We start from the raw sequence: 131,107 nt of genomic DNA, 5'->3' as shown, positions 1-131,107 counted from the left end.
ACTACTGGGAAAACCATAGCTTGAACTATACGGACCTTTGTCGGCAAGGTAATGTCTTTTTAAAAGAACTTGGATGTTTACCACTAGGGGACATCATTTGCATTTTCTGCATTATTCATTTAAAGCAGCATCATGCTACTTTAACCTGCTATGGCTTCCCCTGGAGAATCGTGGGAACTGCAGTTGAGGGTGCTGAGAATGGTTAGGAGACAAACTACAGTTCCCAGGATTATTGGAGGGAAGCCGTGGCTGTTTAATGTGGGAATATGTGAGCTTCTTTAACATGCAGTGCCGATAGGGCCTTCTCAACTCAAGACCTGGATGAGCTTTAATGTTATCCAAGACCTCCATCTGCACCATGCATTTAAAGTGCTACGATCCCACTTTAAGTCGCCATGGCTTCTCCCAGAGAATTCTGGGAGCTGTAGTGTGTTAAGGGTGCTGGGAGTTGTTAGGAGACCTCCATTTCCCCTCTTGGAACTACAATTCCCAGAGTTCCCTGGGAAGAAGAGGAGCTGTTTGTTAAACCACTCTGAGAATTGTAGGTACTTTGCTTGTTTTATCCTGTGAAATGTCTCTCTCTATTTCGGTGTCCACAACAGCCTCCTGTTTTCCAAATGTGCTCCATGACACCAGAAAGCTGGGGACCGCTGCACTAGACATTATTTCAGGACAGGTGGGAGAAACGACTTCTTCACACAGTGCAGAGTTAAACTGTGGAACTCCTTCCCACAGGAGACAGGGATGGCCATGAACTTGGATGGTTTTAAAAGAAAATTAGGTAAGTTCATTGAGGAGGCAGCTAGGGATGGCTGCCAGCCACAATGGCTGTGCTCTGCACATTCAGAGGCAGTAATTATTCCGAATACCGGTCGCCGGAAACCGCACTCGGGTCCTGCATGTAGCCAGTTGGCCGCTGTGAGAACAGGATGTTGGAGTACATGGGCCCAGGCTGCTGACATTGAACCAGATGGACTGATGGTTCAACTTGAGATACAAGGCAGCTTATTGTGTTCTGTTGTGTGTATTCGGAGAACCATGAGGACTAGGATCTTATTTCAAAGTGTAGGGCTAGAGCTCAGTGGTAAGGCACTTGCTGGAAGTCCCAGGTTCAATTCTTGGCATGATTATTTCTTTAAAATATATCTATATAAAAGGGCTGCAAAGCTCCAGGACCTATGTCCATTCAGTCTGATTTCTTTTACAGTTCTGCTATGTCCTTAGTTGAATAGGATCCAAAAGGCAGCAGTCTGATTGGTCCTAGAACAATAGGGTCCAGAATGCAGCAGTCTGATTGGCCCTAGAACAATGCAGCAGTATGATTGGTCCGCAGGAGCCACCCAATCCAGCTCCAGGTGGAAGTGAATCCGCAACCTGATTGGCCTACAGGAGAATCCCAGAATTAGCCAGTCACGTGCAGCCCATTGTGTAAATAATGTATATAAAGCAGATATTTTGGGGGAACTTCATTCCTCACTACTATGAGCTGAATGAAGAGCATGAAATCCACACTCGACTCCGAGTATATTTCAAGTTCTGAGCATGGAAATCTAAACTTGCACCAAGAATGGTCTCCAAAAACAAAACAAAACAAAAATTATTGCACCCCCAGAGCCAGAAACCTTACTAGCCTCACTCCATCAACACAGACTTCCGCCTGCAAACGCTGTGGGCAGATCAGCTTCTGTCTTTTTTTGGTTCCACTCAAGTCTCCGAAATTTGCATGCGTTTGTTTCCCCTTCGTTGGTTCACAAATGCTTGAATGTGTCTTCTTCTTCTTCTTCTTCTTCTTCTTCTTCTTCTTCTTCTTCTTCTTCTTCTTCTTTTTCGTCAAAGCAACATTTGTGCACGGAACCACCAGCCCGGCGCCTCCACCTCCCTTGCCCTGGTTTTGCATGTGTCTTTAAGAAACATCAAAAAAGCAGAGATCCAGTTCTCTCTTCCCAAGGTGCTTTTGGGGAAGCAGCCCTATTGCAACACACGGCCTGGTTTAGGAGAAGTTGGCGGACGCATGGGGCCCGAGATAGGAAGGATGAGTGCACATTTTCAAAGGCTGGTTTCGGAACGGAACAGGCAACGGAACAAACCCTCTTTTAAAAAAAGTAAATCAAAAAATTGCTGCAACGGTCTGAGGGTGGGAACGATTCGACCACAGCATACCGCTTGTGCCTCTCGCCCTTCTTTCCTGGAGAAACAGTTTCTATCCAAATGTGATTTTGGTTTTAAACGCAGTGTAAAGTAGTCTCTATGGGAGTATATTGTATTTAATTATGGGGTATCAGAGTTTTTAGGGGGCTAACCAGTCTGGGATGGGACGCAGGTGGTTAAACCACAGAGCCTAGGACTTGCCGATCAGAAGGTCGGCGGTTCGAATCCCCACGACGGGGTGAGCTCCCATTGCTCGGTCCCTGCTCCTGCCAACCTAGCAGTTTGAAAGCACATCAAAGTGCAAGTAGATAAATAGGTACTGTTCTGGTGGGAAGGTAAACGGCGTTTCCATGCGCTGCTCTGGTTTCTCAGAAGCGGCTTAGTCATGCTGGCCACATGACCCTCGGCCAATAAAGCAAGATGAGCACCGCAACCCCAGAGTTGGCCACCACTGGACCTAATGGTCAGGGGTTCCTTTACATTTAAGGTAGTCTCTATGGGAGTATATTGTATTTAATTATGGGGTATCAGAGTTTTTAGGGGGCTAACCAGGCTGGGATAACTGGGATAGCAGGATTGTTGGTTTTTGAATGTCTGAAGTAGATTTTTTCAATTTCGTTGTTCTGTATGGGACAATGATAATAAAGATTATCGTATTGTATTGTATCGTATCGTAAAAAAGGCTGTCCACAATGGCTACGGGTCATCATGGCTAGTTCTCCCTCCCCTATCAGAGGCAGAATACTAGTTACAGGGAACTGCAAGTTTTTTTTGTGTGTTTTTTTTAGAGTTGGAAGAGACCACAAGGGCCATCGAGTCCAACCCCCTGCCAAGCAGGAAACACCATCAGAGCACTCCTGACATATGGATGTCAAGCCTCTGCTTAAAGACCTCCAAAGTAGGAGACTCCACCACACGCCTTGGCAGCAAATTCCACTGTCAAACAGCTCTTACTGTCAGGAAGTTCTTCCTAATCTTTAAGTGGAATCTTCTTTCTTGTAGTTTGGATCCATTGCTCCGTGTCCGCTTCTCTGGAGCAGCAGAAAACAACCTTTCTCCCTCCTCTATGTGACATCCTTTTATATATTTGAACATGGCTATCATATCACCCCTTAACCTCCTCTTCTCCAGGCTAAACATGCCCAGCTCCCTTAGCCGTTCCTCATAAGGCATCGTTTCCAGGCCTTTGACCATTCTGGTTGCCCTCCTCTGGACAAGTGTTGCTGTTGTGCTCAGCTCACAGAATCACAGAGTTGGAAGGGACCATGAGGGGTCATCTAGTCCAACCCCCGGCAAGGCAGGAATCTTTCTGCCCAGTGTGGGATTTGAACCCATGACCCTGACAATAAGAGTCTCATGCGCTACCTTTCGGGTTTCCCACTGAGCCACTGTGAGAAGAGCATGTTGGACTAGACAGGCCATTGGCTTGAATCGGCCGGGCTCTCTTCTTATGTACAGTAGGTTTAGACAAATGCGTGAAAGATCAGGTTACCAAAGGCTACAGTCACAGGTGGTAATGCTACTGAATGCCAGCTGCTGGGAATTACAAGGGCATAAAGGTAAAGGGACCCCTGACCATTAGGTCCAGTTGCGGATGACTCTGGGGTTGCGGCACTCATCTCACTTTATTGGCCAAGGGAGCCAGCGTACAGTTTCCGGGTCATGTGGCCAGCATGACTAAGCCGCTTCTGGCGAACCAGAGCAGCGCACAGGAACACCGTTTACCTTCCCGCCGGAGCGGTACCTATTTATCTACTTGAACTTGATGTGCTTTCGAACTGCTAGGTTGGCAGGAGCAGGGACCGAGCAATGGGAGCTCACCCCGTCGCGGGGATTCAAACCGCCGACCTTCTGATCGGCAAGCCCTAGGCTCTGTGGTTTAACCCACAGCGCCACCCTTTTACCTATGCATGTAAAGTCCCCAGGTAGGGGCTGTGAGAGACCCTCTGTCTGAAACTCTGGAGAGCCTCTGCCAGTCAGTGTGCAGAAATACCAGTAGGTCTGACTCAGTATAAAGCAGCTCCCCAATTCTTTGCGGGAGGCCACAAGCTTTGAATGTCTGCTGCGGACATGACTTAACCTTCCGCCGTGTGAGTTTTGAATTATGCGAGCAAACCGGGGAGGCTGCTCCAGAAACAGATCAGCCAGCGAGGCCCTCTTCATATTTTGGACCAACCGTCATCAAGGCAGGTCCTGTACCGATATCAACATCGCCTCTGGTTTCCTCTCCTGCAGAGATTGTTTTTTCCCCACCTATTTCATTCTCCACTGCTGCTTTTCCATTCCGCTTTTGGTGGCGGGTTCCGCGGTTTGACATTTCCGCTCCCTCGCTTGCAGAAGAGTGGGCCAGCGTCGAAATCAGTAGGAAGAATTTACGCACCTGAGATGGCGCTTCGGGTAGTTCCACCTATTAATAGATGGCCGGCCATGTAGCTTTGCAGAGAGGCAGAAAAAAAGTCCCTGCTTATCTCGCTCAACTCGAAAGTTGAGTCAGTCAGGTTGAGAACCAGGGCTCTGGGACTTCCCCTGCCTCAAAGGGTGATTCTGTCACAGGAAAACCACAGCCAGGTGGTACCAGATTTCAGCAAGGGATCCCCTATGTCTTTTTGCCAGGAAGTTGCACCTGGACGAAAACTCAGGGCGAATATGAGATTTAGAGGTGCAAACCAGCCTTGGGTGTTGTTTGTCAAACTGTTTTCTTTCTTTCTTTCTTTCTTTCTTTCTTTCTTTCTTTCTTTCTTTCTTTCTTTCTTTCTTTCTTAAAATACATCTTAAAAGTATGCACCCACACCCCTTGATTGTATGAAAAAACCCTCAAAGGAAGGGGGCACAGCCAAAGTACGGCGAATTTACAGATTATGATATGCATTAATACGAACTGAAGTTAATTTTTGTAGCTGTGGTATAAGGGATTTTATGAAGAACGGATTGTATTTGGTTTCAGCAACGGTCTGGAGGCAGAAATAAAGGGAATCGGACCCTGAAGTACAGCACGTGGGAAGCCACACCAAATTTATACAGTGGTACCTTGGGACGCAGGTGGCGCTGTGGGTTAAACCACAGAGCCTAGGACTTGCCGATCAGAAGGTTGGCGGTTCGAATCCCCGCGACGGGGTGAGCGCCCATTGCTCAGTCCCTGCTCCTGTCAACCCAGCAGTTCGAAAGCACGTCAAAGTACAAGTAGATAAATAGGTACCACTCTGGCAGGAAGGTAAATGGCGTTTCCATGCGCTGCTCTGGTTCGCCAGGAGCGGCTTAGTCATGCTGGCCACATGACCTGGAAGCTGTACTCCGGCTCCTTCGGCCAATAAAGCGAGATGAGCGCCACAACCCCAGAATCGGTCACGACTGGACCTAATGGTCGGGGTCCCTTGGTTTGCAACCATAATCCTTTCTGGAGGTCCGTTTGTAAACCAAAACAGGTTGTAACCCAAGGCGTGCTTTTGCCAATGGGGCCTCAAAAAAAAAATTGTAATCCAAAAAAAAAAAGGGTTTCTAATCCAAAGGCACCACTGTAATTGGCTATGTAATTGATTTGAATTTCAATTGGTACTGCTATTTGGTGTTAAGATAATATGGTGCATATTGGATTTTTGTGATTGAAAATTAATAAAAAATATTTAACAAAAAAGAAAAGAAAAGAATCTTATGTACCAAAATAATCTTATGTACCAGCTCATGGGGGAGGAGGCACTCTGGCCCCCGCAAAGCTTTTAAGCCGGGGACTGAGGCCCTTTCATATCTGGTGGTGACATCATGTGACATCAGTCTGTTTAATCGCGGGCGCAAGCCGGTCATAGCTGTCAACTTACAGATTTGAAAATAAGGGACCAGCAGCCAAAATAAGGGATTTTAGTCAACCAGTTAAAAGGGACCAGATAATTTTGGAGAGCAGCGCCGGTTTTTAGCCCTTCGTTTCCAGAGGTTGCTGCTCAAGACACCAGCTGATGAAACACTGCAATTAAATAACTACAAGCAGCAACCACTTTTCGCGCAAAACGAAGTCCAAGCTACGAAGATGCTGCTGCAGTTCTGTATCTTTTCTCTCATGTTCCATCTGCAGCTCTCAATTCCATCAGGCGGGGCGGGAGGAGGGGGGGGCGGAAATAGCACCCGAAGTAAACCCGCAGATCAGACCATCTATGCTAGCCTACCACTACAAATCTATGGGAGAAGCGCTTGCGGTCCTTCCCTTGTAGCCCTTGGAACACCTGCCCGCGCCTCCTCCTCTTCCTCCTCTCTCTGAACTGCTTCCTCTATGGTTGCCCTCACTCTCCTCTCAAGGCTCCTCATCAATTCATAGACTATGCCAGGCTGCCCATCTCATTCGGGTCCTTTGGTGGCACAGCCGCAGTACGGCCTAGTGGGAGCGGCGGTGACGGGCAGAGGGGAGGCCCCAGGCAGAGACGCTCAGGAGGAGGATGGCGGCGGAAGGGGCCGAGGCTCCCGCCAGTCCCGGCGGGGAGGGGCTCCCGGGGGCCGAGGCTGGTGAGAGGAGGCCAGAGGGGGACGGGCCAGGCAGCCAAGCAACACAGTTGGAGCCTCCCTCCTCCCTGGCAGGCAGGGAGCGAGGGAGAGGAGCTGCTTCCTTTGAAACCCAGGAAATTTAAGGAACATCCATCAATAAGGGACAGTAGCGGGACACGGCGCTGGGATAAGGGGCTGTCCCTCCAAATAAGGGACACTTGACAGCTATGAAGCCGGTGCTCATGCTTATGGATCATAATAATACAAGAAGAGGTTGCTGGATCAGGCCAAAGGTTTATCAAGTCCATCATCCTGTTCTCACAGGGGGAAAACAAACCTCAAAGCAGTTTATAAAAATAATAGAACACTTATCAATGCAAGCAGCTATTTAGAACATAAAAAAAAATTAAACCAACCAACAGATGAAAACACAGGTCTAAAAGAAAATGCTAAGGTGTTTGCTTTGTTTTTTTAATTCAATTTTTATTGGTTTTCTATTACAAAATCAGTCATAAAACATTTGCAAAACTTTTAAGCTTTAGACAAAATACATATTATTTTTTTATATAAAAAACTGGGTCTTCGGTGGGTATGATACAAGTAATATGTTTTAGCAATACATAATGATGCAATCTTACATTGGACTAGGTAGATAGGTTTTGATTTGCACTTTCACCAATAACTTAAAACAGGTTTGTGCGCTTTTGTGTCGTGTCCAAAGCACTTACTTTTCCAAAATAAGGCAAAAATACAGAAAAAGAGGAGAGAAAAGCGAACAATAAAACGCGTTTCCTGCCTACCAATCTGCGTTGTAAATTGTATAAACGCCTCTCCTCCATGTGCCGAGTGATTTTAAAGCTCAGTCCCTAACCCTGTTTATCAATGCCATACATTAAAAGCACATCTGATGCACATTTAAAGCACATGACTTCTGAAAAATATATATTAAAGCCCCTTGTGGTGCTATAGTTCCCAGCACCCTTCGGAAACTACAGTTTGGGGGATTATTGCAACTATGGATGTTGAGAGTACTATAAGAGTGGAATGGAATGGATTACATTCTTCTGGAATGGATTACATTCGAAAACCGAGGCACCACTGTACACTCATACCTCTTGTTAAGTTTGCTTCAGGTTAAATCTTTTCAGGTTGTGTCCCACGGTGACCTGGAACTAATGGAACAGGCTACTTCTGGGTTTCGCCACTCGTGCATGCGCAGACGCTGAAAATGATGTCACGCACATGCGCAGAAGCGGCGAATCACGACCCGCGCATGCGCAGAGGCGGGTTGCGTTCTGCTCAGGTTGCGAACGGGGCTCCGGAACAGATCCCATTTGCAACCAGTGGTACCACTGTCTATAAAGGTAAAGGGACCCCTGACCATTAGGTCAGTCATGGCCGACTCTGGGGTTGCTGCGCTCATCTCACTCTATAGGCCAAGGGAGCCGGCATACAGCTTCCGGGTCATGTGGCCAGCATGACTAAGCCGCTTCTTGCGAACCAGAGCAGCACACGGAAACGCCGTTTACTTTCCCGCCAGAGCGGTACCTATTTATCTACTTGCACTTTGACGTGCTTTCAAACTGCTAGGTTGGCAGGAGCAGGGACCGAGCAACGGGAGCTCACCCCATTGCGGGGATTCGAACCGCCCACCTTCTGATCAGCAAGTCCTAGGCTCTGTGGTTTAACCCACAGCGCCACCCGCGTCCCTTACCACTGTCTATAAAAACATAATAAAAGATTAAACATTTTTAAAAACTTCCCTATACAGGATTGCCTTTAGATGGCTCGGGGGTCAGATAACGCCCTATCCTCCAACATTTTTCCAAAGGAAATAGGGACGTCCTAAGGCAGGGGTCTGCAACCCGCGGCTCCGGAGCCGCATGTGGCTCTTTTACACTTTTGCCGTGGCTCCGGGGCGGATACTAGCAAGGGGAGGAGGCGCATTGTGCGCCCCGACACTCCCCACTGTGGCGGGCGCTGTACTGGCTGTGACGTCGCGTGGGGGCGGTGTGTGCGTTAGTCACGCACTGTCCCGACGTCACCTTCCCGCCCGCTACATTGTAAGGGGCATGTACGCTGGTCACTGCATTGAAAGGGGGCATGTCCGCTGGTCACTGTTTTGAAGGGGAGTGAAGAACACACACACAAAAAAAGGTAACCTGTTAATTTAACGTTTATTTCTATGAGGAGGAGTAATTCTGAAGGGTCAAACAAAGAAATAATAAAAAAGTGACAAAAAAGTTATTTTTATAATGACGAGTTTTGCGGCTCCCAGTTTTTTTTCCTTCGGAAACGGGTCCAAGTGGCTCTTTTTGTCTTAAAGGTTGCAGACCCCTGGACTAAGGAAAAGCAGGACATTCTGGGATCAAGTCAGAAACTGGGATGGCTTCTCCAAATCAGGGACATCCCTGGAAAATAGGGACACTTGGAGGGTCTGCAAATTCATGGGGCAGGTGTAACATGAGGAGACAAAGCAGTTGGCCCCGAGAGCAGAAAAGGGGGCATTCAAACGCCCCATGGGATTTCACTTCCTCTGTCCCTTAGCGGGGCACGAACTTCCTCTGGAGCTGTTTATCGATGAGGAGGGACCGAAAAGGAGAACTGGAAGATGGAGGGAAGCAGCTGCCGGGACCGGGGGTTTCACCACCAGCCCTCCTTCTCCTGCGCTGCGAACCTGCCGCAGGCCCCCCTCTTCCCTCAAGATTGCTCAACTTTTTTCTTCCTCTCTTTCTTTCTCACGGGCCAGCACAGCCAGGCTACCCCAGGAAGAGAGAGACAAAAGGAAAGCTGGGCCCCAAACAACGCACACATTTGAAAAGGCCATATTTTACAAGGGGATGCCATTATTAGTCCGCTAGCAGTTCAAAAGCATGTCAAAGTGCAAGTAGATAAATAGGTACCACTCCGGCGGGAAGGTAAACGGCATTTCCGTGTGCTGCTCTGGTTTGCCAGAAGTGGCTTAGTCATGCTGGCCACATGACCCGGAAGCTGTACGCCGGCTCCCTCGGCCAATAAAGCGAGATGAGCGCCGCAACCCCAGAGTTGTTCGCGACTGGACCTAATGGTCAGGGGTCCCTTTACCTTTACCTATATAATTTTGGAACGTGGCTTCTTTATGAGACACCACCCAAGATATCATAGCCGCATTTGGCACAACAGTTCCCGAAACCAAGAAGCAATCCCCCATGTTTGGATAGAATTCTGGACACCAGTTTGATGGCCGACTGAGCCATTGAAATGGATCCTGATTTTAGCCACCAATTTCAAAATGGCCCTGATTTTCACCGCCGGTTTCAAAACTGCAGAGTGTTTTTGGTTTCTTAGACTACCCGGAAACGCTCCTAGACTGCAAGCGTTATCGTCACCAAACACCCCTTTCCTTCTGCACTGCGGCCTCGCTCTCTTCCTGCGGTGGCAGAATGAATTGGCAGAGTCCTGATTTAGAAGGGTGACCGTACCACTTCTGTGCAGGGAGCGGGGCATCAAGAAATCAACATGCAACGGCAAGGGTGCAGCTCAAATATTCCTGGAGTGTCTCAAAAAGTCACTCATTCTGAAAATCAATAAGCTAAGCCTTAAAAAAAGTCTTTCCTTTCATTTTCCCCTGGGAGGCTGTTATGCTAGCCTGTTAATTTTATTCATGGAATCCATTTAACACATTTATAAATGTCTTTGCGGCCTGAGGGGCTACCAAAGCAGCAGACGGGAATAAAATTAATCTTCAAAATGGAGACTTTTGCAGCCCTTTAAAAGTATAAACAGTATTATGGTGGCACAAGCTTTTTCGGATTAAAACTTAACATCAGCAGATGCCTAAATTGGCAGATGATGCAAATGGCAGGGCCATGCAAAAGCAATGTTGCAAGGTGGAGTGGGCTCATGTTCAGTGTGTGCCGGCCATGCCCTTTTACAAATACTCCATTACGTTCCTTCGCCTTGTTCCCCCCCCCTCCACCTGACCCTCTCAACAGTTAACATGCCATGCCTATTGAATATACCAAGCCCTTTGTGGAGCCCAGAAAGGGCGGTTATCAGTCAGTGTAGCGTGAGAACACCCTTGTTGTATTTGGGGATTTCACCCCCTTTGGGGTTAGTCCCCCCAAATAATTTTCAGATTTCTACAAACCCTGGGGCTCCTGCAAGCTTGCTAATGCTTTGCACTTCTGAGTGCCTATTTACAGAGCCACACTTAAGAGAAGGAGCTTGCTATTTTCATATATTGGATACAGCTCCTCATGCACCAGCAGTAGAGAGAATTTGTAAACAAGTGTGGGGTCCAAAGGACCTGAAGCTCAAGTGGCACAATACTGCCATGTGTCTACACAAATGTACACAAGCTACGCACAGGAGTGGTTAAGACAGGAACAAATTGGCAGCCGTGCCATCCTCCTAGCTTTCCCCTGCTGATTCAACGCATGTAGTGCATTTATGTGGAAAGAAAACCTTGATTCAGACAGAGTCCAAAATGAGTAGCATCGAACTTGCTGAGGGCAGCAGTTTCCTAGGGCTGGCACTCACTGGCCTTTGAAGTTTTTTGCTAGGCACAGGGTTATGAGAAATCTGTTTACCTTGGTGGCATCGGACCAGACGCTTTGCTGAGCTGGTACCTGAACGTCACGCCGATTGCTTAAAAAGCAGTGATTTCCGGGCTGTTCGCCCAGGGAAGGCTCAGGTTCGGAAAACAAGCAAGGCACTGTTTGCAGGGAGCAGGCAGAAAAAGAAAGGGAGGGGATTGCTCCTTATTGCAAAACATAATTTCAGGGTGGGGTGGGAGAGTTAAGCAGCCACTATGCCATCTGCCCAGGGTACACCAAAAAGAGAAGCGAAAGAAGAAGTTATGCCAGGCATACTCAAAACAACCTCTTCAGCTCCATTAGGCCCTCTCCTGAATTGGCAGCTTTAATTTAAGCAAAAAACCCAAAGTTGCTAGTCCCTTTCGTTTGCAGAAATATACAAGGAAAATGTGTCCAGGCAGCATACACTCACAGAGGAGAAATGCAACAAATTTAAACTTGTGGGGCTACCTGGATCTCTTTTCTTTTTCCCCTGGGCGGGAAGGGGGTAAGATTGCTGTTTTGCAAACCATTCCCTCTCTCCTCAGGCCGAAAAATCTGCCTGGGGGGCAGGATGTTGGGGAAACGAACATGAACGAATCTTAAGGGCTCTTTGGCAGAGCTTCCTTGGCCAGAATCACCTCCGGCGTTTTGCCTCCCCATAACCCCTAGATTCATCACAGTCTCCTACGTGGGCGACATCTGAGACACAGGGACACCTTTCACCCAAGCAAGCAGAGAAAGCAGCTAACAGCAAAAAAAATAGTCTGACGCTGTGAACTTTAGAAGAAAAAAGTAAATATCAGTTCTGTTGTTCTGCGGCAGGAAAAGGAAAAAAAAAAAGACACTGGGTTTTGTAACATCCCAGAGCAGCAAAGTTCCCCGTTGGAGGCAATGAGTTGGAGACTTGTTTACACTGCGGAAAGAGTCCTCCCTTCCCTCTTTTGATGCACGGCAGGGACTGTGGGTAACAAAGCCCCTCGATTTCGAAAGGCCAAATCTCTCTTGCCCCCGGCCAGATTGGGGCCATGTTTTTTCCTGTGCAAGACCAGCGGCACAGCCTTGTGCGTTGCACCCACGACTCAGGGACCGCACACATGCTTTCTGTGATGGAGGAAGTTTGCTGTTGTGCCCAGGTCCTTTTTCGGGCTTCCCATTGACACAGTTGGCTGGCCTTTGACAGAACAGGATGGTGGACTCGGCCTTGGGGGAGCTCCTGTTGTTCAGTCCGAAACCTTTCCCGTGGTAGGGCGGTGAGAAGGACAATTCTGGAACCGACAGTCTGGCTCAGCTAAAAGGCAGTTTTGCACCCGCTCTTTCCAATACATCATAGGACTCTGACTGCACCGGCCCAGCCATAAGGTGGGGTTAGGTGGCTGCCTTGGGGGTGAGTTTCCTGGTGGGCAGGAAGCAGCACCAAATCCCCAGAGGACTACCTGTCTTCTGCCCCCTTCAACCAGGAAAGAGTTGCCAGACAGATCAGTTCCTTTGCGTGAAATCAGGGAAGGCCACGAAACGGTACCTTGTCCCATGGCTCAGCTTTGCGTGCAAAAGCCCCCTGGCCCAGTCCTTTGCTTCCCTAGGCTTGGAGAGACTCCCTGTCTGAAACCCTGGAGAGCTGCTGCCAGTCAGTGTAGACAATACTGAGCCAGATGGAGCAACAGTCTGGCTCGCCTTTGAACCAGGTCACAAAACGTCCTGGGCCAGCCCTGGAATCTGGCCCGGATGCCCTTCCTTGGCATGTAGAAAAGGGCCAACGATTGCTCAAAGTGGTACCCAAAACCACTTCCTCCATCATCTGCCGCTTCAGGGCTGACAGCTCCGACGACGACAGACAGTTACCTCCCTGACTTAATGAATCCAGGAGGAAAGACGCTTCCTGGAAAGAACTTCCAAAATGTAGGGACAATTTGTTGTCGGTGCCTCCAACCGTTTTCTCCGGCAGTGGGCCGGAAGAAACCTTGCGGCCGTGCGCATTCCCATCATAGAGCCCAAGCAGGGACTTGCCATATCTGCAACCACCATCTTTGGCTTCAAGGACACTTGAGCTCTTCCTGATGAGCTTGAGCGGCGAACAAAATCCTGAACGTGGAGCATCTTCGGAGCGGCCTGACTCCAGACAGAAGAGCAGACACCTTCCCTAGATCTCAGCAGCGTGGGTGTTGACGTCAGCGCTACCTGATGTTGGTATGACCCAAGGGACTCTCAACGATGTCCCAGGTTCCTTGGCTCTCCACATCCTTCAGGTACGTACGGTGCCCACATCTGGGGACGCTGCGGCACCCAATAACCTCCCTAAATCCAACGTCTGTCGGCTACTACGGCATCAGGAAATAGTCCGCATTTGAAACATCGTAGGGGCTGTTCTCCGGGATGCTCGGGGTGTCGACAGAGCTTTCGCTGAAGGGCGAGGCGGGAGGGGAGAGGAGAGGAGATGAACTCAGAGGAGGCTCAGGAGCCATGAGGGTCAGGGAGTGTGGTGGGGCAGTCCTGGGTTTCTCTTCTCCACAAGGTGACGTCCCCCATTTTTTCCCATACCTGGAACAAAAAAAAAAAAAAAATGGCAGGCTTTGAGATCACATTTCTACCATCACATCCATGGGAGGCCTGGATGGCTTTAAATGCATTTATACACCCTTAAGACTTATACATTTAAGACCCTTAAGACTTATACATTTAAATGCATTTATACACCCTCAATGACTTCCTTTCTTCTCTTTCCATGGTTCATTTCTGCATATCGTAAATCCCGGCATCTTTTACATAAACTAAACCATTCAGTATTCCATTGATTATGGCATCCATCAAAACTCATTTACACTGCTGAATTTATCTTAATGCTGCCAACATTTTCAAGTCTACACAATTTCCCCCCATGTATTCAATAAACGTTTCCCATTCTTCTTTAAACCTATGTTCTTCTTGTTCTCTTATTCTATATGTTAAGTCCGCAAGCTGCGCATATTCCTTCAGTTTAAGTTGCCATTCTTCTTTGGTTGGGACCTCGCTCGTTTTCCATTTGGGGGCTAACAAAATATGGGCTGCAGTAGTGGCAGACATAAACAACCGTTTTTGACACCTGGGAATTTCAGTCTGAATTATCCCCAACAGAAAGGACATTGGTGGTTTTTTTTTTGGGGGGGGGGAGAAATAAATAAATAAATAAATAAATAAATAAATAAATAAATAAATAACATGTGGTGGGAATGCCCCAAAATCCAACTATTCTGGACAACAGCCATACGAGAAATATGTAAAATAACTAAGCAGGTATTAGAAATCACCCCAGAACTGGCCCTACTAAACATCTTCCAAGACCAAGGTTTCGTGGATTCACCGCTCCCAGTAATCAACATCCCTCCCCCCAACTCCCGAAAATTAGGTGGTCTTCCTCACCGGAGAATGACTCCAACGACCAAGATGCCAACAATTCCAGTCACGCTTACAGCCATGATGAGGAACAAGTACAGAGGCGTAGAGGCAGCATTTTCCACTAGAATGGACAAACAATCAGGGAACACAGTTAGGTCAGGCCACCCTCTTCATTTCCCACAATGCCTCCAAAGATCCTTGCTCCCATCACCCCCAGCCTTTCGCCCGGGCGATGTCCCCGTATTTTTTGCAGCCCTTGGCATGTATAAAAAGCCATCTTTCTGCAAGCAAGGCCACGAGAGGAGGCACACTTACCTGTCGGCTTGCTCATGACAACAGGATGCTCAGAAGTGCACTTGGGCTTAACGGTGGTGGCAAAAGGATCAACCTGCAAGAGAGAGCAAAAAAGAAAAGGGCTGTGAAATATACTCAGAGTCGAGAGTGGATTTCATGCTCTTTATTCAGCTCATAGAGGTGAGGAAGAATGGAAGTTCCCCCAGAATGTCTGCTTTATGTACATTATTTACACAATGGGCCCCACGTGATTGGCTAATTCTGGGATTCACCTGTAGGCCAATCTGGTTGTGGATTTACTTCCACCTGGAGCGGGATTGGGTGGCTCCTGTGGACCAATCAGACTGCTGCATTCTGAATACTATTGTTCTAGGACCAATCAGACTGCTGCCTTTTGGATCCTATTCAACTCAGTACATAACAGGCTGAGTGCAGCCAACTCTGAATAGCTGTATCTCTCCATTTAAAATAAAAGAATAAATAAAATAAATTGTAGCCCTAGGAGGGGAATAGTGTGGGGGTTTCCTAACAACTCTCTGCACCCCTAATGAACTACAGCTCCCAGAATTCTTTGGGTGAAAGCCATAACTGCTTCAAGTGGTGTGGTACTGCTACAGGGCCTAACTTTGGAAAGTTGAGAAACCAAAATGAACAGATTATCCATTCTCCCCCCAACCCTGACCCCACTGACTGGGGTTGGTGAGAGCTCCTGGTCCACCCACATCTGGAGGGCCACACCTGAACTTCAGTGACAGGTGGGTAGATTTGGGTTGAATTTTAGGGAAAACACATTGATGGTAAGTGATCTAGAAGTCCCCTCCCTCCAATGTTAGGATTTTACGAACCGCCCCCAACAGACAGTGGAAGCGCAGGAACTCTTTGCTTGTTTTTGAAATTACATCAGAGACTGGAGCGGGGTATATATGGACCGCTTGCAGGGAGGGCGTTCCAGCGCTCTGGAGCCACCACCCAAAAGGCCCTGCTTCTCGTGGGAATTATTTACCTCTGAGGGGACCAGCGTGGTTTCTGAGTCGCCGTCCTTGGTTTCTGAAATGCCAAGGAGAAAAAGAAGGGATTGAATAAAAAATAGATCTGGGGGCGAGGCACGGAGAGAGAGAGAGAGAGAGAGAGAGAGAGAGAGAGAGAGATGCTTTGTTGGGCTGCAGGGACAAAAATCTATCTTGAAGCTAGACCCACAAGTCTATCTCCTCAGAGCCTAGGTATCAGTGACTCAGGCTTGTGTATGTGTTCTGCTCACCCCATATATACTGTATATATTTTACAAGAGTACCACTTTGCAGGTCCAAAATCCATTTCCCTCAACTCCTCAGGAACCACAGCCAGCTTCCATACAACTGATATTAGACGCATGTCCCAAACAATCAGGGATCACATGTTAAATGCACTTAACAGAGGCGTAAAGCAGGGAAGGGGAGCCCGTGGCCCTCCAAACAGACTCCAACTTCCATTAGACCATTGTTTCTTCTAGCCTAGTATTGCCTACACTGACCCGCAGTGGCTCTTTGGAGCTTTGGCATGCAAAGCTGATGTTCTGCGGCTGAATTAGAGGACTGTTAGGAGCCCTACAGACTACAGACGAGGCAGTCCTGACCTAGCTAACCCCTCGTTCTGCTCCTTGGCAGGTTGCAAAATGGCGACCCTTGTGGGATGTAACATCACAGAAAGCAGTCAAGTACAATATTTCCTGTTTGCCCAGAGTGGACACACAGGGTGATGTTACTGCAGCCAGGAGGACTTCCTGCCACACCTGTTTGGAACACCCTCCCCCTGCGTGTGACCAGGTAGATGGGCGTGATCCTGGGAGACCCTATAAAGGCCTAGTCATGCAGCCATCTTCCCTTCTCCTTTCGCCTTTTCGCCTCATTCCATCTTGATGTTTTTGCTGTCTGCTAGCTCTTAGCCAGCAGCACATGGGCTCCGTCCCATATGGTTGATGGCATTTTACCATTGTACTGTGGAGAGTGTATTAACTTATGGTCTGTGTGTGTGGTTTGGGAGCTGCACAGTCAGGGGAAAAACAATACTGTCCAGGGTTGTAAAGACTGCAGAGAGAATAATTGGGTGCACTCTTCCCGCCTTGGATCAAATCTATGCTGTCAGGTGCCATAAGAAAGCGGCAGAGATAGTGCAGGATAGTACACACCCTAGAAATATCTCTTTCAGCTTCTGCCTTCTGGAAGAAGGCACAGGGTTATAAAGACCAGGACTAGCCGCCTGAGAAACAGTTTCTACCCAAATGCAATTCTGGTTCTAAACACAGTATAAGGAGTCTCTATAGTATATTGTATTTTAAAATGGGGTTTCAGAGTTTTTAGGGGTTTTTGAATGTCTTAGTAGATTTTTCAATTTCATTGTTCTGTATGGGACGATGACAATAAAGATATCGTATCGTATCGGGATGAACCCACACTCTCTTCTGCAACTACAAGCTAAAGCCTGCCTTCAGGATCATACTGTGAACTGAATGTAAGTAAACTTCCTGTTTTCTTAATAGAAGACTTTTGCGTCTTTATTTTTTTAAAGAGGGAACAAAGGGGATTTACCAGGAACAAATCCAGTCTGGATTCTGGAAAAGCCAGACTGGATTGCTTATCTCAAGAGATTCAAACAAATCTACCAACTAGCTTCTTGCAATATACAGGGGAATATACTCTGCTACCAGCTCACTAGCGTGAGCGAGGAAGAACAATACAGTGCTGCCTCGCAAGACGAAAAGAATCCGTTCTGTGATTCTCTTCGTCTAGCGGTTTTTTCGTCTTGCGAAGCAAGCTTATTGAAGGATTAGCGAATTAGCGCTATTAGCGGCTTTTAGTGGCTTATCTGCTGATCGGATCAGCTGATAAGCGGCTTAGCGGCTTAGAAAAGGGGGGGAGGGGGAAAAACCAGCAGGAACTCGCAAGACATTGTCATCTTGTGAAGCAAGCCCATAGGAAATTCGTTTTGCGAAGCACCTCCAAAACGGAAAACTCTTTCGTCTAGTGAGTTTTCCGTCTTGCGAGGCATTCGTCTTGCGGGGCACCACTGTACTTAGTCAATACAGTGGTATCTCTGGTTGCGAATGAGATCTGTTCCAGAGGCCCGTTCGTAACCTGAAAAGAATGCAACCTGTGTCTGTGCACGTGCGGGTGGCAATTTGCCGCTTCTGCACATGCGTGTGACGTCATTTTGCGCGTCTGCGCATGTGCGAGCGGTGAATCCCAGAAGTAATCCTTTCTGGTACTTCTGGGTCGCTGCGGGACACAACCTGAAAACGCACAACCTGAAGCAAACGTAACATGAGGTATGACTGTATATCCTCTCCTACTATCCACAACATTCCCACAAACCTGCCATATAAGGAAGGGCACAGGAGGGGCAACGCAAAGGGCACTGCCAACCTGTCCAGGGCACTCCAAAGCTCTCCCGGCTCCATTCGCTCCAGATCCCTTGGTTGAATTCTTCCCGGGCCCGCACCTGGATGACATGGCGGGCACCTGGCATCACGTCAGAGATGGTGTAGGTAGTGTATTCGTCCTGAAGGTGAATCTGTAGCCGAGAGAAAGAGAAAGGGGCACAGCTCAGTGGCCTGGCATGCAAAAAGTGCCAGGTTTAATCTGCGGCAGCACCGCCAGGTGAGTCTGGGAGAGACGTCTTTCCTAAAACCCTGGAGAGCTGCTGCCAGTCCGTGTAGGCAATGCTGAGCTAGGCGGACCCAGAGTCTGCGGAAGCCAGATCTTCAGTATGGTAGCATGAGGACTGGAAACTTGATATGTAGGGGGAAGGACCAGAGCTCAGTTGTACAGCAGGTGTGCTGCATGCAACAGGCTCTCGAGGGAGAGCTGGGGATGGTTCTTCAAAGCCCGGGGGTTTGCCACTGCAAATCAGCATAGCCTAGTGGAGAACCTTCCAGATGCCACAACTCCCATCATCTCTAAGCAGTGGCCTGGTTGGCTGGGGCTGATGGGAGTTGTAGTCTGACAACATCTGAAGGACCACAGGCTCCCCAGCGTCGCTCCATTAAAGTGCATTAAATATGTGGTCCCTGATTGGTTGGGATATGTGTCCAGGACAGGGATGGGGAGCCTGCGACCCTCCAGATGTCGCTGGACTACAAATCCAATCATCCTGATCATTGGCCATGCTGGCAGGGGATGATGGGAACTGTAGTCCCAACAACGCCCAGCCGACCACAGGTTTCCTCGCCTCTGGTCTAACGAAAAATGCAGCCAAGAGGCATACAGGAAGTAAGGTGGGGACGCCAATTATTTCTGCGTCCTGAAATCGAGGACTGCAACTTGTACAGGTTCAGAGAATGCCTGCCCTCTCCTAATCCCAAAATCAAAAGTAAGGGCAGACCTTGTTGTACGCTGTTGAGGCTTCCACCCGGTAGCGGATCTCGAACTGCAGGCGGAAGAAGGAGGAACCCCAAGAGGGGGGTTTGCGCCAGGTCACAAACAGTTTGCGGGGGTGCAGCTCCACGTTCCTCACCTCCACGTCGACTGGTGGGTCTGGCTTCACTGTGGGGCGGGGGGGGGAGAGATCAGCCAGAAAGGTTTAAAAAAACTGATACTACCCTTGCTGGTACCTTTCCCAGGAAAATCAGAGGCTCACTATGTCAGATTCCTATTGGAAGACCGGACAAATGCTAGAACGGGGGTCGGCAACCTGCGGCTCCAGAGCCGCATGCGGCTCTTTAAAGCCTTTGCTGCGGCTCCGGGGCGGTGGCGAGGGGCGGAGGCGAGGGGCGGAGGTGAGCAGCCTGCCGCCCGGCGGGCGGGGCGCCGTAAAGAAGAGCGCCCCCCTCGCCAGGCAGACATCCGCAGCGTGGGGAGCCTTGCCGGACTTCCCGGCAAGGCTCCCCACGCTGCGGATAGCAGCCTGCCGCCCCACAGGCATCGGCCAGCCCCACAAGCTCGGGGGACAGCAGGGAGGCGAAGCGCCGCCATCCCGCTGTTCCTCGACCTGGTTCGGTTTCCCCGACCTGCTTTTGGGGGGGAAATAAAGGGAAATTTTTTCCCCTTTATTTCCCCCCAAAAAAACTAGGTGCGTCCTATGGGACTGAGCGTCCTATGGGGCGAAAAATACGGTATTTTTATAATGACAAATGCCTCATTATTAATTATTATTTACATCAGGCACTGATTATGATTTATGGTACACTGGGGCCCTGATTAATTTTCTATGGCATTTTGGGGCATTGATTATTGGGCATAGCAAATCGCGGTCGCGTGGAATTTGTGCTTTGTGACCGTTTGAAGTGGGGTTTTTTTCTTGGGAGGCTGGGCGGCACGAAGAGAGGGATTATTTTTATAATGACGAGGATGACATTGGGCCCTCATTATTAATTATTATTTACATCAGGCACTGATTATGATTTATGGTTCACTGGGGCCCTGGTTAATTTTCTTTGGCATTTTGTGGCATTGATTATGCAGTCGCGGTCGCGTGGAATTCCGCGTGGAGTTAGTTGCCTGAAGCCCCTTTTTAGTTGCTTGAAGCCCCTTTTTAAACTTAAGCAGGTGAAAGTTTGGTGAATTGCTGCCAAGGAGTGTGGTGGAGTCTCCTTCTTTGGAGGTCTTTAAGCAGAGGCTTGACAACCATATGTCAGGAGTGCTTTGATGGTGTTTCCTGCTTGGCAGGGGGTTGGACTCGATGGCCCTTGTGGTCTCTTCCACATATGTATGTGAGCAGGTCTTCTCCAACATGAACTATATTAAAAACAAGCACCGATCACGCCTCACAGATGACAGCTTGCAAGCCTGTGTGAAAATGAAGGTGACGTCTTACAGCCCTGATGTGCAGACACTGAGCACTGAGGTTCAGGAGCAAAAGTCCCATTAACCTGGTTACCTGGTTGTAAATTAAATATTTTAATTAGCTATTAATTTGTCCTTTTTTCTTGAGATTGACAGCTGACTGCACGATCCTGTATATATAGCATTAAGGCCAGAAACAATATATGTAGTGTTATATTTGTTTTAAATGTTGCAATGTTTTTGCGGCTCCCAGTTGTTGTTGTTTTTTCGGAAACGGGTCCAAGTGGCTCTTTTTGTCTTAAAGGTTGCAGACCCCTGTAGCTAGAACATTAGCAGTAGCAAAGTTTTCATCGGTGGTTGCAAGAACAAATAATCCCTATATTCTGAACAAAATGCTTGTTTAACCTGGAGGTAGGCTGTATGAATTGTATATTGCTTTGTAATGATTTGTTGGGTCTCTGGACCCTAATAAAGATTGATGATGATAATCAGGTTTAAAAAAGGAGAAAGGAAAGTCTCTCTCTCTCTCTCTCTCTCTCTCACACACACACACACACTCTCGACTGTTTTCTGCAACATGTCATCGATGCAATAATGGAGCATTTGTGCTGGATTCATGCTGGACCAGAGTATCCAAAGAGAACCAAACTCCCTTTCCCACAGACAACACATTCATAATTAGAAAAACGAGACTTGGTTCATTCACATCTTGACTACTGCAGTATAGCTTTCTCTCTTTGATTTCTTTTCCTATTCCTTCTATTGTACATAACATAACTGGTGTATGTGCACAGACATGCACATATTTTTTAAACTAAATAGCCAATGGTATATTTTGATCAACATCATATGGAGATGGGGTGGTAAAAGCAAACTGGTCTGTGAAAATGCCCCATTCCTCCATGGCATGCTCCTCTAACTTTTATCTTTATAGTCCAGTAAGTTATTTTGCTCTCATTGTAGAAAAACAAAAACCTTGCATACCTTATTTAATTCGATAATTTCAATGGTTTTCTTTTATCTCTGCACAACCAAGGATGATTTTATAACTTTTTTGTACGTAGCTGTTACATGCAGAGCAATCGGTCTTTAAGTAGGGGTAAATTACTCTAAACAAAAATTGGATTTTGGGTAGTTTTCCCTACAAGTAAAGCGTCTTGTTGTTTAAATAAACTTCTCGTTTAAAATAAAAACAAAACATACAACCCGAAGGGATCTTTCAGCAAGCATTTTAAGCAATGGTTTCTTTGAATTCTGAGGGCCACAGTCCCTCCTGGCAAGCTTCCAACGGCCGCATGCCTGTGATGCACAGGGCCAGAAGCAAAATGGGAGGAGCGATATGTAAATTTTACTTCTGTCCCATAGGCTAGACTCTACACACACTCATGCGCAAGACAGCCGCCTCCTGCATGACTTTGTCTCATCCTCTTTTAAAACCATCTGGGTTGGTGGCTATCGTTGTCCCCTGCAGCTGGGAGTTACGCAGTGTAACTATGCACTGCGTGAAGAAGGACTCTCTTTTACCTTTCCCGAATCTCCTGACCTTCAGCTTCATTAAAAAGGTAAAGGGACCCCTGACCATTAGGTCCAGTCGTGGCCGACTCTGGAGTTGTGGCGCTCATCTCGCTTTATTGGCCGAGGGAGCCGGCGTACAGCTTCTGGGTCATGTGGCCAGCAGGACTAAGCCGCTTCTGGCGAACCAGAGCAGTGCACGGAAACGCCGTTTACCTTCCCACCGGAGCGGTACCTATTTATCTACTTGCACTTTGATGTGCTTTCGAACTGCTAGGTTGGCAGGAGCAGGGACCGAGCAACGGGAGCTCACCCTGTCGTGGGGATTCGAACTGCCGACCTTCTGACTGGCAAGCCCTAGGCTCTGTGGTTTAACCCACAGCCCCACCCGCGTCCCTCAGCTTCATTGGATGCTCACAAATTCAGATGTTATGAGAGAGTGAGAAAAACCTCTCTCTGTTGACCATCAATGGGAAGGAAGATGATAAGAGTTCACGGTCACTTCCCAGCTGTATTAAACCATTCACGGCACATGAGGGGAATGACCAGGGGCTCGGGAAGGATTCCGAGGGCCAAATGGAGAGATCTGGGGGGCCGCAGACTGATGCTCCCCCAGTCCTGATTCTATACTTTATAGAATTATGGAATTGGTGGAAAGCACCATTTTTTGCCCCATGTGGAGCTCAAAAGCACAGCACTGAGATCAAGAGTCTCATGCATCCAAGAATATTTGGGAGAATTTGCAAGCATCAAAAATGTGCAGGGAGGAGAGTCGGGGGCAGGCAGATTCGCTCCAGCTCCAGCACAACATGCGCCCTGGCACATGGCATACCGGCCCCCATTCAGAGTAAAGGTGCTGCTACTCACACAGATTTTCGGTGCTGATGAAACTGTGGCTGCTCAGGGCTCCCGCCAGGTTGAAGATGCAGACGGACACCTTCAGGATGTGCACATCATCAGCGATTCCTTCGATGCGGCAAGAGAACTTCCGGGACTTGGTGTAATAGCGGCAGGGCTGCTCGACGCGGTTCACCCCGACGAAACTAGGGGACATGGGGGGAAAGTGTGATAGGAATTTTGAGATCTTAGATATATGGCAATCTTCATAACCGCACGTACATAGATCAGCACAGGAAGACCGACCTGAAGCCATTTTGATTCCAAAACTGAGCAAATGTACCCGGGATCAGCGCTCTGCCTCTCCGCTGTCCCCCGAGCTTGTGGGGCTGGCGATGGGGAGAAGTGCGCTGATCCCGGGATCAGCGCAGCTCTGTGCGGCCACCGGGAGCGGGGCGCTAAGTCCCGCCCCGCTCCAGATGGCAGCGCAGAGCTGCCTGCAGTCCCGGGATCAGCACACTTCTCCCCATCGCCAGCCCCACAAGCTCGGGGGACAGCGGGGAGGCAGAGCGTGCCTTCCCACTGTTCCCCGACCTGGTTCTTCCAGCCCCGCACCTGGGGGGGGGGGGGAATAATTTTTTTTCTTTATTTCCCCCCCCAAAAAACTAGGTGCGTCCTATGGGCTGGAGCGTCCTATGGGGCGCAAAATACGGTATGTATGATTTTTTTTGGGGGGTGGTCCTCAGCTACAGGGTGGGCAATTTCATAAGTCTGTATAAGAGCTTGCGCACCATTGTTCTTGGTTTCTCCTCCCTCCTGCGTGTGGTGAGTGGGGACCCTGTTGCAACAGTTGAATAAAGATCAGGCTTACTAGCCACTTTGCTTCTCAGTATACTCTGGTCAGCCTCTGTTATTTTCTCCTACCGATAGGGAACCCACTTAAAGCCTCTATACGGGCTCTTGGATACCCCATAAGGAAAAAGGAGCAGTTTTTTTTCTTTTAACAAATTCTATGATTCTATCTTCTAGGTGATAGATGAGGCAGTCTGTGGCGATCACACAGGGTCCCCGGACGTTTCACCGTCTATTGATCCCTGTGCCACCACTTTATTTCTCGCTGCCACCACCCAGGCCCTGCCTGGGACAATACTGAGTCCAGTCAGGGTTAAAATGGAACATAAACTTCTGTTTATTTATTGCAGTTTAACAAGCGTGTGGTTTCATAAACGGTATCGGTCCATTGCAATCATGGGGTGCCTATCCAGACCTATAACTTCCGCTACCTGCTCTCACTCACTAAACCACCTCTCAGATATTTGCTTGTCTTCCTAGCCCCTAACTGTTCCTGACTCAGCTTATTTCGCTACACTAACTCAACCTACCCACAGACTCTATCCCAATTCACTCCCACTCCAACCAACCAACCAACCAACCACCCAACTCCCAACAAACGCCTCCCTGAGCTGGTTTTATAGTCCCTCTGACTCCACCCCCCTGGGTTCTGATTGGGTAACCTGTTTAACTATTTCACCTCCAGCACTCTCATATGTTAACATCACACAGTCTCTCTGCTGATATCTAGTAGGGTAAATTAGCATTGGAATACCGAAAAATTCCCATCAGGAATTACTTATCAGCGCAAACCGATGTGGAAATATAGAAAAGCGAACTCACGATCGGGATGGGAATGACAGGGTTGCCCATTGCTAACCCAACAACCCCGACATCCCTCATATCATATCCGCTCCCATGGTTTTCCCAGCCTCCACTCACTTTTTCTGCACCCACATCCTGGCTTTGGTGTGGGTGGACATCCCACGAGGCGTCTTCCACTCACAGAAAATGTCCTTGGCTAAGCTCTTTCGGAAGCAAGTGAAGTTTGGTGCCTCTGGCGGTTCTGAAAAGGGGGAAGAGACTGTTACATGGGGGCAGGATAGGCAGCCTTCCGCATATGCTCAGGAACTCCAGTGCTGGCTAGTTACCGTATTTTTTGCTCTATAACACGCACCTGACCATAACACGCAAGGAAAACAAGAAAAAAATATTCTAAACAAAATAGTGGATATATGATTTTTGTGGTTCATGCTGTGGCCACAGACATGTGATCTGACAGTGAGTTTGGAGTAGCCCAATGCAAAAAATCCTGAGGATCCATGTGGATCCATTTTAATCATTATGCTTTGTAACCACAGAGGAGGGAAGGAAGGGGAACCATGGATCCTCTGCTCACGACGGCAGCAGATCCCCCCCGCCACCCATAGGCATTCGCTCCATAACACGCACAGACATTCCCCCTTACTTTCTAGGAGGAAAAAAGTGAGTGTTATGGTGCAAAAAATACGGTAGTTCAGTTTAACAAAGTTCACCGGATTCCCTCTGTATATGCAAAGGTCTGACTTGTTTCGTTCCTCATTTCACTTGCATGCGCCACCTTCTCAAAGCTAAAACCATGCGCAAGGCTGCTTAACCTATGGGATTTATTTTTTATTTTTACAAAATGACAAAAGCATTCCTAAAGAACAAACCAACCATCAAAAAGTGTGCAGCCCAACAATTTGCACATGAATTACAGTAAGATCCAAGATAAAGAGATGAAATAAAGTGTATCAATAAAAAGGGGGGGGGAACGGTCAAAAACGGCTGCAGATTCTCCTTCATCAGAGATTTTTCAAGCAGAGGTTGGATGGCCACCCGTCAGGGATGCTTTAGCCGCACGGGGTGGGTCTAGATGACCCTCAGGGTCCCTTTCGATTCTGCAATTTTATGATTCTATAATACCCCAGCCCAAGAGTGTGTTCAGCAGCCTCAGCTTTTGCAGCTGGGGTCCCAATTTGTCTATATAGCAGCTTTATTCTCTATAATGATGAAACTCACAGGTAGAGAACACTTTTAAAATTATTATTATTATTATTATCATTATTATCATTATTATTATTATTAATACCCTGCCCATCCAACTGGGTTGCCCCAGCCACTCTGGACAGCTTCCAACAAATATAAAAGCATAATACATATTTTCTTATTTGTTTATATATAATATAAGATATAATTATTATATGGAAATTGAATCTTTGGAAGAGTCCATTAAAAAAAAAAAAGCTTCTATTTATACTTTTCAAATTTATACATTTCATTAATTTTACAATCATTTTAACATTGCAGTGTTTGACTTCCTTCCCCTTCTTTCTGCAGTTCCTTAAATTTATTTTTAAAATATCTCCTGCATATCCAAATTAATTTAATTTGCTCGTTTAATTACCTACTTTGAATTAAATGATCCACTCTTATGAAACTGCAGGTTATTACAATAATCCTGCCAATGTTTCTTTCTGTTTGCAATTTATCTGTAAATTACACACACACACACACACACACACACACACACACACACACACACTTTCTTATCCCTTTGGAGTTATGCTGTATCTCTGTAATTCTCTTTCCAGGCTGTGGCGTTTTACGGTTTAAATGTCTGGTTCTTATTTTATTTCTCTTTGTTATGTTGCGCTATTTATTATTATCATTATCATTAGTTAACAAATCATATATCCCCTAAAACATCCGAGCCACACCAGGAAGCATCTCCCATCCTTCCCAGGCGAACAGAACACGAATAACAAGTGATTATACCGTTGCCCGAGGAGGGTGCAATGGGGGAGGGGCGGAGGAGGGGGCGTGCTCTGGAGAGAGGGGGCGTGGTCACGAGGAATCCCGAGGGCCAAGTGGAGAGGTTTGGTGGGCCACATTGGGCCTGAGATCCCCCTGTCCTGGCTCAGGCCCTGGGAAATCCATTCCAAGGAAGAGGGAGGGCAGTAAAAGTGTCTCCCTCACCTTCTACCATCAGGCGCAGGGAGCAAAGGAGTCGGTGGCTGTCGGTGTAGCAAGCGTAGCGGCCGGAGTCACTGAAATACACCGACGGCAGGAAGAGGCTGGGTCCGGGGATCACCTGCCTGCCGGTGGATGCGCTCAGGTTCCTTCCATTGAACATCCAGTGCACCTGAGTGATGTTCTCTAGCTCCCCCTCCAGGCAGGGCAGGGTGACGTTCATCCCTGGCTGAACCAGAATCGTATTGGGAGACACAGCTGGGGGTGGAAATAATGAGGAAAGAAGAGGGAAAAAATGGTCGTCAGGTTATTTCTCCAGAGTGGTTTATCCTCTCTTCCCTGAGCTGAACCAAATACAGTGGTGCCCCGCAAGATGAATGCCTCGCAAGACGGAAAACACGCTAGTCGAAAGAGTTTTCCATTTTGGAGGTGCTTCGCAAAACGAATTTCCTATGGGCTTGCTTCGCAAGACGACAATGTCTTGCGAGTTCCTGCTGGTTTTTTCCCCTCCCCCCACCCTTTTTCTAAGCCGCTAAGCCGCTTATCAGCTGATCCGATCAGCAGATAAGCCGCTAAAAACCGCTAATAGCGCTAATCTGCTAATCCGTCAATGGGCTTGCTTTGCAAGACGAAAAAACCGCTAGACGAAGAGAATCACAGAACGGATTCTTTTCGTCTTGCGAGGCACCACTGTAGAGTAATACCTCGGGTTACAGACGCTTCAGGTTGCGCGTTTTTGGGTTACGGGCCGCCGAAACCTGGAAGTACTGGAACAGGTTACTTCCGGGTTTCGGCAGCCGTGCATGTGCAGAAGCACTAAATCGCACTTTGCGCATGTGCAGAAGTGCCGAATCGCAAGCCGCGCGTGCGCAGACGCACTGCTGCGGGTTGTGAACGCTGCGGGTTGCGAACGTGCACCCCACACGAATCACGTTCTCAACCCAAGCGTCCACTGTATACAGAAATCATAGAATCGTAGGGCTAGAAGGGACCCTGAGGGTGGTCTAGTTCATGAATATGCAGCTGTCACACACAGGGATGGAAAACCAGGTGCAAGCTAGCAAAATGAATTTCAATAGGGACAAATGTTCAGATTCTCACAGCGCATGGCTGAACTATGGAACTCTCTGCCACAAGAGCCAATGATGGAGAGTTGCCAGTGTGCTCAGGTCCTGTTTGAAGGTTTCCTATTGAGGCATCCGGTTAGCCGCCGTGAGAGAAGGATGCTGAACTGATTGGGCCTTTATTAAGTCCAACCCATCAGGGCTCTGAACCTCTGCTCCTTGGAATCACGAGTGGGGAAATGATAATATAATAATAATAATTTATTACTTATATCCTGCCCGTCTGGCTGAGTTTTCCCAGCCACTCTGGGTGGCTCCCAATCAAGTGTTAAAAACAGTACAGCGTTAAAAGTGCTATAGGCCAGGATATTAATAGGCAAGATATTAATAGGCAATAGGATATTGTCAGGGGATGATTAGCTGCTTGTGCTTAAAATAGTGCCCCTTCAGAGTTTGTGCGGCCCCACAAACCTCTGTGTGTGACAGAGCTCCTCAGACATGTCTGCTCTAGTCACTAGTAGTGTCTGACAGTGGCTGCCTGCGGAAGCGCTTCCAGCAAAGAAGTTCCTTAACGGAAACGCGTCTCCTGGACTCACGACGTGGCAGCTTCCGGCGAAGCATGGGTCTCCCTGCAGTTGCTTCTGACACCTCCCCGCTATTTTCGCTGGAAGTGTCTCTCACCCCTTTCTCTCCCCTGCTGTTTCCTGCCTGGGCTGCTGCGTCTCTCTCAGCATTACTGAGATCCTCCTCCAGAGACCCCTCGCTCCCCCTCCTTGTCCCTGCTTTAGCTGCTGACTCTCTCCCAGTCTCTGGGAGCCCGACCACCTCCCTTTCCTCTGATGTCAGTTCCCTGACATCCACCTCCCCTCCAGGGCCCCCTTCTCCCCCGCCCCTACTCTCTCCTCTGGGCGGTGAGGAGCTGAAACCCCGAAAAGAATCCTCTTCATCTTCAGACGTCTCGAACATTTCCCTCCATCGGTCTTCGTTCCGACTCGCTGAATCCTCCTCCACCTCGGAATCAGAGAACCCCTCCAACTCTTCTTCTTCGTCGGTGGTGGCGAAGTATTCCCTCCGGAACCTCGCCACTGGCTGGGGTTTACGAGGGAATCTCTGATGAAAAGTTTCAATCAAAACCTCGTCATCTACATCCTCTGCCCTGACCCAGGTGTTTTCCGACTCCGGCTCCCCTTCCCACATTACCAAATACTCTACTTGCTCTCCCTTCCACCTGGAATCGAGAATCTCCGCTACATGGTAGCTGTGTTCTTTTTCCTCCATTGCTGGTCCCCTATTGACCCTCCTCTCTCTGTCCCCTATATACGGTGACAGCAACGACCTGTGGAACACTGGGTGCAACTTCATGTGGTTCGGTAACCGGAGTCTGAAAGCCACTGGGTTGACCTGTTGCGTGACTTCAAATGGGCCCAGTCTTTTGGGTCTTAACTTCTTACAACCTCCTTTAAATGGTAACCCTTGGGTGGACAGCCACACCTGGTCCCCCACCCTAATGCTTTCCCCTTCCCTTCTGGTTTTGTCTGCCTGCCTCTTATATTCCTCCTTCGCCCTGTTTAAATTAAGTTGGAGCTGGCGATGGATCGCTTCCATTTCTTCAACGAACTGTTCTGCGGCTGGAACGCTCCAGTTCTCCCCTTCCCCCCCTGGGAAGGCTCGGGGATGACACCCGTGATTAGCCAAAAAAGGGCTCATCCCCGTGGACACGTTCTCTGCATTGTTGTAGGCAAATTCTGCCAACGCCAGCTTCTCCACCCAATCATTCTCTCTGTCATTCACATAACACCTCAAATATTGCTGGAGGACACCATTAGCTCTTTCCGCCTGCCCGTTGGTTTCTGGATGACGGGCAGTAGAGAAATTCACCTCTACATGCAATAAGCTCATGAGCTTCCTCCAGAACCTGGAAGTAAATTGTTTCCCTCGGTCAGAAACCACCCTCAAGGGGGCGCCATGCAGCCTAAACACATTTTCCACAAACAATTTAGCGGTTTCTTCCGCTGTGACCGCATGTGAGCAGGCTATAAAGTGGGCCATCTTGGTTAACAGGTCTACCACAACCATGATGGCTGTTTTCCCTTTGGACCTGGGCAGATCAGTCATGAAATCTATTGCCACTGCCTCCCATGGCCTTTCCGGCGTGGGTAGTGGTTCTAATAAACCTGCCGGTGCCCGCCTCTCCCCCTTGGCTCGTTGGCATCGGTCACACCCTCTCACATATTCCCGCACATCTTCCCTGACCTTGGGCCACCAGAATTCCCTGGTAACCAGCCACATGGTTTTGTGTTGCCCAAAATGCCCTGCTGTGGGGCTATCGTGCAGTTGCTTGAGTACCTTTTCCCTCAATTCCCCTTCAGGTATGTATAACGCTCCCTTGTAGTACAACGCCCCATCTCTCTCCTCAAAACCCCCGGGTTTGTCTCCCTCCCTCCTGAGACCCCTGAGTTTGTCCTGGGCGTATTCATCCTGCACCGTTCCCTCTACCAGTTCCCTTTGCCCCACCAATGCCGCCCCACACACCCAGCGGTCCTCGGGAATGACATGGGTCTCTTCGGGTGCACCCTCTCCCTCCAAATATTCAGGTTTGCGTGAGAGAGCGTCCGCCCTAACGTTCTCCGGGCCTGGTACGTAACAAATCTCAAAGTTAAATTTGGAGAACTCCTGGGCCCATCTCAACTGCCGTTGGTTGAGCACTCGCGCAGTTCTCCAATACTCTAGATTCTTATGGTCCGTGCACACTTGCACCTTCTGTTGTGCACCAATTAGCAGGTGCCTCCATCTCCGGAAGGCCTCATGAATCGCAAGAAGTTCCCGGTCGTACACCGTGTAGTTCCTCTCAGATTTGTTCAGCTTTCGCGAAAAGAAGGCACACGGTCGCCACTCTGACCCCTCCTTCCCCGGCTGCAGAAGAAGCACCGCCCCTATGGCTCTGTCAGAAGCGTCTGTTTCGACCCTCAGCTTTTTTTGTAAATCCACATGTAGAAGTTGTTCATCAGAGGCGAAGGCCCTTTTCAGTTCCTCAAACGCTCGCTCCGCCTCCCCCGTCCAAACAAACTTCTTTTTACTGCTGAGACAGTCCGTGATGGGCGCCGTCAGGTGGGCGAAGTTTCGGATGAACTTACGATAAAAGTTTCCAAACCCTAGGAACCTCTGCACATCCTTCTTGGTCTTGGGTGTTTTCCATTCCAGCACCGCTTGAACCTTGCCGGGGTCCATGGCCAACCCCTTGTCTGACAAGCGGTACCCCAGGAATTCCACCTCCTTGGTATGAAACTGACACTTCTCCAGTTTCACCCACAGTCTGTTGGCTTGCAGCCTGCTCAACACTTCTCTGACGTCTCTCACATGTTGCTCCTCATTCTCCGAATACACCAACACGTCATCTAAGAAGGCCACGCAATTCTTGTAGAGCAAAGGCCCCAGTACGTGGTTCATGAAGGCTTGAAAACACGCGGAGCCTGTTTGTAATCCAAAAGGCATAACGAGGTATTCAAATGCCCCCAAAGGGGTGAACATGGTGGTCTTCCATTCATCCCCTTTCCTTATACGTATCAGGTTGTACGCCCCCCTTAGGTCCAGCTTTGTAAAAATCTTTCCTTTTCGCACCCTGGTCAAAATATCATCAATCCTGGGCATAGGAAAAGCCGCCGGCTCTGTCACTGCATTTAGGCGCCGAAAGTCACATACCAGCCTCGGCTTGTCCGTGTTTTTTTTATCCACAAAAAACACTGGGCTACCCCCCGCTGCCTTGGACTCTCTGATGAAGCCTCTCTTCAGGTTCTTGTCAATGAACGCTCGCAACTCCTGCATTTCCCTGTCTGACATGGCATACAACTTGCCTACAGGAAGCTGTGCTCCAGGGAGTAAATTGATCTGGCAATCAAAGGGCCTATGCGGGGGTAGTTGGTCAGCTTCCTTCTCGCTGAACACGTCGCTGAGATCAGCATACTGTGGTGGCACCTTCCCCTTCCCCATTACTTCAGTCCCTGCTAGGGTGGCTTGGGCCCCTGCTGACCCCTTTTCCCCCCTGCAGTGTTCTAAGCAATGTGCTGAACCGAAGGAAACCACTCTTTGATGCCAGCCCACCAGCGGATCATGTAAGGCTAGCCAGCTCATTCCCAAAATAATGGGAGCGCCTCCCAAGGTGGCCACATTAAACGCTATCAGTTCTGTGTGCCTTGCCACCCTCATTATCATTGGGACGGTCTGCAAGCTAACTCCTCCTCCCAACAGTTCCCTGCCATCGATCGTGGTCACCTGCAGGGGGTTGCTTAAAGGGATAGTCTGTATCTGATGTTCAGCAGCAAACTCCTTGCTCATAAAATTGCAGGAGCTGCCTGAGTCCAACAGCGCCTTTATTTTTAGGGGGTGTCCATTTTGCAGCTCTAGCGACACTTCAATCACTAGAGCAGGTCGAGGAGCTTCTGGCACGGGCACTTTCACTGCTCTTTGGCCTGGCTGCAGTGCCCTGACGTTGGCAACCAGGCGTTGGCTTTTACCTGCTCCGTTTCTCCCTGCTCTTCCCCCTCAACTGCTCCCACCATCCCTTGCCATTCCTTCCTCTGGGGGCAGACTCTGGCAAAGTGGCCTGGCTGTTGGCAGAGATAGCATTTCCGGGCTCCCTTTCCCTCCTTCTTCGCCCCCTCACTGGGCTTTGAAACTGCGCGCGCGCGGGCTGTTCCGATTTCCATCGGCTCTGCCGGCGGGAAAGCTGGCTCAGGAATGTCTGGAATGCGTAACTCCTTCCAACGTTCCCCTCTCCCTTCCCGCCTCTCCAAGGCTCTTGCCTCCTGGCGCGCTCCAATGGTCAGCGCAGATTTGGTCAGCTGATCCATAGACACCGCCCTGGGGCTCCTGGCCAGCTCGTTTTTCACAGCTGAAGAAAGACCTTCTTCAAATAGCATCTGAATGGGTGCTGCCGATAAATCCCACCCCAATCTGTGAATCAGCATGGTAAATTCAGTCCAGTACTCACGGACAGATCTGCTTCCCTGCTTGCAAGCCATTAGCTGTCTGCGCACCACCCCTTCCTCAATATCGCTGGAAAACATGATATCCATTGCACGAAAGAATTTCATAGTGTCCTTTAGGATATCGTTGTGCGTTGCCATCAGGGGTCGAACCCAGTCCCGCGCCCCCTTCTCAAGATGCCCAATTACGAAAGCAACTCGCGATTCCTCATCAGGGAACTCATCAAACTGCACATTCAGGGCATATTGCATCTCAGTCCTAAAGGCATGGTAATCCTTGGGGTCCCCCCCAAACTTCTGCACCAATCCTGGTACCTTTCTGGGGAACTGAGTGGTTCTCCCCTTTTTGTCAGCATCCTGAGCCCTTCTCTCCTCGAGCCTCGCCGTCTGCAGCGCAAGTTGGACCTCCAGAGCTTGATACCTTTCTTCCAAGCTTGGACCAGCTCCAACCCCTGCCTCTCCGGTTCCGGCTGGGTTGCTCATGATGCTTTCTCCTGCACAGGCAGCGTACAGAGACTGTCAGACTGCTGTCAGGGGATGATTAGCTGCTTGTGCTTAAAATAGTGCCCCTTCAGAGTTTGTGCGGCCCCACAAACCTCTGTGTGTGACAGAGCTCCTCAGACATGTCTGCTCTAGTCACTAGTAGTGTCTGACAGTGGCTGCCTGCGGAAGCACTTCCAGCAAAGAAGTTCCTTAACGGAAACGCGTCTCCTGGACTCACGACGTGGCAGCTTCCGGCGAAGCATGGGTCTCCCTGCAGTTGCTTCTGACACCTCCCCGCTATTTTCGCTGGAAGTGTCTCTCACCCCTTTCTCTCCCCTGCTGTTTCCTGCCTGGGCTGCTGCGTCTCTCTCAGCATTACTGAGATCCTCCTCCAGAGACCCCTCGCTCCCCCTCCTTGTCCCTGCTTTAGCTGCTGACTCTCTCCCAGTCTCTGGGAGCCCGACCACCTCCCTTTCCTCTGATGTCAGTTCCCTGACAGATATTAATAGGCAATATGATATTGATATTAATATTAATAGGCAAGATGTTAATAGGCAAGATGTTAAATTGTTCTTATATGCAACAATAGCGGCAAGAATATTGTTAGCCCAGAAATGGAAGCAAGAAGAAATCCCGACAAAAGAAGAATGGCAGACGAAATTAATGGACTATGCATAATTAGCTAAAATGAGAGGAAGGATTCAAAACCTGCCGGACCAGAGATTTACAGAAGATTGGAAGTATATGAATTACTTGAAGAGCAACTGTAATCAACAAATTACGCTAGTAGGACTACAAGAAGTTTGGTAAGGAGGAATATACGAAGTGTTACAAAGTAGAAAAAGATAGAGATAATTGGTTACGAGTTTGAAATGTCATAGGGAAAATAAGAAATGCATACTAAGAGATTAGATTGGAAAATTTTCAGACAGGACTGATGGAAGTCAAAAAATTGAATAAGGTGTAAAAGTATGTTTAATTACTGTTGAAAATGGTATGTTAAAAAACTAATAAAAATTATATTAGAAAAAAACGAGTAGGGAAAGTGTTGTTGCGCTCGTTTCCTGTTTACATCTTTAGACATTAGGTTGGCCACCGTGAGAACAGGACAGGGGCCTCGGATGGGCTGCTGGCCTGATACTGCAAGCTCTTCTTCCTATTTCTAAGCTGGGGAAAGGGGCAAGGCTAGCAGGCAGCTGGCGTCCTAAAGCAGAAGGTCTCCCAGGAGGATATGCTGCAACATTTTGTTGCAAACCCCACTTTCCCACACAGTTTACATAAACAAGCCAGGCAGATTACAGTAATTCATTCTGGCTGGTTGTTAACCTGTTTGTGTGTCGGGGGGGGGGCACAGTCACCTCCGCACTGCTTTGCCCACCCAGTAAATATTGACAAAAGCTACCTTCACCTTTCCAGGAGTGGTATCCTAGCAACAGGAAAGGACACGCTGTGCAGGGGGAAAGCACCCCCCCACCTTGCTCTATGGAGCCCCTCCAGTGGCGAAATCCACCACTTAGCATGAGTGGTACCCAGGGTACATCAGAGGCCCTCATCCACAGCATACAGTCCAAGCATATTTCACGCACATAGCTTCCCCAAAGGGATTTTGGGAAATGTAGTTAACTCTGCATGTACTCCATATAGCTAAAGCTATGGTTTTCCCAGTAGTGCTGTAGGGAAGTGAGAGCTGGACCATAAAGAAGGCTGGCTGCCGAAGAATTGATGCTTTTGAATTATGGTGCTGGAGGAGACTCTTGAGAGTCCCATGGACTGCAAGAAGATCAAACCTCTCCATTCTGAAGGAAATCAGCCCTGAGTGCTCACTGGAAGTACAGATCCGGAAGCTGAGGCGCCAAGACTTTGGCCACCTCGTGAGAAGAGAAGACTCCCTGGAAAAGACCCTGATGTTGGGAAAGATGGAGGGCACAAGGAGAAGGGGACGACAGAGGACGAGATGGTGGGACAGTGTTCTGGAAGCTACCAGCATGAGTTTGACCAAACTGCGGGAGGCAGTGGAAGACAGGAGTGCCTGGCGTGCTCTGGTCCAGGGGGTCACGAAGAGTCGGACACGACTAAACGACTAAACAACAACAAAGTTTACTCTGCACACAGCTACACTTCCCAGCCCATTAACAAACAACAGACTATCGCTGGAAGAATTGCAGCAGCTGCCAATCAGCTGTCGAGGTAAGTTCTACAGTAGGTGCCAGTCTTGGCAGATAAAGCCCTATGAAGCTCGGAACAAGGATACCTGAAATATTGTCTCATGTTGTTGTTGTTGTTGTTGTTGCCATATGTGACTGAATCACTAAAGGCAGTTGTGTGAGAGAAAGAGCGGCCTGGAATAATAATAATAATAATAATAATAATAATAATAATTTGTACCCTGCCCATCTGGCTGGGTCTCCCCAGCCACTCTGGGCAGCTTCCAAAAAAGATTGAAAATACAATAACCTATTAAACATTAAAAGCTTCCCTGCACAGGGCTGCCTTAAGATGTCTTCTAAATGTCAGGTAATTATTTATCTCTTTGACATCTGGTGGGAGGGCGTTCCACAGGGCAGGTGCCACTACCGAGAAGGCCCTCTGCCTGGTTCCCTGTAACTTGGCTTCTCACAGCGAGGGAACCGCCAGAAGGCCCTCGGCCCTGGACCTCAGCGTCTGGGCAGAACGATGGGGGTGAAGACGCTCCTTCAGGTATACTGGACCGAGCCTAACAACTCCCTTAACCAAATGACAGCTCTCAGGATTCTTTGGGGACGGCCAGGGTGGTGGGGGTGGAGAACCATGCCTACTTAAAGTGGTATGATACTGCTTTAAATGTATAGTGTGGACAGGCCTCTCCTCTCGGTCGGAGACCTGCGGGTTCCTTGCCCTTTCTTGCAGTCTCTCCTCCGTTGCTCTTGAGCTGAATTAATCTGCTTTTGGGAACCCAGCTGGGCTGTGGGGGGGGGGAGTGATTAGCATCTTGGGGGAAAGGTCATTTTGGGGGGGTGTATCTATCGCTGAGTGGGCAACATGGCCCGCACCCCCTCTGCCTTTCCCTGCTGCGTTGCCGAAACTCGGGACGCAACGAAATGTCAACAGCCCAAAGCAAACAGTCCGTTCACCTCCCTGGGCTGGCCTCTTGGCCCTTCCTGGTCCTCTGCCAAGAACAGTCGGTACTTGGCCACGGAAAGATCACGGCGCTCTGCTAATCCGGGAGCTTTCATCGCATGGATTCAGGGAAGAGGGACACGATGCCCACAACCAGGCTTAGGCCCAGACTATCTGAAAGATCGTATCCTCTCATACAGATCTGCCAGGGCTCTGAGATCTCTCAGTTCCATCACCCCCACAGTCCCAAATGGTGAGGACGTAGGACTGGGCCTTCTCAGTGGCTGCCCCCAAACTGTGGAACTCCTTTCCTCAGGAAGCTAGACTGGCTCCCTCCTTGCTGTCTCCCTGCCAGCAAGCAAATGCTGTTTTATTCCACTAGGACTCGTGAATGTGCTTTTAACAGTGCAGTCCCGTTTTCACTGCCCACATATTAATAAGATTTGGGTGGTTTTTTTTTAAAAAAAAATGCTTTAATTTTATTATTACGCTTTGATGATGATCTTTTATATGTTTGTAGCTTTTCCGTTTTTGACCTGTGTTGTTTTTAATTTGCCTAAGCCACCTTGAGTCCCAGTCTGGGGGAAAGGCGGTGTATAAATAAATATCTAGAGAGTGGCGCGGATAATGCCAAGGTTGCAGGTTCAATCCCCATAAGGGACAACTGCCTTGCAGGGGGTTGGACTAGATGACACTCAGTGTCCCTTCCAACTTTATGATTCTATGATGATCAGTATCAAACAGGTGTGGGGAGGCTCTGGCCCTCCAGGTGTGCCTAAACTACGACTCCCATCATCCCCTGCTATTAACAATGTTGGCCTTCTTTTAAAGCAAAAGCCTTTTTTTCAAAAAAAGAAAAAGGTTTTAAAGTTGTGCTGAACTGTTTGGACACCTCTTCTTATTTTAATAGATTTAGTTTTATTTCGTTTTAATTCTGTTATGGCTTAATACTTTTTAGACGAACATCTTCTACATGTTTTTATCCGTGTTGCTTTTAATTTGTGTAAGCGGCCTTGAGTAAATATAAGGATATATATATATAGGAATATAAGGAAGGATGTAAATAAAAATAACAGCAGCAGAAGCAGCAACAGCACAGTTTCCACAGTATGATTTGGGGCTTGATCCTGGCATACCGAATGGCATATTAGCTACAGAAAGACAACACAACTGCGGTTTCGTTATCGACATAGGAGGAAGAGCAGCCACACAGAAAGATTTTTTTTTTTAAGGTTTCTAAATCGAGCCTCCTGCCTTCTTCCTGCTGTTGGTTTTCTTTCTTCAGAACTTAAAAGATCTGGTTTGCATGCAGGAGGTCTATGGTTCGAATCCTGACACTTCCAGGTAGGACTAGGGAAAGACCTCTAAAACCCTAGAGATCTGCTACCAATCAATGTAGACGGAGAGAGATCATAGAATCATAGAGTTGGAAGAGACCACAAGGGCCATCGAGTCCAACCCCCTGCCAAGCAGGAAACACCATCAGAGCACTCCTGACATATGGTTGTCAAGCCTCTGGTTAAAGACCTCCAAAGCAGGAGACTCCACCACACTCCTTGGCAGCAAATTCCACTGTCAAACAGCTCTTACTGTCAGGAAGTTCTTCCTAATGTTTAGGTGGAATCTTCTTTCTTGTAGTTTGGATCCATTGCTCCGTGTCCGCTTCTCTGGAGCAGCAGAAAACAACCTTTCTCCCTCCTCTATGTGACATCCTTTTATATATTTGAACATGGCTATCATATCACCCCTTAACCTCCTCTTCTCCAGGCTAAACATGTCCAGCTCCCTTAGCCGTTCCTCATAAGGCATCGTTTCCAGGCCTTTGACCATTTTGGTTGCCCTCCTCTGGACACGTTCCAGTTTGTCAGTGTCCTTCTTGAACTGTGGTGCCCAGAACTGGACACAGTACTCCAGGTGAGGTCTGACCAGAGCAGAATACAGTGGCACTATTACTTCCCTTGATCTAGATGCTATACGCCTATTGATGCAGCCCAGAATTGCATTGGCTTTTTTGCATGGACCTATGATTTGATCATTTTTTTAAAAAATGGTTCATATCAATATAATAATGAGAATAAATAATAATAAATAATTCTCAAGAGCAGCAGGTCTGAACACATGTCATCTCTGGAAGCAGAGAAGGTCACTTTCCATTGACGACTGGAATATGGATGAGTCAGTTAAACTGGCAAATGTAATTAGTGCTGGAGAAAGTTGTTCAGCTGTCTGAACGGGTTAGGAGTCAGAAAACCCGTTGCTGGTTCTGCAGCAAATTGTTCTGAGATCCGCCTGCTTCCGCCTGTCCTTAATGTAGTTTCATTGTTCTATAGATAAGGCAGGCAAGGCAGCATACAACACACATCTCCCTCAAGAAAAGAATCTGGAGAACTGTAGTTTTAAGGCGCTGCGAATTGTAGGATTGTCAGAGGCAATCTACGGTTCCCGGGGTTCTGCAGGGGATGCTATGTGGTTTAGATATTTGCTGCGCCCGCAACCACAGATAAGATAGCCCTTATCTTCCTCTATCCTGCTGCAACCACCATTCGGAGCCGGCGGCGCGATCATTCAAGAATCTCAAACCACTTCTCCCCTCCAGCCTATTCTCACAGACCGAAAACTCAGAGGTGTGTGGCCTTCCCAAAGGTGAGACCCAGACTCCATTCCCACAACTGGGAAGGGGAGCCAGGATCACACTTCAAAACGACCTTGACAGATTAGAGAACTGGGCAAAAACAAACAAGATGAATTTTAACAGGGAGAAATGTAAAGTATTGCACTTGGGCAAAAAAAATGAGAGGCACAAATACAAGATGGGGGACACCTGGCTTGAGAGCAGTACATGTGAAAAGGATCTAGGAGTCTTGGTTTACCACAAACTTGACATGAGCCAACAGTGTGACGCGGCATCTAAAAAAGCCAATGCAATTCTGGGCTGCATCAATAGGAGTATAGCATCTAGATCAAGGGAGGTAATAGTGCCGCTGTATTCTGCTCTTGTCAGACCTCACCTGGAGTACTGTGTCCAGTTCTGGGCACCACAGTTCAAGAAGGACACTGACAAACTGGAACGTGTCCAGAGGAGGGCAACCAAAATGGTCAAAGGCCTGGAAACGATGCCTTATGAGGAACGGCTAAGGGAGCTGGGCATGTTTAGCCTGGAGAAGAGGAGGTTAAGGGGTGATATGATAGCCATGTTCACATATATAAAAGGATGTCACATAGAGGAGGGAGAAAGGTTGTTTTCTGCTGCTCCAGAGAAGCGGACACAGAGCAATGGATCCAAACTACAAGAAAGAAGATTCCACCTAAACATTAGGAAGAACTTCCTGACAGTGAGAGCTGTTCGACAGTGGAATTTGCTGCCAAGGATTGTGGTGGAGTCTCCTACTTTGGAGGTCTTTAAGCAGAGGCTTGACAACCATATGTCAGGAGTGCTCTGATGGTGTTTCCTGCTTGGCAGGGGGTTGGACTCGATGGCCCTTGTGGTCTCTTCCAACTCTATGATTCTATGATTCCTGACCCACTGCATTCCACTCTCCCTGTGCCACTTCCTGCTGCTCTCAAGCACTAACCACTAAGCGCCACATCTGTGCCGTCTCCTCCATCCAGACCCCTAAACGCCAGCCCCTTCCACAAGGCGCAATGACAAGTTATGGGAAGAAAAAGAAAATAGAGAACCAACAATTCAGTTTCTCCAAACTTTTGAGGGGTGGGTGCACACACAATTTGCGCGCGCGCAATTTGCCAGATTAAACGTGCCAAACTGAAATTGCGGAGGCTTCACCTTTCCATTCACTGCCTTATTATCCCAATAAATCTCCACCGACAGAAAGCCCTTTGAAGGAGCGTGGTACAGTGGTTAGAGCAGCGATGGGGGCTGGGGGGCTGGGGGCACCTTCCATATATACCCAGGCTGCAACTCAACTCATATGTAAGAAATCAATATTTGAGCATCGCAGCATCTGAACGTTGAAACTCCCTGCCTATTGATGTTACCCTTTTGCTTTACTCTTTTCTGCACCTGCTATGAACATTTTTGTTTTAGTCAAGCCTGTCTAGAAATGATGCGTGAGTTTGAATCTTGTTTTTAGCTTATCGGTGGCTTTAACAATTTGTTGAATATTTCTGGATTTTTGGGCTCTTTTTAACTGGCTGTTTTTAAGACGAAACTTGACCCCCGGGTAAAAGTGTCCTGAGGCACTTCCTTTAAAATTTCATTCTGTCAGCTTAGCCTGCATACTTCCTTGCTGTGAGGGTCAAACGATGGGAGAAGCAACAGAAAGATCGATCATAATAAATTTAATTAAGTTCATCCTGACAGGGCAGACAATCCCTTGCTCTTAAGAAGAAACATACCCCCAGTTCGTGTTTCCCTAAAATGCCACTTTCTCTCAGCCTAACCTACCTACAGGGCTTTTGTGAGGATTAAATGAGAAATAAATCTAATAAATAAATTTAATACATTTCCTCCTTACAGGAGGAGTTGTTTGAAACGTGCCCCCAGGATAAAAAAGGGAGACCCCCCCCCTAATTTTTCATTCTCTCATCCTAACCAACCTACAGGGTTGTTGTGAGGATTAAATGAAAGGAGAAATAAATCTAATAAATAAATTTAATACATTTCCTCCTTACAGGAGGAGTTGTTTGAAACGTGCCCCCAGGATAAAAAAGGGAGGACCCCCCCCCCTAATTTTTCATTCTCTCAGCCTATCCTCTCCCTCACAGGGTTGTTGATAGGATCAAACGAAAGGAAACACAGGGAAAAAAAGCTTTAAAAATTCATCCTTACAGGGCAAGCACGTCTCGTTCGAAACATGCCTCCACGATTTATTTTTAAAGGAGATTTCCCTTTATTTTTCCCCCTTCTCTCTCAGCCTAACCAACCTCACGGGGCTGTTGTGAGGCTCAAAGGGGACAGATCGCAGGGCGCAATCCTTGAAAAAAGCGCATTTTTGCAGGGCAAAGGACTGGGGGACTCAGTGGCGTAGCGTGGGTTGTCAGCACCCGGGGCAAGGCAAGTAATTTGCGCCCCCTAACCCGTGGATTTGCGCCCCCTAACCCTAACCCCCAGATGTTGCGCCCGGTGCGGCCGGCCCCCCCTGCACCCCCCACGCTACGCTACTGGGGGGACTGGCTCGTTTCCACAGCATCGCGCAAATATTTAAGCCGTGCCAACCCTGCCATGCCATGGGCGAAAGAAGTCTCTTTTTCTCACCCGGCTTCGGGCACAGCTGCTCCTGGTCTACCAAGCCGCTTGCAGCCGCGACCAGCTGCGCCACCCAGGAGACCCCGAGCAGCCACATGGGGCCAGGCAAGTGCCAGCTGCGGCCGCCGCCCCCCGGGCTTCTTCCAGCCAGACCCCCCGGGCTGCCGTGCCACCTTCGCCTTGGCACCATCCTCGCTCGAGCAGCGAAGCCTTTGAGGAACTGTCCCGAGGGGAGGCTGCTGCTGCTGCTGCTGCTGCCTGCTTGGCTGGCAGGGTTGCTCTGGTTGGTTGTGCAAGCCGGGGCGGGGAGGTGGGGTTGTGCAATGGGGTGGAGCTGGAAGGGGAAGCAGGGCTGGGGGGCAGAGTGACAGCGATGGGGTGGGGAAGAACCCTCCGCAAGAGAGGCCGCCCCAAAGCCCTTGGCTCAGCGTTTTCTTTTTTAACTTCTGTTTTTAAATCTGAAAGGAGAGGCGCTAGACCTCATGGAGGAAATCTGGGAAAGATTTCCCAGAACCATAGAATTGCAGTTACAGGTAGGTAGCCGTGTTGGTCTGCCATAGTCAAAATAAAAAAAATCCTTCCAGTAGCACCTTAAAGACCAACTGAGTTAGTTCTTGGTATGAGCTTTCGTGTGCATGCACACTTCTTCAGATACCTTAGAATTGCATTTTGAAAGAAGGGCCGTCTAGTCCAGGGGTCAGCAAACATTTTCAGCAGGGGGCCGGTCCACTGTCCCTCAGACCTTGTAGGGGGCCGGACTATATTTTGAAATAAATAAATAAATGAACGAATTCCTATGCCCCACAAACAACCCATAGGGTGGCGCTGTGGGTTAAACCACAGAGGCTAGGACTTATCGATCAGAAGGTCGGAGGTTCGAATCCCCGCGACGAAGTGAGCTCCCGTTGCTCAGTCCCTGCTCCTGCCAATCTAGCAGTTCGAAAGCACATCAAAGTGCAAGTAGATAAAGAGGTACCACTCCGGCGGGAAGGTAAACGGCGTTTCCGAGCGCTGCTCTGGTTTGCCAGAAGCAGCTTAGTCATGCTGGCCACATGACCCGGAAGCTGTACGCCGGCTCCCTCGGCCAATAAAGCGAGATGAGCGCCGCAACCCCAGAGTTGGCCACGACTGGACCTAATGGTCAGGGATCCCTTTACCTTTACAAATAACCCAGAGATGCATTTTAAATAAAAGCACACATTCTACTCATGTGAAAACACCAGGCAGGCCCCACAAATAACCCAGAGATGCATTTTAAATAAAAGGACATATTCTACTCTTGTAAAAACACGACAATAGCCAGAACGTCCATGGGCCATATTTAGAAGGCGATTGGGCCAGATCCGGCACTCGGGTCTTAGTTTGCCTACCCATGGTTTAGTCCAAACCCCTGCAAGGCAGAGAATCTTTCACTCAATATAGGGTGCTCAAACCTGGAGACTTTAAGAGCTTCCTGCTCTATTAACTGAACTCGACCCCCCTATAAGAGGGCAGCTGCATATAATAAAACTGAGCTGCCTGCTTCCCAAAGGCACAGGTTTGCCCTATGTGAAGCCTCCTTGGGCAGTGGCAGTGTACCTCCACACAGGTTTATTGGCTGGGAGTGGACGTGCAAGGGGTATTTGCAACTGTGATGCCGCTAGAGTCACGGCTCCCCCTCCCCAGAGAATCCTGGGAATTGTAGTTTAAGGGCGCTGAGAGTTGTTAGGAGACTCCTATTCCCCCTCACAGCTACAATTCCCAAAAGCGAGCCAGGGTGCCAACTTGGAATAAAATATTGGGCAGGGCAGGTAAAATGGAGAGGGAGAACTAAGTACAGTGGTACCTCGGGTTAAGTACTTAATTCATTCTGGAGGTCCGTTCTTAACCTGAAACTGTTCTTAACCTGAGGTACCACTTTAGCTAAAGGGGCCTCCTGCTGCCCCTGCACGATTTCTGTTCTCATCCCGAGGCAAAGTTCTTAACCCAAGGTACTATTTCTGGGTTAGCGGAGTCTGTAACCCTGAAGCGTATGTAACCTGAGGTACCACTGTACACCTGCTTGACCTCCTTGGAGGAAAGATGGAGATATAAACATCACTCCTTTCCTTGGCCTGATCCTGGCGGGGGTTTCCCTTGCACTTCTTCCTCCTCCTCACGAGTAGCCCAACATGCAGGAACAGTGCGGTAATAAATCTCCAACCTACTTTGCAGCCACCAGATGGGAGGGTGGGCGAGAGAGCCGGCGAAGAAGCCCACCCACAGTTGAAATCTTGAAACCGCAATGTCCAGATTCAGTGGTTCTTCAGGGTTTCCGTCTGCGTGTGGGTCTGCTTGGGACATAGGTGCCAACTCCCTGGATGCCCAAGCACCCACAAAATTCCCCACGAAGGTGCCTGGCACCCACAAAATTGGGTGCCAGGGCCATGCACATCGCATTGCACCCAGAGCAGTACTGGAGAACCTCCGGCCCCCCAAAGCTCCCCACCCGGCCCTCAGGACTCTCCTAAGGCCCCCACCACCCAGTATCTCACTCTCCTTCTGGGTTTCTGGCTGAAATGTGCTCTTGACAGCATTAAGCAAAAACCAATGGCTGCCAAATGACTTAACCCCCCACCAGTTTATGCCAACAGCCAGTCGAAGGAGTGACCGCATGGGATTTAGGGCGGATGTGCCTTTCGCCCCCTTTCCCGGACTTCCTGTCCTTTAAGCAACAAACACAAAAAGACACGGCGATAGCTTTTTTTGGTCTTTTTTAAGAAAATGCAATTTCTCTTTATACCCATAAAATGATACAATTCTGCCAAGTATAGAAATATGTAATAAATTATATGGAATGTCCCTCGGTCCTTGCATGGCACGGCTGCCCTGCTTATAAAGCCCCTCTCACCCTGCACCCCCCCAAAAAACCACACACAATAAAAATAAGGTAGTCCATGGCCAATACGCCCCCCCCGGTTCCTAATGAACTTTTCTCTTTGGTATCGAAGTCGGGTTTTAGGCAAGAAGGGGGACGGGTGAGAGGCAGAGCTAAAATGTTGCTGCTGCAAAAAAGAGGCCCCTGCCTGTGCCTCTAAGATGGGGGGGGGGGGAAATAAAATTTGGGGGATATGCCAGGAAACTTCAAAAACTGAGTAGGGGGTGGCCCAAAGTCACACAGCAGAGTAAGGGAGGAACCCACCCACAGAGAAATCTTAAATTTACTGGCTTTTCCTTATCCCGACAGTGGCACGGAAACTTGAGAGGCCTCCTAGGCCCCAACATTTTGGCCTATGAGGCTGTTGGGACTGTTGTTTCGGTCAAACTCAAGACTGTGTATGTGTGCGTCTATATAGACACGATAGAGGTGTATGTATTTTAAAATTTGCCATTTAGGATTGAAGTGCAAGCCAGTGGTGATCCTCTTTGTATCCACTCCAGAGTCAGACCAACTGAAATGTGCCCAAGGTGGTCAGAAACATTCGCTTCAGTAGGTCTACTCTGAGTAAGGCTATCATTACATACAACGCCCCAGTTCCTAGTATATATCTGGAACAGTTCAACGAGGCGCGTCCTCACACAGCAACTCGCCACAAGTGCCTGGTTGTTGTTTTTTAATGAACTTTTGCAGGACAAGTAAGCCGTCGGGACGTTTGCCAGAATAGATGTTGCTTTGTGGGAAGGTGGTGAGGAAACTGGGTGCAAAGGGCTTGACGCCCTCTCACATCCTTTGCGGGCTGCAGTAGCAAAGCCCCGAGCTGAGTGCCAGGATGGGGGAAGCTGTGGCCCCAGAACAGCCCAGCCGATTCCTCATCCTTGGCCAGCACCACAACAGGTGAAGTCCCTTGTCTTCCCGTTCTCAGCTCAATATTTGCCCCATCCAGTTAGCTCTGCTGTGATGGGTGGGCTTCTGCTGGTGGAAACCAGAGAACCGGCAAAGGTGGTGGGTTGGTTGGGTGTTTAAGAGGAGGGAGCTGCTTGCAAGCCGAGGTCCTACGTTATATAAAAATATTTTTTTCTTTTTCTTAAACTATTTCCTGCCTTGGGAATAGCAGACCCAAGGGTGTAGACTCTCTGGGGTGCAAACAAGAGGGCAAAAAATAGCAAACCAAGCGGGTTCTTCGAGGGGGGGGCGAGAGAAAATAGCCGATGTGTTTCAAAGCTTTCCCCCCCGCAACCTCTCCCCCCCCAAAGGCAATCCATGCTCCAGGCATCTTGCTGGAGGCTAGCAAGCTCTTGTGCCCGAATTCTTCTCCCTCGCACTTTGGGTGTCACAGCTCCTGCGGATCTCCCAAGCCGTGCCAGTCCAACCTTGTCCTTTAAACACCGCTGCCCAGTGCCCGAGGGAGGCACCCCTAGAGAACTTCCAATGCCAATGTGGAATAGAAAAAAATAATAATCTTTTTTTCTCCTTTTTTTTTTGTAAACGTGGATCGTTTTCTTTCATATAGATCTGTATATATATATATATTTTAAAAAGACACGATTAGATGATAGGAGGACAAGGCATGGAGGGGGGGTCAAAAGCGGGGTGCAGGGCCCCCGCTCCCCCAATCTTTCGCCTGCCGCCTCTTGACGCGAGGCTCCAGCCTCCGACGCACCTTTAAGCACCCCCAACCTTCTTGCGCCTCCAAGCCAGATACATTCATGTGCGGTTCAGGGAGATGTCACTGGGTTTTTCATTCTTGGAAGAAGAAAAAAAGACTCCCTTTTGCACAACAGTTCAGGGTAACATCAGTCTGAGGGATGGGTGTGTGTGTGTGTTTGGGGGTTACACCTGTGCACCCCCTACCCCAGCCAGTGACCTGTTTGCCACTGTAAGCCAGCAGTCAGTTATTCTTATGATTATTATTATCATCATCTTTTTGGTTATACGGCCGCAAGCCTCCTAAGCCTCCTCGATCCATCCGGTAAGATCCGCATCTCTGCGGCTACCGGGGGGGGGGGCGCATTTCTGGCCCGTGGGGCAGCCCTCCCCGCCCCTCCTGAGGCAGGGAGTTCCGCCGGTGCGTGTGTCCGTCTGTCTGTCCCGGGACCTTCCTCCTCACACCTTCAGCGTCTTGTCGGGCCCACCCCCACTAGGGCTGCTGGCCACACTGCTGTCGCCGCCGCCGCCGCCGCCACCGCTGCCCTTCTTCTTGCGCAAAGTCTCGATCCAGCTAGCGCTGGGGCGGCCACTGAAGCTGGAGAGGGCGAGGGAACTGAGGCGCATGTTCTTGCCGGACATGATGAGCTCTCCGAAGCCCTCCTGGTGGGAGAAGGCGTAGCCAGAGCGACGAGATCCCACCCGGCCCACCCTCCCCATGCAGCGGTGCTGGGTTTTCTGCTTCTTTCTCACCAGCTGGGTGTAGCGCACCTGGGGGGGGGGATGAGAAAGCAGGGAGGAGGGGAGAGTCAGAGGCAGCAAGGAAATCTGTTCCCCCCCTCCTTTGTGGGGGCACCCATCAGTCTCCCCGTCCCCATATTCCTCACGACAACCCTGTGAGGCACGTCAGGTCGAGAGAAAGTGACTGGCCCCAACATCACACCTGGGGAGGAGTGGGGATTCGAACCCAGATCTCCCAGGTTCCAGTCTGAGACTTTTAACCACTACGCCAGGTTAAAGGCCTAGGCTGGGGCGGTCTGTACTCTTTTAAGAAGTAGGAGGCAACTGCCCAGGGGTTATGAGTTTGAACCCCAAAAAGATTGGGCAAAAAGATTCCTGCACTGCAGGGGTTGGACTGGATGACCCCTGTGGCCCCTTCCAAATCTGCAGTTGAACGATTCAGCGATCTGAAGAGCGCTGGGATGACTGAGATTCAGAATCTCCTGCTCCATCGACTGAGCTATCCCACTTACTGTTTCAGACTACATCTCCCATCAGCCCCAGGCCATTGTGTCTGTAACTCTATGGGCATGCCGGCTAGAAACTCATGGGAGTTGTAGTCCAGAAATGATCGTGCCGGCTGGCGCTGATGGGAGTTGTAGTCCAAAATAGCCACGCCGATCAGGGAGGGTGATGGGAGATGTAGTCCAAAACTTATGGAGGGCACCCGGTTGGCCGAGGCTGGCCTTGCCCAATATGGCTGCCAGCAATATCCCAAGGATTTGGACTGCGGACTTAAGTGAATTGGCACCTCTCAGGGCAGACAGATGAGACCTGCTAGAAGCAGAAGCTTTAATGTGGGATTATAGAATGCTTTATGGTCTGGTTGGAAGAGCCTTTGGGCATTTCCTGCATGCAGCTACCTGGGCAAGAGTGCCGTCAGAACCCTTGATGTGCCACGACGGAGTGGCAAGGGCGGGTCACAAAAAGAGTTGGATCCAAAACCTTACAGATGCCCTGCTTTACGTCAGTGTCCCGTGTTAATACGCAGAGAGATGCTGTACGAAACAAACCCTGAATAGCCACTGTCGACATAATAGATAACAACCGAGCGCAAGAATGGCACTTCTTGTTTTATTCCAATCTCTCTGCGCTCTGGTTATGCTCGACAGGTGCTGAGAATCATATCGAGTTGGAAGGGACCACGAGGGTCATCCAGACCACCCCACCCTGCAACGCAGGATATTTTGCCCAACGTGGGACTCGAACCCGCAACCCTGAGATTTAAGAGTCTCATGCTCTACCTGCTGAACCATCTCATTCTTTTTTTTGCTTGCATCAAAACATATTCATTTTTTAAAAAATAATACCGTATTTTTCGCTCTATAAGACACACTTTTCCCCTCCTAAAAAGTAAGGGGAAATGTGTGTGTGTCTTATGGAGTGAATGCAGGCTGCACAGCTATCCCAGAAGCCAGAACAGGGAGAGGGATCACTGCGCAGCGCTCCCTCTCGCTGTTCTAGCTTCTGGCTTAGCCGCAAGAAGCCTCTTCATCGCTGCACAGTGATCCCTCTTGCTGTTCTGGCTTCTGGGATTCAGAGTATTTTTTCCCCTGTTTTCCTCCTCCAAAAACTAAGTGTGTCTTATGGTCTGGTGCGGCTTATAGAGTGAAAAAATACGGTGATTAAAAAGAGATGGAAATTTAGAACCTGAGTTTGCCAGGGAGTGGGGGGGCTGGCAGACAGACAAGGTGTCTACCTTGCGGGGGAAAGGAAGGAAGGAAGGAAGGAAGGAAGGAAGGAAGGAAGGAAGGAAGGAAGGAAGGAAGGAAGGGCCTTTCCCCCATCTTCCATTTGGGATCCCTCTGCACCCAAACTCACCGTATCCGAGAGCTCAGGCTTCAGGTCCAGCTTGAGGAACCGGAAGGCGACCACTGGCATGATGCAGACGACGGTGGTGAGGGCAATGGTCAGCCACACGGCAGGTTGGGCTAATGTGTTCTGGGCATTGCCTGGGCAGAGGAAGGAAAGCAAGAGGTCAGGGAGAAAAGGAGAGATTCAGAGGCACCTCTGATCTGGGAAACAGGGGAGCTCACGACAGCCTGGACACCAGGACCCCCTCCCATGCCCTCCCCTGTACAAAAGTGTAAATGAACTTTCCCATAATGCACCTTGGCCACCTTGCAGAAATGTCCCCTTTGTGGCTTAGGGCCCTCGTATTTACGGGACCGCCTCTCCTGGTATGCTCCGCAGAGGACCTTAAGGTCCATGAATAATCATAGTTTAGAGGTCCCGGGCCCTAAGGAAGTTTGATTATCCTCCACCAGGGCCAGGGCCTTCTCAGTGATGGCTCCGACCTGGTGGAATGCTCTGTCCCATGAGACCAGGGCCCTGCAGGATTTAACTTCCTTCCGCAGGGCCTGAGCTATTCCGCCTGGCTTTCAACTTAGCCTGATCTTTTATTCCCCTTCCTCCCCCCTCCCCTTTTTATGAAGATTACCCGCTCTGGTATCCCACAGCTAATTCTCCCCTGGTCTCCTCGCTGGCCCAAATAGGACTAATTTAACCAGTTAGCCCTGGTGATCATCTAATGTTTATTGGATTTCCCCCCTAAAATGATTTTGAATTCTGAATTTATCGTTATTCACGTTTTATACTGTATCTTATGCTGTTTTTTGTTGCATCAGTTAAGTGTTTTAAATTTGTTGTTAGCTGCCCTGAGCCTGGTTTTTGAACCGGGAAGGGCAGGGTATAAATAAAAATTAATTGTTATTATTGTTAATGCACGGCTGCTGGCCATACAGCAGAAATCTCCCAGAATGCACAGCCCTTGGGCCCCAGTAGAAATCTCCCAAAATGCACCACCTTTGTCAATAATAGTTCTGCAACGAGGCAAAAAAATGAGGCATGTGTGAGAGAGGGCAGGGCGGAGAGAGAGGAAGTTGTAGACCCAAACAGAGAAGCAGTCTCCAGACTCACCCACAAAACGGAACTGGTTGGGGAAGAGCTGGAAGAGGCCGTCGCTGTGCATGGCGAAGAGGATGGCGAAGTAAACAGCCAGGCTGCCCCAGATGAAGAAATGGTTGATAGCCGTCCAGAATCCTGTATCCAGGCCAATCTGTTGAGAGGGGGGGAGAGAAAGTCGGCACAGGCACTTCCTGTGGGGCGAGGAACGGCACAGGCGCTTCCTGCCACCCCACAGCGGAGAAAGGTTCCACTGAGCATATGTGGAGTGCAGCGGCAAATTCAGAAGCGCAGGGTCCCTTCCTGATTTTCACAGTGACACCCCCTCGCAGCCAAGCCTCCTTGCAAGATTATACAGTAAACTCATAATAACGCAATAATTATAGTCAAAATAAAAAAATTCCTTCCTGTAGCACCTTAAAGACCAACTAAGTTAGTTTTTGGTATAAGCTTTCGTGTGCATGCACACTTCTTCAGATACCCGGTGAGGTTGATGGACTTCCATTTCATGCGGCTCAATGTGGTGCCTTCCATGGTTCCAGTTACAGATAGGTAGCCGTGTTGGTCTGCCATAGTCAAAATAAAAAAATTCCTTCCTGTAGCACCTTAAAGACCAACTAAGTTAGTTTTTGGTATAAGCTTTCTGAAGAAGTGTGCATGCACACGAAAGCTTATACCAAAAACTAACTTAGTTGGTCTTTAAGGTGCTACAGGAAGGAAATTTTTTATTTTGACTATGGCAGACCAACACGGCTACCTATCTGTAACTGCAATAATTATAATTGGGGATGCGTTGCAATGATCCCCTTTCACCAATGCCAAGGGCTAGTAGAAATCTCCCAGAATGCATTGCCCTTGCGGAATGGACGAAATTCAAAGACTATTTAGTTAAATATGCTAAGATAATTTAAATAGAAATACTTGCAAATAACAGATAGACTTAGGATTTAAATATGTGAAGTTATAGAATAATATGTTTGAAGTAAAGATGAAAAGAAAGAAAGATGGTGATTAAGTAAATTTTATGAGAAACTTGTTTTGGAAAACTGTTACAATGATATAGATATATATATATACATGTATAGATATATATATATATATATTCAGCCAGGGGGATTTGAGGAAGTCACTTAACAATGTTACTAAGAGTGGATTAAATACAGCTAGGATTTATGTTTGTTTGTGTGTTTACAAATTTTGGAAAATCAATAAAAAAAAATGAAGGGGGAAAAAAAGAATGCACTGCCCTTGGCCACCGAGCAAGAATCTCCCAGAATGCACTGCCTTTAGCCCCCTAGCAAAAATATCCCAGAATGCACCACCCTTGGCCCCCTGGGCTCATGCAGATGCAAATACACCTTGGATAGAACAGCTGTTTTACTCGCAGCAGATAAGGACTAGAAAGCCAGGACTTGTGGGAGATATATACAGTGGTGCCTCGCAAGACGAAAAGAATCCGTTCTGTGATTCTCTTCGTCTTGCGACGCAAGCCCATTGACGGATTAGCGGATTAGCGCTATTAGCGGCTTATCTGCTGATCGGATCAGCTGATAAGCGGCTTAGCGGCTTAGAAAAAGGGAGGGGAAGGGGGGAAAAACCCCGCAGGAACTCGCAAGACATTTTCGTCTTGCGAAGCAAGCCCATAGGAAATTCGTTTTGCGAAGCACCTCCAAAACGGAAAACTCTTTCGTCTAGCGAGTTTTCCGTCTTGTGAGGCATTCGTCTTGCGGGGCACCACTGTATATAAATATATCTATATATATAGATATATAGATATCTAGATATATATGTTGTTGTTGGGGTGGGTGGGTTTGTTGTCCTACCTGCACGCTGACGACGATGACGAGGGAGGTCGCCACGGTGACGGCAAAGGACTGGTAGTCAGCCAGGTGGGAGTTGTCGCTGAAGACCCCGTAGGGGATGAAGAACATGAAGACGGAGGTGTAGATCCCTTGAGCGATGCAGATGAAGAACTCCCGCTTGTTGAAGAGCAGGTTGAGCTGCCCCGGTTCGTACAGCTTGGGGTACTCCAAACTGCGATGCTCAGGCACATCCTAGGAAAAGGGAGTGGGACAGGGCTAAGCCGTTAGGCCTGAGGGCAGGACCACCCCGTGTGGGGCACGCAGGCCAGGGACGGACAGGGACAAAAACTTGGTGTGGCACACTCAAAGCAGACTCGCCAAAGGAGATAGACACACACGCACAGAGAGACACAAACCAGAATAAGTTGGCCATTCAGGCAAAGGGGGCACTGCTCCGTCCATATCTAACCCAGGGGTTCCGAAAGAAGAAGAAGAGTTTGGATTTGCTATCCCGCTTTATCACTCCCCTTCAGGAGTCTCAAAGCGGCTAACATTCTCCTTTCCCTTCCTCCCCCACAACAAACACTCTGTGAGGTGAGTGGGGCTGAGAGACTTCAGAGAAGTGTGACTAGCCCAAGGTCACCCAGCAGCTGCATGTGGAGGAGCAGGAAAGCGAACCCGGTTCCCCAGATTACGAGACTACCGCTCTTAACCACTGCACCACACTACCCTCCGGGGGATAGTGGGATTACCTGGGGAAGGGTGTTAGGAGGCAAGGGGGCTGCATGGGGACGTTGGAGGTGTAAAGGACTTTGAAAAGCTGGTATCGCTGGATCAAGCCCATTCATTGTGTTGAATTAAATGAAATACTTCTAACTGGATTTTTAATAAAAGTGCCATAATGCAACTTTTATCTTCCCTGGTAGGTCATGCAAACTGCAGTTCTCAGTACAGTGGTACCTCAGGTTAAGAACTTAATTCGTTCCGGAGGTCCGTTCTTAACCTGAAACTGTTCTTAACCTGAAGCACCACTTTAGCTAATGGGGCCTCCTGCTGCCGCTGCACGATTTCTGTTCTCATCCTGAAGCAAAGTTCTTAACCCGAGGTATTATTTTTTGGGTTAGCGGAGTCTGTAACCTGAAGCGTCTGTAACCCGAGGTACCACTGTAATGCTTTTTATAGGGTAGGGAGCACTGGGGAATTGGTCTATGGAACCAGTGGGCAGTCGCTCGAACAGTTTGGGAACCACTGACCCAAGCTAAGGATCTAACCCACCAATCTAACCCTGTGGCCCTTGCTGGACTTGCAGCGTCCCTGACCACTGGGGCCGGCGGGAGTTGGGAGTCCGACAACATCTAAATGCCCATAGGGTTCCCCACCACCACCTTACCCCCCTGTAATTATATTTGAATTTGATAGTTCAATAGGAAGAGCATGAGACTTTTAATGTCAGAGTTGTGGGTTTGAGCCCCACAATGGGCAAAAGATTATGTTGGACAAGAAAATGATCCTCGTGGTCCCTTCCAACTCTACAATTCTAGGATCCCTGATTGGTTGGGACATGACGGGTGGGAAAAACATGTGGGGCCCACATCTGAGACAGCCATGGGTTCGCCGCCCCTGCCACTGGTCCATCTGGCTCACAGCAGCCTTTGCCAATCTGCTGCCCTCTAACCGCTATATCACAATAAAAAATTCCTTCCAGTAGCACCTTAAAGACCAACTAAGTTAGTTCTTGGTATGAGCTTTCGTGTGCATGCACACTTCTTCAGATACACTGAGGAAGATACACTGAAGAAGTGTGCATGCACACGAAAGCTCATACCAAGAACTAACTTAGTTGGCCTTTAAGGTGCTACTGGAAGGAATTTTTTTTTATTTTGACTATGGCAGACCAACACGGCTACCTATCTGTAACTGTCGCTATATCACACTGAGGAATTAACATGACTGACCTGGTCAAAGACACCCATGGCGAGCACTGGCAGCGAGGTGTAGACAATGTTGTACAGCGTGATGAAATATTGATCGTAGACAGTCTTTGAAAAGATAAGAGGGAGAAATTGAGAGACCAGGGAGAGGAGAACAAAAGGAGTCTTTGCTGCCCCCTGCAGGCCCGCTGGTGTAAAACAAAACCCAGTCACTCAGCTGGAATTTCTGCATTTCCATAACATTTTACAGTAGCTTTTTTGGGGGTCAGGGAGTAGGATTTTCAAACCTCCAACTTCATCAACTCTCAACCACATCAAGTCCCTAATCAACTCGGGACCCAAATAGCTGAAAACCAGGCCCTCCTAGTTATTTCATTGCCCTTAGATCATGAGTAGGCAAACTAAGGCCCGGGGGCCAGATCCGGCCCAATCGCCTTCTGAATCCGGCCCGCGGACAGTCCAGGAATCAGCGTGTTTTTACATGAGTAGAATGTGCCCTTTTATTTAAAATGCATCTCTGCGTTATTTGTGGGGCATAGGAATTTGTTGTTTCCCAAAAAAAATATAGTCTGGCCCACCACATGCTCTGAGGGCCCCTGTTGAAAAAGTTTGCTGACCCCTGCCTTAGATGGTTGAGGGGTGGCAGGACAGGGCCTTCTCTGTGGTAGCCCCTAAGCTGTGGGCCTTCCTCTCCACAGAGGTGCGTTGGACAACTTTATTACCCAGCTTTTGGAGAATTCTGAAGATGCACTGCTTTATTATTATTATTATTATTATTATTATTATTATTATTATTAATTCTGATTGCAAGTTGTTTTAAACTGTTTGTGTTTCAGTTGTTGTAAAATTCCCTGTGACCTTATGGTGAAGGTCATCACCAAAGAAGAATGACTACTTAGCAGGGTGGCAGGATCCCCTTCACTGCGTGATCCCCGATAGGCTAGGATCACCGGTGTGGCCAATCCACGACAACTCTCCTTCTCTCGGGGTGAAATTGCTGCCTTCAGCGATGCATTTAGCGACTTACTCAATCTACACCACACCTTTTTCCTCCGAGGAGCTCAGGGTAGGATGAGTGGTCCCCCCCCCTCGTTTAATCTCCACAACAACCCTAGCTTAATTCATTTGGCTATTGCAGGAATGTCCAACAGGTCAATCGTGATCTACTGGTCGATCCCTGCGAGGTTTTGGTAGATCATGGTTGATCTCCGGCTCCCTTTCCTTAGTATCGCTAAAACTGACTCCTGCACCACGGCCTTGCCCCGCCCTCCATTGTTGTTTGATCTCTGGAAGGGAAGGCAGAGCTTTCTCTGTGCTGCTGTTTTCACCCAAAAAAACCCCAGAGCTTTCCTTCTCCCCCCAAACAGGGGTAAATTAATAATAATAATAATAATGATGATGATGATGATGTAACGGGACCCCTGACCATTAGGTCCAGTCGTGGCCAACTCTGGAGTTGCGGCACTCATCTCGCTTTATTGGCCAAGGGAGCTGGTGTACAGCTTCCGAGTCATGTGGCCAGCATGACTAAGCCACTTCTGGCAAACCAGAGCAGCACACGCTGCTTACCTTCCCGCCAGAGCGGTACCTATTCATCTACTTGCACTTTTGACGTGCTTTCGAACTGCTAGGTTGGCAGGAGCAGGAACCAAGCAACGGGAGCTCACCCCGTTGCGGGGATTCGAACCACCGACCTTCTGATCGGCAAGTCCTATGCTCTGTGGTTTAACCCACAGCGCCACCTGCATCCCTAGTAATAATAATAATAATTTATTATTTGTACCCCGTCCATCTGGCTGGGTTTCCCCAGCCACTCTGGGAGGCTTCCAACAAAGTATTAAAATACAGTGGTCTGTTAAACATTAAAAGCTTCCCTAAACAGGGCTGCCTTCAGATGTCTTCTAAAAGTCTGGTAGTTGTTCTTCTCTTTGACATCTGGTGGGAGAGCGTTCCACAGGGTGGGTGCCACTACCAAGAAGGCCCTCTGCCTGGTTCCTTGTAACTTGGCTTCTCGCAATGAGGGAACTGCTAGAAGGCCCTTGGCGCTGGACCTCAGTGTCCGGGCAGAACGATGGGGGTGGAGACGCTCCCTAGATCACTGCCAGCTTTTAATTCTGAAAGTAGATCGCAGTCTCTTGAGAGTTGGCCACCCCTGGGCTATGGCAATCAGGTAGCCAAATTAACTGGGCCGGATAGCTTTCCCTGCTTTCCGTGACCCTGATAGGCTACGCTCACTCAATGTGCGGCTCATCCAGGAAGTAGGACGAAGCATGAGCCGGGAGGAAGCCGCCACCACGGACCCCCGCCCCACCCCTCCGATTCGCCAGCCGAGTCACCTGGGCAGAGAAGCCGCAGAAGAAGCCAAACCAGAAGTGCACCATGGTGAAGGCAAAGTTCTTGTAGAAGAAATAGCAAAGGAATTTGCACATGCGCAGGTAGGACCAGCGCCCATGGACCAGCAGGAGGCGCTGCAGGAACTTGAACTGCGAGAAGGAGTAGTCCGAGGCCAGCACTGCCTGAATGCCCTCCTGGCCGCTGATTCCAACACCGATATGGGCGGCTGGCGGGAACGCAGGAAACGGAAAGAGGGGTAAGGGGAAGTCAGGATACTAAGGCATCCCAAGCTCAGATCCCCCATCTTCCATCTTAGGAAGGACAAAGCACACGTGGTTCTCTGTTTCTAAAACAGGAGAGAGGAGACTTTTCCCCATATAGGTAAAGGGACCCCTGACCATTAGGTCCAGTCATGGCCGACTCTGGGGTTGCGGCGCTCATCTCGCTTTATTGGCTGAGAGAGCCGGCGTACAGCTTCCGGGTCATGTGGCCAGCATGACTAAGCTGCTTCTGGCGAACCAGAGCAGCACACGGAAATGCCGTTTACCTTCCCACCAGAGTGGTACCTATTTATCTACTTGCACTTTGACGTGCTTTCGAACTGCTAGGTTGGCAGGAGCAGGGACCGAGCAACGGGAGCTCACCCCGTCGCGGGGATTCAAACCGCCAACCTTCTGATTGGCAAGTCCTAGGCTCAGTGGTTTAACCCACAGCGCCACCCGCGTCCCTCTTTTTCCCATATAGAGGACCACATTTCCTTCCAAGAGGCCACATTTTAATTATAGGCAGGGCCAGAGCAGGGAAGCAGGTGCCTCAATCCATCAGGGCAGCCAATTGGCTCTGCCTCTCTCTGGAACTTTCCCACCCTGCAAAGGCCTTCGTTACAGAAGTCTGCTTATTTCCTCCTCCCTCCCAACGCGTTTTCCTTTTGTGCTGTGGCATTTTAAAAAAAACGCATCCGCAGAACTAAAAAGACGAAAGCTCACGCAAGCGCCGCCTCGGGACTCACTCTTGATCATGCTGACGTCGTTGGCCCCGTCGCCGATGGCCAGCGTGACAGCCTTCTTGTACTTTTTCACCAGCTCCACCACCTGTGCCTTCTGCAAGGGGGTGACACGGCAGCAGATGACGGCTTTGCAGGCGCAGGCCGTCTCCAGGAACTCCAGCTCCATGTCGGCCTCCAGGGCGTGCGCCTACGGGGAGAGAGGAGAGTGAGGGACGCTCAGTGCAACCTGCTGAGTAACTGGATTAGCATGCAATGCCCTAAAAGAAAATGTGATGAAAATGTTGTATAGATGGTATATTACACCTGTTAAGTTGGCGAAAATGTATAAAGTCAGTAATAAATGTTGGAAATGTAAAGAAAAAGAGGGAACATTTTATCACATGTGGTGGGAATGTAAAAAGGTGAAATGCTTCTGGGAGATTATATATAATGAGTTGAAAAAAATGTTGAAATATACATTTATAAAGAAACCAGAATCATTTATATTGGGCATTGTGGGGAGTGATATAAATAGAAAGGAATGTAAGCTCTTTTTATATGCAATAACAGCAGCAAGAATATTATTGGCCCAAAAATGGAAGCAAGAAGAATTACTGATGATTGAAGAATGGAGGATGAAGTTAATGGACTATGTATATTAAATAAACTAACAGGAAGGATTTGAAACTGGCGGGAACAGAAATTCACGGAAGACTGGAGTAAATTTATGGACTATTTGAAAAGTAATTGTGAAGAACAGACGACGTTTGTAGGTTTGCAAGAAGTTTTGTGAGGAGTATTATTAGAAGTATTGCAAAAATGGAGAAGGGGAAGGATGATTTGTTAAGAGATGTAAAGGCAATATAAAGTTAAGAAATGCATAAGAAGTGGTTAAAACGGTGGATCATCAGAGGTGCTGATGGAAGTCCAAAAAGATTGTATAAGTTCTGTGGTACATTTTATAATTTATATGTTAAAATTAATAAAAATATTATGAATAACTGGATTAGGCCCTGGGCAGATTCCCTGCAGACAAAAAGGTGATGGGAATGGTAGCTCCAGAGGGGAACTATAGTTCCCAGGGTTCCTTTTGGTGGGGGGCAAGTCGTATGTGTTTAAGAGGTGACATGATGGAAGCTTATAAAATGAAAGCATTACATGGAGGATAGAGAATAGTTTTTTCCCCCTTCCCTCTCTCGTTACTCTTATAACTTACAAGCACACAAGCCAAGTGCTGGAAGGTCCAGGGCAGCTAAAAGGATTTTAGAGTTAAACTGTGGAACTCACTGCCACAGGAGCAGTGATGGCCACCAACTTGGATGGCTTTAAAAGAGGATTGGGCAAATGCACAGAGGAGAAGCCAAGGCACAATGGCTATGGTCTACCTCCACTGCCAGAGTCATTATGCCTCTGAATACCAGGTCCTGGGGATCTCAGCTGCTGCTGCGGTCAAATCTAGCATGCAGGGTTTCCATGGGCACCTGGGAGAGCAGGATGTTATCCAACAGGCCTCAATCCCACATATCTATCATCTAGACAAGCAAATAACCACTCCAGGAAAATTATTATTACTATTATTATTATTACAGTCACACCTCGGGTTACAGACGCTTCAAGTTGCGTTTTTTTGGGTTACGGACCGCCAAAACCTGGAAGTACCGGAATGGGTTAATTCCAAGTTTTGGCGGTCGCACATGCGCAGAAGCGCTGAATAGTGCTTTGCGCATGCGCAGAAGCGCTGAGTCACAACCCATGTGTGCACAGACGTGCCGCTGCAGGTTGCGAACGCTGCAGGTTACGAACGTGCATCCTACACAGATCACATTCGCAACCCAAGAGTCCACTGTAGTATTATTATTATTATTATTATTATTATTATTATTATTATTATTATTATCTACAGCCCTTCATTCAAAGATCACAGGGTGGTTCGCAACATGAAAACACAAAATTAAGCATTAAGATCAATTCGACAGTGTAAATAACTTTTGACGGATGTAATAATGGAATACTGAATGGCTCAATTTATTTAAAATATGCAGGGATTTATGTTATGCAAACGAACCATGGAAGGAGAAGAAGGGAAGTCACTGATATTTTATGGTTGGCTAAATGAATATTCTAAATTTTAAAGCAGAAAATTTAATAACAAATACACACACACACACAAAATGAGAACACAAAATGAATAATAAAACAAAAACAAACCAGCAATCTGCCTCCCACAAAAAGACCATACGTCGAATGTGTAACTGTAGCTGCGAGGGGCAATATTGTCTCTCAAGGACTCTCTGGGCCCTTAAACTACAGCTCCAAGGATTCTATGTTTAAAGAGGTATTAAAGTGCTTTGGGACACTGGTGGCGCTGTGGGTTAAACCACAGAGCCTAGGACTTGCCGATCAGAAGGTCGGCGGTTCGAATCCCCGCGACGGGGTGAGCTCCCGTTGCTCGGTCCCTGCTCCTGCCAACCTAGCAGTTCGAAAGCACGTCAAAGTGCAAGTAGATAAATAGGTACCACTCCAGTGGGAAGGTAAACGGCGTTTTCGTGTGCTGCTCCGGTTGGCCAGAAGCGGCTTAGTCATGCTGGCCACATGACCCAGAAGCTGTACGCCGGCTCCCTCGGCCAATAAAGCGAGATGAGCGCTGCAACCCCAGAGTCAGTCACGACTGGACCTAATGGTCAGGGGTCCCTTTACCTAAAGTGCTTTAAATGTATGATGTGAATCCGGCCTAGGTACCCCCCCAAGGCGCCCACTTACCAGGCTGTGCCCATTGATCACCAGGGCGTATTCCCCAGCCACAGCTTCCAGCACGGACGTCAGCTTCGAGGCAGAAAGCTTCTCCTGGTAGGTGAACCCATTGCCCACGGAGCGGGAGGAGTCCACCAATTTCTCTCGAGCCTTCCTGCCGGAGAAGGTGGGGAGGAAAGCGGGAGGGGAAAAGGATTTGAGAAGCAGCCAAGGACTCACCTGCTTTCTTTCCAAACCTTCCAGGGACAGATTTGGCAGGTCAGAAGTAGCTGCAGCAAACCATTCCTGTGGTTTGGCTTTTTTGTTGTTGTTCATTAGGCTTAATTTTTTGAATGTTACTGTCAGGGAACTGACATCAGAGCGAGAGGCGAAGGGGAGGCTCCCAGATTCTGCTGGCGAAGGACCCAGCAGCAGGGGGAGAAACAGCTCAGTGGAGGGGGAAGCTAATCAGCGCAACATCAGGGAGAAAGGGGGGCAGATGGGGGAATCGGAGAGAGGGTCCAGGACTCTTCACTGGACATCAGTGAGGAGAGCCCAGGTCCTCCACTGACCACGCCCTCCCTGCGCAGAAGACTCCCGTGCAGTGAGAGGAGGAGGAGACTGGGTGTCAAACAACTTTTATGTTGGAAGAGGTTCAAGAAACGCCCACTGACGGATTCTGCCAGCGACTGAGGCAGCCGCGATGAGCAAGGGCTGTGCAGTCAGAAAGGTTCAACAAGGCAAATTAGCCTAGAGAGGCACCAGTTTACGCACGAGTAACTCATAGCCATTACAGTTACCTTTCCGTTTGTGTGGCTTGGAAAGGGGCAACGGGTAGCACAGAGATGAGAGAGAGAGAGAAGAGAGAGAAGGAAGGAAGGAAGGAAGGAAGGAAGGGAGAAAAGGAAAGGAGACGAGGAGTAGCAGAGAAAAGTGTGGAAATGAGAGAGAGAGAAAGAGAGAATAGAATAGAATAGAATAGAATAGAATAGAATAGAATAGAATAGAATAGAATAGAATAGAATAGAATAGAATAGAATTTATTATTTATACCCCGCCCATCTGGCTGGGTTTCTCCAGCCACTCTGGGCGGCTTCCAACAAAGCATTAAAATACAGTGGTCCCTCAGGTTACATACACTTCAGGTTACAGATTCCGCTAACCCAGAAATAGTGCTTCAGGTTAAGAACTTTGCTTCAGGATGAGAACAGAAATCGTGCTCCGGTGCCGCAGCAGCAGCAGGAGGCCCCATTAGTTAAAGTGGTGCTTCAGGTTAAGAACAGTTTCAGGTTAATTAAGGACCTCCGGAACGAATTAAGAACTTAACCCGAGGTAGCACTGTACAGTAGTCTGGTAAACATTAAAAGCTTCCCTAAAGAGGGCTGCCTTCAGAAGTATTCTAAGAGAGAGAAAGAGAGAGAGAGAGAGAGAGAGAGAGAGAGAAAGAAAGAAAGAAAGAAAGAAAGAAAGAAAGAAAGAAAGAAAGAAAGAAAGAAAAGGGGGAGAGAGGGGGGGTTGCCCCTGACCATTTTTGGTTTTTGCTCCACCCACTGCTGTCTTTAGACCTGTCCATTTCACGAATCTGGCCCCAAGAGATCACCACTGTTGGAACAACACCAGTAGCAGGAAACGCACCTTGACTAGCCAACAGAGCAGCACTTCTGCTTGCATTCAATGTTTGGTGCCAGAGAAATGGAAAAGCAGAGAAAGCCCCTAATGGAGGGGCCACCACCAAGGGGGCCATGCCCGCGGGCCTCCACTCACCGCAACTCCTGCCGCACCTCCAAAACCGTGTGCCCCGTGATGATGAAGACCTCCGTCATCTCGTCCGTCAGCATCTTGCAGGAGTAGCCAATGTTCACGGCCGTCTCTGAGGGAGGAGAGAGAGGGGTCAGGCCCGAATCAAAACCCAAACCCTCCAGGAGTTAAAATTTTCAAAACGGGGCCCTGAGAACCTATCTCAAACGGCAGAGCCACAGTCCCCTGGAAAGGGGGACCGGTGGTTAAACCACTCTGGAACTGCAGCTCTGTGAGGGAAAAAGGCAGGGGGTCTCCTAACAACCGTCAGCACCCTTCACAAAATGGCAGCTCCCAGAATCCTTTGGGGGGAAGCCATGACGGTTTATGGTAGTATCACAGGGCTTTGAATGTACAGTGTGAAAGTGGATTTAGGAGGCCCCTTGGACCCAGCAAGCTGTGCCGTAATAAAGAGTTGGGAGGACATTCTTGGTCGGGCTGCAAAATGGGACACGTTCCGCTGGCATTTGGAACAGCCGCCTCACCTTGCTTGTCTCCCGTCAACACCCAGATCTTGATGTTCGCCAGTGTGAGGAGGGCAATGGTCTCCGGGACGCCCTGCTGCAGCTTATCTTCGATGGCGGTGGCCCCCAGCAGCTGGAGGGAGAAAGGAACAAAAGGAAAAGTTACCTGATGCCACAAAATGGGAGACCTCTGACTCCCGGGTCCAAATTTGGCCCGCGAGGCAGCTCCTCGCAAACCACAGCCACCTGTCGGCATTTGCGACATCCCGCAAATGGCAGGAACACGTGCAGCAGTGAAGAAAAGATCAGGAGCTTAAAACGAGGGGCTTCTTTGGAAGCTCCCGATAAAAAAAAGGGCACTTATTTATTTAAAGCAGTCGATGCGGTTCCTTCCAGATATATTGCTGGACTCCCGGCTCCCATCATCCCCGCCCACTAGGCAAAACTGTCAGAGGCTGATGGGAATCCGGAGGGCTATTCCTATCAGGCTACCCCCTGATATGAATTATTTGTAGGTGGGTTTTCAGGGTCAAGCCTCCCAAAGGGTTATTTCGGCATATTGTTGTTGTTTAGTCGTTTAGTCGTGTCCGACTCTTTGTGACCCCCTGGACCAGAACATGCCAGGCACTCCTGTCTTCCACTGCCTCCCGCAGTTTGGTCAAACTCATGCTGGTAGCTTCAAAAACACTGTCCCACCATCTCGTCCTCTGTGGTCCCCTTCTCCTTGCGCCCTCCATCTTTCCCAACATCAGGGTCTTTTCCAGGGAGTCTTCTCTTCTCATGAGGTGTCCAAAGTATTGGAGCCTCAGCTTCAGGATCCGTCCTTCCAGTGAGCACTCAGGGCTGATTTCCTTCAGAATGGATAGGTTTGATCTTCTTGTAGTCCATGGGACTCTCAAGAGTCTCCTCCAGCACCATAATTCAAAAGCATCAATTCTTTGGCGATCAGCCTTCTTTATGGTCCAGCTCTCACTTCCATACATCACTACTGGGAAAAGCATGGCTTTAAATATACGGACCTTTGTTGGCAAGGTGATGTCTTAAGATGCTGTCTAGGTTTATTTCGGCATACAATGGAAAAACCAACACGAATTTAAAAAATCCCTTTTTTGTTTGTTTGTTTGTTTAAAAAAGGGTTATCTAAGGTATCTAACTGTTGGATATGCAATAGGGATAATGCTTCTCTAAAATGGCTTTTAGATTTTAGCGAAAAAATTCCCTCCAAAGAGGAGTCGATATGTAAAATAAAATACAGTGGTACCTTGGTTTACAACCATAATCCTTTCCAGAGGTCCGGTTGTAAATCAAAACAGGTTGTAAACCAAAGCAAGCTCTCGCCAATGGGGCCTCCCCCCAAAAATGGGTTGTAAAAAAAAATAAATGGGTTGCAATCCAAAAAAAGGGGGACACACTTCCGAGTTTGATGTGGTTGTAATCCAAAATGGTTGTAATCCAAACCAAGGTACGACTGTATACAATTGGCAAAAATAACAGCAGCCATAAGGTTACAATCAAATCAAAAGTTAAAACTACAATGGAAATGCTTTGAAGAATATCTAGATAAACACTGTTCACAAAACAAAACGCTGATATGTATAGACTAAGACTGTAGCGTGTATAAGAAGAGCGATGTTTGACTGGAGATACAAAAGGAAGTTAAGATAAGGAATGCAATGTTAAGATTTAATATAATCGAGAAGAGATATCGAGTAGTGGTGGAGGGGAGTCAAGGGTGGGTGGTGGGACTACGTATGTAATTTTATTTATATTTTCTTTATGTTTTTTTCCTTTTGTCTTTTTTGTATCATTTTGAATTGTTTAAAATAAAAATTCATTATTTTCCCAAAACAAACGGCGTTTAGATTTTAACACGCCCTGGCCCAACACAATACACCTACAGTTGCAATTTATGTAATATATGAACAACTAGATTTTATATTTAAAAATTGTAAATAAATAAACATAAAAATAATAATTTAAAAATTACCGCTCAAGCAATAAGAACAAGAATGAGCAGCGTAAACAAATTACGCTAGTAGGACTACAAGAAGTTTTGTAAGGAGAAAAGTTAGAAGCATTGCAAAGTAGAGAAAGAATAGAGATATTAGTTATGAGTTAAACGTAACTGTGGAAGTAAGAAATGTATATTTACTGAATAGATTGGAAAATTTTCAGATGTGACGGATGGAAGTCAAAAAAATGGTGTAAGAGATGAAAGTATGCTTAATTACTGTTAAAAATGATATGTCGGAAAACTAATAAAAAAACTATATGGGAAAATAAAGAACAAGAACGTGCAACACAGTGGTGAAAAACACCAACCATCATGTCGTTCTCTACTTCCTCGTAAAGTTGGGCCAATCTCTCCTCGCGACCCTCGCCGGTGGAACTGGCTCGCTTCAGGCGCTCAGCCCAACCCGCGTAGTAGCTTTCTTCGAGGTCGCGATAGGCCAGCACCAACGTCCGCAGACCCTCGCCGGCATATTCCTGGAGGTGGAGAGGAGAAGAGAAGCAGGAGGTGGAAAAGCCGGAAGCACATTTTGCAGATCACCGTGGTTTGCCCCCAACTCAGTACAGCCATACCTCTTGTTACGTTTAAGGTAAAGGGACCCCTGACCATTAGGTCCAGTCGTGGCCGACTATGGGGTTGTGGTGCTCATCTCGCTTTATTAGCAGAGGGAGCCGGCATACAGCTTCCAGGCCATGTGGCCAGCATGACTAAGACGCTTCTGGTGAACCAGAGCAGCGCACGGAAACGCCGTTTACCTTCCTGCCGGAGCCGTACCTATTTATCTACTTGCACTTTGATGTGCTTTCAAACTGCTAGGTTGGCAGGAGCAGGGACTGAGCAATGGGAGCTCACCCCGTTGCGGGGATTCGAACCGCCGACCTTCTGATCGGCAATTCCTAGGCTCTGTGGTTTAACCCACAGCGCCACCCACATCCTTGTTACGTTTACTTCAGGTTAAATCATTTCAGGTTGCGTCCTGCGGCGACCCGGAAATACCGTAAAGGGTTACTTCCAGGTTTTGCCACTCGCGCAAGCGCTCAAAATGACATCACGCGCATGCGTAGAAGCGCTGAATTGCGACCTGCGCACATGCAGGCGCGGGTTGCAATCATGTTGTAATCGGGGCTCTGGAACGGATCCCCATTCGCAACCAGCGGTACCACTGTACGATTCTATTTAATTGTCGCTTTTTTTTTAACACGAAAGCATCCGAAAGGGGTTTAGAATGCAAGAATAGCAACACGAAACCAAACGTAAGAACAGCCTTTGAACAAGAACCTAAAAATGCTGATCCGCAGAGAATACGTTAAGAGGATGGCTCACACCCCACCCCACCCCGTTAAAAGCAGGAGCAAAAAAACAGAGGACAGACACACATTCCCAATCCCCCTTCAAATTAAGACCCAAATGCCCAGGCCAAAAAGAAAAAGAAAAGAAAAAAGTTTGGCATCTAAAACGCCTCTATTCAAGTCGCCCAAAGTGGCAACCATCACTAGCCCCACAGAACGGCAGTCTTGCTTTCCACTCACCCCCCCTTTCTCCCCCCAAAACTACTTACATTCAGATGGTCAGTGGTGACATTATACAGCTCCTGGTGTCCTGGGTGAAGCCTCTCCAGCAAAATGGTGTCTGCTCCTTTGCAGTACAGCCGGATCTGCCCCTCGTGGTTCCGTACTTATGGGGAGCAGGGAGGGGAGGCAAAGGGAGAGGAGACAAAAACCCCACAGATTTTAAGCACAAGCAGGTTGAAATTTATTTATTGCTGCTTTAGCTCGTTTTTCCTCCAATGAGCTCGGGATGGAATATACCGTATTTTTCGCTCTATAAGACGCACCAGACCATAAGAAGCACCTAGTTTTTGGAGGAGGAAAACAAGAATAAAAATATTCTGAATCTCATAAGACAGAACAGCAAGAGGGATTAGCAAGAGGGATTGCTGCGCAGTGAAAGCAGCAATCCCTCTTGCTGTTCTGGCTTCTGGGATAGCTGCGCAGCCTGCATTCGCTCCATAAGGCGCACACACATTTCCCCTTACTTATTAGGAGGGAAAAAGTGAGTTATAGAGCAAAAAATATGGTAAGTAGTTTCAGGTTAAAAAATGTTTAAAATAATCTTTTCTCAAAAACCTGGAACTTTCCTTTTAGGAATTCTAGGTGCTGAAATCCCAAAGGAGCAGAAAAGATTATTTGTGTATGCGACCACGGCTGCATGGATGTTACTGGCCTAGAGATGGAAAGAAGATAAAATCCCTACCAGAGAAGATGTTAATGGACTATGATGAAATGGCTAAAATAACCGGAAGTGTCAGAAATCAAGAAGACCAAAATTTTAATAAGGAATGGGGGAAATTTTACAACTTATCTTAACGTTGTAAACAGTTAAAATCGTTAGGAGGATTGGAGTAACACTTGTAGCTTAAGGTTGAATTCTGGACATACTGGAAGAGGTAAAGGATTTGGAATATCATAAAAGATGCAGGTGGAAATGATTAATAATAAGACCCACAAAGGGGAGGGTGGAAGTCTAAGAGATTCCTTGGAATCTAGTTATTATGTTGTATGTGTGACTGTAAAATTTCAATCCGAAAAAACCAAATAAATAAATTTCTGAAAAGAAAAGAAATATATGCAGTTTCTTCCTCCTGCTGTATTTTATCCTCACAACCACCCTGTAAGGTATGGCAAGCTGCAGCGGGGGGGGGGGGGAGAGCAAATGAGTCTGATTGGCTGAAGATAGAGACCTGAATTGAGTCACAGAATCAAAGAGCTGAAAGGGACCCTAAGGATAATCTAGTCCGACCCCCTGCAGTGCAGGAATATGCAGTATGTCCCATACGGGGATCAAACCTGCAACCTTGGCGTTATCAGCACCATGCTCTAACCTGTGGAGCTATCCAGTGAGTCTACCCTCTCTCTGTGGCTACAGACTGTTTTTAATCCTGAATTTCAAATTGTGGTAACCCGGACTTTCTGGAGAAGGGCGGGTGATAAAGTTAACCCATGCCTCCTGCCAAGATTTATACTCACGCCAGCCATGTGAGGTAGGATAGGCTGAGAGAAGATGGAGAGGCACCAGCCCAGAGGTCGGCAACCGAAGGCCCATGGGCCGGAAGCGCCCTGTGAGGGTCGCTTAACTGGCCCATGAGCCGCCCCCCAACTGAGCCGCCCACTCGGCGAGTCCCCACGCACTGTGCTAAATCGGCGCAGGGACTCTCTTCCGCGGCTCCAGAAATCGCTTCTGCGCATGCCCAGACGCTGAAAATCGCTTCTGCACAGGTGCAATTTTTGGCACCTGGGCATGTGCAGAAGCAATTTCTGGCATTGCAGACATGCGCAGACGCAATTTCCAGCGTCTGGGCATGCGCAGAAGCTATTTCTGGTGCTGCGAACATGCGCAGACACAATTTCTGGCATCTGGGCCTGCGCAGAAGCAATTTCTGGTGCCGTGGACATGCGCAGACTCAATTTCTGGCGTCTGGGCCTGCGCAGAAGCAATTTCTGGCGCCGCGGACATGTGCAAACTCAATTTCTGGCGTCTGGGCCTGCGCAGAAGCAATTTCTGGCGCCATGGACATGCGCAGACGCAATTTCTGGCGTCTGGGCCTGCGCAGAAGCAATTTCTGGCGCCATGGACATGCGCAGACTCAATTTCTGGCGTCTGGGCCTGCGCAGAAGCAATTTCTGGCGCCATGGACATGCACAGACTCAATTTCTGGTGTCTGGGCCTGCACAGAAGCAATTTATGGCGCCATGGACATGCGCAGACGCAATTTCTGGCATCTGGGCCTGCACAGAAGCAATTTCTGGCGCCATGGACATGCGCAGATGCAATTTCTGGCGTCTGGGCCTGCACAGAAGCAACTTCTGGTGCCATGGACATGTGCAGGAGCGATTTCCAGCGTTGCGCTGCGCTTGCCCGGATCACGGAGGATCTTCGCAGGAGTGATCCAGCCCATGTCCGGTAAGCCTTGATGACCCCTGCACTAGCCCAGGGTTTGGTAGCCGCTCCCCTGTCATCCCATCCCCATCTCCACCGGCGCCTCCCCCGTTCTCACCAATGACTGACATGCGCTTGCGGACGTTGTTGAAGTCCAAGATGGCGAGAAGCTGGTAGGTGACGGGCCGCCCCAGCTCCTGGATCACGATGGTCTTGGGGGTGCGTCCGCGGAAAACGAAGCCAAAGTTGCGGGAGGCGGTCACCAGGGCGCCCTCGTCTGGGGACTGGGCTTTGTAAAACAACTCCCCTGTTTGGGTAAAGAGGGAGAAGAAAAAGAGAGAGAGGGGAATCTGAAACTGGCGCTGCAAAACGTCTGCATTTCCTCCTGAAATACAGTGGGCGCTTAGGTTGTGAACGTGATCCGTGCGGGAGGCACATTCGCAACCCGCTGCGCACACACGGGTTGCAATTTGGTGCTTCTGCACATGCGCAAAGCGCGATTTAGTGCTTCTGCGCATACACCCAAACCCAGAAGTAACCCATTCCTGTCCTTCCGGGTTTCGGCGCATCCGTAACCCGAAAACGCGCAACCTGAAGCGTCTGTAACCCAAGGTATTACTGTACGAGACCGCCATCAGCATTGGCATTCTGCGGGCTCCTGAAGTCACATCTCCTTCGCCCCTGAAGTTCATGTTGTTGTTTTAACTGCTTTTTACTCGCTGGAATAGCTCAGTTGTTGGGTTAAAGCCCCGCGCTGGGCTAGACAACCCTCGTGCCCCTTCCACCTCTACAAGTCTATGATTAACCAATTTAATTGTTATGCTTCTTAAACCGCTTCACTGCATGTTTTAGTTAAGGGTGGTTTTGGCGCATCCCTTATCTCCCTCCTGATCGCTTGCCAATCAGCTGATCAGCAGCTTCGTTTCAACACCCCCTTCCCTCTTGTTAGCCTTAGCGTCTTTTCCTTAGCTGGAGCAGTTTTTTGCTCCTCCTTTTCTTCTAATTTATTTCCTCATTGCTTGTTTTAGTATTCTTGTCTCCTCTCCTTGCAAGTTCGCTGTCTTTACCTCCCCCCTCCCAGGCAGCCTCCTTTCTCGCTAGCGTCCCTTATCTCCCTCCCAATCGCTTGCCGATCAGCTGCTCAGCAGTTTGGTTCAACACCCCCTTCCCTCTTTCTAAAAAAAAAGAAGCACAATCTGCTTTTCGCCCCTGGGCAATTTGGCTCCATTTCCCCTTACAGTGGTACCTCAGGTTACATACGCTTCAGGTTACATACGCTTCAAGTTACAGACTCCGCTAACAAATTAAGTACTTAACCCGAGGTACCACTGTTCTTTTTAGGAGGGAAAAAGTGTGTCTTATGCAGCGAAAAATACGGTAGTTCTCCTTCAAGGAGTAACATGCTGTAAACTTCAGAAGACTCTCCCTGTAGCAAGACCAACACCTCCTCCTCTTCCCCCTGATTTTTTAAAAGACCCCGATCCCAACCTGGGCTCTTCTCCTCAGACATGACCGTGTGGCAGAGGGAGAGGAGGCGGAAGAACTCGTGTACATGAGGGTCACCGATCTTGACCGCTTCCAGCAGCGCCGCGTCCCAGAAGGTGAACTTGGGGTCCGCCAGGGGATTGAAAGAGAAGTCCACTGGTTCCGTCTTCTGGGGGAGGCCGGGAGGAGGAGGAGAAGAAAGGATTACGAACAGTGGTGGCCAGGTGAGCGTAGGGACTGGTAGGGTGGGAGGCCGGGAGCTCGGCAGTAGGGGGCGCCAGAGGCAATGGCAGGTGGAGCCAACGAATGCAGTTTCGTCCCCATTCTCCTGCTCCTGATCCCTGCTGAGTTCTGACATGATCAAAACTGAGAGGAAGGAGGGGGAAGATGCTGGGAGGCAGATAAGCCTCCTGGACCGGATGTAAGAAAGAAGGTAGGCAGGTGAGGAGCTGGCGGAGAGCCGAGTGAAGCTGGTGGGGCACAGCCCCCATTCGCCCAAATACAGCAGCCTCCAGCAGCCAGCCATATCACCCAAGATAACAATTGCCTATTTTTTTGAGGCTATTATTGGATTGTTGTAATTGAAAACTAATAAAACTAACAAAAACTTGACGTTTTTTTATCCCCAAAAAAGGTTTTGATTGCGTTTCCACTGAAATGAGGCTGCATTTTAATGTTTTAATGTTGCATTTTAATCTTGTTTTTTTAAGCTGTATTTCAATCAACTGTTTTTATATTTGGTGTTAGCCACCCTGAGCCCAGTCTTGGCTGGGGAGGGCGGGGTATAAATATCTTAAAAATTAAATAAATAAATAAAAATTAGTATAAAATAATAATAATGCCGATTTTGACGAGGGCTAATGGAGGGCATATAAAAAGGGGTGGGGGGGATCTACAGCAAAGGTTTTATTTGGTCCACGTTTTTAAGTCAATGGGAACACCTTCGTGCTTCCAGGACAAATATTCCGCTCGGAACACAAAAGCCCCTCCTTTTGAACGATGGATTTTCATCCTCCAGACGGGACATTGGGGAGTTTAAGATTAATCTCTTTTTTTTAATAGATTGTAAGCTCATCGGGGCAGGGACTTTGTCCTTTTACGCGCTGTGGAATGCCATGCATCCTAATGGGAGTATATAAATTAATTAGGTGACCATTATCACTGTTATTATTCCCGATAACAGGTGGCAGCTCTGTGGGTGGGTGTTTCTGCCACCACTTTCCTTCCCCCTCCCCGCCCCACCCCACCCCCCACTCCCCTTAATAAAAACCCCTTTCCCTGCTCCTTTCTGCCATCCATCTCGTCGCCGAGATTCTCCCACAGCTCCTACCTCTCCAAGCTCAGCCTTGTAACCCAGAACATCCAGGACATCACCTGCGAAACAGAGAAAAATAAAGAGCGAGGGTTACGACCCAGGAGGGCGAAAAAGAAAGGAGATATTGACACACCATAGTAGGGTACTACCATAGTAGAACACCATCGCTGTTCTGGCTTCAGCGATAGCTGCACAGCCTGCATTCGCTCCATAAGATGCACACACATTTCCCCTTACTTTTTAGGAGGGGAAAAGTGCGTCTTATGGAGCGAAAAATACGGTAGTTGTATTGACATCTGGTGGGAGGGCGTTCCACAGGGCAGGCGCCACTACTGAGAAGGCCCTCTGCCTGGCTCCTTGTAACCTCACTTCTCGCAGGGAGGGAACCGCCAGAAGGCCCTCGGCACTGGACCTCAGTGTCCGGGCTAAATGATGGGGGTGGAGACGCTCCTTCAGGTGTCCTGGACTGAGGCCGTTTAGGACGAGCCCCACCTGCCCCTCACTTCCTTCTACAGCATGTGCAGAAACTGCTTTCTTGACCATCGGGCCCATTATTGGTCTTGTCCGTTCAGTCTGCTGGAATCTGTCTTCACATGCAGTGGAAGTCCTTAACTCACTGGGGTTTGAGACCCACTGGCTCCCCTCTCCTGGTGCAGCCAGTCAGTTGAACAGTACAGTGGCACTTTGGTACTCAAACAGCTGGACTCCCGAATAAATTGGCTCCCAAATGCCACAAACCCGGAAGTAAGTGTTCTGGTTTGTGAACATTTTTCGGAAGCTGAATGTCCGACGCGGATTCCGTTTGAGCGCAGGAAGCTCCTGCAGCCAATCAAAAGACGCAGCTTGGTTTTTGAATGGTTTCGGGAGTCGAACAGACTCCCGGAAAGGATTAAGTTCAAGAACCAAGGTCCTACTGTAGTGAAGAAGAAGAAGAAGAAGAAGAAGAAGAAGAAGAAGAAGAAGGAGGAGGAGGAGGAGGAGAAGAGGAACCACCAATAACAGCAACTAATAATTTGAAAGAGAAGAACAACCAATAATAATAGTAATAATAGTAATAATAATAGTAATAATAATAATAATAATAACAACAACAACTACTACTACTACAGTGGTACCTCGGGTTAAGTACTTAATTTATTCCGGAGGTCCATTCTTAACCTGAAACTGTTCTTAACCTGAAGCACCACTTTAGCTAATGGGGCCTCCTGTTGCCGCTGTGCCACCAGAGCACGATTTCTGTTCTCATCCTGAAGCAAAGTTCTTAACCTGAAGCACTATTTCTGGGTTAGCGGAGTCTGTAACCTGAAGTGTATGTAACCTGAAGCGTATGTAACCCGAGGTACCACTGTAATTTGAAGAAGAACCAATAACAGCAACTAATAATTTGAAAGAGAAGAAGAACCAATATCAGCAACTAATATTTTTTTTAAAAAAACCCTAGTCATAATGACAGCAAAACTGGTTTCGAACCCGGCTTTGTCTGCATTTTGGGCCACCTGGCTTACCGTAGCTGCGCCCGTTCACTGAGCACTTGCTGAAGACCATGATGTTCTGGGTGAGGGTGCCCGTCTTGTCAGAGAAGATGTACTCCACCTGCCCCAGCTCCTCGTTGAGGGTCGTGGTCCGGGCCTCAGCCGGCGTGCACCTCTTCACGCAATACATCTTCTTATCCCAGTTGATGAAGTAGCTGTGCCCAAGGCGAATTACCTCCACGCTGCGCAGACACGGGAGGAGGAAGAGGTTAGCGCAGGGATAGAAACCAGCCTACTGCACCAAGGTAAAATTCATTCCCCCGCTCTCTCTTTCTGCCTCTGGCCCAGATTACCACTGGCACATGGCCCTCAAAAACATGCCCAGAAAGGCCCTCGAGTTGGAAAGGGTTCCTTGCCTCTGGATTGGGCCCAGGGCCTGGAGAGATCCAGCAAATGCCCCCCGGCCTGCCTGGAGGCTCCCCAAAACGACAGATTTACAGACAGGCGGGTGTAAAAGCTGCTCTGAGCCCACAAGATAGAAGTCTGAAGAATGAACGAAGAAACAAAGAGAAGCCCCGAGAAATGAGAGGAAGATCTCGGAATCGGCCAGTCACAGGCCTGAAACGCTATCCCCTACCAGGGTTTGGGGAAGGGGTGGAAAGATAGCAGACTATACCTTATAGAAATACAGAAAGTTGCCTCATATTGAGTCAGGTCATTTGGTCCATCTAACTTAGTACAGGCCACTCCCCATTAAAAAAGGTAAATGGACCCCTGACCATTAGGTCCAATCTGCAACTACGCACCCCTGACAAACGATTGTCCAGCCTCTGTTTAAATACTTCCAGCAAGGAAGAGCCAATCACCTTCCAGGGCACCATTGAACAGCTCTGACCATTAAAAAGGTAAAGGGACCCCTGACTATGAGGTCCAGTCGTGGCCGACTCTGGGGTTGCAGCACTCATCTCGCTTTATTGGCCGAGGGAGCCGGCGTACAGCTTCCGGGTCATGTGGCCAGCATGACAAAGCCGCTTCTGGCAAACCAGAGCAGCGCACGGAAACGCCGTTTACCTTCCCGCCGGAGCGGTACCTATTTATCTACTTGCACTTTGACATGCTTTCGAACTGCTAGGTTGGCAGGAGCAGGGACTGAGCAACGGGAGCTCACCCCATCACGGGGATTCGAACCGCCGACCTTCTGATTGGCAATCCCTAGGCTCTGTGGTTTAACCCACAGCGCCACCCGCGTCCCTACTCCCCATTTACAAGTGACATTTTTGCATGCAACTGTGCACACTTGCAGTATGAGGAACATGGAAACGGGGAACACCCTGGAGACTACAACTGGATTGCAAGGAAGATAAAGGTAAGGGACCCCCTGCTGGTAAAGTCCAGTCAAAGGTGGGATTGCGGCGTTCATCTTGCTTCAGGCCAAGAGAGCCGGCGTTTGTCCACAGACAGCTTACCAGATCATGTGGCCAGCATGACTAAACTGCTTCTGGTGCAACAGAACACCGTGACGGAAACCAGAGCATACAGAAACGTCGTTTACCTTCCTGCCGCAGCCATACCTATTTATCTACTTGCACTAGCGTGCTTTCGAGCTGCTAGGTTGGCAGGAGCAGAGACTGAGCAATGGGAGCTTACTCCGTTGCAGGGATTCGAACCGCCGACCTTCTGATCGGCAAGCCCAAGAGGCTCAGTGGTTTGGACCACAGCGCCACCCGCATGCCCTGGCTTGTGAGCAGACCCTCCACAGAGTCCAATGGTCTTCTCGCGAGCTGGAGGCCTCACTACTTAACACATGAGCAAACCCCACTGCTCTCCAGGCTTGTGCGAGCCAGAGGGGCAGCGGAGGTCTTCTTGACCAGCTCAGCTGATGGGCAGGGAAGCTGCTTCCCTGTGTGTCAGCTGTGCAAGCTGGAGATGTCACTGGGATTGAACCCGGATCCTTTGGCAAGCAAAGCAGTTGCTCTATTACTGAACTATGGCCTTCCCTTAAAAATAATTGCTTGTGCAACTGAACTAAGCTACCTTATATCTATCTATATTTATCTATCCAGGTCAGCACTGTCAACACTGACCTGTCTCTCCACGTTTTACGGCAGGAGATGCTCTCATCTGTACCTGGGAGATGCCAGGATTTGAACCTGGAACCCTCTGCATGCTGTAACCACTAAGCTACATCCCTTATGCAGCTCACAGAATGCTATGGAACGGGACGTCCCACTCACCCCCTACCTCACCGTAAGCTGCAAGGACCCAAGCAAAGCTGGAAGAGGATTTCGGGTGGCGGCGCATGCTCTTACCTGGGGGCTAAGGGTGTGAGAGAGAAAGAGAAATTCGTGCTGAAGGATTCAAAAGAAAAAGAGAAATTAAACCAACCAAAAAAAAAGAACAGACACAGATAGCAGAGTTGCAGGCAGAAAGGCAGGGAGAAAATAAAATGAAACCAAAAAATAGGAATGTAGCAGTGCAGCCATCAGGACATACTAAACGTGGATGACAGAGGCATCGTTAGGAGAAGGTGGGAGAGATAAAACTGGTCAGATCATTCCTGATAATAGCATCAGATGCCCGCTTCCTAAAATTCTGCCTGCTCACCTCTTTCAGAATCAAAGCTGGAAGGGGACCCAAGGGTCATCTAGTCCAACCCCCTGCAATGCAGGAATCTCAACACACGGTCCCCCATCCAACTTGAAACCATACCGGACCCTGCTTAGCTTCGCAAAGCTGCAAGCAGTTTCATCGCTGCACCACCAGGAGGAACCCAACTCTCAATCCCGTCTCCTCCTGAAGTTATAGGTTGGTTTCGAGGGAGCTCAGGGGTCTGGACACTGCCTGCCTAAAGACTCTGGGATGAGATCAAGGATTCAGGACAGCAGCTAATAAGCAAAAGCCGCAGTTGCAATCTCAGCTGAGAACTCGTTGGAGGTGAAGCAGTAGGCAAGTCACTCGACCTCAACCTTCTCCATCTGTAATAGGGGTGTAATAAATGCTGGCCATGTCTTACAGGGGTTCACGCAAGGACTGTTGACCTGTATTACGTAGGGGCTGTGCCTGCACGAAGCTGCAGAAGTATCAGTCTCACTGACCCTTTCTTTCTGCAAGGAGGAGAATGGGAGATTTCGCTTTCGTTTTAGACGTCTTGCAGTTTGTCGTGACATCCAAAACCAGGCAGATTACCATCAGTTGAAGCTACACGCAGCAGAAGCAAGCTACTTCCAAACCCTAGTTTATGAAGCTGGCTTGTTTTCCCTAATCATGGTTAAGATCAACCATGGCTAAGACTAACCATGGTAGACTAACCATGGTTAAGATTAACCACAGGCCCTTTTTAACAAATCAAGGCAACCGTACGTCAGGCCTGTACCCTGTTAATATAATGCTACCCTTTTATTCGAGAACTAAGCTACTGAGAATATTGAAAGCCATATCCCATAATTGCTAGGAATTATTAAGGGCGACAAAAACGGTGGGAGGGGGACGAGAGCGCCCCAAAATACCTGACGTAGAGGGAGATGGGGACGACCGTGTTCAGGATGATGATGTAGGACCAGAAGGAGAGGAAGCCAGAGAAAAAGGCACTGTCGACCGCCTCGTCCCAGGGCAGGTAGATCTGGAAGCAGGCGCCCACCTCGTACTCCCAGATGGAGTTGCCAATGGCCAGGATGACGCCCATGCACACGAGAAAGCCGAAGATCTGCCGGGGGAAGGTGCACGGAGTATTAAAAGCGGACAAATAAAACACGCAAAGAGAGGGCGGGATCTTCTATGCTCAGGTGGAACAGGAGGGGGGACTCCTTGCTTAAAAACCGTTAACCAGAAGGTTGGTGGTTCGAGCCCACCCAGGGACAGAATTCCTGCATCACAGGGGGTTGATAGGGATCGGCAACGTGTGGCCCATGGGCCGGATGCAGCCCACAAAGACCGTTTTACCAACCCACGAGCTGCCCCCAAACTGAGCCGCCCACTCAGTGAGTCCCCCACGCACTGCCCTAAATCAGCGCAACTCACCAAGCGGCGCCGGAAATTGCGTCTGCAATGGCCGGATACTGGAAATTGCGTCTGCGCATGTCCAGACGCTGAAAATCGCTTCTGCACAGGTGTGATTTCTGGTGTCTGGGCATGCGCAGAAGCAATTTCCAGCGCTGCGGATATGTGCAGACGCAATTTCCGGCGTCACGCTGCACCAGTCTGGCTCACGGATGATCTCCGTGGGAGAGATCCGGCCCACGGCCAGTAAACCTTGCTGACCCCTGGTCTAGATAATCCTCAGAGGGTCTCATCCAACTCTAAAATTCTAGGAAGGGAGGGAGGAAGCAGGGAGCTTTACGTACCCAAAGCACCAAAGTGTTCATCAAGCGGTCAATGCTCGTTCTCTTGAATTTCGTGCGGCCGCTGTTCTGCATCAGTTTGGTGTCTGGGCCTGTAGGAGCCAGAGAAATAAACATATAGGAGGAACGTGAGGTAATTTACAGTGGTACCTCGGGTTAAGAACTTAATTAATTCCAGAGGTCCGTTTTTAACCCGGAACTGTTCTTAACCTGAGGCGCGCTTTAGCTAATGGGGCCTCCCGCTGCCATCGCCATGCGATTTCTATTCCCATCCTGAGGTAAAGTTCTTAATCCGAGGTACTACTTCCGGGCTAGCGGAGCCTGTAACCTGGAATGTTTGTATCCCCAAGGTGTTTGTAACCTGAGGTACCACTGTAATGTGACTCCAGCATTTAAAACATTTGCGCTGGCTGCTCATCTCCTCCTGAGCCAGGCCCCACGTCCTTGTAGATTTTCTGCATTGGCCTAGATCAGGCACATCCAACTATCTTTTTTAGGGGGAGAGACCATGGTTGTTGAGCATATTTTCCCCCTATCCTTTCCTTGGGGGGGGGGCGGGGGAGCTAACAATCGCTTAGGATCCACCAGGAACATCCCGCGATCGACCAGTAGATCGTGATCGACCAGTTGGACCTGCCTGGCCTAGATGACCCTTGTGGCTCCTTTTCAACTCTCCAATTTTATGGTTCCATGAAATGAAATGTAACAAATAAGTCAAGGTTGGGAAGCATTGACTTTCCCCCATTGTTGTGACCTTGTGAAACAACTCTTCCTCTTTTCTTTTCTTTTTTTTTAAATGATATTTATTAACAATAAAAACAAATTCCAACATTTAAACTACAAAAACAAAACAAATAAAAGATACACAGTGGAAAAACAGTTGATAGAAGAAAAAAGAAAGAATAAAGAATAAAGAATAAGAACAAAGAGAAAAGCCAAAGTTCAAAACTAAAAATAGATTAATATTTTCAAATCTTATATTTTCTTCACTAGTTTCTTGACCTCCTCACACCTCCCATTTTGTATTCCAGTTCAAATATTAAATTCAGCAAATCCTTACCCTCTAACATTTATCCTTACTCCATATATTAACCTATTATTATAAATATCCATTTCCAATTATCAATCCCTATTTACATTTTCTTAGGCATCTCTTTACCAGTACCACTTATTTTCAATCAAACGTCATCTCAACATTCCTTAATTTTACAGTGCTTCCGCAGGTAATCTTTAAACTTCTTCCAGTCTTCCTCCGCTGACTCTTCTCCCTGGTCATGGATTCTGCCAGTCATCTCTGCCAGTTCCATGTAGTCCATGACCTTCATCTGCCATTCCAATTCTTCCTCTTTTCAACCTATCCTGTCGGAGCTTCAGGAGGCCATGAGAGATCAGGCAAGGGAGGGACAATAACCCCTCTCCCTTTCTCCTTGCGCGTGTGCTGGGTCCGGGGGTAACCCGTGAAACGCGGTCCAGGACTGGACCAGAATCCGAAGGTTCCCCTGGGAGTCAGTCCGACAGGGCCAAGGCAGGAAACCAGGCAAGGACAGGTACAGGATCTCAGGCAGGATCTAGCATACAGCAATGTTGCTCCCGCAACCTGGGGCAGAATCCGACAGCCTTTTATCTTTGTCGGGGTAACGTCTAGTCCTGATCCCCCGGCGACTCAGCTCCCTGTTTCGCCCGAAGGCGAGCACTCCTCCTGCGAGTACTCAGGTCCCTCCTTCTCTCAGACCTTAGTCTCTGCAGCTTGGGAGACGTCGGTGGGTTACTAGACCCAGGGGCCGCCTCAGCCTCCCCTGACCCAACCGGTAGCAGAGCTGCTGTAAGTGACGGCCCAGCTGAAGGCAACGAGGTCATCCCCGCATCTGGAGCCAGGGCAGGATCAGGCCCCTGACTCGGCCCAGTTGGTGCTTGTTACAGGGGAGACTGTGCAGACTGGAGTATAGCATCTAGATCAAGGGAAGTAATAGTGCCACTGTATTCTGCTCTGGTCAGACCTCACCTGGAGTACTGTGTCCAGTTCTGGGACCACAGTTCAAGAAGGACACTGACAAACTGGAACGTGTCCAGAGGAGGGCAACCAAAATGGTCAAAGGCCTGGAAACGATGCCTTATGAGGAACGGCTAAGGGAGCTGGGCATGTTTAGCCTGGAGAAGAGGAGGTTAAGGGGTGATATGATAGCCATGTTCAAATATATAAAAGGATGTCACATAGAGGAGGGAGAAAGGTTGTTTTCTGCTGCTCCAGAGAAGCGGACACGGAGCAATGGATCCAAACTACAAGAAAGAAGATTCCACCTAAACATTAGGAAGAACTTCCTGACAGCAAGAGCTGTTTGACAGTGGAATTTGCTGCCAAGGAGTGTGGTGGAGTCTCCTACTTTGGAGGTCTTTAAGCAGAGGCTTGACAACCATATGTCAGGAGTGCTCTGATGGTGTTTCCTGCTTGGCAGGGGGTTGGACTCGATGGCCCTTGTGGTCTCTTCCAACTCTATGATTCTATGATTCTATGACTGGGGCTCTTCAGGATCAGGCCCCAGACTTGGTTCAGATGATGCCTGAGGCAAAGGATGCCTGTGCAGACTGAGACTCCCCTGGTTCCGAGTCTGAGCCCGAGTCCCAGGCCATCACAGCATGTCGGGTCTTTCCCTATTGTGCACCGAGGGGCAGGCTGGTTTTGGGGGTGGGAAGGCAAGGTGCTTTGGATGAGGCTCCTTGGATGAAGAGCAGGGTATCAACCGCTATAAGGAAAACTGAAATAAGCTGGAAATAAGCTCACGCACCTGCGAAGATGACAAGGCCGAAACACCACTCCGTATTGCGGAGGACGCATCCACGAAGCAGCATATTCTGGTTGCTCAAGGAGTGCTTGCTGTCCTTCCAGTAGAGCGTCCCGCTGAACTTGTCCAGCTTATTGTTGGGCGGCTCGCAGATCACCTCCCCTGAAGTCAAAAGGCATCAATTCAGAACAAATCCCCCAGCCGGAAGTACCTTGCATTTCCTCCAAGCTAGGAAATTTTGCTGGGTGCAGCGAGCAGAAGCTGGAGGTGCCCACTGGGTGGCAGGCAGGGAGCCCGACAGCAGGTGGCGCCAGAGCCAGTGAGAGACTATGAGGAAGATGAAGCTCAGCTATTCATGGGCTACCTAAACGGCCTCGGCCCAGTATACCTGAAGGAGTGTCTCCACCATCATCGTTCACCCCAGACACTGAGGCCCAGCTCCGAGGGCCTTCTGGCAGTTTCCTGACTGCGAGAAGTGAGGTTACAGGGAACCAAGCAGAGGGCCTTCTCAGTAGTGGCACCCACCCTGTGAACGCCCCCCCCATCAGATGTCAAGGAAATAAACAACTATCTGACTTTTAGAAGACATCTGAAGGCAGCTCTGTTTAGGGACGCTTTTAATGTTTGAAGTTTTATCGTGATTTTAATATTCTGTTGGGAGCCACCCAGAGTGGCTGGGGAAACCCAGGCAGATGGGAGGGGTATCAATTAATTAATTAATTAATGCATTTTGTTGTTGTTGTTGTTATCATCACGTTGCCGTCAGTCCCTTTTCCAATTCAACCAAAGTTCAGATCCTTGGGGCAGAGACTTACAGTGGTGCCCCGCAAGACGAACGCCTCGCGAGACGAAAAACTCGCAAGACGAAAGGTTTTTTCGTTTTCGAGTTGCTTCGCAAGACGAATTTCCCTATGGGCTTGCTTCGCAAAACGAAGCTTGCCCCCGCACCCCGGACCTCTTTTGAAGGAAGGGGCGGCGGGGAGAAGATCGCTTCTTCCCATTGCCAGCCCCGCAATCTCCGGGGACAGAGGGGAAGGCGCGCGCGCGCCTTCCCCTTTGTCCCCGGACCCCTTTTGAACCAAGGGGCGGCAACAGGGAGAAGCGATTCTCCCTGGTGCCCCTTCCCTGGCTTTAAAACAGGTCTGGGGACAGACCTGTCCTTCCCCTCTGTCCCCGGACGGTCTCCATAGGATCGCATTGATTGATTTTCAATGCATTCCTATGGGAAACCGTGCTTCGCAAGACGAAAAACTCGCAAGAAGAAAAAACTTGCGGAACGAATTAATTTCGTCTTGCGAGGCACCACTGTATCTGGTTGGAGTTTTATTGAGGATGCACCCCTTGCCCTCCTCCCGTTCCCTCAGCATTTTATAATGTAAGCTACCTGGGGCAGGGACCTGTCCCTTTGCAATCTGGAAAGCACTGGTGGCACCAGGCAAACCAAAGGGGGGGGAGCGTTTCTCAGCCCCAAGAGACGAAGGACTCTCGGCCCAGGCAGCGGAAAACACACTCAAGGAGGGAGGGGGTGTCCCAAGGGCCAGTTAGGAAAACCTGCATGCTCTGTGTCCCATCCAAAACTATGCCCCCCCCACTCACCATCAAAGTGCGCAAGCTTGCTGGTGTCACTCAGCTCCGACGTCACTGGGATGGCTTGACGGACCTTCATGTTGGTCTCCCTGGAGGCAAAAGCATGATAATAATAATAATAATAATAATAATAATAATAATAATAATAATAATAATATCATCTTTATTGTCATTGCCTCCTCTCGGGGACAATGAAATTACTTGACTGCTCCATAAAAACACTAATTAAACAATACAGTATAGTATAGCAAGGAAGATTAGGTATTGATATTGATATTGTATGAGGGCTGGAACTGGTCTGTGACCGAAATAATAAAATTCATTCAAATAAAATATAAAACAATATAAAATATAAAATAACTAAAGCATCCAGGACAGATAGCCAACCAATCTCTCCATGGTATACATGGTTTTCCCCCCCCCTCCCAATTTTATCCTCGCGACAACCCTGTGAGGTAGGGTTAGGCTGAGAGGCTGCGACTGGCCCAAGCGACCTTCGGGGCTCAGCGGGAATTTGAACCCTGGTCTCTTCCAGGTCCTAGTCTGGCACCTTAACCATTATACCGTGCTAGTGGTCCCAGCCCGACGGAGACCCCCATCCAAATGAGCAGACACCTGCTTCAATGCGTAAACCCAATAGCGCAAGGCTCGCTTTCTGAGTCGCATGACGGCAGCCCCCTCAACTGCCCCAACTGCTGAGGGGAAAGCATGGAAAAGGGGGTCAGCACTCACCCGTCCAGCTCTGCCGTTTCGATGTAGCAAAGTCCGTGAGGTTCGCTGCTGGACAGGAGGAGCAAGTCAGCCTGGGGGGAGAAGGGAGGAAAGAGGCTGAAACAGCAAATACCAGCCAAAGAGGCTGTGCCTGAATTCACACAAACATGCGGATTGCATCCTTTATACAGTGGTACCTCGGGTTACATACGCTTCAGGTTACATACACTTCAGGTTGCAGACTCCGCTAACCCAGAAATAGTACCTCGGGTTAAGAACTTTGCTTCAGGATGAGAACAGAAATCATGCGGAGGTGGCATTGTGGCAGCGGCAGGCCCCATTAGCTAAAGTGGTGCTTCAGGTTAAGAACAGTTTCAGGTTAAGAACGGACCTCCGGAATGAATTAAGTACTTAACCCGAGGTACCACTGTATTACTAGTCCAGTGGTTCTCAAAGAGCATAGCACACCACACTGGTATTGGCAAGAGGGTGGGGGGAAGATGTCAAATGCATTTAAGTATGTTGTCAAGTGCAATTTTCCAAAGTGACACTAGACAGCGACGGTGAGCTATGCCAAATTCAATGTATTTTTCAAAACGTTTTTTTTTAAAAAGCATTTTCACAGCATTTTTTTATATATGTGTAGATTTCACCTAAGAGTCTCATGTTCCACTGACTGAGCTATCCATGGCACTGTATAGTATAGTATAGTACAGTACAGTACAGTACAGTATAGTATAGTATAGTATAGTATAGTATAGTATAGTATAGTATAGTATAGTATAGTATAGTATAATATAGTATAGTACAGGGGTCAGCAAACTTTTTCAGCAGGGGGCCAGTCCACTGTCCCTCAGACATTGTAGGGGGGCCGGACTATATTTTGAAAAAAATATATGAATGAATGCTCCACAAATAGATTGCAGAGTTTGGAGAAATTAAAGGACAAAGTGCGAGATTGGTTACACTATGCTCAGATTAAGGAGGTTTTCAACTTGGATAAAAAGATAGGATTCCAGGTGGAAAAATCGAAACTAGAAACAGAACTGTTAGAACCCAAGACTAAGGTACTTTCAAAAATGTATAACTTGCTGTTAAAATGGAATACACAAGATGAAAAGGTTAAATCAGCTATGATAAAATGGGCACAGGACATTGGGTACAATATTATATTTGCTGACTGGGAAAGGTTATGGACCACCGGTGTGAAGTTCACGGCATGTAATGCCCTGAAAGAAAATGTTATGAAAATGATATATAGGTGGTACATGACCCCAGTCAAGCTTATATCACAAAAATATATCACTTGCCTGATAACAAATGTTGGAAATGTAAGGAAACTGAAGGAACATTCTTTCACCTCTGGTGGACCTGCCCTAGGGTTAAGGCTTTCTGGGAAATGATATATAATGAATTGAAAAAGGTATTTAAGTATACCTTCTCTAAGAAACCAGAGGCCTTCCTTTTGGGTATTGTTGGTCAGAGGGTGCTAAAGAAGGATCGAACTTTCTTTATGTATGCAACAACAGCAGCAAGAATACTCATTGCAAAATATTGGAAGACCCAAGATTTGCCCACTGTGGAAGAATGGCAGGCGCAACTGATAGAGTACATGGAACTGGCAGAAATGACTGGCAGAATCCGAGACCTGGGAGAAGAGGCAGTGGAAGAGGACTGGAAAAAATTTAAGGACTATTTACAAAAACATTGTAAATTGTATGAGTGTTAAGAAGGATGCAGGACTGAAAACAACATGGCACCAGCATTTTAGTTGAAAGAAATATGAGAATAAGCAAGATTTGAGAAAAAGATAAATTTTGGAATAACATTATGTCTAAATTAAGTATTTAAGTATTTGATAAAAATATTTAAAGTCGGAGACATAACATTTGAAAATTACAAAATAGGAGTTGAAATAAGGTGATAAATTGCTGTTTATAATTTTATAATCGGGAACGCAGGAATGGGAGATGTGAGGAAGTCCAAAAGGTTAAGAAAATATGGTTATTGGATATTTGATTTTGTTGTATGTTATCTATTATATGTTACTCTTTTTGCTTTTTTCTGTTTTTCTTTGTTTATTGCATTTGGGTGATGGTTTTATATATGTTTGGTGAACTGAATGTTTAAAATCCTTAATAAATATCTTTTAAAAAAAAGAATGCTCCACAAATAAGCCGGAGATGCATTTTAAATAAAAACACACATTCTACTCATGTAAAAACACGCTGATTCCCAGACCGTCCACAGGCCAGATTTAGAAGGCAATTGAGCCTTCTAATAGTATAAAAATAATTTCTCTTTTTTGCAGACTATGGATAAATGTATTTTCAAAACGAGAGCATTGGCTATTCTACAGCTGCTGTGAACAGTTGCTGTCAACTCTGACAAATAACAATTTTGTTATTTATACTCCGCCCATCTGCCTCGGTTGCCCCAGCCATGGGAAGATCAGAAAAGAGAAAGGTTTCTTTGTGTGGATGAGGAAATGAGTGTTTGTTTGTCTCAAATTAGACCTAATATATGTGAGATTACCTGGCAAAAGCAAGCTCACACCTCTCATTGAGTTTGTATACATGCTTAAAGTACGTATGTAAGAGGATCATTTAGAATTATATTTTGGGAATGAGTCATGTTCTTAGGTGGCTGTGTAGTTTTATACTTTCGGGACGTGCTACGATCATAGTATAAAGTTGTTGTGTTCCACGTTACAAATCAACCACTGCTAGTAGTTGTTTGTTTTGCTCTTTGCTTCACAATGTATTTCTCATTGATTAAAAAGTGGTGTGGCACGAGCAAATTCTTACTATGAAAGTGTGGCCCAGAGGAAAAAGTTTGAGAACCACTGTCCTAATCTCTCAGTAGAGTGGTACCTCGGGTTAAGTACTTAATTCGTTCCGGAGGTCCGTTCTTAACCTGAAACTGTTCTTAACCTGAAGCACCACTTTAGCTACTGGGGCCTCCTGCTGCCGCCACGCTGCTGGAGCACGATTTCTGTTCTCATCCTGAAGCAAAGTTCTTAACCCGAGGTACTATTTCTGGGTTAGCAGAGTCTGTAACCTGAAGCGTATGTAACCTGAAGCGTATTTAACCTGAGGCACCACTGTATAGGGACCACATAGGCTAACGTTATAATTTAGGAACACAGAAAGCTGCCTTATACTGAGTCAGACCATTGGTCCATTTAGTTCAGTATTGTCTACACTGACTGGTAGCCGCTCTCTAGGGTTTCAGGCAGGGAACAGTTTCCAGCCCTGCTCAGAGATGCCACTGGGGACTGAACCTTCAGTACCCTAAGCAGGTGCTCTCCCGCTGAGCTATATAGTCCTTTCCCTGAAAATAAACTAAGGTTCCAGTCCTCATGGTTCCGTGCAAAGGTGTGATTTAATAGGAACATAAGCAATAGGAATATAAGCAAGAGCCTTATAAGGGACGCGGGTGGCACTGTGGGTTAAACCACAGAGCCTAGGACTTGCCGATTAGGTTGGCGGTTCGAATCCCCGCGACGGGGTGAGCTCCCGTTGCTTGGTCCCTGCTCCTGCCAACCTAGCAGTTCGAAAGCACCTCAAAGTGCAAGTAGATAAATAGGTACCATTCCAGCAGGAAGGTAAACGGCGTTTCCGTGCACTGCTCTGGTTCGCCAGAAGTGGCTTAGTCATGCTGGCCACACGACCCGGAAGCTGTACGCCGGCTCCCTCGGCCAATAAAGCGAGATGAGCGCCGCAACCCCAGAGTCGGTCACGACTGGACCTAATGGTCAGGGGTCCCTTTACCTTTACCTTGCCTTAGTGCAAGTCAGTCCATCCAGCTCAGTATTGTCTACACGGACTGGCAGCACCTCTCCAGGCAGGGAGAGTTCCCACACCTACCTGGAGAGGCCAGGGACTGAACCTGGGACCTTCTGCACGAAAGGCTGGTGCTCTACTCTCCCTTCCCCAACATGGCTCACCAGACCTTTCCTTCATTCCCAGACTTGCAGGTACTTGTGGGTCTCACTCAGCTTAAGTGGGGCTGGTCTAGGACTCACCGCCACAAACTGGTTGTTCTCCAACTTTATGATGTCACCAACGCGAACATTCATCCACTGTTCCTGACGGAGGCTGTAAGGACCAGGTGTGGGGAAGATTTGGGGAGAGGGGATTGGCAGTGGAGAAAAAGGAGGTGTGTCAAATGAAAACAGGCAGACAAGCCCAATCCCATCACTTAAGATATATTTACTTCGATCAGGTGTGGGGAACCTCTGAACCACCAGGTGTGGTGAACTACAACTCCCATCAGCCCCAGCCAACACGGCCTTTTTTAAAAAAAATGCTTTTTATTGATTTTCCAAAACAAGAATAAATAAAATATATACTCTTACATTCAACATTATTGTGTCTTCTTATTTGCCATCACGCCCGGACTTCTCTCCTTCCCTCCATCGGTTTTCATAATTAACATCCACTCTTACAGATTCTTATTTACATTCTGTCCATATCACAAGATTTATATTAGCCCTGCTACAGTCTTTTAAGCTTCTACAATTATTCCTTATACATTCAACGAATTTACTCCATTCCTCTTCGAACTTGGTTACTTTTTGGTTCCGAATCTTATAAGTCATGTTCGCCAATTCTATGTATTCAAACATTTTCGTCTGCCACTCCATTAAAGTTGGAATTTCCGCCCCATCCAACACGGTCAATGGCCAGGGATGATGGGAGTTGCAGTCCAGAATTCCCAACACTTGTTTTAACTCGAGGATGGGGAACCACCAATCACAGCCTCCGGCTCTAACAATCACAGGCTCTGGCTCCACCAATCACAGGCTTCTCCTCCACCAATCACAGGCTCCTGCTCCACCAATAACACGCTCCAGCTCCACCAATCACACGCTCCAGCTGCTCCTACTGTCAGGCTCCCTGCCTTCTATCCATCACTCCCAATGACCACCAACCACCCTGGTGTGTGTGTGTGTGTGTGTGTGTGTGTGTGTGTGTGTGTCCCCCACAGCCCTCCAAATTTTGCTGGGCTTGAACTCACCTCCTCCTCCTTGATCACTGGCCACACTGGCTGGGTGGCTGAAGGGGGTGTTTTGAGTCCAGGCGTATCCAGAGGTCCACAGGATTCCCATCACCCATTGCTGGTCTAACAGATTCCCCACCCCTCGCCCAGAAATCCACCACAACCACCACCACCGATCCGCAGTTGCCGTGGCAATACTCACATCCCATTGATCAGCACCTGAGACTGGCGATTGTTCACCTGGTTGTCACTCTTGTGGCGAAACTGCAGAGAGACAGCAAGATCGCAGAATCTTAAGAGTCGGAAGGGACCCAAGGGTCATCTAGCCCAACCCCGCGATGCAGAATGAAAGAAAGGTCCCCCAATACAATCGCGGAGGGTCAGGCGATCGGGGGCCGCGAGTCACAATGGCTATGTTCTCCCTGCACTGTCGGAGGCAAAATGCCTCTGAACATCACTTGCTGGGAATCGCAGAGTGGAGACAGTTGCTCTCGCACTCGGGTCCTGCTTGCGGGCTTCCCAGAGGCATTTGGTTGGCCACTGTGAGAACAGGACGCTGGCCTAGATGGGCCATGGGCCTCATCCTGCAGCCAGGATTCTTATGCCTTTTTATAGTCTTCTGCTTTGAGTGCAGAAGGTCCTGGGTTAAATCTCCAGGTAGAATAATTTTGTTGGAAGGTGTCCCAATGATAGTCTAGTCCAACCCTAGTCAGAAAGTTCTTTCTAACGTTTAGTCAGAGTCTCCTTGTTGTCTAAATCCATTGGTTTGGGTCCTACGCTCTGAGCAGCAGAAAACCAACTTCTGAAGATTGCTATCATATCTCCTCTCTGTCTCTTTCCCAGGCTAAACATGCCCAGCTCCTTCAACCGTTCCTCATAAGGCTTGGTTTCCAGACCCTGGATCATCTCGCTTGCCCTCCTCTGCACACCTTCCAGCTTGTCAATATTTTTCTTAAATTGTGTTGCCCAGAACTGGGTACAGTATTCCGGGTGTCGTCTGACCAAGGCAGAATAGAGCAGAACAGTGGTACCTCTGGTTGCGAACAGGATCCGTTCCAGAAGCCTGTTCGCAACATGAAAAAAAACGCAACGCACAGTGGTGTCTGCGCACACGTGGGTTGCAATTTGCCGCTTCTGCCCATGCGCGTGACGCCATTTTTGCGTTTCTGCGCATGCGCGAGCACCAAAACCCGGAAGTAACCCTTTCCAGTACTTCCCGGTCGCCGCGGGAAAGAACGTAACATGAAGCGGACGTAACATGAGGTATGACTGTACAGTGGTACCTTGGGTTACATACGCTTCAGGTTACAGATGCTTCAGGTAACAGACTCCGCTAACTCAGAAATATTACCTCGGGTTAAGAACTTTGTTTCAGGATGAGAACAGAAATCGTGCTCCGGTGCCGCAGCAGCAGCAGGAGGCCCCATTAGCTAAAGTGGCGCTTCAGGTTAAGAACAGCTTCAGGTTAAGAACGGACCTCCGGAACGAATTAAGTACTTAACCCGAGGTACCACTGTACTATGACTTGATCTGGACACTCGACTTCTGTTAATGCGGCCTAGAACTGCATTAGCCTTTTTTGCTGCAGTATCACACAGCTGACTCGTGCTAAGCAGGTCTGGGCTTGGCCAGCACCTGGGTGGTTGACCTCCCCTTCCAAGGAACTGCCCCGTATGATCCCCCGCGAGTTCCACGGCAAAAGAAAGGCAGGATGTGAATTCTGGGAATCCAGCAAAGCACTGATAAGTGGTCCAAATCGCCGCCAGCCCCAACCCAGGTCTCCCCTCTCCCAGACTCCCCCCCCCCTTGCTTACGTAATCGTCAGTGGCATCCTTGACCGCCGTGATGGTAAGGACAAGAACCAAAGGCACTATGGTGGTGAACCACGAAAGGGAGGATATCTGTGGAATCAGCTGGGTGGAGGAAGACAGACGAGAGGGTAAGTGAAGGCAGGGGAAGAAGAGGCGGCAAGGTGCGTCTAAGGAGTCTCCTCCACCACTCTCCAAAACCAAAATGCCGCCCACGTTAACACTTCCAAAAACCCCTCTTGCCCCAATATGAGAGTCCCGTGAACGGGCCACACCTGGAGAATAAGGAGGAAGAGGAAGTAAGTGTTAGCCACTTCCTGGAACTGCTCAAAGAGGTTGATGGGCAGGAATGTGACCACGTTGTACTTGGACGTCTTGATGCAGTTACTCTGCGGGGAGAGAGGAAAGCAAACAACATCAGATGGCGAAACTCGCAGGGAACGCGCGTCTCCGCTCTGCCGCACGGCCAACTTTCCCACCCCAAAACTCCTCCAACAGATCTTCTCCGCCCTGTTTTCAACCCTTGGGGAAGGGCCGTCAAAGCTGGCAGAGCGTCTGCTTGGCACGCAGAATGACCCGGGTTCAATCCCCAATAAAATCCTGAAGAGACGCTACCTGTCAGTGCAGACATTATGGAGGCAGGTGGACTCAGAGGTGATCTGGCACACTAGGATTAGGCGCCTTCCTGCATTCCTGTTTAAATCAGCCCCCCCCCTTTTTTTCCAGAACTGTGAGGACTACCAACTTCATTTTTGCTTTGGTGGAAGGAGCAGCTGGAAAGGACTTGAGAACAGGGGCCTGCTTTCTGCGTGCAAAAAGCCCCGGGTTCAATCCGTTCCCGGTAAGGTTGGGAGGGACTCCCCTTCCTGAAACCCTGGAGAATCGTAGAATTCATATAATTGTAGAGTTAGTCATCTGGTCCAACCCCCTGCCATTCAGAAATAAGATTGGTTACTGCCAATCAGTGTGGGCAGTACTGAGCTAGGTGGACCAGGCGTCTCGCTCAGTGCAAAGAAACGCCCTGTAAAGGTAAAGGGACCCCTGACCATCTGTCCCAGCTCCTGCCAAACTAGCAGTTCGAAAGCACACCAGTGCAAGTAGATAAATAGGTACCACTGCAGCGGGAAGGTAAACGGCATTTCCGTGCGCTCTGGTTTCCGTCATGGTGTCCCGTTGCGCCAGAAGCGGTTTAGTCATTCTGGCCACATGACCCGGAAAGCTGTCTGTGGACAAACGCCGGCTTCCTCGGCCTGAAAGTAAGATGAGCATTGCAACCCCTTAGTTGCCTTTGACTGGACTTAACCATCCACGGGTCCCTTACCTTTACTTTACCTTTCTATACAGTTATAACAAAAACATTCTAAAACCAGTAACAATTTAAAGGTAAAGGGACCCCTGAGCATTAGGTCCAGTCGTGACTAACTCTGGGGTTGCGGCGCTCATCTCGCTTTATTGGCCAAAGGAGCCGGCGTACAGCTTCCGTGTCGTGTGGCAGCATGACTAAGCCGCTTCTGGCGAACCAGAGCAGCACACGGAAAGGCCGTTTACCTTCCCGCCAGAGCGGTACCTATTGATCTACTTGCACTTCGTGCTTTCGAACTGCTAGGTTGGCAGGAGCAGGGACCAAGCAACGGGAGCTCACCCCGTTGCAGGGATTCGAACCTCCGACCTTCGGATCGGCAAGTCCTAGGCTCTGTGGTTTAACCCACAGCGCCACCCGCAAAACGCCCTGCACTCCTTGTTAATTCCCTGACGAAAAAAGCTGCACTGCTTTGCCATTTTTATTAGTTACCGTTCAACACACTAGGATGTGCACAAGGCTGTGGGGATAATGTGCGGGTGGACTAGGAGCACAACTTACTGTTGGAGGGTAAAGACTCAAAATCTCCCTCCACCTTCGCTCCAGAAAGAGGAAAAAATATCCCCAAGTTTCTTTGTCTGCCTTCCACACTTAACGCTCTATTTATAATCTCTGAGCTGGGCTGCTGTCCCCGGGCAGGAAGTTATTCACAGACACACCCTAGCCAAGATATGAGGGGTCAAGCGCAGTCAGAAGCAGGGCAGTGGTGTGGGAAGAAGGTTCCAGAAAGTGGACGGCAGCTCAAGGTTTCCTGGGATTTCCCGCAACCCCCCCCCCAAAAAAAATACTGAGCAGCAGTCGCCTCCCCGTATGGGATGGGCAAACCTGATTCCGTCTCAGTTTCTCATTTTTTTCCAATCTTAGTTCCAATTCTCCACATTTCCACATTCATTTGTGGGTTTCGTTTCAAAGTTCCCTTGAAAATTCATCCGGGCTTTAACGCAGAATACTCCTAACTCAAAAGGGGTTTTTTTGTGTGCAATTTCGCCGAAGTTCTGAAAAAGGATGTTCTGTAATGGAATATGCATCTTTGTAAACTGTTTTTGCTGAAGTGAAATTTACAAGGCAAACTCCATGTGCATTTTCGTACGCTTGGTTTGGGAGAACGGCGTTGCAAAATTCAGGGAACCGCAGATTTCAAAGGATGGCTGTGTTTCGTTCTGTGCATCATTCCAGAAAGTGCAAATAGTAGTAGCAGCAGTAGTAGTAATAATAGTAGTAATAATAATAATAATAATAACAACAATAACAACAACAAACTATTTACTTCTCACGTTTATATCCCCCATTTTTTCCAAGGAAATTTTAATCCAAAATACTCCCACTTCTCATTTTATCCTCGTAACAACCCCGTTAGGCAAATTAGGCTGAGAGGCAGCGACTGCCTCAAGGTCACGGCCAGTGAACTTCATGGATTTGAACCCAGGTCTCTCCCAGCTCCGAGTCCTACCCTCTGAACCACTTTTAAATGTTTATACCCACATCCCTAGAGCCCATCACCACCTCTGATCTCTCCCCCCACCCCGCAAAAAAAAGGTCTGAGTTCTTCCTTTGCTGTACCTAACTCCCCACAAAACCAAGCTCACCCCTTTCACATCCCTCTCTGTGGGGTATAAACGCAGCCCCACACCCCTTCTCTGCCCCGCCAACACGGATTTCGCGTTCCCGCCACGAAAAGTGGATTGTTCCACCCCCCTCCCTTCCCAGAAAACTCTCACACACAATTTATTAAAAATATATATAAGACCTTAAATCTTTTATTACAGCCCCCAGCCGCAAACTCCTAACCCCGTTCTTACCGCATACTGGAACTTTTCGTTATACTCCCGGGCGTTGGCTTTCACCCGCCTTTCCTCCTCTGAAAACAGAGGACAAAAATCAGCCGCCAGCACACAACACCCCCCCCAAAAAAAATCACCATACCCCCCTTTGCCAGGCTTACCACCACCCCTCCAGCAGTTGCCCCTTGCTAACCATTCCAAGCTGAACACAAAGGGTAGTGGATTTGATAACCTGCTTCCCGACTGCATGAAATTGGATGGCTCTCTTAATTCTTTGCATGCCCCCCACCACCACAAAAAACCACCCCAGGAGTAGCTTTCCCCCCCCCACCTGTCCCAAATACTGAAATAAAACTGCTCTGGGTTTTTGCAAAAAAAAAAACCCCATCCATTGTTGGAATGGACTCTGTCCCCGTTTCCAAACTTGCGACTCTCGGCAGTCTCAGAAGCAAGGTCATTTGCGGGGATGGGTGGGGACGGGTGGGAAGGAGGGGGGTATTCCTTTGGGTAAAAAGGGGGCTCTCTGTGTCCCCACCACCACCAAAAATATATATGGTGCAAAGGAAAGGAGCCAGAGTTGGGGGGGGGTGAAGGAAGCAGGCGCGGTATGAGGTAATGTTTGTGGCGAGAACTGCAATGACAGCTTTCTCCAAGGAGGTCGTGACAGGACAAAGGCTGGACGTGGATATTTGAGGAGCCCCGACCCCTAAAAAGCAAAAAAAAACCACCCAAACCCTGCTAGCCAAACCCAAAACTTTCACTTGTCAAATCCCCACCCCCCCAAAAAAAATACCTGTCCCCCCAGGCGTCTGTCCACGGCTGCCCGTCGCCACGGCGACCCAGGGCCATTTCTCCGGCATCTCCTTAGGGATCGTCATGGTTACCGCCGGGCCGGAGGATTTGCGTGTGTTTTATGGGGAGGGGGGCCTTGCAGGAGGCCCCCCGGGCTTAGGCAGCGGCCCCCCATCGGCCTCCCCAGTCCGTGCCCCCCATTCTCCTCCTGCCTCGGCGGCTGCTGCTGCTACCCCCCCTCCCCACTCGCTGCAGGAGAAAACTCCACGCTGACATTGAAGGAGACGGGGGCCGCCCACCGCCACACGGCGGCCAATGAGGGGCCGGGACGGCGTTGCTTAGGTAACCGCGGCATGGGGGGGACAAGGGGGGACACCTCTCGCCTGCCTGCTTCTCTTCCCCCAGCCCCACCCCCAACCCAGAAAGACCTTACGGAGTCAGTCAAAGGCATGCAAATCACTATAATGGGACAACCCCCCCAAAAAAAAAGTCATTTTGCTTAGGTTCCTGCTCACTATTAAATTTGTTTTTACCTCAGTTCACCTCTTCTGCCAAAGAGACAGCCACCCAACCCAACTCTCTTTCTCTCTCTACTGGGCTGCTGGGTTGCCAACTGACCAGGAAGGAAATAAGGCAATGCGACTTGCTTCTGTGCTTTAGACAGGAGCCTGACCCAGATGAAAAAGTCACAGGCTGGTAGATTGGGAAGGGACCTCCAAAGGCCATCCAAACCCAGCCCACTGCTAAGCTCAGTAATTTTCGCTGACTTCACAGGTAGGAAGCTAGCTTAGCAAGGAGAGAGAGGGCCGGGCTAGATCGCCTTGATCGCCTAGATCGCTTGTCTACTTGCAGAACATTTGGCTGGCTTTGAACCTGGGGAACTGGGTTGAATTCAAAAATGGGACAAGACCGCCTTCTGTCTAAAGTGGTACAGTCCCTTCTGTACCTTCTAAAGCAGTACAGACCCCCCCCTCAAACTCCTCATGCCGCTGGCAAGGGTACGTATACTCTGGATATGAAAATTTGTCACGGAGCTTTAGAATGGGAAGGCACCTTGTGCGGTCATCCAGTCTGACCCCAACCCCCGAGGTACGCAGGAATCCTGCAACTACGCACCCCTGACAAACGATTGTCCGGCCTCTGTTTAAATACTTCCAGCAAGGAAGAGCCAATTGCCTTCCAGGGCACCATCGAACAGCTCTGACCATTAAAAAGGTAAAGGGATCCCTGACCATGAGGTCCAGTCGTGGCCAACTCTGGGGTTGCAGCGCTCATCTCGCTTTACTGGCCAAGGGAGCTGGCGTACAGCTTCCGGGTCATGTGGCCAGCATGACTAAGACACTTCTGGCAAACCAGAGCAGCGCACAGAAACGCCGTTTACCTTCCCGCCGGAGTGGTACCTATTTATCTACTTGCACTTGGATGTGCTTTCGAATTGCTAGGTTGGCAGGAGCAGGGACCGAGCAATGGGGGCTCACCCCGTCGTGGGGATTCGAACTGCCAACCTTCTGATCGGCAAGTCCTAGGCTCTGTGGTTTAACCCACAGCGCCACCCGCGTCCCTTCTCTGACCATTAGGCACCTTTTAATTTTTAATTTTTTTTAATGCTTCATGGTCTCTTAGAGGAAGCCATTGCGAATGAAATGGAATTAAGCAAAAGATTCTCAGAAGCACAGTTCCCCCACCAGTGGCTACACTGGGGACACAGGGGCAGAGATCTGTTGGGAAGTTGGCAACCTTGCAGTGGCTGAGTGAGAAAAAGAGTCTGAGAAGTTAAATCACCTAATTCTTGTGACTGATTCGGGTGGGTGGGGCGGCCCAGCCCCTGTCAGTCCTGCTCCCTTCCCCACCCCCACCCCCAAAAAACAGCCCAATCAGAAGATCTTACCTGGAGGATGTTTCTTAGAACAAAGTTCCATGGCATTCGATGGCAGTTTATCAGGCCCATGGGAGGTGCTGTATTGGGGCAGGGAAATGGGGGGGAAAGCAAAGAAATAAAAATAATTGGTTTGGGGTGGGGTGGGGCACACACACACACACACACCTAAAACAAACCAACTTTGGGGGCGGAATGTGGCCCTCGGAATGCTTCTGTCTGGCCCTCGGGTCTCCCTGCAAGCTGCACCCTTCTTCCCAGGTCACGGCCCCTCTACAATCCTGTTCCATACCCTCCCCAGGGACTTTTGCAAGCAAGGAGAGTTTGCAGGGGGGGGGGGAAGAAAGAGAAGAAACCTCAGACTTTTGCATGGCTGCCGTGCATTGTACCATACAAAGGTAAGAGTCACATTCATTGCTCTGCTCACATTTTTGCTTCCGACTCCATTGCCACATTTTCCCCCAAGGGGCTTCCCGGAGGGAATGCATCCCCTGGGCAGGAAAGGGTTAACCCTGGAAACAAACTAAGGAGTAACATCATCTTGCTGGGGGAGTGTTCAGAATTTCCCCACCTTGCAGCCTGTTGCTTCTGCAGCCCCCCAGCAAATCTTCCTTCTCCTCTATAAAGCCAAAATTGCCCTTCATCCAAACAGCGCCCAATAATTTTAAAATACTTGATAATAAAACAACGCGACTCTCTTCCCTACGAGCAGCGGAACGGAAAAGGATGCAGTTACAATAGGTATACCGAGCCAAATAAAGCCATCGAGCCAATTTAACAGGGCCACATAAAAAAAAAAAAGCCTTTGAAACCTGTTGCTAGATCTCTCCAGGGGAAAGCACTCCAAACAGCGATCTGGAAACAGAACAGGAAAAGTTTCCCGCAGGAATTTTTCCAGAAACAGAACATTGCCTGGAAAATCTCCTAATCTGCCTGCAGGAAATTTTCCATTTAAATGAGCTCATTAGCTAATAGATACCAATTGCAAATCCTCAGGGTTAGTGCCCATTGCGGCTGGTGGGGCGGGAGCCAGGGAGCCCGACAGCAGGGGGCGCCAGAGCCAACGAGAGACAGAGCCATCTCATCCTAATTTTGTCCCTATCCTCCTCCTCCTCCTCCCTGCTGAGTTCTACAAGTATTGCAACCCTGAGACGTGGTCGCAGTTGGACCCGCGCCAGTCGCAAAACGCGCCTGGCACCTGGCTAATTTCTAACAGGGTTCCCCACCCCCAAAGGAAGTGATTTAAAAGGCAGTCGACTGAATCACATGAACCTTCCAGCCCAGTCCGCTATTGTCCCTTCCTTTCTAGAACGGACCACAATGCTGCTACAGAACCTGGCTCCAAGTCCAACAGGCGAGATGGCTCAAAACCACAATGAGGACTAGAATGCTGGAGAGGCCTGCGGGCTCCCTTAGCGATGGTGGTGGTTTCCCTAAAAGGGCTGGCATGCCGACACATCCACCACCGACCAGCCAGACAGCTACACCGGTGCCAACAGCTGCTACGCCCGAGTCCCCACCGGCAAAAGACACCTCTTCAAACTGTTTCCGGCTCCATTTCCTGTTTTGCTCCTGGTGGCTGATTTGTGGCGAGGAAACCTCACATCCGGGGCACTTCAGAGCAGACAGCAGAAGATCTTCCAATCAGTGTCAGGAGACATGCTCTTCCTTGTCGAACATGTTGTTGTTGTTATTTAGTCGTCTCCGACTCTTCGTGACCCCCTGGACCAGAGCATGCCAAGCACTCCTGTCTTCCACTGCCTCCCGCAGTTTGGTCAAACTCATGTTGGTAGCTTTGAGAACACTATCCAACCATCTCGTCCTCTGTCGTCCCGTTCTCCTTGTGCCCTCCATCTTTCCCAACATCAGGGTCTTTTCCAGGGAGTCTTCTCTTCTCATGAGGTGGCCAAAGTATTGGAGCCTCAGCTTCACGATCTGTCCTTCCAGGGAGCACTCAGGGCTGATTTCCTTCAGAATGGAAAGGTTTGATCTTCTTGCAGTCCATGGGACTCTCAAGAGTCTCCTCCAGCACCATAATTCAAAAGCATCAATTCTTCGGCGATCAACCTTCTTTATGGTCCAGCTCTCACTTCCATACATCACTACTGGGAAAACCATGGCTTTAACTATACGGACCTTTGTTGGCAAGGTGATGTCTCTGTTTTTTAAGATGCTGTCTAGGTTTGTCATTGCCTTTCTCCCAAGAAGCAGGAGTCTTTTAATTTCGTGGCTGCTGTCACCATCTGCGGCGATCATGGAACCCAAGAAAGTAAAATCTCTCACTGCCTCCATTTCTTGCCCTTCTATTTGCCAGGAGGTGATGGGACCAGTGGCCATGACCTTCGTTTTTTTGATGTTGAGCTTCAGACCATATTTTGCGCTCTCCTCTTTCACCCTCATTAAAAGGTTCTTTAATTCCTCCTCACTTTCTGCCATCAAGGTTGTGTCATCTGCATATCTGAGGTTGCTGATATTTCTTCCGGCAATCTTAATTCCGGCTAGGGATTCATCCAGCCCAGCCTTTCGCATAATGAATTCTGCATATAAGTTAAATAATCAGGGAGACAATATACAGCCTTGTCATACTCCTTTCCCAATTTTGAACCAATCAGTTGTTTCATATCCAGTTCTAACTGTAGCTTCTTGTCCCACATAGAGATTTCTCAGGAGACAGATGAGGTGATTGGGCACTCCCATTTCTTTAAGAATTTGCCATAGTTTGCTGTCAAGGCAGTGATCCATGAAGGGGCTTGTCAAACATTCAACCCCGCAACGCCACATATGATAGAATCATGCAAGAGTGTGGGAGGAGGAGGGGATGAAATCCCCAAAAAGGATGTTATTTTTTTTCTTTCTGTATGCCACAACAGCTGCAAGAATATTACTAGCAAAGAATTGGAAGAAACAAGATTTACCAACTATCGAAGAATGGCAGATGAAGATGATGGACTATATGGAACTTGCCGAACTGTCTGGGAGACCCCGAGACCAAAGAGAAGAGACAGTGGAAGAAGACTGGAAGAAGTTTAAAGAATATTTGAAAAAAAAATGTTAATATTTAATTATTAGAATAGCTTTGGAAGTGGATATAGGCTGTAGGTTTAGAAGACAGTGTATTTTAAAATAGTATTGTCTGTAAAGGATAAAATTATTACTGTAAAAGTAAGTGTGACAAAATGGTTAAAAATATGTAAACTGCTAAAGATGAGGGAAAATGAAAATCAGATAGGGGGACTTGGGGAAGCTCACCTAACAATGTTTAGAAAAAATAAGGATAAGGACTTCCGGTTTGGATCGCCAGCAGTATGGGAGCGCGGAGAAGTTGCTGTACGACTTCTCCGAACTGCACGGGGGTTTAGAGGGGCAACGCAAAGGCACTGCGACCCCCAAATCTCCAGGGGGGCCCCCTGGAGGGAAACGCTACCGGCAGCGTCGGAAAGGTCTGAAGCTTTTTGGGTTTCTCCCTTCTTTGGGGAGGGTTCCGGAGCAGAGGGACCAAGAGACGCAATTTGGTAAGCCCTGCGACCCCGCGCAGCGATGTCTCGAGCTCCCGCTGAAAAGCGGCGACAAATCTCCGAAATCTTTTAGAACCGCCACCTTTGGAACTGTTAAATAACTGTTGGAACGCGAAATTTGAAGAATAGACTCCAAAGTGTGAGTGATGCAAACGGATTAATCTCTAGGTGCCTGACTGTATCTCGGAGTTAAGATGGCGCTGGAAGTTAATTGGAAGAGTGAAACAAAGTAACTAACTTCCTCCGCTGTAGAACAAAGAGAGGGGAAGTCCCCGCTGCTGATTTCGTGGGGCAAAGTAACCCAGCGGGAAAAAATCTACAATGAAATGAAATTTTAGCGACTTTGTATCAGAAAGCAAATACTGGAGAGCCTTGATAAGAAGTTGAAGGCTAGAGAGGGAAGGGAGGAATAAGCGGAGGAACATCAAAAACGGAGAAGCGAAGAAGATAAGCGGAGGGGGGAAGAAAGAGCAAACCAGCCTAAAGAGCCGGGGCTGCGAAATTACTATCTCTCCACCAGCCTCCTCGACGGCTAAGAGTTACTTTGACCCTCCGCACCTACCTTCCCCGTGGTTTTCCCTCGGCTTCCCAGCTTATTGCCAATTTGTTTCTTTTGGATTACTGCCATTTTGTCTGGACGGTGAAGGAGACATAGTGCGCAGGCTCGGCTGCACGAGACAAAACAGCCCGCTTTGAAGGGTAGAGACACGGCTGGCGGACAACTGGCTGGAATTGCCTTTGAAATTGGTCTATTTGAAATACGACTCTAAAGGGGTTTCCTTGCCCCGTCTTTTCTTCCGAGCTGATTTTGAGCCGTGGGGCCGGGTTCTCTTCTGGCGCCTGCGTCTCCCTTCGGAACTGGAGACCGACCTTTCCCCTTTGAATTCGAACTTCCCCATTCCCCGAGAGGAGCTTCTCCAGATCCTGACGAGTAACCTTGAACTCTTTGAACCGTCGTCCCCGTGTTTGCTTGGTTGCCTTCCCGCCGTTCTCCCCCCCCCTCTGTTTTTCCTGACATCCTTACATTCCCAGCCCTACCGACACCGCTGATCCCATGATTTTCTGATCGTATGTAAGGTATTATTAACAGGACTGGAGCCTGTATTTATGCGGGAATGGACCAAGCTAAATAAGTAGTTGAGAATTAAAGAGAAATCCCTGTGCTACTTGCCCTAACTGGACCCCACTACCTTCTACTGCCCCCTTTTTGTTCCCATGTTATCCCCTTCCCTCTTTTTTGCATCTTATGATATAGGATTAATGTAAAGATCTATAATCTAGAGGGGAAAATTTTTAATATCGAGTAGGGGGTAATTGTGCACTAAGTGAGAAAAATAGAAGGGATAGAGGCACATTGACTAAAAAATAACGGAGATATTATATAGAGAGGGAGGAGGAGAGAGAAGTCTGAGAATACAGGAGGAGTGCGCAGATTGAAATAGAGAGCAGGAGATAACTCCGGTGATAACCAAGATAACCAAAACTGTGTGTTATTTTGTGGGGGAAACTACAAAAATCCCTAAGTTAATTTATTGCGAGAGGAGGGGAGGGAAACAGGCAGATGACGGGAAGGGACGGGAAGAAGCCTGTGGGAACACCAATGGACAGGAGAACCTCAAGGCAAGAGGAAATAAAAGATCTAGATGCATTATGGTTGAAAATAAAAGAGGAATTTAGACAAAATGAATCACGCATAGAAAAAAAGTTAGGAGAAATGCAGGAATCCTTTGATAAAAAGATTGAAGTTGTCACAGGAGAATTTTCAAATAAGATAAAAGATCTTACAGTCAGGACAAAATCTTTAGAAGAAATAAACAAAAAAGTGCAGAAAGATCTGAGAGACCAAAGGAAGGAAGCTGAAAAAGCTAAAGAAAACTTTGGAGAACTGAGTAAAAGTCAAGACCAGGTCTTAGATAATTTAGCCTTGATGGAGATGAAACAAAAGCAGTTAAACTTAAAATTTAGAGGAATAGGGGAAGAAAGAGAGGAAGACATAAAGAGAAAAATGATTAAAGAATTAGCGACATGGCTTGCAATGAAGGAAGAAGAGGTCGCGCTAACGATAGAAAATGCGTTTAGAATAAAAATAAGACCTAAACAAAACAGATTGAGAAAAGCCCCAGGGGACTGTCTTGTGATTTTCAAATCGATAGAAATGAGAAACACGATTTTGAGAGAAAGTTACCAGAGGAAATTGGTAATTGACGGAAAACCAATTATTATTTTTAAAGAAATCCCAGTTAGACTTCTACGAAAAAGAGAGGGCTATAAACAAATAGTTGGTATTTTAAGGAAAAATGGTATACAACACAGATGGGAATTCCCAGAAGGGATTTCCTTCTTTTACAAAGCGAAAAGATTTAAGATAACTGAAAATCAGGAAGTCAGCAAATTCCTACGTAGATACGAAAAAGATCTCGTGGGGGTGGGAGAACGACGTGGAGAGAGGGAGGGAGAGAGGGAGGAGAGAGGGGACGAGGGTCTGAGGGGGGGATCAGAAAGGGAAGGAGGAGCAGAAGGTGGGGAAGAAGAGGAAGAGGGGGAAGAAGGGGAGGAGGAAGAAATCGAAGAGCAAATAGAAGAAGAACCCAACCGAATTTAAACCGGCAAAACTTAAACAGGGAATTTGCTGACTTGCTAGCAGATAAAAATGACAAGGAACCTTAAAATCGTGTCTTGGAATGTAAATGGTTTGAACGAAAAAGTTAAGAGGAATAAAATTGCGAATGTGTTGAAAAAGGAAAAAATAGATGTAATTTGTATCCAAGAAACTCATGTAGCTAAAAAGCATAAACATGTTCTAACAAACAAGTATTTAGGTATGGAATTTATAAACTCTACGGAGGAGAAAAAAAAAGGGGTGGTAATATATGTGAGGGAGAAATGGGAACCAAAATTGATATATAAAGATGAAGAGGGGAGGATACTAGGGGTTCAAATCAATTTTCAGGGAGAAAAGATCAATGTGGTTAATATATACGCACCAAACACATATAGATCTGAGTTTTTTAAGAAATTGGAACAAGCTCTAACAGACCTAGATGACAACAAGATGATACTATTGGGAGACTTCAACGCGGTGCCGGTACCAGAAACTGATAGACAAACCGAAAACAGAAAACGAAACCAAGGAAAGCTGCCGAAATCGTTCCAAGATCTAGAGGAAAACCTAGACTTAATAGACACATGGAGACACTTACACCCAACAGAAAAACAGTTCACCTTTTTTTCAGAAGTGCATAAAAGCTGGGGCAGAATAGATCAAATTTGGACCTCGAGAACACTCACCCTAAGAGCAACAAGCTGTGAAATCCACCCAAGAACACTATCAGATCATAATCTGATAACTTTAGAAATTAAAGGTGCAACACAGGGAAATTTCAGATGGAGATTAAACGAATACTTATTAGAAAATGAGGAGATCATCGAAAAGACCAGAATTACCCTAAAAGAGTATTTTGATTTGAACTTAAACACAGGAACAAACATAGATGTGGTATGGGACGCCAGTAAGGCGGTAGTAAGAGGCTTATTCATCCAACAAAATAATTATAAGAGGAAGATAAGACAGCAGAAGAAAGAAGAAATACTCAAGCAATTAAGAGAGTATGAGAAAAAATTAACAGATCACCCGAAGGATGAACAAAGTATTCGAGCAATAAAAATCCTACAAACACAATTCTCGATGCTGACGAATCAAGAAATTGAATGGAAAATCAAACAAATGAAGCAAAGATACTTCGAGTCAGCGAATAAAATAGGGAAATTTCTGGCCTGGCAACTGAGAAAAAGACAGAAGCAGAATACAATAAACAAAATAAAGGTAGAGGAAGATCTGATAGTAGACCCAATAAAAATACGAAAGAAGTTTCTTGAGTTTTATGAGAAATTATATAAAAAAGGGGAAGAGGATACAACACAAATAGATACATATTTGAAGAGACATAAAGGGAAGACCATCACAGAGGAAGAAAGATTCCAACTAAACAAACCCATAAGTATAGAAGAGGTTAAGTGTGCTATAAAAAAAATGAAAATAGGGAAAGCTCCAGGCCCGGATGGTCTCTCGGCCAAATATTATAAAGTCCTGGAAAGCCAATTGTCACCGATACTATGTGACACCCTAAACAACATCTTAAGGGGAGGAAAAATACCTGAGTCATGGAGGGAAGCCTTTATAACATTAATTCCAAAGCCGGATACGGATAAAACGCACATTAAAAACTACAGGCCAATATCTTTATTGAACAACGATTATAAAATATACGCCGATATTATGGCAAATAGATTAAAAAAATGCCTGATACATCTAATACACAAAGACCAAGCAGGCTTCCTACCGAATAGATTCCTGAAAGACAATGTGAGACACGCCATAAACCTAATCGAATACTTGGAAATTAACAATGACATACCAGCGGCTTTGATCTTTATAGACGCAGAAAAAGCGTTTGATAATGTCTCATGGACGTTTTTATTAAAGACCATGGAAGAAGCGGGAATAGAGGGAGAATTTTTGAAAGGAATACAGGCAATATATTCAAAACAAACGGCCAAACTGGTAATAAATAACACTCTTACAGATACATTCCAAATTGAAAAAGGAACCAGGCAGGGCTGTCCCCTCTCCCCGCTTCTATTCATTATAGTATTAGAAGTCCTGGCAAATATAATAAGATCAACATCTGATATCCGAGGAATCAAAATAGGATCAAGGGAGTTTAAACTAAAAGCCTATGCAGATGACCTGATGTTATCTCTAGAAGAACCGGAAAGGAGTATTGAGAAGGCGTTGGAAATTCTAGAAGAATACGGCAGACTAGCAGGATTCAAATTGAACAGATCAAAGACCAAGATATTAACAAAGAATTTGAAAAACGAGACAAAAGGGAAATTAGAGAGACAACATGGAATTGAAGTAACCAAGAAAATAAAATATTTAGGTATTTGGCTCACATCTAAAAACATAAATTTAATCGAAGATAATTATACAACGACCTGGAATAAAGTCAAAAAAGATTTGGATGTATGGAATAGAGTAAACCTTTCGTGGCTTGGCAGGATGGAGGCAATAAAAATGAATATCTTACCTAAGATGTTGTTCCTTTTCCAAAATATTCCGGTTATTAGAGGGACTAAAATATTTAAAGACTGGCAGAAAGTCCTCTCAAGGTTTATATGGCAGGGAAGGAGGCCAAGGATTAGATACAAACTACTCACGGATCGAAAAGAGAGAGGCGGACTGGCGGTACCTAACCTAAGACTGTATTACGAAGCGGCCTGCTTATGCTGGGTGAAAGACTGGATAACTTTGGAAAACAAGGATCTATTGGAACTCGAAGGGGTGGAAAACAGGTTTGGCTGGCACGCTTACTTATGGTCAAGCAAAGGGAAAGTACATAAGAGCTTTTCGAACCATATCATCAGAGGTCCGATATACGAGGTCTGGGAAAGAAATAGAAAACTGCTAGAACCTAGAACACCCTGGTGGCTGTCCCCAACAGATATTTTATCACTCAAGAAAACAAATTTGGATGAACAAAGTTTAACGTATGAAGATCTACTGACAAGTTCCCATGAAGGCTGGAAATTAAGACCGTATGAGGAATTGAAAGAAAAATTGAAGGGTTGGATACATTACCACCAAATTAACGCAAGATGGACGGAAGATAAGAAAGTAGGAATGAATGAAAAGAAATCAAAATTCCAAATTGAAATAATTGAAAGTAAAACTAAGTTATTATCCAAATTGTATAATATTTTATTAGAACATGACACAAAAGATGTAGAAATTAAAGAAGTTACGGTAAAATGGGCAAGAGACTTGGGGCACAATATAGAAAATGAGAAATGGTTAAAATTATGGAGTGAAGGAATAAAATTTACAGCGAGTGCGGCAATTAGAGAAAATCTAGAAAAAATGATACATAGATGGTATTTAACCCCAGAAAAACTAAACAGGATGTATAAGACCGGTAACAAGGCCTGCTGGAAATGTAAAACAAATGAAGGGAACTTCATACATATGTGGTGGACATGTGAGGGAGTTAAAAAATTCTGGAATCAGATATATGATGAATTGAAGAAAATCCTTAGACTCACATTTCCCAAAAAACCAGAGGCCTTCTTACTAGGGATGGTGGGGAAAGAAATACCGGAAAAAGATAAAACCCTCTTCCAATACGCAACAGCTGCGGCTAGAATGCTAATTGCTCAAAATTGGAAAAACCCAACTTTACCAACGGTGAAAGATTGGCAATTGAAACTTTATGGCTTTATAGAAATGGCAAAAATGACGCAAAGAATTAGAAATCAAAAAAATACAAAGTTAAAAGAAGATTGGAATAAATTTATGGTATATTTAGAAGGTAATCTTAGTAACTTACCAACTACAGTAGGTTTGATTTAAATCTTCCAATGTTATAAACTAAAAACCTACACCAGTTGTATGATGAAATCATTAAAGGTAGAAATCCGAAATCAGGAGGGAAGGAAGTCGTTTTTAGTAAATTGTCTGTATATACACTTTTTTCTTTCTTTTTTTTTCTTACTTTCCTGACTCCTTTTTCTTATTTAATGTCTTCTTTAATGTATATTGGCTGTGTTTATTCTTGGATGTGTGCGATGAAGAAAATCTAATAAAAAGCATATTAAAAAAAAAAAAAAGAAAAAATAAGGATAAGACAAGAATTTGTTTGCATTGTTTGTGTTGTTTATTTGTGTTTTAAAATGAATAAAAAAAATGGGGGGGGGACTCTGGGAGGAGGAAGTCAGGGGGAAAACGACTCTCCCAACTATTCTTGCTGGGCTCAAAACCATGAAAGGGTTTTAGCTTTGTGGGTGGTGGGGAAATAGCTGGAAAGGGCAGAATTGGTGGGTGGTGGAGGGGTTAAGCACCCTTCCTGCCTGCTATCCATCCCATCTGGACTTGGTTCTGATTTTTAATGGTATGCGTGAGAAAAAGCGCTCTGGAAAACATAATTTGCTGGCAGGGGATGGGTTAAGCACCTCCCAACCTCAGGCAAAAGCTCCTCCAAGGTTTTTTGAAATTGGTGCCATGGGGAAACTCAGTCATTCCAGAGAGGTCAGCCCTCCGTTTTTAATCCTAGGGAGAGCCAGGGTAATGTAGTGGTTAGTGTGCTGGCCCTGGGAGACCCGGGTTCAAATCTCCACTCGCCCACTAGGTGGGACCTTGGACCAGTCCCTACCTGTCAGTGTAACCAACCTCACAGGATTGTTACGGGGATTAAATGAGGAAGCGGAGAACCATATACAAGCCCCCTGGAGTAAAGGTAGGACGTGAATGTAAGAATAATAATAAATAAATAAATGCTGGTTGAAGAATGTCCAGGTCCGTTTCAGCCAAGAAGGGATTTGTAGGTATCTAGGGCCTTTATATGAACCTGCCTGCCCCTCAGACATCAAGGCAGGGCCTTGTCTGAAGTGGCCCCTCTGTTAAAGAAACTGCTATTTCCTCTCTCTTCCAGACCAGAGCATGGTCTGAAGGTGCATGAGGCCACCACCTCCCTGAAGCTAAGCAGGTCCAGGCCTGGTCAGCTCCCGGATGGGAGGCCACCATGGAACCCCAGGTATGTTGCCTCGAGTTCTACTATGGGGGGGAAAGCAGGACAGAAATGTGAAGAAATAACAGAGGCACAGCAGTTGGAGCTATCTGAGACATTTCAGAGCTCTGGCCTTGCTAGCTAGGGGTGATGGGAGTTGTAGTTCAACAATATCTGGGGAGCCACAGCTTGAGAACCGCTGCTTTAGGGAATTCTAGGTGCTTGGTGGAGTCAAGCAAGGCCTTCTCTTCCAGCCTAGGCCACTTCGCTGGGTTGTTGTGAGAATAAAAGGATTTTTTAAGATATCAGTCATGACGAGGGATATGTTCCTGTGTGACCAATTTCCCCCACAATTCCCAACTTGCAGAGCTGTTCGGGGGACACAGCTCACCAGCTAAAACCCCAGAATCTTAACACAAAGAGAGTCCGACTGGATCAGCCTCCTGTTCTCACAGTGGCCAACCAGATTCACCTATGGAAAAACCCGTAAGCAGGATTCGAACTCAAGAGCAACTCTCCCAATTCTCTGGCATTCAGAGGTACATCACTGCCTCCGACAGTGGAGGAAGAAAATAGCAATATGGCTGAACACCTTTGAACACCCACCCAAAAGCACCAATAGGTGAAAGCGGAAGTCAGATTACTCCCTTTTCCAACTCTATGGTGCTTTCCAAGGCTGAGATTGGTACCATTCAATAATAATCATCATCATCATCATCATCATCATCATCATCTGTTATTTATACCCCGCCCATCTGGCTGGGTTTCCCCAGCCACTCTGGCGGGCTTCCAACAAAACACTAAAATACAATAACCTATTAAACATCAAAAGCTTCCCTAAACAGGGCTGCCTTCAGATGTCTTCTAAAAGTTTGGTAGTTATTTTTCTCTTTGACATCTGGTGGGAGGGTGTTCCACAGGACGGGTGCCACTACTGAGAAGGCCCTCTGCCTGGTTCCCTGTAACTTGGCTTCTCACAGCGAAGGAACCGCCAGAAGGCCCTCGGCGCTGGACCTCAGTGTGCGGGCAGAACGATGGAGGTGGAGACGCTCCTTCAGATATACTGGACCGAGGCCGTTTAAGGCTTGAAAGGTCAGCACCAACACTCTGAATTGTGCTCGAAAACGTACTGGGAGCCAATGTAGGTCTTTCAAGACCGGTGTTATGTGGTCTCGGCGGCCGCTCCCAGTCACCAGTCTAGCTGCCGCATTCTGGATTAGTTGTAGTTTCTGGGTCACCTTCAAAGGTAGCCCCACATAGAGCACATTGCAGTAGTCCAAGCGGGAGATATCCAGAGCATGCACCACTCTGGCGAGGCAGTCCACGGGCAGGGAGGGTCTCAGCCTGCGTACCAGGTGGAGCTGGTAAACAGCTGCCCTGGACACAGATTTGACCTGTGCCTCAAGGTGTTCCGACATAGAGATGAGATGTATTTGCACCGTAAGGAAGCACCAACTTTGATCTGACCGCATGGGAACAAGAGAAGAGACACTTGCAAAGATGGGGAACAGGAAATGAGGTGTTGATCTGTTGTATCTAGCCTATTATCATTGTGCAGGCCGGAAGCTGAGATGAGTCTCAGGCAACCACAGAGCGTAAAAACCAGAGAGGAAACCCCAACCAGTCCATTTCTTTGACTCAGGGCTCTGCTGCTGGGGAAAGGGCGGTACTTTTTGGGTAGGGAGTGAGCAGCCAATCCCAATTGCCACCTCCCCAGGCACGGAGCCACCCAAACTCCAGGGAATGTTTATTTTTCAAAGCCACAGACACACACACACCAAGTTTCCGGGCAGGCAAAGACACAGATGCCACAAACGCCCTTTGCCCCACCCAGATCCCCTCCCTCTCGCCTAATCCCAGATCACAAAAGACACGACAACATTGAAAAGCACTCTGTGCGAGTCCCAGAGAACTGTCCTCCGCCCCTTCATTTCGCACATTCCAGGTGTGAAAATAGAATCCGTCAACTTTCCCAGGGCCTTTTGAGCAAAATAAAGAGTTTGTGATCTAGGGCAAAAGATTGGGGGGGGGGGAGGCACACACAGAGTTCTCATTTGGCAGTTGCCCCCTCCATAATGTCTGGGGCTTGCCAAAAAATGAGAGGGGCAAATTCATAGAATCACAGAGTCTGAAGGGACCCCACGAGTCATCTAGTCCAGGGGTCTGCAACCTTTAAGACAAAGAGAGCCACTTGGACCCGTTTCCGAAGAAAAAAAAACTGGGAGCCGCAAAACCATTGCGACATTTAAAACAAATATAACACTGCATATATTGTTTCTTACCTTAATGTCCGATCTGACAGCGGGCGGGAAGGTGACGTCGGGACGGTGCGTGACTAACGCACGCACTGCCCCCATGCGACGTCACAGCCAGTACAGCGCGCGCCACAGTGGGGAGTGTCGGGGCGCACAATGCGCCTCCTCCCCTCGCTAGTATCCACCCCGGAGCCGCGGCAAAGGTGTAAAAGAGCCACATGCGGCTCCGGAGCCGCGGGTTGCAGACCCCTGATCTAGTCCAACCCCCTGCAATGCAAGGAATCACAGTTTGAGAATCCCGGGCAGACGGACGACCCAACCTGTGTTAAAAAAACCTCCAGCGAAGGATTGTCCTCCATCTTCCAGGTAGGCCAGCTTCACCTTATTTAGTAGCACAGAGCTTTGCCTAAGAAGGTCGATGTCACACAGGTAAAGCAGAGGCACAGAGGACGCTGTCTGCTACCAAATCCAACCATGTAGCTCAGTAAGGTCCACACTGCCTGGCAGAACCTTCTGCACACAGATTATTCTACCATTCCGCTGTGTCCTTTCCTCCAAAAATAAAGCAAGATTCCAGTCCTCATGGTTCTGAATAAAGGCCCTGATTTAAACAGTAAACGCCAGAAGCTGGCTTACTCCCACGCAGAACAATGGGCCACCTAGCTCAGTAATGTCCACACTGGCTGGCAGCAGCTCTCCGGGGTTTCCACACTCTCCAGGGTCTTTCTGCTTGGAGACGCCATTGCGGATCAAACCTAGAACCTCCTGCAGATGCTTTGCCCCTGATCAGCTCACCTTCCCAAACACTGGAGGCCAGTCCTGGGATAGCTCAGCAGGCAAGAGCACAAGGCACTTAATCTCAGGGTTGTGGGTTCGAGCCCCACGTTGGGCAAAATATCTCTGCATTGCAGTGGGTTGGACTAGACGGCCCCCGGTGCTCCTTCCAACTCTACGACTCTTCTAAGATTCCATGGAGCTCAATACTGCCTGCACTGACTGGCAGCAGCTCTCCAGGGTTTCAGAGGAGAGTCTTTCAAATGCTCTACCGCTGAGCTACAACCTTTCAGTCCACATACAGTGGTGCCCCGCAAGACGAATGCCTCGCAAGACAGAAAACTCGCTAGACAAAAGAGTTTTCCGTTTTGGAGGTGCTTCGCAAAACGAATCTCCTATGGGCTTGCTTCGCAAGACGACAATGTCTTGCGAGTTCCTGCTAGTTTTTTTTCCTTCCCCCCTTTTTCTAAGCCGCTAAGCCGCTTATCAGCTGATCCGATCAGCAGATAAGCCGCTAAAAGCCGCTAATAGCGCTAATCCGCTAATCCGTCAATGGGCTTGCTTCGCAAGACGAAAAAACCGCTAGACGAAGAGAATCACAGAACGGATTCTTTTCGTCTTGCGAGGCACCACTGTATACAGGTAGCGGGAAAGAGGCTGGTGTATTTAGTTAAAGCGGCCAAGGCTCTCCTGCCCAGAGGAGGAGAGCAGCGCTGTCCCTCTGCCGGAATACCCTGTCTACTGCCTCCGTTTGGTGCCAAGCTGGCTTGTTTGGTCGTCTGGCTAAGGCTTGGGGGGGAGAAGGAAGCGGTGCATGGATGTGGGGAGAGATTGCTGGTTCGAGATCGTTGGCCATGCCGAGAAGATGACACGAAAGCACGGTCTGGCTCCGACCGGCAACATCTGGAAGGGGGGCGTCATGCCAAGGAAGAGAGGAATTGTGGGCGGCCAACAAGCGGGCGCGCAGGAGATTACAGGGGCAGGATCCAGAACGTGGAAACGGGGCAGCGGGGAGGTGGAGGGTAAGATATCTCAGCATCAGCAGTTGGGGAAGTGGTGAAGTTGCAGAGGGAGTAAGAATCTGGGCCTAGGAAAAGGATACAAGCTTGGAAATCCAAATCGAGCGGTATAAGATATCTCAGCATCAGCATCTAGGGAGAGGGGCCACCCAAGCAAATGGATTTTTTTGTGGGGGGGGGGAGTGAGGAAGAAGGACCAGGGAAGAAGCTGGGAGTGAGACAAAACAGGATCCGGAATGTGTGGGGAGAGAATTGGAAGGAGGGGTCGTTGTTTTCTACTGTGCTAAGGCAAGGAATGAGGATAGAATATCGAGGCATCAGCGTTTGGGAGAAGGAGGGAGACGGAGTTCAAGGAGGAGCTGGCGAGCAAGGAAGAGATATGGGGCAGCTAAGGAAGGAGGGTGGGGGGAGTCGCACTAGGCCAGAGGCACACAGAAACCCGCCTTATTTTGCTCCATCCGCTAAGTAAAAAAACCTAAGACTCCAGTCCTCATGGCTTTGAATAAATGGCCGGTTTAAATAGGAACCCAGAGAGCTGTTTTATAGCATTGGTCACAGGAACAGTCCATCTTGCTCAGTAATGTTTACACTGGCTGGCAGCAGCTCTCCAGGGTTTCAGGCAGGGATTGAAGTTGGGATCTTCCACATGCAAACTGGACAAACTACGGCCCTTCCCCAACGTGGCGCCCTAAAGACATTAATTGAGGTTTCCAGCTCCCATCAACCGCACCCACTACGCCCAGAAATGATGGGAGGCAGAATGCAACCACAACTTAGTGGGCACCAGGTTGGTTAGCCCTCCGTCGGGCAAAGAGAGGAATAAGGGTTCAGGGCACCCCCAGCAATTGTGTGTGCAGTGGGGAGAAGGACCCAGACCGAGAGTTCAGGTGGGACTCGGAGAGGTCAGTTTTTGGAAGGCACCAGCAAAGAACCCCTGGAATGGTGGTCTGACAATAGACTGGGGGAGAGAATGTCAATATTCAATATTTAAGGCTACATTTAAAGCACACTGATCCCCCCCACACACACACAGAATCCTGGGAACTGTAGTTCACTCCTCCCAGAACTGCAATTCCCAGCGCCCTTCGCAAACTACAGTTCCCAGGATTCTTTGCAGGACAGAGAGAAGAATGTGCTTTAGATGTACAATGGTACCTCAGGTTAAGTACGTAATTCGTTCCGGAGGTCCGTACTTAACCTGAAACTGTACTTAACCTGAAGCACCACTTTAGCTAATGGGGCCTCCTGTTGCTGCCGCGCCACCGGAGCATGATTTCTGTTCTCATCCTGAAGCAAAGTTCTTAACCCGAGGTAATACTTCTGGGTTAGTGGAGTCTGTAACCGGAAGCGTATGTAAGCTGAAGCGTCTGTAACCCGAGGTACCACTGTACTGTATGGTGCGTAAGCAGCCTAAGAGAGGCACCCATAGATGACTTTTTTTTTTGGAGGGGGGGACTGAAGGATCAAGAGCATACATTAGTGAAATTACTACGCAACTGAGAGCTCTAGGCATGAGCATTCGGGTAGGGATCTAGGTAGAAGTCTAGAAGAATCTGGAGCAAATATCTAGAAGAAGGAAGGGAGGTAAGCAGGAGAGATATGGAGCTGTAAGCCTTTCAGGTACTTCCCAGTGTGGGGGGAGTAAGGACCACTGATCTGAAAAAGCTTACTTTTGGACCCCCTTAGTGGGTGGCATCCTGATTCAAAGCAGGTCGCGCAGGAGCACTCGCAAATATATGCTAAAAGCCCCCAAATGCATGTTTGGGTTAAAAGGGAGCCCTGGCTGTGAAAAGGTTGTAGATACCTAGCCCAGGGAATTGGTGCTTAACTAGCAGGGTTTTTTTTTGGGGGGGGCGCAAACCTTCCCATGGGGGTCAAGGGTGGGGGAGGTTAAAGGTCAAAAGAGAGAGGATCCAAGGGGATGTTCAAAAGTTAAGAGAAGGGAATGGGGGAAGGGAATTCTCCAAAATTCATTCCCTTTTCCCCGGTTAAGGTATTAAAAGAACTATAAAAAACAGAGAAATAATCTGGGGTGGGGAATCTCCAAACCTCACCCCCACACACATACACACTCGAAACTAAAATAATAATAATGCAAACATTGGAAGTATTTAGAGAGGCGATCTCCCAAAATTCACCCCCCACCCCAATAACTAATAAAATACGGATAACATGGAAGGATGGGGGGGAAATCTCCCAAAATTCACCCCCAATAGCTTTAAAAAAGAAATAAGATGTAGGGGAGCAATCTACAAAATCCACTCCCAGTAACTGAAAAACAAATAAAGACGATGGAAATATTTGGGATGGGGAATTCCCCCCCCCCAATAACAACAACAAAGATAGTATAGAAGTACAGTACTGCGGGGAAAAGGGGGAGGAATCTCAAAAATTAACTAAAAAGAGTCAGAGATACAGCACAGAAGCATTCATGGGGGAGGAAATGCCCCAAACCTACCCCCCCACACACACAACTACATAAAAAGCAAGATGACATGAAAGTATTTAGGAGAGAAACCTAAAAAAAAAATAATTTGGAGAGGGGGGTTTGTGTGTGTGTGTGTTTTGAGGTTTCGCTCCTCCTAAATACTTTCATGTCATCTTGCTTTTTATGTAAAAAAAATTTGAAATAACTACAGTTGGGAGCACCATCTCTCCTCCTCCCCCCCCCCCGCTCCTGTCCCCTTGCCCGGCTGGCTCCCTTTCCAACCGAGCGGCGGAGGGAGGCGAGCTCTGGTCCGCCGGGGCGTCCCCAAAAACTCGGCCGGATCCCCCGCCGCCGCGTGGCGCACCTTAACGAGCCGCCTCCGGGCGCCCCTCGCCTCCGCTGCTGCTGCTGGTGCCGCCGCCGCGCTCCATCCCCCGGCCAGGGCCGCTACGCCCTCCTGGAAGCGGCCCGCGCCCGTGCGCCCTGGCCGCGCCCGCCGGCCCGCCGTGCGCCCTGGCCCATGGTTGCGCTGCCGCCGACGCGCCCCGGCCCCGGATTGCCTGGCTGGCTTGGCGGCGGCGGCGGCTGGGCTGCTTTCCCCCCCTCCCCGTTTCCCGGGCGGGGATGGATGGAGAGGAGGAGGAGGAGGAGGGAAGGAGGAGGGCTGGGGGGTGGGGGGACGGAAGTGATGAAAGGGACCGCCGATCTCGGGGGCTGCTCCTCCGGGAAGCAGCTCCGGGTGGAGAAAGCGCCGCCGAGCGCTGGATGCGCTTTTACGCACGGGGAGGAAGCCTCGCGTTTACTCGGGAGTCAGCCTCTCCATCTCCTCCAGCCAAGCTCTCCTTCGCAGGAGGCGCTGGATTGTTCCCCCGCCCTCCCCAAATCCAGACTTATGTCGGGCCCTGGGCCGGATCCAGCTTTTCTCACGAGTAGACCCATGGCAGTGAATGGAGTGCAGTTGGCCTGGCCCGTTCGCTTTCAGTAGCCCATTCGACTCCCTCCCCCCTGCAAGAATCCTGGGAATTGTAGTATGTTACTCAGGGTGCTGGGTACTCAGGGTGAACTACAGTTCCCATGATTTTGGGAATGCGGGGAGAGAATGTGCTCTAACTGTAATGGTTGCATATGCAGCCAGGCAAAAAAATGGGCAGGCCTACTCCCCATATTTTCTAGCTACTCGCCGCATTTTTCTAACATCATGGTGCACAGAGTAGCATGCCGTTGGATCTCATCTGGACACTGCCCAGACCGGCTTAAACTTCAGCAGGGCGGTGGCCTCCTGAGCCTTCTGCGATGGGAACCTGGGGCTTTCCACATGTTGCCTTGGGACTCCAGCAGCCTTCATGGTCAGGCTGAACATCTGGAAGGCCACCAAATGAGAAGGCTATCACCAAATGAGAAGGTATCTGATGATGTGGGTAGTGCATGGGTAGGCAAACTAAGGCCCGGGGGCTGGATCCGACCCAATCACCTTCTAAATCCTGCCCACGGATGGTCCGGGAATCAACTTTTTTTACATGAATAGAATGTGTGCTTTTATTTAAAATGCATCTCTGAGTTATTTGTGGGGCATAGGAATTCGTTAATTTTATTTTATTTTTTTCAAAATATAGTCCGGCCGTCCACAAGGTCTGAGGGACAGTGGACCGGCCCCCTGCTGAAAACGTTTGCTGATCTGTTTTCTTTCTCCCCCTTTTTCTGTCATTTTTGGAAAATTAATAAAATGTTAAAAATAAATAAATAAATAAATAAGGAAGGAAGGAAGGATTGGGCAAATTTGTGGAGGGGCTATCGATGGCTTCCAGCCCTATGCTTTGACAAGCCAGGCTCTTTTTATGTTCTTATTTAATACCCCCACATTTCTACCAGCACGGCAAAAATGAAAACAGGTACTGTACAACTAAAAAACCTAGTAAATAAAAATCTACAGATGGAAGGTGGTATACTACTACTAATAATAATAATAATTTAAATGTAGCCCTATTAAAACCAGTGCTAGAAACGCTTAAAGCTATTTAAAAGCACACACACCAACACACACCTCCAGGAGGCCTTGCCACAGCAGCTGATTAGTGGCCAAAGGCTTGTCTGAATGACAAATTTAAAAAGTCTGCCTGCCAAGGAAAGGAAAGCAGAGGGGGCCTCCCATGGAAGGGAATTCCACAATCTGGGGGCAGCCACCAACAAGGCCCCGCCTCATATCATCACCGGGCACAGCACTAGAGGACAGGTGGGCGTCTCCCATTACCTGCCATGAGGCAAATTTGATTGGTGAGTGCTGCTGACATATATGAGTTCAGGTGATTGGCGGGTGGGCGTGGCTTGGCCGAGAGGCCCAGGGATGAGGCTCAGAGAACTAGGCAGCTTCACACCACCCATCAATGTGTGAATATGCTTTTTTTAAATAGCAAACACACCCTGCAAACAAGTGACAGCAAGTAATGTGTGTGTATTAATATATATTTGTGTGTGTGTGTGTGTGTGTGTGTGTGTATAATGAAGATTATAGCAGGAAGTCACACAGACGATCTGCTTTTGTGACCATGGTACCCGAAGGCCTCATCCACACTATTGATTTAAAGCAGTGTCATACCACTTTAAATACTCGTGGATCCCCCCCCTCAAGAATCTTGGGAACTGTAGTTTGTTCTTCTCGCACAGCTGCAATTGCCAGAGTGGCTTAACCATCAATCCTTCCTCCCAGGGAACTCTGGGAATTGTAGTGCTGAGAGGGTAATACGGGGGGGGGGGGTGCGTGTCCTAACAATTCCCAGCAACCTCAGCTCACTACAGTTCCCAGAATTCTTTGAGGGAAGCCACGACTGCTTATAAGTGGTGTCACCCTGCTTTAAATGTACAGCGGGACGCAGGCAGCGCTGTGGTCTAAACCACTGAGCCTCTTGGGCTTGCTGATCGGAAGGTTGGCGGTTCAAATCCCTGCGACAGTGAGCTCCCACTGCTCTGTCCCAGCTTTGCCAACCTAGCAGTTCGAAAGCACACCAGTGCGAGTAGATAAATAGGTACCACTGCGGAGGGAAGGCAAACGGCGTTTCCGTCACGGTGTTCTGCTGCGCCAGAAGCGGTTTAGTCATGCTGGCCACATGACCCGGAAAGCTGTCTGTGGACAAACGCCGGCTCCCTCGGCCTGAAAGCGAGATGAGCGCTGCAACCCCGTAGTCGCCTTTGACTGGACTTCACTGTCCAGGGTCCTTTACCTTTTACCTTAAATGTACAGCTCAGTGGGCCATGGAGAGGTTCCGCAATGGAGGAAATTTGCAACCCTATAAATGGCTGTCTTGGAGCAAAGGAACTTTGAAGGGAGGCTGCAATGTGAAATGGCGAAATTGCAATACACCCATAGGTTAAATGCTATCACTTGAGGAAGGAACGGAAACAAAGGGGTTTTCAATGCATACGTGCTAATCGGCTTACCAATGCCAGGATATCTCTTTTTATCAAGAGCTGTTTTGCGAAACCTTGCTGTCGATCACGCAGTTATTGCTATCTCTGATTCTCTGCATCTCATCTCCCCCTGACCTCTCTGTTTACAAAACCCCACCCTGCTGCCAGCCATGAGTGTACAGTGGTACCTCGGATTAAGAATGTAATTCGTTCCGGAGGTCCATTCTTAACCTGAAACTGTTCTTAACCTGAAGCACCACTTTAGCTAATGGGGCCTCCCACTGCTGCTGCGCGATTTCTGTTCTCATCCTGAAGCAAAGTTCTTAACCTGAGGTAATATTTCTGGGTTAGCAGAGTCCGTAACCTGAAGCGTATGTAACCCGAGGTACCACTGTATATCCCTAACTCAGGACGGCTCCGTTTTCCCCAAAAGCTGATGCCGTAATAAATTTGCTCGTTTCTATTAGTTCCCATGGACTGCAAGATCAAACACATCCATTCTTAAGGAAATAAGCCCTGCGTGCTCACTGGAAGGACAGATCCTGAAGCTGAGGCTCCAAGACTTTGGCCACCTCATGAGAAGAGAAGACTCCCTGGAAAAGACCCTGATGTTGGGAAAGATGGAGGGCACAAGGAGAAGGGGAGGACAGAGGACGAGATGGTGGGACAGTGTTCTCGAAGCTACCAGCATGAGTTTGACCAAACTGCGGGAGGCAGTGGAAGACAGAAGTGCCTGGCGTGCTCTGGTCCGTGGGGTCACCAAGAGGTGGACACGACTAAACGACTAAAGAACAACAATTAGTTGCCGCAAAGTTTTCCCCCTTGGTTGTCCAATGCAACTCCTACTCAGATCAGACCCATTGAAACCAATAGGCTTAGAAAAGGGTTGGAGACAGATCAGAGTGGGCTTTCTCGGGGGGGGGGGGTGAGGCTGAAGAACTGGGGAGATGGGGGTGGGATTCAGTTCTCGGTACGAGGATGGAAGACTGAGATGAAATGGCAATACACAGATATATAAGAATGTGCTTTATTAGGAACACAAATACCGTATTGGCCCGAATATAAGCCACACCTGAATATAAGCTGCACCTTTAAAAGGGAGGGGGGAGAGAGAGAAAAAGAAAAAATACCCAAATATAAGCCGCTCCATTCCTTGCTGCTCCTGGACGCATACTGGGGTGGGGGGAGCCATGTTGCGTTGCCGGCGGGCTTTCCCCTTCTTCACTCTCTCCCTTCCTGGGGGAGAGGATGGGGGACTATGTGTGGGGTGGGCACCTCTTTGCCGTGCTGTTTGCCCCCACTACTGGCTGCAAGCTGTAAGGTCGCGAATATAAGCCGCACTTTTCACGGTCGGAATTTGGGGGGAAAGTGAGGCTTATATTCAGGCCAATATGGTACATTGGTACCTCAGGTTAAGTACTTAATTCGTTCCAGAGGTCTGTTCTTAACCTGAAACTGTACTTACCGTAATCTGAAGCACCACTTTAGCTAATGGGGCCTCCTGCTGCCACCGCGCTGCCAGAGCACGATTTCTGTTCTCATCCTGAAGCAAAGTTCTTAACCTGAAGCACTATTTCTGGGTTAGCGGAGTCTGTAACCTGAAGCGGATGTAACCTGAAGCGGATGTAACCCGAGGTACCACTGTATTGCATTTTGTATTTTATTTTACAGGCATAGGCAAACTCAGCCCTCCAGATGTTTTGGGACTACAACTCCCATCACCCCTAGCTAACAGGACCAGTGGTCAGGGATGATGGGAATTGTAGTCCCAAAACATCTAGAGGGCTGAGGTTGCCTCTGCTTGTTCTTTGCACCCTCCGCAAGGTCTTTTGCCTGGCTGGAATGTGTCCTCGAACTCCGACCCTGCCGCTTGCTTCCCTGGAGAGGTGTGTGAGTGTGTGGAGAAACTAGCCTGTGGTACAGAGGGAAAATTTGCATTCATTGCTTCGCTCCCTTTTGCCTCTGGCCCGCCCCCACTGCCTTGTGGCCCCTGAGGAGATCATCCAGAAGGGACCGTGGCCCTCGGGCTTCCAAACCTTTCCTGCCCCTGTCCTTGTGATAGGAATTTTGAGGTCTTAGATATATGTTAAATGTTCATAAGCGTACCAACCAAGCACGTACATAGATCAGCACAGGAAGACCGACCTGAAACCATTTTGATTCCCAAACTGAGCAAATGTTTTCTCTGCAAGGTCAAAGGAAAATGGAAAAGCCTCCCCATTGTCTCTTTCCTCACAAATCCTGCCTTAAGGGCACATTTAATATATGAGTAGGGTGTGAGCCTGACCTGGCTCAGGATCTAAGAATCTATCATTGCAAAAGACTGGCCAGGCTCCCCAGGCAATCCAATCACGTGACCATTAAACAGGTAACCTGGCAGACAGGAGGTAAACAAAGCACTCAGATTTCTGCTGTAGACCACCCTTTCTGTGATGTAGGTATGATGTATGGAGGGGTGGTCTTGATCTACAAGGTGGCAATTTCAAAAGTCTATATAAGGCCTTGACCAACATTGTTCTGGGTTCTCCTCCCTCCTGAGTTTGGTGAGTGAGGACCCTGTTGCAACAGATCAATTAAGATCAGGCTTACTAGCTGCTTTGCTTCTCAATATTCTCTGGCTGGCTTCTGTTATTTTCTCCTACCAATAGGGAACCTACGTAAGGACTCTATATGGGCTCTTGGATACCCCATAAGGGAAAAAAGGGCAGGTTTTGGTTTACAATATCCTAGTGAGGCCCCCCTCACCTGGGGCTGCTAAACCTGCCAAAGAGAGCAGGGACTTGTCAGTGCCAGCCCCACAGCTCTGAAACTCCAGAGAGCTCTGAATCTGATGAAAAGTGCCCCTTTTCCAAGGAAGCAGCCGGTTTCTGCTACGTCCTGTTTGTCAGCCAAACTCTGAAGGAGCTGCCGCCGCCTTGCCACTCTTCCCATGCCTTCGGCTGGCGGGATTTCCGCCAAGGGCCGCATACGGTTCCATCATACGTGTCGTAAATCGTAAATGTTGTTTAGTAGTTTAGTTGTGTCCAACTCTTCGTGACCCCCTGGACCAGAGCACGCCAGGCACTCCTGTCTTCCACTGCCTCCCGCAGTTTGGTCGAAGTCATGCTGGTAGCTTGGAGAACGCTGTCCAACCATCTCGTCCTCCGTTGTCCCCTTCTCCTTGTGCCCTCCATCTTTCCCAACATCAGGGTCTTTTCCAGGGAGTCTTCTCTTCTCATGAGGTGGCCAAAGTATTGGAGCCTCAGCTTCAGGATCTGTCCTTCCAGTGAGCACTCAGGACTGATTTCCTTCAGAATGGAGAGGTCTGATCTTCTTGCAGACCATGGGACTCTCAAGAGTCTCCTCCAGCACCAGAATTCGAAAGCATCCATTGTTTGGCGATCAGCCTTCTTGATGGTCCAGCTCTCACTTCCATACATCACAACTGGGAAAACCATGGCTTTAACTATACGGACCTTTGTTGGCAAGGTGATGTCTCTGCTTTTTAAGATGCTGTTTAGGTTTGTCATTGCTTTTCTCCCATGAAGCAGGCGTCTTTTAATTTCATGACTGCTGTCACCATCTGCAGTGATCACGGAGCCCAAGAAAGCAAAATCTCTCACTGCCTCCATTTCTTCCCCTTCTATTTGCCAGGAGGTGATGGGACCAGTGGCCATGACCTTCGTAAATCCCCGCCTGCAAGTTCAGCCAGAGGGTCAATGCTGCTCGTGAGGCAGAGATCCCTTTGGGGTGCCTCGGAGGATCCCTTCGGCACTGGCCCAGCCCTAGATCTCAGGATCTGCCAGGGCATGCCAGGCCTTGCCCAGAGCTTGCCAACCAACATTCCTGGGCCCATTGGCTGGCATGTGCTCACAAGCCCATCTGAGGGCGGCCCCTAGTGGCAGAAACGCGAAACGCCGCCTGCCTGGTGGGCAGTCCTTTTGGGAACAAGCCAAGACTCTCTGGGGGGAAAAAACCACACCGTTTCCTTTGGAGCAAAAACCTCTTTGAGCCACTGAGAGCTAAGGAGCATGGCTAACTTAGACCTGTCAACTGCAGCAGGGTCTACTCAGAGTAAAACTCAGCTACCCTTTCTGGGTTTTTTTAAAAAGCGTCCGTCCGTCCCTCCAAAAAATCCTGGCTGCTTGTGGTTTGCAAACGCGAGGTTTGTTTTGTTTCCTTCATTGTATTATTATTTTCATTTGGGAAGGTTGCAAATTTTAACACGCTGTCGCTCGTTATGCCTTCCGGCGGTGTGAGCATATTGATTGATGAAAGGCGTTTTAAATGAAGAAATGACATGCTGTCGGCAGAATCTTGCAACGAAGCTTCTTGGGTTTCCAGTCTGGAACGTTCCCTTTCTGTACATTCTGCTAAATGGGTCTTCTCCTCCCGCAACCTCTTTTCGCTTACCTGGCTCCCAGGAGGGGCGGCATAAGCTGATTCTTCCAGCAGGAAGAAAGAGGGCAAAAACAGAGATACTTCAAGCCTGGCCTCACACGAGCCTGCATCTCTGCAGAAGAATGTCCATCGTGCCAAGTTAACATTGCCAGCGACACACAGAACACACCTTGTTCATCGCACCCCCAGCAACCCACCACCCGCCATTCCAGGTCTCCACTCTCTCTCCTTACACCTCGCCACCCCCCGCCAGTGTAAGGTTCCCAGATTTTTTTCAAAGAATCTGGGGACACTTTTTTTTTTAAAGAGAAAAAATATATATTAAAAAAATATTATTATTTTTTAAATAAGAAGTAATATCTTCTCTTCTGTGGTCTCCTCTGTTGTAAACAAAAATTGCCCTTTTCCCTTATGGGGTATCCAAGAGCCCATATAGAGTCCTTACATAGGTTCCCTATTGGTAGGAGAGAATAACAGAGGCCAACCAGAGAATATTGAGAAGCAAAGCAGCTAGTAAGCCTGATCTTTATTGATCTGTTACAACAGGGTGCTCCCCTCACCCGCAGGAGAGAGGAGGGACCCAGAACAATGGCGCGCAAGGCCTTATAAAGACTTTTAAAATTGCCACCCTGTAGATTAAGACCACCCCCAGAAACATCATACCTACATCACAGAAAAGGCGGTCTAAAACAGAAATTTGAATGTTGTTTATCTCCTGTCTGGCAGTTTACAGTGGTGCCTTGCAAGACGAAATTAATCCATTCTGCGAGTCTCTTCGTCTTGCGGTTTTTTCGTCTTGCGAAGCACGGCTATTAGCGGCTTAGCGGCTATTAGCGGTTTAGCGGCTATTAGCGGCTTAGCGGCTTTAAGAAAAAGGAAACAAACTCGCAAGAACTCGCAAGACGAAACGTCTTGCGAAGCAAGCCCATAGGGAAACTCGTCTTGCGGAACGACTCAAAAAACGGAAAACTCTTTCGTCTAGCGAGTTTTTCGTCTTGCGAGGCATTCGTCTTGCGGGGCACCACTGGACTTGATTGGATTGCCTGGGGAGCCTGGCCAGTCTTTTGTAATGATAAATACTTAATTCCTGGGGCAGGTCACAGGCTCACACCCTGTTCATATCTTAAATGTGCCCTTAAGACAGGATTTGTGAGGTAAGAGACAATGGGAGGTTTCCCACTTTGAGCTTGCAGACATTTGCTCAGTTTAGGAATCAAAATGGTTCCAGGCCGGTCTTCCTGTGCTGATCTATGTATGTGCTTGGTTGGTACGCTTATGAACATTACCATATACAGTGGTGCCTCGCAAGACGAAAAGAATTTGTTCTGTGATTCTCTTCGTCTAGCGGTTTTTTCGTCTTGCGAAGCAAGCCCATTGACGGATTAGCGGATTAGCGCTATTAGTGGCTTTTAGCAGCTTATCTGCTGATCGGATCAGCTGATAAGCGGCTTAGTGGCTTAGAAAAAGGGGGGAACACAGCAGGAACTCGCAAGACATTGTCGTCTTGCGAAGCAAGTCCATAGGAAATTCGTTTTGCGAAGCACCTCCAAAACGGAAAACTCTTTCGTCTAGCGAGTTTTCCGTCTTGCGAGGCATTCGTCTTGCGGGGCACCACTGTATCTAAGACCTCAAAATTCCTACCACACCTCTGTCGCACAACCTTCCTCTGGGCCCCATCCTGCTCTCTTGGAGCGCTAGCCGCCGTGGAGTAGGCTCAGGTCAGGCCTGGGCTCAGCCATGTGTCCTTGCTCTCCCGGTGCTCCCCTACCTTTCCTAAGTGGTGGCAGCGGTGCAGCGAAGTCGGGGCTCCCCTCTTTTTTCTCCTTCCTCTTTCTCTCTCTTCCTTCTCTCCTCCTTCTCCCTGCGTTGGCTCCGGGGTTTTCCTAGCCCTGGAGCACCACTGGGCAGTTGGCCGGGTGGCCAGGCACTCTCGCTCCCGGCTCGATTTGGGTCACCGGGAAGGGGCTGTCAATGGTTCCCCCAGTTGGCGCGCCGGGCATCCCCGGTTCCCTCTTGGCAGTGGTGGTGGCAGCGGCAGTCTCAGCAGCCTGGTAGCGCAGTTGGCGCTGGCTGGCTTCAGGAGCTGCCCGCTGCCGTAGTGCCCGCCATTTTGCCTCGCCAGAAGTCCCCATATGATGTCTTGTGCCATTGAACCAATCACGCAATTTTCATTCCCTACTAATAAATCTACAACACTAAAAATATAAATCCGGGGATGATAATAATAATAATAATAATAATAATAATAATAATAATAATAATAATAATAATAATTTATTATTTGTACCCCGCCCATCTGTCTGGGTTTCCCCAGCCACTCTGGGCGGCTTCCACATTAAATGAAATCCAGGGACATTCCAGGGACGGATTTTGTCCAGGGACAGATTTATAAATCCGGGGACTGTCCCCGGGAAATGGGGACATCTGGTAACCATACTCCAGTGTCCTCCCAGCCCCTCTGTGCCTTTCCACCCCGGCTTCATCCATCCCTCTGCTGCCTCCTCTTTCTCTTCACCCTGCCCTCCCTGACTTCTTGCAAATCTGGGGTTGTGACTCTGTGCGACGACAGCCTTACATTCCTATATGTATAGGAAGATACTTCATTGGGCTTCATTACACGCAAATACACACAAATGACAGCAAATGTGGCCCAGTGGATTCAGAGCTGGGAGAGGCCAGGGTTCGAATCCTCCCACTCAGCCATGAAGCACCCTGAGTGACCTCGGGTCAGCCACTGTCTGTCAGTCTAAGTCTACCTCATAGGGTGGAGCTGCTCTTTGTTGTTCCTCAACCGGCAGCCTCGCAAGGGTGTGACTTTGGTAGGGAACCCCTGATGTCTTATGTCGTTAAGTAGAATGGCAGGTTTTCAAGGTACTGCCCGGCGCTGCGGTAGTTTAGTTTTTCGACCTAGCTGTGGAACGCACCCATTCAGCTCTGGAAGAAAGGTTGGTACTGTTCTTCACCCTCCCATGGCAAGGCTCTCGGTCTCTGCCACCTGACACACTCCAAGGTGTAGCCTGGTCTCCATCCTGCACCCAGATTAAGCCTTGGAATCCCTTTTGGGATGTGGTTCTAAAAGATGCAGTTTAACAACCACAGAGCACCTCTGAGCATATACAGAGTGCGGCGCCTGAGAGAGCCAAAACCTGACGGGGGTGGAGAGAATTAAGACGCCTTTTGTGTCACAGCAGAGATGGGAAACTTGTGGCCGTCCAGGAGCTGTTGGACTCCAACTCCTATCAGCCCCAGGCAGTGTGGCCCAATGGTCAGGGATGATGGAAGTTGGAGCTCAGGAACAGATTCTTCTGATGTCCTAGAACAATCCCGTCCCAACCAATCAGGAATCACATATTAAATGTACCCACAGAGGTAAAAAGCAGGGCTGGGGATCCAGTGGTCAGGGAAGGTAGGAGCTGGAGTTCGACGATGTACAGGGTGGGGCCAAGTTTCCTACCTCTGTGTTAGAGGGCTTTTTCCCAGCACCCTACGTATTTTAGAAACCATCTTTCATTTTATTTCATCCTTTCATCTCGTTACAATACAGCGATCGATAAAAAGCATTTAAACAATTCATCCATCAGAACAGCAGCAAGAAAACATCGAATAAAATTAACAGAACACACACACACACACAGAACACAAGTCATCATAGCAGCATTAGGTCAAGTAAGTTGCATTGTGCCAAGGCAAAACATTGCTCCATGTAACTCACTATTGTCTAGCCTCAGGAATGGGGGGAACCTGCGTAGCTACTGGACTACAACTCCCATCATCCCTGACCATTGGCCCTATTGGCTACGGCTGATGGGAATAGGAGGAAGGCAGCAACTTCCTCTTGGTCTATGGTGATTGGCAGCCTTCCCCAGCCAATGGTGGCTGGTGCTCATTGGGGCTAGTGGGGCGGAAGGTAGGGAGCCTGACAGCAGGTGGCGCCAGAGGCAATGAGTGGCTAAGTCAACTCATTCTAGTTTCATCCCCATCCTCCTTCCTGTCGTGTTCCGCAACCGTAACGCTGTGTATTAAGGCCATATTCACAAAACACATTTAAAGCGCTATGATACCACTTAAAACAGTCATGGCGTCCCTCCAAATAATTCTGGGAGCTGTAGTTTGCTCTGGTTGCTGAGTGTTGTTCGGAGACTCCCCTGTCGGAGCTACAATTCCCAGAGTTCACTGCAAAGATGGATGAATTGCTGAACCACTCTGTCAAATGTTGCTCTGGGAAGGGAATAGAACTACAGTTCCCAGAATTCTTTAGGGTGAAACCACGACAGCCCCTGCCCTGCAGGATAGAGCCTTCCTCCCCCAATACAATAAAAAGAGTCGGCACTGAGCAAATACTTCAAGAGTGGTCGTTCCACAGTGGTGCCACCACAAAAAAGGCCCCGTCTCTGGTTGCTGCCATTGTATAATCCCCAAAGGTGGGAGTCATTCTGTGCACGACCTCAGGTGATGATTTTAGCAAGCGATAAAGTTCATCTATGGTAAGGTTACCAGATATTTTTTTTCAATGAATCCGCGGATTCAATGGATTTTGTATGGGGACTGATTTGTAAATCCGGTGACTGTCCCCAGGAAACGGGGATGTCTGGTAACCTTAATCTATGGGGGAAAGCGGTCCTTTGTCATTCCAAAACATCGCTCTTTTGTGTGGAATTCACACGCCCAGAGACCTACATCAGTCATAAAACCAACAGCAACAACTCCATCCAATATATAAAAACGAAAGGATTAAGTCTCTCGCCTCTTCCGGCGCCTGTTCCATTTTAAAAGGAACTTGAAGTTTCCAATTTGTTATGTCCCCCGTCTGGGGGGTTGCCTGTGCTCCCGCCTGTCCAATCCTCTGCGTATTTATTCACTGCATAAATTGAGATCTCCGTATCCTTTTCCGTCCCTAGGTGATGCTTCTTGGTGGTCAAGGTCTCTTCCTCGTCCTGGGACGGCAGGTGGTGAAACTCCACCCCGAGCTCATACAGAGCCGTCCCAATGGTGGCCCCCACCATCGGAGCCACGACCGGAACCCAGCACCAGTAGTTTCCAGCACTGGAAAGATAAAGCAGAGTGGTGACTGGTGGCAGAGATGGAGCCGTGTGGAGACAATTTGGAAAGGAGGTGAGTGTGTCACAGAATCATAGCATCGCAGAGTTGGAAGGGACCCTGCACGTCAGTCCAATCCCCTGCAATGCAGGGTTACCGGTAATTTTTTTATTTTTCCCCCCAAGGTGGGTCTCGAACCCACAACCCTAAGATTCAGAGCCTAATGCTCTACCGACTGAGCTATCCCAGCAGTGGCTTTCTATGGAAACCTCCCTACAGGGGGCATGGCTGTGGACCCTCCAAATCGACCATTGCTCTACCCTGCTCAGGGACGCAGGTGGCGCTGTGGGTTAAACCACAGAGCCTAGGACTTGCCGATCAGAAGGTCGGCGGTTCGAATCCCCGTGACAGGGTGAGCTCCCGTTGCTCGGTCCCAGCTCCTGCCCACCTAGCAGTTCGAAAGCACGTCAAAGTGCAAGTAGATAAATAGGTACCTCTCCTGTGGGAAGGTAAACAGCGTTTCCATGCGCTGCTCTGGTTGGCCAGAAGTGGCTTAGTCATGCTGGCCACATGACCCAGAAGCTGTACGCCGGCTCCCTCGGCCAGTAAAGCGAGATGAGCGCTGCAACCCCAAGGTCAGTCACAACTGGACTTAACAGTCAAGGGTCCCATTACCTTTACCTGCCCTGCTCATCAGCACAAAGAGACCTTGTATGTTGTCAGGTGGCTGAGGATCAGGACAGGGAAAAGTCCCTACCAACTGCTTCTTATTCAATATTCACAGAGAGGGGCTTGGAAAGGCAGCCTCTTGGAATAATGGTATTGCCCCGAGTGAGTCTCCACCCCCTCCCTCTCTCCCATCATGCATCACCACTACAGGTGCTGAAAGGTGCCCTCTGCCTTGGAGTTCTTTGCTCTCCTACTTTCAAGGCTCACCAGGTTCTAGGAGAAGGTTAGTGTTAGGTGTGTGTGCAGGAGCCAGGCCCTGTGACCAATAGGACTTTGCAGGACTGGGGCCTTCCTAAGTTTGTTCTGGAGAGGCAAGGCGCGGCCGCACAGGTGAGGTCAATTGGTAACTCACAGCACCTGGTGGCAAGAGCCGGGAAGGGACATAAGGTCAGCATTTTCCCTTTGGCTCTTTGCCACGTTTACTGCCTTGCTGCGTTTGGCTCCTTGACTCCTTGCTCCTCGGACCCCTGACTTCGTGACTCCTTGCTTCCTGACCCTCGGACCCTTGGCTTCTTGACTCCTGGCTCTCTGACCCTCGGACTCTTGGCTTCCCGACTCCTGGCTTCTGGACCCCCATTCCTGCTCCCACCCTGCCATCTTGCCCCCGGTCCTGAAGTCCCCTGCTGGGACTTCGATCGCCCGTGAACCAGACCGTGACAGTGGGTCTAGAATGCTTTCTAAAGACACTGTGTCCGTCAGCCGTCGCCCCTCTGTTGCTTCTTCTTCTTCCTCCTCTCCCATAATTTCCCAGCTTTCCCCCCTCATCTGCCTCTGAGCTGTGACCTTCCTCAACCCCCTGTAGTAATTCTGAACCGTCGCCTTCTTCTCTGGAAAGGTCAGGCTGGGGAGGAGGTCTCCACCATTCCTCCTTTCCCCAGTCCCTGACACGCACATACACCGCCTACTCGCCCCTCGTGCACCCACCTGAACACCTGAGGCCCCCATCCAGCCAGGTAGGTGAAGAGTCGTGGGCCCAGATCCCGGGCTGGGTTAATGGCGCACATACAGTTGGCTCCCATTGCCAAGCCGAGAGCAGTGACCAGCAAGCCCACCGCGATGGGCTCCAGTCCATGTGGGACGCGCCTGTTGCGGGAATCGATAATGGCCAGGATGCTCAATATCAGCACCCCAGTGCCCAGGACCTGATGAGGGGAAGAGGGTGGAGGGAGGACAGGACATCAACCAAAGCACAGGGGCATCGGAAACCACCAGAGACCAGCCTATTCGTTTATCTAGGCCCTGGAGACTCAGCACCAATCTGAGAAGGGCCTTCTTGGCAGTGGCGCCCGCCCTGTGGAATGCCCTCCCACCAGATGCCAAAGAAATAAACAACTATCTGACTTTTAGAAGACATCTGAAGGCAGTCCTGTTTAGGGAAGCTTTTAATATTTGAAGAATTATTGTATTTTAATATTTTTCTGGAAGCTGCCCAGAGTGGCTGGGGAAACCCAGCCAGATGGGCGGGGTATAAATTATTATTATTATTATTATTATTATTATTATTATTATTATTATTATTACAGTGGTACCTCAGGTTAAGACCTTAATTTGTTCCAGAAGTCCGTTCTTAAGAAGAAACTGTTCTTAACCTGAGGTACCACTTTAGCTAATGGGGCCTCCCACTGCTGCCACGCGATTTCTGTTCTCATCCTGAAGCAAAGTTCTTAACCTAAGGTACTATTTCTGGGTTAGTGGAGTGTCTGTAACCTGAAGTGTCTGTAACCTGAAGCGCGTGTAACCCGAGGTACCACTGTATTATTATTATTATTATTATTATTATTATTATTATTATTACTCGCACTTGGAGGTGCCGGGATTGAACCTGGGACCTTCTGCATGCAAGTCTGGTGCTCTAACCACTGAGCCACAGCAAATGAATGGAGCAGCGGCAGAGCAATTGGACATATGGGATGCATCGCCCTGAGCGAAGGATGCTTCCGTCTCTGGGCAGCGCTGGGAGTTCTAGGGACGGCTGGTCCTACCTGGTCGAAGAAGCCGTTGCCAAGCGACAGGTAGGGAGCTGGGTAGGTGGCAAAGATGGAGGCGGTTTCACGGGGTCCGGTGACTGCAAGGGTCCCGTTGCTATAGCTGTGGATGGCGTCTGCGGAGAGAAAAGCCAGTGGCCATGAGGCTTAGCTTTATAGGAAGAGAAGCCGAAGGGGGAAAGGAGAGCAGCAGCCCTGCTCCGTCAGTTCAGCTGAGAATCCACCTTCATGTGATTCCTGACCAGTTTACATTCCCAACTGGTCATTATAAGGACTATCATGTAACTTCGGCATCTGATTCCACTGCATTTTTGTTCATCCTCTCCCCTTCTCAACGCTTTTTCCTTTTGTGCTGTGTCTCTTTAGATTGAAAGCCTGCAGGCAGGAATTTTTTCTCCCTACATGTCATCGTTCTTACGCAGGGGTCAGCAAACATTTTCAGCAGGCGGCCGGTCCACTGTCCCTCAGACCTTGTGGAGGGCTGGACTACGTAGATTTGGGGGGGAAATATGAACGAATTCCTATGCCCCACAAATAACCCAGAGATGCATTTGAAATAAAAGGACATGTTCTACTCATGCAAAAACACACTGATTCCCAGACTGCCTGCAGGCTGGATTTAGAAGGCGGTTGGGCTGGATCCGGCCCCCGGGCCTTAGTTTGCCTACCCATGTTCCTACGGCAGAAGCGTTTTAAGTAAATGAATAAATATGCAGTGAGCCTCACCGCTTGCCATTTCATACCCTACGGCTGCCAAGGAATGCTTTTGGGCGTCAATAGCAAACTTCGCAGCGCGATTATGGCTTTTCTAGTATATCTGGTATATCTTTAACCCAAAGATTGGCTTTTACATCAGCAGAAGATGAGCTGGGCAGAGTCAATGAATACAGACACGGCGAGGCAGGGGAATGTGTCATAAGCCGAGCTTGAAATGCGCCTTTTATTTTCCCCATTGTGAAAACTCTGGGAGATAACGTTACCATAATAAAGCATGTAGACGGTGCCTGCGCCCAAAAAGGCTCCCATAGTCTGAACGACAGAGAAGATGGGCAGTTTCCACCAGGGGCATTGGCCAAGCAGACACATGGTGAGCGTAAAGGCTGGATTTAAGTGTCCTCCTGTAAGAAAGAGAATCGTAGAATTGTAGAATCATAGTCATAGAGGGACATCTAGTCCACCTCCCCTGCGATGCAAGAATATTTTTAGCCCAATGTGGGACTCAAACGCACAACCCTGAGGTCAAGTCTCATGCTCTACCAACCCCCGTGTTTGAAATCCTGTTCCGTATGTTCTCTCGCTTTTGAAATTGCACTAGGTCTTGCACATGCCCTTTGCAGCAATGAGGACTACGAACTTAGGCTGCACATACACACCATACTGTATATTTAAAGCAAATTATTCCCCCTAAAGGGATGTGGGTGGCGCTGTGGGTTAAACCACAGAGCCTAGGACTTGCTGATCAGAAGGTTGGTGGTTTGAATCCCTGTGACGGGGTGAGCTCCTGTTGCTCGGTCCCTGCTCCTGCCAACCTAGCAGTTCGAAAGCACACCAGTGCAAGTAAATAAATAGGTACCGCTCCGGCGGGAAGGTAAACGGCGTTTCCGAGCGCTGCTCTGGTTTGCCAGAAGCAGCTTGGTCATGCTGGCCACATGACCTGCTGTACGCTGGCTCCCTCGGCCAATAAAGCGAGATGAGCGCCGCAACCCCAGAGTCACTCACGACTGGACCTAATGATCAGGGGTCCCTTTACCTTCTACCTTTTTATTCCCCCTAAAGAATCCTGGGAACCACAGTTCGTTCAGGGCGCTGTGAATTGTAGCTCTGTGAGGGGTAGGCGCCTCTCCGCTAGTGAGAGTTCACCCATTGTTTCAGGCCTATACAGGTCCACTGTTCCTTAGACCTTGTGAGGTGGGGGCTGGACTATATTTTGGGTGGGGGGGGATGAACGAATTCCTATGCCCCACAAATAACCCAGAGATGCATTTTAAATAAAAGGACACATTCTATTCATGTAAAAACATGCTGATTCCCGTACTGTCTGTGGTCTGGATTTAGAAGGCGATTGGGCCCGATCCGGCCCCCAGCCCTTACTTTGCCTACCCATGGTATAGATAATACTACACTCACCTCTTCTTCTGAGTAGTGGTGCAAATCAGCCCCAGGCAGAAAGAACAAAGCATGTCAAAAACTAGTGCCCATTGGAGACTGGTAGGGTGGAAGGCAGGGAGCCTAACAGCAGGTGGCGCCAGAGCCAATGACAGGCAGGGCCAGCTAATTCTAGATTTGCCCCATCCTCCTCCTCCTCCTCTTCCCTTCTGAGTTCTACAAGGGGCAAAACTGAGACTAAGAAAGAGCAAGAGGAGGGAGCTGGCAGGCAGGGGCACTCCCTGGACCGATTGCAAGTAGGAAAGGGGCTCCAGACTGAGGCTGGCAAAGGAGTGTCCCCTAATGGACACAGCCTCCGGCCACCAAATGCCTCTTGGTAAAACTCCCTACCAGGACTTGATGGAAACAGCCCTTTGAAACCCAAATGTTTGTTCCCTGCACCAGAGCCTCAGCAGGTACAAGGCCACTGGCCATGGAGGCTCCATTGAGCTATCGGGGTTAATAATAACTACCGGTAGCTGGTCATAAGGTGGCTGAGTCATAGCTCCGGGAGCTAAGGTTGGCAGAGATAACAGGGACCAGAGGCGAGAAGGAGCTGGCAGTCGACAGAAAGCAATCCCCGGAGAATAAATCTTTGGCAAGCACCTCCACGTGGCTTCCCCAGGTCTGGAAAGTGGGGTCTTTTCAGAGGAAGGACCGGGGAAGCAGGACCGGCCACATGAACTGGAAGCTGTACGCTGGCTCCCTCGGCCAGTAAAGCGAGATGAGCGCCGCAACCCCAGAGTCGGCAACGACTGGACCTAATGGTCAGGGGTCCCTTTACCTTTACCTCTAACTTTACTGGAGGTGAGAGGGACGCAGGTGGCACTGTGGTCTAAAGCACAGAGCCTAGGGCTTGCTGCCATTGCTCGGTCCCTGCTCCTGCCAACATAGCAGTTCCAAAGCACGTCAAAGTGCAAGTAGATAAATAGGTACTGCTCCGGTGGGAAGGTAAACGGCATTTCTGTGCACTGCTCTGGTTCGCCAGAAGTAGCTTAGTCATGCTGGCCACATGACCAGGAAGCTGTACGCCGGCTCCCTCGGCTAATAAAGCGAGATGAGCGCCGCAACCCCAGAGTCGGCCACGACTGGACCTAATGGTCAGGGGTCCCTTTACCTTTTTATAAGGAGATAAACACTGCAGCTCTCCCCCACAATTGCCCCGAAATTTTGAGCGATGCCTGGACCAAGTGCCTGCCCCATCCCCGGGGCTCGTGCACGAGAGAACCTCCCCTTTCTCACCGGAAACTCCTCCCGAAACGTGGATGGCTACCATCACAGCAATTCCACCTGCTAGGGCTGAGCTAAAATAGCCACCCTTCGTCCCTTCGCTGGTGGTGGCCTGCGCAGATGCGCTCAGAGTAATCACCTGGGAAAGAGAGAGAGAGAAAAGAATGAGGGAAAAGACCTTTGGGAGAATCTTTGCCCTGGGTCAACATTCCTGTATCATGCCCACGTTGTCCCTCCCAGGTGGTGATGGGAACCTTGTTTACCCTGGCGCCAATCATCTTCCTTTTTTTGATGGTCATGGGGTGGAAGCGATGGGCTATGGCAGCGATGGCGAAACCTTCAGAGATCGGGTGCCCAAATTGCAGCCCCAAACCCACTTATTTATTGACAAGTGCCAACATGGCAATTTAATCTGTATATCTCATTCCCCCCCCATGTGTTTCACGTTTCTTCTTCATGACTGCTGTTGTAATAAAAAATCCTTCATAAAAGCTATTGCATTACGGTCTTCAATAAATTATCT

At 48.5% G+C, this 131,107-nt stretch overlaps 3 protein-coding genes across 5 annotated transcripts in view; all 3 read right to left on the bottom strand.

Moving 5' to 3' along the window:
- Positions 1 to 11,952: 11,952 nt before the first annotated feature.
- IL6R (interleukin 6 receptor) lies at positions 11,953 to 41,822 on the bottom strand. The gene is made up of 10 exons (XM_082202326.1): positions 41,608 to 41,822; positions 26,774 to 27,025; positions 24,716 to 24,839; positions 22,973 to 23,148; positions 19,194 to 19,354; positions 18,236 to 18,383; positions 15,841 to 15,884; positions 14,859 to 14,931; positions 14,568 to 14,664; positions 11,953 to 13,709 (listed from the first exon to the last, which is right to left on the bottom strand). The coding sequence occupies exons 1-10, from the start codon at positions 41,786 to 41,788 to the stop codon at positions 13,490 to 13,492; spliced, it is 1,476 nt and encodes a 491-aa protein (XP_082058452.1). The 5' UTR covers positions 41,789 to 41,822; the 3' UTR covers positions 11,953 to 13,489.
- Positions 41,823 to 44,315: 2,493 nt separating this feature from the next.
- On the bottom strand, positions 44,316 to 112,176 carry ATP8B2 (ATPase phospholipid transporting 8B2). 2 transcript variants are annotated; one of them, XM_082202069.1, is made up of 28 exons: positions 112,041 to 112,176; positions 94,136 to 94,203; positions 91,474 to 91,532; positions 88,590 to 88,703; positions 88,321 to 88,419; positions 86,709 to 86,770; positions 85,530 to 85,602; positions 81,524 to 81,594; positions 80,801 to 80,880; positions 79,208 to 79,366; positions 76,428 to 76,516; positions 75,594 to 75,790; positions 72,121 to 72,329; positions 70,631 to 70,674; positions 69,304 to 69,469; positions 67,934 to 68,122; positions 65,438 to 65,553; positions 64,191 to 64,355; positions 61,890 to 62,001; positions 61,372 to 61,477; positions 59,638 to 59,782; positions 56,902 to 57,085; positions 55,895 to 56,118; positions 53,583 to 53,666; positions 51,649 to 51,879; positions 49,841 to 49,979; positions 48,743 to 48,873; positions 44,316 to 46,912 (listed from the first exon to the last, which is right to left on the bottom strand). In XM_082202069.1, exons 2-28 carry the CDS (start codon positions 94,164 to 94,166, stop codon positions 46,601 to 46,603), a joined length of 3,591 nt encoding a protein of 1,196 aa, XP_082058195.1. In that variant the 5' UTR covers positions 94,167 to 94,203; positions 112,041 to 112,176; the 3' UTR covers positions 44,316 to 46,600. The 2 variants fall into 2 exon arrangements, with proteins under 2 accessions (XP_082058195.1, XP_082058194.1); XM_082202068.1 differs by lacking the exons at positions 94,136 to 94,203; positions 112,041 to 112,176 and adding an exon at positions 92,249 to 92,473.
- A 10,773-nt stretch (positions 112,177 to 122,949) lies between these two features.
- AQP10 (aquaporin 10) overlaps positions 122,950 to 131,107 on the bottom strand; it is a 16,978-nt gene continuing 8,820 nt past the window's right edge. For both annotated transcript variants that reach the window (XM_082202457.1, XM_082202456.1), the window contains exons 2-6: positions 130,597 to 130,723; positions 128,190 to 128,327; positions 127,207 to 127,325; positions 126,149 to 126,366; positions 122,950 to 124,501 (exon numbers count right to left, since the gene is read on the bottom strand). In XM_082202457.1, the coding sequence (XP_082058583.1) occupies positions 124,225 to 124,501; positions 126,149 to 126,366; positions 127,207 to 127,325; positions 128,190 to 128,327; positions 130,597 to 130,723 (879 nt within the window). In that variant the 3' untranslated portion in view covers positions 122,950 to 124,224. The remainder of the gene's footprint in view (positions 124,502 to 126,148; positions 126,367 to 127,206; positions 127,326 to 128,189; positions 128,328 to 130,596; positions 130,724 to 131,107) is intronic.

This window comes from Podarcis vaucheri (assembly GCF_965113315.1).
Source record: "Podarcis vaucheri genome assembly, chromosome: 16".
In the NCBI taxonomy this organism is placed as follows: Eukaryota; Metazoa; Chordata; class Lepidosauria; order Squamata; family Lacertidae; genus Podarcis; species Podarcis vaucheri.
Note: the sequence above shows the minus strand (reverse complement) of the source record. Positions and strands in the feature narration are given on the sequence as shown.

Bases quoted from the DNA above. Each gene is read 5' to 3' on its own strand.
- IL6R (XM_082202326.1), bottom strand. From the start codon at position 41,788: ATGGTGCCAAGGCGAAGGTGGCACGGCAGCCCGGGGGGTCTGGCTGGA. The intron at 24,840-26,773 runs GTGAGGGAGACA...CCCCCTTTTCAG, and splicing joins CCTGCGCCTGATGGTAGAAG to AACCGCCAGAGGCACCAAAC. The intron at 23,149-24,715 runs GTGAGTGGAGGC...CATGTCCCCTAG, and splicing joins AGGATGTGGGTGCAGAAAAA to TTTCGTCGGGGTGAACCGCG.
- ATP8B2 (XM_082202068.1), bottom strand. From the start codon at position 92,333: ATGACGATCCCTAAGGAGATGCCGGAGAAATGGCCCTGGGTCGCCGTG. The intron at 85,603-86,708 runs GTGAGTATTGCC...TGGTCCTTACAG, and splicing joins CAGGTGCTGATCAATGGGAT to CCTCCGTCAGGAACAGTGGA. The intron at 65,554-67,933 runs GTGAGAACGGGG...GCTCCCCATAAG, and splicing joins CAAGCGCATGTCAGTCATTG to TACGGAACCACGAGGGGCAG.